The sequence below is a fragment of the Marmota monax genome, unplaced genomic scaffold (assembly GCF_021218885.2).
Source record: "Marmota monax isolate L192 unplaced genomic scaffold, Marmota_monax_Labrador192_F-V1.1 WCK01_AAM20220418_F8-fsc00027, whole genome shotgun sequence".
Classification (NCBI taxonomy): domain Eukaryota; kingdom Metazoa; phylum Chordata; class Mammalia; order Rodentia; family Sciuridae; genus Marmota; species Marmota monax.
In genome coordinates this window covers 4,309,781-4,453,959 of record NW_026694617.1, presented here as the reverse complement: position 1 = coordinate 4,453,959, position 144,179 = coordinate 4,309,781, and the positions used below count along the sequence as shown (strand labels likewise).

Below are 144,179 nucleotides of genomic sequence, written 5' to 3'. Positions count from 1 at the left end.
TGTGTGATTGCAAGGAAATATAAGTTTAACTTACTTTATGAAATGCTTACACTCTAAAATGTTTAAAATTTCTGGGAATCCATACAAATGGAATGCAAAGTTTGTTATTACAGTGCCAAAATCCAAAAGTCCTTTTACTCCATGAATTGTTTTTGAAAATACAGCATCTACTTTTCAAAGCATGTTCTATTGCATCACTCAGGGTCACTTTCAACCAATGGATTTTTTTAAACATTATTAAAAACTCTAAATTTTTATTTCTCTTACTTTTCAAATGCCATTCATATTTGTGGTGCTTCTTTATTAATGCTATTGTTTTAAAATGAGGTCCAGAGACTCCTGATCTCAGCAAATAACTTGGTGAATATACTGTTGCTTTGGGGCAAGAATAACTTAATATTCATGAAAAGAATCATTGTGATTCCCAAGCTTTAGGTATTGGGGCTAAATAGCTGATGTGAACAACTTATCAGGGGATTGGCAACATTATTAAAGTATCATGTAAAAGCCAAGATCACTCTGAGTTTCAAAAATCTAGGGAAGGAAAAACTCCAGTACTAGTTGACATTTCAATAAAATGTGGCTAAGAATAAAATGCCTCGTATCAAGAGATCTCGATGGGCTAGCTTTGAGCAAAACAATAAAGCAGAGACAAAGCAGTAAGATACAAATATATCCTCATGATAACACACAAAATCTGAAAATCAATTAAGGCCATTTCAAAATAATATAGAATTAAGCAATTTTATGAGAAATTTAAATGAGAACCAAGTCAGTGAAATGGCTATGTGTGCTAGTACTCTGCTAGCAGAGATGTACTGCTCTCTATTCACAGCATTACAAATGTCATTTCAAGCCCCTCAAAATGTTCAAACTTAATTTTTCTATTTCATGCAATTAATATTATATAGAATACATTCCAGTGTGTAGCAAAAGTAGAAAGTATAAAGAACTGTTAGATTTTTAGGGATATGAGTAATTTTATTTTTCTGGAGAAATCCAAAATTTTCCCTACTTTTAAGTAAGAATGTTTCACTGAAATCAAGAAATATAAAATGATATCATATATGTGATATCATATGTGTGTTTTTTGCTTCTATTCATTTATTGGTTTTGGTTCTTCCTTTTTTTTTGCATTTTAGGTAATATCCAATGGTTGAGTACCACTCTAAAAATTTATTCATATGCTATTTGTAAATTTATACACATACTATTTGTAAATTGCATATCAAAAAATGTGACAAATAAATAGATGGGTTATGCTGGAAAACTGAATTCTGAAATGGATATATCAGTATTTATAGAAAAAGATAGCTTTAAATTTTCTAAGAATATTCCCTAGTACCATACAGCTTGCCCAAATTTTGAGAAATTTAGAATGAAATTGAATAGTCAGACAACCCAGGCTTTCAACTGGAGCTTAGAGGAAAAAAATTACCAAGTCCCAGATAAAAGAGAAATAAACAATAGAGAATAAAGGATCTGATAGGGGGCCTTGTGTGAAGCATGCAAAAAAAAAAAAAAAAAAAAAAAAAAAACTAGAAATAAATGGCATTGCAACTATTTAAAAAACCTGTATACAAGGAGAATGCTAGAAAAGAATAAGGAAATGAAAAATCTATTGTGGAAAGAAGCAATCTAACATCATAAGCAAATTTCCCATGAAGAACTGATTTCTCTTCTGAAGGAGATTCAGAGAAGCCAACTTGTGGAGTAAAATCCACTATGGCAGAACTAATAACTTAGACACTGTTATACACAACAAGAGACAAAATAGACACTATAAAAATATAAAACTATTAGGAAAAGGGGTATAGTTATGGTGACTGTACAAGAAGAAGAATACTGAGATTAGTGACTAGGGGGATAATAGGTAGAAATAAGGTTTTTTGTTTTTTTTTTTTAAAGAAAATGATGCATCATAAAAGAAACAAACAAACAAGCAAAAAATCAATGTACCTAACTTAGGATGGTCAACAAAGACAATCAAAAAGAGGCCTCAAAGCACAGGCAAAATAAAAAAAAAAATTGGATTGCAGATCCAACAGATGTATTATAGTCTTAGAAAAAATTTTTTACTGAAATCTACACTAAGAAAAATCTTGATAAAGTTTTAAACTTTGAAGGATAAGGAAGAATTCTTCAATCAGAAAACAAAAAGTGAATTGTGTGGGTATGTATGTTTGTGCAGGTGTATAAATATATAAATAGTAAAAGGTGAAGTATCAGTCTAATCTCAGGCTTTTACTAAACCAGATTTAATGTCAGAGGACATAACAACACAAGGGAGCAAGTGTTTCAACATTCAGTTGGAAAGAGCAACTCAAGATTCCGGCATAAACCAAATAGTTACAAATATGAAAGCAACAGGAAGATAGTTTATAGAAGAAAAAGCGGCAACACCAAAAATTATTCAGGGAAAATCCAGCTCATGATACCTTCCTTCCTTAACAACAACAACAGGAAAAAAAAAAGGAAAGAAAATACTTAATGTTTAAAATCCACCAACTAATGATATGTGATTGGAGATGCTGGAGTGAAAGAAGAAAGACAGTTCAACACCCAAAGACATTGAAGCAATAACAACAAAGCAGTAAGGTAAGGAGGCGAAAGGAAAGAATGCTCAGCTACATCACCATCCAAGGATAAAAGCCAACACAAAGCCATCTCATTTTAGAAGAAGTGGCCACTTCCTGGGAAACATAAAACAAACAAACAAAACTACTTAATGAAATCCTTTACCAAGAGACAAATGAATTCTTTTTAGGTTCAGAACTGAGAAAAATTATAAAAGAACTGAAAGTGAGTTTTGAATCCACAAACATAAAAGCAAATAAACAAAAATGTAGAATTCGAAGGAAATTTATATTATGCACTGGGATAACTTGTGTACAAAAGTATGGCTTTAAAATACAGAGGGAATTGATGCTCTGGGAAACCGCAATCAAGCTAACCTGACAAGCGACTTCCCTGTATGAAAAAGGAATTTTCACTCACCACCCTCCCAAAACACCTTCCTATGCAGAAGTCATCAACACTGTATAGTTCAAAATAGGCTGTTGCTGGTTGTTAAATAAGTTATAGCCAGAAAGAAAATGTGGGAACACTTTGGGGTACTTATTACTCATCCTTTAGCAGAATTCACCCCAGAAGAGGAAAAAGTTGAAACATACTTTAAAATTTTATTTCATAATCTTATTGTTTTCATCATATTTTTCTTAACTTCAGGCAGATCTTTGGGAAATTATATTAATAGTGAAAATAAAATTTTATGTAGAGTTCAGAAATTCTATCAGTTTCATTTCATTTTTAAAATTCTTCATAAAGACAATCCAATTTAAAATCAATATTTTTAATTTAAAGATAGCACACTATTGTTATGAAATCATCTATTTATCCATCTTTCTACATATGCATATGCCCTATCTTCAACAATATTCAATTTTACTAAGAATTACTTCCGATGGATTTTGATTGAATGTCAATTTTGGCTGATTGCTGCATTTTTATTTTATTCTACTTGGTGTTGAACCCACACATACCCTACCACTGAGCTACAAGTTATGCCTCTCGAGAGACTGAAGCAGGAGGATTACAACTTCAAGACCAGTACTAGCAATTTAGTGAACCTTGTGTCAAAAAAGAATAAAATTGGGTTCAATGCCCAGTACAAAAACAAAAACAACAACTAAGAAAAACAAATAACATAATTTTTAAAAATAAAAAAATTGAAGTTTAAAATGTAATATTTCAAGTGGATAACATTATAATTGTTGCCAAGTTACAAAAGACCATTATTTTCATTCTATAACTAAAATTGCTTAAAATTATTAACAATATATCATTTCTTAATAATAATATCTACAGTGAAACTTTTGGCTTCCTACATGTTTCAACTCATATGTAGGATTTTAAAGTCTTAAACATGAATATTTCATGTTTAAATCAGAGCTGTGACATCTAAACATCTATCAGACAGTAATTTCATTTGTCTGACACCAAATTCTTTTTCAATTAATAAAGTCACTCAAGATTTATTATTTTAATCTCACAACACTTGTTACTTGTTATTGACCTGAAATTTCATATTTTCAGCCTACTCTTTGAAAATTCAACAAATCTTATGCTCCCAACATCAAAACATGTCCTTAAAAAAAAATCTCATCTAGGATAAAAATGTTCTTGTCAGGTAAACTATGCTTTAGAGCACACCTGAAGTCCCCTGCCATTAGCATAGAAATGTCAATTTCTTAAGTCTATCTCACACCAATCACTGGGTAGGAAAGAGAGTTTAGACACATAGAATAAGTTGCAGTCTGTATGTGACACCATGTAGACAAGGGCATGTACTCTGGAAACAGATTGCCTGGATTTGAACACTAGCTCTATGATTCACCAGCTTTGTACCTTGGGCAAGTGTTTTAGTCAGTTTTTTTTTTTTTTCTACTGTAACTAAAGGACCCAACTATAACAGCTAATAGGCAGGAATAGTTTATTTGTAGGCTTACGGTTTCAGAGTTCTCAAACCATAGACAGCAGACTATTCCTCAAGGCTCATGGAAGAAGAGTGTGGCAGAGGGAAGCACCTCACATGTTAAGCAGAAAGCAGAAAGAAGTCTCCACTTGCCAGATATCCCACAGGGGCTGGGGTTGTGACTGTGGCTCAGTGGTAGAGCGCTTGCCTAGCATGCGGGAGGCACTGGGTTTGATGCTCAGCACCACATGAAAATAAACAAATAAAATAAAGTCATTCTGTCCATCTACAAATACAAAAAATAAAAACAACAACTCTCTCTCTCTCTCTCTCTCTCTATATATATATATATATATATATATATATATATATATATATATTCCCCAAAGCCGTGCCCCCAGTGCCCACCTCCTCCAGCCACATCCTACCACTTCAATTCCCACTCAGTTAATCCCTATCAGAGGATTAATTCACTGATTGGGTTAAGAATCTCACAATCCAATCTTCTCTGAAGTTTCTTGCCTCACCCATGAGCTTTTGGGGGACATCTTACATCCAAACCATAACAGCAATTTCCTTAACTTTTCTGTGCCTTAGTTTTCTCATCTCTTCAATGAGAATGCTAATAATGCCCACATTACTAGCTCATTGTAAAGACTAAAGGAGTTAAAATAAATCACTTAGATACCACCCAACACATAATGAACATATACGTTAGTTTTTATCAGTATCACGGTAACAAATATCAAAGTATAAATTATTATTCCTTTTAAGATTTAAGAGCATATATACCATATATGATTATTGAAATACTGAATTCTTGAAAATCATTTTTGACATTCCAAGTGCAGCTTCTCTAACTAGAGAATAGACTTGAGGGCTGAGCATGCATTTGGATTGCACAGGACAATTTCAGTTTGCTGAAAATCAGTGTATGCTTTTTGTCCAAGCACATTTTTAATACCATTCCTTTTACTCTCAGAAATAAACCAGTTTGGATTATAAAAGTTATGGTTTTCCTGTAATTAAGAGGACAGAACTATGTTATTTGGATGGGCTAGCTCAAGGATAGAATGTAAACTTAGCTTTAAAATTAATTCTACCTATGAGAAGTTGAAATAAAAAGTCTCTTTTAGGATTAAAAAATACATTAGCAATTCATGATTCATTCCACAAATATTTATGGAATGCTTATTTTGAGGATATGGTTTTTAAATAGAGGACAAACTCTCTACTCATGGAGCTTATCTTTTTTGAGGAAAAACATAGAATTAACAAGTCTCTAGAATAATATTTGACACATAGTAGGCATGCAATAATTTGTAATAATTTTTTAAAAATGAATTATAATTAACTTTAATAAATGCTCTGAGAAAGTGAAATGATAAGATGGAGTACCTCAATTTTTTTAAAACAATAAGATGGTCCCAAAATAGCCCTGAGTGTGCAGTCTGGTACCTGGATTTGCACAAGAGATCTAGGACCTGCCCCAACCCTCACTCTCTAGCTCTTCGAAGTACAGGGTCTGCCTCCAAATTCAGCTTCCCAAGGAACCAGTCTCCTTCTCCACCTGGGCCCCAACATCTCTAGAGTCCAGGCTGTCTGATGTCCTTCATAAATAAAGTCACCCAAATGCCTGACCTATTAAAATGGATAGAAATGAGTGGGCAAGATTTGTCTACTACAGTAAGGATCCACACTGCTTTTTCAGCAGAGTTCCATGACTTAGCATCTCTCTCTCCAGGAAGCTCTGGGCGATGGAAGAGCCAGGTGGACCATGCCTTCTCTCTTGAAGAAGCTGACCTTGAACTTTAGTATTGTATCCTAAAGGTAATGAGAAACCAATGAAAACTTTAATGCCAGGAAATGAGATAGTCTGATTTGACTTAAGAAGATTAGACTCAAGATGATTATTCTTATGACTGTATGGACAGTGAATTGGAAAGGAACAAGAATAAATTTAGGAAGATAAGTTAATAAGTTACAGCCAGTGACTGAAAGAGTCAGTGCCACCTGGACCAGCACAATGGCAGTGGAACCTGAAAGAGGCGGAATGATTTGAGATGTATTTTGCAAGACTTGTAGATGAATTAAAGGTCAAAGGTGGGAAGATGAGAAGAGTCCAAATAACTTCTGTTTTATTTTCTTGGAGTCGCTGAATAGATAGGGTAATATTTCATGAAAAGAGTAGGTTACCTGGGTTAAATCAAGAGTTTTCTTCTGGATATATTATGTTGGAGATGCCTATTAGACATTCAAGTAAGAACAGTAAGGAGACAGAAATATAAGATTTAGGTGGAGAGCTCCTAGTCACAGTAGTGGATATAAAATGTAATACGGGGCTGATCCTTAGGAACCACAGGTACCCTGGAGGTTTGGACCTCTGGAGGCAGTGGTAAAAATCTGGAACATAAGGCAGGGTGGAATAAGTGCTAAGCCTCTCCTATAAGAGGAGTGAACAAGCCAACTTGTTTCCCCCACTAATCTATGATGGTCTAGGTCTTTTCCCCTTCTTGGGACATTTACTGGTATGCAGGAGTGAGAGGAGATACCAATCTGGATGGTGCTGTGCCTTACAGTAGTTTGCCATTCAGTGGTAGTAATTATCCCATAAAACATAAATGGAAAGCTTTGGCAGAATTGGCATAAAAAAATGGGTTGGTAATATAGCTGAGAATTTGAATGTGAATGGTGGGAATATTGAAACCTAAGCTCCAGGATTAGGGCCACACAATGACCACATGGTCACAAGCATTCACTTTTTCAACAGGAACTGTGTCAGCAGAATTTCAAAACAGAAAAAAGAGTCTAGGCCATTGTTTCTGTTTATTTCATTATTCCTTGAGTCTTTTCTTATTTAATTCTAGCTTTTCTTATTCAATTTCCATAATACATAATTTTTGAATATTTTAATAAGAATTGTACGTCTCAAAGGTGTCCAACATGATGATTTAATATACACAGACATAGTAAAATAGTTACTAAAGTCAAGGATAATTGACATACCCATTGTCTTACATATTTACTCCTCTTTTTTATTTTTGATACTGACAATACCCAAAATCTCTTTAGCAAATTTCCAGCATACATAAAGCATCATGCCATACATGAGATCTCTATACAGTTCATACTACACAACTGCAACAAGACAACTTACTGCCTGCATTTTCCCAGTTTCCCCAGATAACCACTGTTATATTCTCTGTTTCTATATTTTCAATTCTTTTTGTTTCCATATGAAAGTAATGTCATGAAGTATTTTCCTTTTTATGTCTGGTTTAGTTCATTTCACCGGTTTTTAAAAATGATTCTTTGGTCTTTAAGTTCTTACGTAGTCACTAAACCTGTTTCTTCCTCCCAGGCAGTGTGAGATGATCCAGCTATGGGGAAAAGATTCACCCTTCAGGGAGAAGCATTTGGGCCTCAACTTCCTGAAGGCTTGTCTTATTAAAAGCAAACTCTCTCTTCTCCCTCAACATATTATATATAATCTATATGTTAATTTTTTTACATCTTTCCTAAGTATGATTTGACATGACAATTATTTGAATCTAAGATCAGACAGTTACTAGCAAGCTAAATGCTTTTATAACTTTCAAATATGATGCAATATTGGCAAAACATAATGAAGGACTTGAGGTAGAAAAGGGGGGCATTGCTTAAAAAACAGAATTCTGTAGATATTTATTTATTTTCCCCATTTGTTTCTCTACATTGCATTTGGTATCATTAAATGTGACATTTCACCTACTATCTTTTAAGCTTCTTCAGGGTAAAGAAAAAAAATACAGTAGTTTTTCTCTTTAAGAGTAAAGGATGAATGTTACGTTGTTATGGTTACCAAAGCTGTAAAGTACTTAGAGAAAGGTAGTTCTTCAAAAGTTGCCATAACTTGGTAATAGTGTACAAAAAAATGCATTTATGTGAAATGCATTCATTGTTATAGTATTATAATTGTCCCCAGGATGCTCCAAAGGATTTTTGAAGAATGACTTCCTCAATGCCTTTTAAAAATTAACAAGCCAAATATTTATTACTTTATTAAGAAAATTGTTCTCAGCATTTCTCTGAATTGTGTATATTTAAATTCATACCTAAATGTATTTTACAGTAATTTATGCATGTCTAGAAACTTTTATTGAGAAAAGACATGAATCACTTACAGCTAGGCCAGGGTCTATAAAATATTTATCAGCTGTGCTTATACCTGTTAATTGAAAGAAGGGGAAATCAATATTTTAGGTGACTCTTACTCTATATTGCCTACTTGATATCACCAATATAGGATATAATTTTAATGGATAAAATTTAATTCATGTGTCACAATTACATATGCATGTTAATATTTAGCAGTCAATTACTCATTTCATTCTATTTCTAAATGTAATATAACAAGGCTAAACTTAGTCTTGTGATACTTATTTTTATGTTCTGTTTCTTTAGTATGCCTAAAACTTCAAACTACAGAATAGAGACAATATCACTATATGATATGGAGGTTTGATAGAAATGTTTATACCTTTTCCCAATATTTGTTTCAAAACACCATGAAATATCCCAAAGACTAATTAAATTAGTTCTCAGGTGTACATATGGATCTTAGCTTCATAGTCCTATAGATCCTGATTGATCAGGTTTGGGATGATTTTCTGATATCTCTGTTTTTAAAATTCTAAAGGTGGCTCTATGTAGCATCAGGAGTTTTTGAGAGCCTTTGGATTAAAGAAAAGCATCTTTGTAAAGACTGAACATTGCAAAGAACCATGAAATTGGAACATGGAAGAACATTCTAAATTTTGTACTAGACCTTTATTATTTCTAAATTCTTAACAATCCTTTAAATTAAACCTTAAACTGTATTGTCCATTCAGCAAAGTTTGTCAATAACTTTTGGCTGAAGGTTGCTCTGAGATCAGTGGGGCAAGATGATGACTTTAGCCAAATTGGATCTAAGCCTTGCTGTTTGGGTCTACCAGGTTTTGATTTTAATTGAGCTAAATGTTTTACAAATTTTTAGAGTTCAACTTTAACCAAGATATGCCTTGTAGAATCAGAAGTTCTGGCTACATGAACCCTGCTGGGAGCCATTAGCCAAGTAGGTATGACAATTTCCTTGCCAGCGTACCCCATGTTGCAGTGACATTGAATGTAGGTGACCTTGCTCAAGGACCAAGGCAGATTAGGGTGTTCCCGGTTTAAGATAATCGTGTTTAGGGCGTTCCCAGTTTAGGTTCCAGGTTTAAGGTTTAAGATTATTCCTGCTGGGAATAGGGCGTATCCTGCTGCCTGAGTTCCCCTTGAGTTCTCACGGGATTCAGAGTATATTTTTGGGAGATAGAAGCCCAGTGGAGGTGGAATTTGGGCAGAGAACGTGGATTTCCCCAGAACGTGATTGTAGACGGCTGGTGTGAGTTCCGGAATAAAGAGTTGCTGTTTGAATCTACAAGCTGTGTGGTGGCTCGTGATTGTGTGCCCAGCCGGACTGCGACAGAACCCTACTTTTCTATCAGACTAAACTATGCTGCCCCTTCAGAAGCAGCTGTATGATCCAGGTTGCCATGGCCCCCATCTTTCAAATCCTGTGATGCTAGTGATGGTAATACAGACAATACATATGTCCCTCTTTGCTAGAGCTGGCTTCCTGAGCGTGAGGCCTTTCTGAGCATGTGGTAGCAGGTTCTGCCACTCAAATCAGAGACTTACCTATTACATCTACACAATTTGGATTTGCACTTATCTACCCATCCTTTTCTTTTTCTACCTAACTCTTCATGATTCAGCTTAACTATTTACCCCCAGTAAATTCTATCAAAAACCTCCAAACTAATTCAAGTGTTTATTTTTCTGAGTTCCCAATACTCCAGATTTTTTTTCCCTCTGAAACAAAATGCTCACATTATTCATGCTATTGAAATATGAGTGTACTTCCTGCCCCTAAAACCAAATGTAGGAGTGAGTTGCAAATGTGAGCAGTATGTAGGAAAAGAAGGTGCTGAGAGCATTTAGCACGTAAGTCTTATGAGGGCAGGAGGGTGCCTTGTGACATTCATTTAGCCAGACATGCATGCGCAAAAAGTCACATAAAGTTCCCACCCCTGACTGTATTACATCTGTGGAATTTCCTGAATATCACAAGGGTGATGGAGATAAAGTCCCTGACCTCAAAGAGCTTTCATGTTAGCTCCCGGAATACTAGGTATAATAGGATCAATAGTTATTTAATTCAACTCTTGAAATCCAAAGCAAAACGCCTGAAAGATGAGAATGTGTAATTCCTGTGTTTTGTTTTCCTTCCTGTTTCTGTGAGCTCTCATCACCTAATTGTTTTCTAACTAGATGTGAAAAGTCCAAGGAAAATGTTAGGCAGCAAATGGGATCTGAAAGGTGCCTCATTTAGGAGTGAGGAGAGCGACAGAGTGGAAGAGGAGAAAAGATGAATGAGAACATAACCACAATTAATGAGGAAGAAATAAGCCTGGAAGATTTGGGTGCAGAAATGGAGTACTAGAAGGGCATTGTCTGTATGAACTCCCTTAATATCCCCCAAAAACCAGAGCAGCAACAAAGGATAAACATAAGAGGAAAGCGTCACAGATAAGGCAGGATGAAAGGTTAGTCAAAGTGATGACAACTTTCAAGCTTCTCCAAGAAATATATGTTGAGCTCTTCTTTGTTAAGATCACAGGAACAATCCCCTGTTTATTCACGCAGAGACAAAAATCTTGGAATGTGGAGTTTTTCTTTCTTTCTTTTTTTCTCCTTTCTTTTATTTTCAAAGAAATAAGGCAAAAAAAAATACTTTAAAAATAAAAGTGGGTCAAGCAGAACTTTACCTGGAGCAGTTACTGTCTAAATAGAACCTATTTTCATTTTTAGAGCTATCCATCCCTGTGACAGCCACCAAAACAATTCTAAGGATAGATCTGCTTTTAGGGTGGTATTAATACTCCATAAAAATGCTAGTTTCAGAACTCTCCCTCTCTGGATGCTGGTTGCCTATATGCACATAATTAGGAGTACATCCTTGTTAGAAACACTTTTACATATCTATCAGTTTGTTCCCAAAGAGATGCTCCAGTTATACCTGTTATTTTAAAATTCAGAAAAGTAAATTAGTAAGCTATAAGTTGAACCGTAAGCATTAATATATTTTCTTGGTTTAAAAATGGTCCATACTCAATATAAAAATATGGCAGACAGAAGAAATGATGCAAATTCAACGTTTATTAATTCTATTCTGCTATCAAGAAAGTATCAAAATAGCTGTTCATATTTTGGTGTTTGGTTTTCCAGACTTTAATTGCAGAAGTTTTATAAATATTTTTTTCTTTTTAATATCTATTACTTATATCAACAACTTACAGTGCACAATTTCATTTTTTTATATTAGATGATTTACTTAACCAATTCCTTACCCTTGAGTATTAGCCAGCTATAAATTTATCAATAATATAATAACCTGTCCTATGCATCTTTCTTTCTTTATGTGCAACTCTAAATATTTTGGGGAGATATTTTCATAGGAATCTACCTCTTTTCTGGGCTTGATTCAGTTTTTTCAATTTTTTTAGAGAAATTTGGATTTACAATCCACACCTTGAATGAGACAATTTTTTTTTTTAAAAGAGAGAGAGAGAGAATTTTTAATATTTTTTTGTTTTTAGTTTTCGGTGGACACAACATCTTTGTTTGTATGTGGTGCTGAGGATCGAACCCGGGCCGCACGCATGCCAGGCGAGCGCGCTACCGCTTGAGCCACATCCCCAGCCCCGAGACAACTTTTATCTACATATTTCAACCAACAATCAAAGAACATTGTTCTTTTTTATTGTGCACCATATATATAATTTTGATTCAAATAACAAATTTTGTAGCTTAAATTTATATTATTTTTAATTATTACTGATATTGCCTTATGAAAAGCTGCTTATATTCATTTTGAATGTTTTTATTTATGCTTTTATCCATTTTCTATCATAGTGTTTGTTTTTTATATTATTTGGCAAGAATATCTTCAAAATAAACATTAATACTTTGTTATGTTTACTTTGTCCCAAGCTTGTCAAATTTCTATATGATAATTCTGAATTTCAGAAGATGGTGTTTGTTTTTAATATGGCTTAACATAATAATAGCATTTAATGAATAATTTCTGAGATCATACTCGCCTAAAGATTATAAGTACAAAAATGGTAAAATTCACACGATAATCTCATTAGACACTCTTATTATCTCCATTTATAAAGCAAAAACAAAGAGAAGATGTAACAGAAGAAGGTGTTTTAGAATTCAAAAACTAGATCCATCAGGCTGGAAGGGTTACCCATGAGAGCTAAGACCATAGATAGCAGGACGGCCCAGAGAAGCTGGAGCCCTGAAAGAGTGGGGCTGTGGAGCCAAGATGGGGGAGATAATGAATGTGTTGGAGGTGGCTCCTGCCATCTTTATTCAAGTACCTTCCAATCTCCTCCTGCTCATGTCTCCATTGGAAGATACCTAATAGGAAACGTGCAGAAGAGTGGAAAGGCAGAAAGAGGATACTGAGCCAATAGTTGAATGATCAGCATACATGCATACTATCAAATATTAAGTCCCTCTGTTTGCACAGTCAGCTTTTTCACTGCTTTTACCAAAAGACCTGATGAAAAATTTCAGAGGAGGAAAAATTTACTTTGAGGTTCATGGTTTCAGAGGCCTCAGTTTATAGATGACAGGCTCCATTTTTCAGGGCTTCAGGTAAGGCAGACCATAGTGGCAGAAGAGTGTGGTTGGGAAAAGCAGATAAGAAGATGGCCACCAAGAAACAGAGAGAGAAACTCCACTTACCAGATACAAAATATATACTCCAAAGGCTTGCCCCCAAGGACCCACTTCCTCCAGCCACACCATACCTGCCTTCAGTTACCACTCAGTTAATCCCTATCAGGGGATTAATCCAAAACACTGTTACTGAATTTTTTTCTTGGGGTTGGGTGGTATTCTTGCCTTGGTACAATAATATTTAGTTGTTCTTGTTTTACATTTTAATATTAGTATATATTAAAGTTCTTCTATATTTTGTTGTTTTTCAAATTCATTCTTGGCAAAATCTGCCTATTTATTTTTCTAATGAAATCCAGAATCACTTTTTTCAAGGTCCTAAAAAACTTTTAATTAAATTCAAAGATTAAGTTCTGAAGAATAGGAACAATTTAGAAGGAAGAAGTATGGATAACGTACAGAATTCTATTAATAAGACTTAAATAAATTTCCCTGTATAAACAGAGTATAAAGATGTTGGTTCTAGCCAAGTTTATAAATTTAACACAACTCTAATTTTTTTAAGTTACCTTTGAAAATATTTCAAAATGATTCTGAAATTATGGAGGAAAATTACAGTTAAGACATTTTAAAAGAAAAAAAATAATATAGACTTGAATTTCAATGTGTTAAGCTTAATTTAAAAACTATATTAAGGAAAATGATGTCAAAAGACCCCTTAATATTTTGCCCTGTTGCTTTTCATTGCTAAGGTGATCATGTCTATTCTTTATCATTTTAATTTCTAACATAAATACCTTACTCTTTTCACTATATTGTTTCTTATACTTTTATTTTTTTCATGATTATTGGCAATTAATTTTTACTCCTTTTGATTTTATTTTGTCAAATTATATTTTTTGAGAAAAACAACAATTTTACTGAGATTTATCTTTATATAATTTTAGGAATTTAATTTTAAAAATCTCTTGCATGTCTGTGGTGTTATCACTCCATCTTATTCCTAAATTAGTTATATGCTAATAATTAAAATGCTTTTGTTTCAAGTAACAGAAAACTGAGCTCAAATCGACTTACTGAAAATTTAGTTAGATCTCACTTTAGGCATTACTGAATACAGGAACTCAAAATATGTATAGGAAAATTAACTTTCCCCATTCATATCTACAGCCTCTCTTTTACCTGCAGTTTCAATTATGTCTTATGTCTCATACATCCCACAAGATCAGATATTTCTGCATTTCTTCATAAGCTTGTCTTGATGATTGTCTTTGTTATTGCAGGATTTTTTTCATGGACTAAGTGCTTAGATTCACTTTAAAAACTTATTTTTCTCAAAAACATGAATTTCTGTGGTGTTTAACTTAATAATCTAAAGGTGTTTAGAATCACCAACTGAAGTTCCTTTTGGCATAACACAAGGTAGGTTTCAAAGTGAGACTAACAGTGTAATAGACATAGAATCTCTTCATTGAAATAGGGCCATGATGAGTCTAATGCAAATTATTTATGTAGGCATATATTAAATTATTTAGCATTCAATTCGTCAACTAGAATTCTATGCCATTGTATATGCCTCTGTGTTTGGGATGAGACTTATATGTGCTAAACACTCACCAGATTCTCCTTAGGAAAAAGAAAAAAAAAATGAAGCAATTCTTAATGCTTTTCCTCAGGCATTTAATTTAACTAACAACAAGGATGCCCTTTTTGCCCAGGACAACATGTTGTTTTCATGGAAATAACAACATAAAAGTCCTAAATGGCACATGCTTTCTGAATAACTCTGACATAATTCTACTGGATATCTTGAGCGTTTTCTCTACATTATGTTGTCAAACATCCCTGTGTCTTGGTGTACTTTTGTACCCCCAAAGCTTGTATAACCACATTTCATTCTTCTGAGTAAAATGAAGTAATTGCAGAGCAGTATCGAGAAGTAAGCCACCAGGACACAGCTGGCCTTGCCTGGGAGTAAATGAGGAAGACTCAAGATGAAAAACCTTTCACTTCCCCGTGAGGTCTGACTGGAGCATGGAGGTTAATTTACAAAACAGCATGATAGCTGACCTGACACTGCTGCAGCTCATTAATCTTGTGTCTAAGTGGCAGATGTGGAAGACCTAGCCTCATCCACCTTATGCAAACACTCTACATAAACAAACATGAAGTAAAATTTAAAAATTAGATCCAACTGTCTGTCTGTATAGTGGGTAGGAGCAGAACTAGTAGAACCAGATTTCAGAGTTCAAGACTTCCCTCTGCTCTAAGGGGCTCTGGGACCTCCGGTAGTTTTTACCTCTCTATGCCTCAGTTTCTGCACTTGTAGAATGGGAATGATTAATAATAGCTACTTCATAAACTTACAAAGAAGACCGATTGAGTTCATGTGTCAAAAGTTCTTTCAACCACATCTGCTCAGAGTAAGGGCTGCCATGTTGTTTTCCTTTTCTAGGAAGGCTGCTCCCACGTGTTATGCATTTTTGACAGATGATTTGGGCCCCTGTGAAGTTATAATATATGATACCCGGATATTTAAAGCACTGAATCCTGGGTCTTGAAAGGACATTTATATGCCAATCAAAAAAAGCAAAAAAAAAAAAAAATGTGTTAGAGCATCTGTGAATTGGGCAACCCCTCTGGAGTCAAAGGAATGCATCAGAGATAACAATGGTTTGGTGACTGATGCCCCAGGGGTTCAGATTTTCTTAATCCTCTATAGCTAGAGAAGGTGACGCCCAAAAGCAATGAGCAGAAGTCTTGAGAGAATAGTGATTCCTGAGGGACCAGATTCCCAAGGGGACATGACTTCCTGGTCCAAGACAGATGCTGCACAGGCTATGGGATTCTTAGAACCACTACTCCGAATTCCTATCCTCTCCTGGTTTCTCTTACCCATGATCTCAGAGCTCTGATACTTTATCCTCTCAACACCAATGCACACTGGCTTCAGAGTAGCAGAACCATTCAGGCTAAACTTGCTGTTTTCTTGCCCATTATGTATGACAACTGAGCAATCCTGAAGAAGCATGCAACATAATCATGGACATGAATTCTTCAGCAAAAATCCTGAGAGCATAGAGTCCATGACTCTTCCACAACATCCAGAAAGAAAGCCTTGGAGTTTCTGTAGCACACTCTCTAGATATTTTCTCTGCTAAAAGCCCAAAAGCATCTGACTTCAAAGAAACATCTTTTTTTTTTTTTGTACTAGATATTAAACCAAGGGCAATTTCCCACTGAGCCTCATTCCCAGAGCTCCCTCACCCCCTTTTTTATATTTTATTTAAAGATAGAGTCTCACTAAGTTTCTTAGGGCCCGCTAAGTTGCTGAGGCTGGTTTCAACTCGTAATATTCCTGCCTCAGCTTCCCCAGCTGCTGGGATTACAGGCGTGTGCCACTATGCCCAGCCAAAGAAACTTCACAGTTCAATCTTAACCTTCAGATTAGAGAGAGGCAAATCAGTGGCCAACAAGTTAAGATATTGGCACATTGCCAGATAGGTGACCAGTTTTCCATAAATTATAACTGTTGTTTTATCATCACTATAATGATTGAACAGATAGAGAAGGACAGAAGAAAGTAATTGCAGAGAATTTTTTAAATGCACTAGAGGAATCAAATATTAAAAATAGCACTATATATTATATTATTGAAAAAAATTGTTTGTACTTAAGGTGAATAAAACAACTCCATAAAATTGGACCACTTTGCATAGCAAGAAAAGATTTTCACTGTCTAGTCAATTCCTTAGGTTCATTTCCACTTTTGACCTCAGTAACTTTGCTCCTTGACTTATGGGATTTCTCTTGTTGATAGTCATAGCTCCAGCCCTACTTAGCTTAGAATCTTCACTCAAACCCTCATCTTATTCCATTTGGAATTTTGAACAAGGATCCAAATTGTCTGCTCAAAGAATAGGATATAAAGTACAAAGCACCCTACTACTGGAAATTGTCCCCAGTATTGCCTCCACAGACCTAAGCAGGTCCTTAGAATTCCACCACAATAAACTAAATATGGCATGGAGCGGGGGAATTGCATCTCTGCACTGCCAGTGTGGACATCCAAGTGAGGATTACCAATATCTGGGCAATTTATAATGCTGAGAATTCTATGTGGGCTCAAACAGAGATTCTGCTCTAGAAACAATGTACTCTGTTTTCAGCCGTCTCCATTCAGGGAGATTTAGATACATCATGAGAACCTCATTGTACGGTATTAACAATTGATAATTTTGAGTTCACTCATTCTAGTTGCTCTCAAAAGAGTCCAGAAGAATGACTTGAATTTGACTACTTCATTAGGAAGTATATGTGTAAAGCAGAAAATCAATGAAGCCAAATCCTTTACTTAATGCTACCAAACAAGAATTTTCAGTTGGTGAGATAATACACAGCAAATAACAAGCCCTTTTGGAATCTAAGGTTACCCTCTACTGGCATGGCCCATTTTGGTGATTTTTACAAAATGGAAACCCATATCATCTAGAAAGCAAGAATCATGACTTACGATTACAATAGTTCCCCCTTATTGATAGGGACTACATTCCAACACCTCTGAGACAGCTGCTAGCGTTCAATTCTATAGTTACTATGCCTTTGCATAGACATATACACCTATGACAAAGTTTAATTTATAAATTGGACATAGTAAGAAATTAACAAGAAGGATAAAAAAAGAACAATTATATCAAAGTACTATAATAGAAATCATGTGGTCTCTTGCTCTCTCTCTCTCTCTCTCCCTCTCTCTCTCTCTATCTCTCTCTCTCTCTCCCCTCTAGGAGAATGTGTTCTTTCAACTCTCTCTGTCCTGAGATGTGTGATGACACAGTGCTGCAGTTGACTGGGGATAACTGAAATGGAGGAAAGAGAAACCACAGAAAAGAGAGGACAACTGTGTTATTCTTATTATAGTGCTCATACCAAATTTTTTAGTGCAATATTAATTATTTCCTTCATGGTTTTCACAGTAACTTTTAGTTATCTTTTTACTTCATGCAATGTTTTTGTGCTCTGAAAGTTGGTTAGAACATAGACTCAATTTTCAAGTTTAAATACAGAGCCAAGTACACAGAAAAGGCTGTGTTAACATTAGTTAAAAAAAATGAACCTGGTCCAATTCCTTCATGTTGCATTAACAGATGAGGAAATGAGGTTTAGTGGTCTCATTTGATGTACTGGAGACAGTGCTTTTGTTCAGTGGCAAAAAACAGAAGTGAATACTAACGTACTTACTCTTAGGAGTTGTTATTTCCCCATCTACAACAATTTGTTTCTTTTAATAAGTTAAAAAAGTGATTCTCAGCCCTAAGTGCACATTAGAATCACCCAGGGAGGTTTACAAAATCCCAATACCCAGGCCATACTCTTCATCAATTATTCAGAATCCATATGCTTAGAGTTCTCTGGCAAACTCCAAAGTACACTAAAATTGGGAACTGTTGTGTATTTATGCGTGCACATACAGTTGTGCAAGAGAAGGTCCACAATTTAAAATTCATTGAAGAGCAAATTAAGAAGCAAAACCATGTTTTGAGAAGGTTTACTTGGCAGCAGTATGGTTTTTGTAGAGAGGTCATTTGATAATACAGAGACAAGTTATTTGTCCAGTTTCCTAAATAAGAGATAAGAAAGACCTTAAAGCAGGTGGTAGTAATGGTAATATCACTGGAAGCATAAGAAGGATGTATGAGATGCTTGCAGAAATAGCTCCACAAGATTTGGGAACTGATTGGATGTGAATGATACAGAGAGAAAAACACCAGGGCCTTGACAAGTGTGCCTAGCCTGATTCCAGGAATAATTTGTTACCCACATGTGGTAAATTAACACTTTGAATGACAGTGTACCAATTTGCAAATTACTTCTTTCAGGGCATTAATGACTGAAGAGTATAATCACCATGGCATTATTTTTATTGGCATTAGCATTAATAAATATTTCATGAACAACCAAAAATTACAGTGCCTATACTTTGAAGAATAGATATTGTTCCAAAATATGAAATCCAGACCTTACACTATTACCAGTGCCAAAATTTCTCTAAATATTTATAAATAAAATAACAATTCTTTTGAGTAGCAGATTAATTGAGATGGGTTGCAATTATGCTTAATGTTAAGTAGTTTTGTTTATGTAATTATAAATTGGAAGGCTTGAAGAATTGAGCAGCATGAATTCTAGCAATAATTCAACTATCATATTGGGGATTTCATAAATTCTCAAGGTCTCAGTTGCCTTATCTGCAAACTGTAGAAAATTATACTTTATCCACCTCACAGCAATGGTCTGAACCAGATAGTTCCCCTCCACTATAGGTCTCCGTGTTAAAAACATATAGAAAATGATAGAGTTTAGAAAGGGTGCTGAACAGGGAGTCTAATGTCTGACTATATTCCTCACCGTGTATATCATGCTCTGAATGTTGTGTCCTCAAAAAATTTGTGCTAAAATCCTAACTTCCAATGTTAGGATACCACACATTATTAGGCTGTGGTAATATCACTGGAAGCATAATCCCATAATCCCATTCCCTTGTGAATGGGATTCATAATATAGGCCATAGTGAGCTCGTTTGTCATTTCCATCATGTGGGGACACAGCATTAAGGTGTCATATATGAAATCAGGAAACAGGCCTCATCAGACAATCTACCAGACTTCCCAGTCTCTAGAACTGATAGAAATAAATTTTGACCCAACATATATAGTATTTTGTTACAACCTCACAGACAATGTCCGAATTAAATTGGTAGTTTCTGATTTCCTTTCTAGCTCCAGAGTTCAACATTAAATATTACAGAATATAAGGCTTTCAGGAGGATGGGTGTAACGAGATATCAAAGAAAACTAACACGCTAAATTTCCAACAAAATGAGAAGATGATGGCCCCACTCTTGACGAAAAGAGGAGGAGTCCTAGAATTGCCCTTGGGCTTTTTCTTACTCACTGATTGCATGGAAGTCCCTGAAGCTTTGAGGTGCTAATGCAAGGCCTTTCTATACTGTTTTTAAAAAATATGTATTGATATGAGTGATTTTGTTACCATTTTAAAATTTGGTAGTCCAGGCCTTTGATATGAATATTTTAGAGAATTTATAAGAGAAGTTGACTTTACTCAACTGTGAGGTATGCAGAGGAGAAGACACTTTATTTTGTGACATTTTGGCAGATCCCTTTCTCAACCTGCCTGCGTAGGCATACAAGTAAAATAAATTGATGATTTAGAAGGATTGAGTTGATGAAGTGCAGCAATAAAGACTGCCAGGTATAGGAATAATTCAGTCTTTTATTCTAATCCCCTCAAACGTTGTAGTCCCAGAGAAAAATAGTCACACCATCAGCAACTCCTAGTGAATGCCTTCACACCTCTGGAAAAGGGCCTGCCAAATTTCTCAAGGAATTTTGAAGTGAACCAGACAAAATAAGCACATTCATTGAGCATCAGCAAGATGAGTAGGAGGAGCTGGTGAGCACCATTTCCCAGACATATGTCATTTTTAGGCAAGCAAGCCAGCGGTTTACATAGCATGCAAATGAAAATGACAAAATAGTAGCATCAAAACAACTGCCCTCAAAGGATGTATTTAAGACAAAAAAAAAAAAAAATTCCTAAGGGCATGATACCAAGGTCTGGTAAAAATGACAAAGTTGTTTAATAGGACTAGTAGTAAGAAATGAAGTCATTCAATGTTCAGGAAATAAATAATTCCACAAATATTTATTGAGCCTGTACTATTTGCCTTGGTGGAGCCTACATGCTGGAGAAAGAAAAACACTACTAACATAGTAAACTATATAGTATGTTAGAAAGGACTATGCAGTGGATAAAAAAGAGAAATAGAAGGGTCCAAGGATTTCATTTTACTTAGAGGATGAAAGTGACATGTGAACAAGGACTTTAATGGGCATTGGCTCAGGAATAATGGGGAGGTACCTTCTAGGCAGAGGGAACAACTAGGGCAAAGGTCCTGAAATGAAAGTGAAGGGCTTGTTGAGGAATGACAAAGGGTATAGTGTGAATGCAGGATTGATAAGAGGAATTGAAAGCCTCCTTTGAGGTCAAAGATTGGAGTGGGTGTGAGTTGGAACTGGAAGCCATCTTGGAGAGGCCTGTGGCTTTTACTGAGGTGTCAGGCAATGGAGTGACATTATTGGCACAGACAAGTAGACAGTCTGTGTAGACAATAGACTGAAAGTGCAGAACACCAGCCTATTAGGAGGCTGTAGCACTATAGAAGAGGGCAGCATGACTCTGATGAAGAAGTGTTCTGATTTCACTATTTAACAAAGGGAAATGGGGTTTGTGGTATGTTATCTAGATTTGCTTCCCCGGGTTGAGTCATATCCAAGTGCAAAGATAATATGGTGGGTTTTGGAAGAGAAAATGAACAGCCAAGCCTGGAGATTTTGTTCTTTTCCGTTAAAATATCTCCTTCAAAAAGTCCATCCATTTCTTAAATTCAGGTATTTTCTTTACCCACTGACACTAAATTCATATTGCTGTTCCCTTCCTCTAGCTTAAGCTGACATTCCTTGCCTCTAAATACCTGCCAGTTTCCACTTGGTCATGTGTTATTTCGCCAAATCAGTATTTCCAAAATTTATCCTGTCGGCACCCAATTTAATTGTCTCAGTCATGAGTCCAGAAGTCTGTCAACCACTCTGGCTTGAAACCAGGAGCCTCTCTGATGCTTAGCTCTTTATCCCATATATATTGGCAATCTTTGAAAGATTTTAATGATTCCTTCAAAACATCTCTTACACAAATTATGTCCTCTCTCTCTTGCCCCTACCAACTAAACAAAGTACCTCTCATCCTTATATTACTGGAATAGTTTACCAAGAATTTCCACTCCCACATCCTCTCCCAACTCACCTAAGACACATAAACACTATTTTATTGACAGGTAAAACATTTCAAAGATCCATAGTGCATTAACTACTATCTAAAGAAAATGGATCATTAATTATGCAAATATTATTTATACTGTTTTAAAAAAGAAAAAAGTCCATAGTTTTGATTATATGAAAATTGACATTATGTTTATTAACATATAGTCACTCAAAGGACAATCAAACCTGGAAGAATGTACAATTGTTTTCAAATAAAGGTCCTTGTTGGAAAAATCATCTGTGATGACATTCATTGTCAGTGAAGTATTGATTGAAGATCCAATGAGCTGTCTTTTTGCAAAACAATCTGGTAAAATTTTTAATAAGTCTTGAAAATGTCCCTTAGGCAATATAATTTAAGCTTTATTTGTTGTCTTCAGGAAGGATGAATGCAGAGTTTACAAAATGTTTTTCAAAGAATTAGTAACAAAATAAAGATTGGGAAATTACCCAAATACTCAAAAATAGGTCTTTTATTAAAAATGTAATGTAACCAGTAATTGATTATTATAGAACCACTAAATACATAGTTTCTGAAGGATATTTAAAGCCATAGGAAAATACTTGTTTAAGATAATATTCATTAAACATAAAATTACAAATAATGTATATGTTAGATTCCTATTGCTGCTGTAAGAAAATATCATATGCAGCCACTTATAACGATATTAATTTATTATCCAATTGTTCTGGGACTCAGGAGTCTGAAATGAGTCTCACTGGTTACAATCAAGGGGTTGGTAAGACTACATTTTTCTTTTTCTTTCTTTTTTTTTGGGGGGAGCTCTAAAGAAGAATATAGTTTTATGCCTTTTCAGGTTCCTTGGGACTGCCCATGTTCTTTTGTTCATACCCTCCTTCCTCTTCAAAAGCAGTGATGGCTTACTTAGTTTCTATGACATTTTATTATTGTCATAGTGAATTCTCTCTTTCAAATTTAAAGGGCCCTGTGATGATGTTGAGTAAACCCAAATAATCCAGGGTGATCCAAGTTATAACAATAACAAAAAATAATCTAAATAATCGAGGATAGTCACCTTATTTCCCAATCAGCTGACTAGCAAGAGGTACACCTGCATCCTTAGTTTCTCTGTGCCATGTACCATAGCCATATATAGCCCAACATATTCAGAGGTTTAGTGATTAGACATAGACATCTTTAGGGGTCAATTTTTGGTTACCACAGCATAATTTAAAATTTTATAATCTATAGATACTTTTTGTACATATAAAATTATTTGAAGTAACAAAATATCAATGGTCAGTCCCTGTGGTTGGATAATAAGTACTTTTTTAAAAAAATACTCTGGGGCTGGGGATGTGGCTCAACCGATAACGCGCTTGCCTGGCATGCGCGGGGCGCTGGGTTCGATCCTTAGCACCACATAAAATAAAGATGTTGTGTCCACCGAAAAACTTAAAAATAAATATTAAAAAATTCTCTCTCTCTCTCTCTCCCCTCTCTCAAAAAATATTCTTTTGTATCTTCTATATTTAGTGTAATGAATTTATGGTAATTAAAAATAAAGGAATAAATGTTATTTAATGTCTTTATTTTTGCTATTAGATCAGTCTAAACTCCTTTCCATGATTTTCAAGGCCAATATTTTCCAAGTCATTTCAATCTGTCACTGATACATTTGCACCTCTGATCTTGCCCTCCTGTTGTTCTTTTACCAGTTTCCCTTTACAAATACCAGCCATCCTTCAAGGCATACAGTGTTAACAAAAACTCCTTCCTTGAATTATGATATCTCTTCCTCATCTAAAGTTGTACAACACAGTCTGTATCATGAAATTCAACCAACTGCTCACCACTTCGTTTTGGAAGCTAATATCTGATGCTGCTAAAGAAATGTGGCTTATGCTAGTAACACTAAGTCCTGGATTGCTATCTTCTTCATTGTTCTTTGAGACTTGCTAAGAATATAGTGTGCGCTTAAAAACATTTGTTGAATTATTCTTCTAACATTTTAGAGTGCTATCTCTTTGTTTTTAAAATCAAATCGTTGCTCAAAGAAAATTATTTGCACATAAAAACATGTTTTTTACTTCCTGGCCACTAAATTCTTACAGCCATTACTTTTGTCCCTCTTAAACTCTCTCTTATAATTTTCTTTCCCTCTTTACTGACCCCATTCCCCAGATTATAAATGGGGTTAAGTCCCCTACAATAAAACAAACAAACAAACAAACAAACAAACAAACAAACAACAACACAAAACCACTCTGCATTCTCTTCCATCCATTTCTCTCTATCATTCTATTAACAACCAAGCACTGTAAACTCCATTTTCCCCTTTTTGGCTTCTTCTGCTTTCTCCCAGTTGTTTCTGTGGCCTTCAGCACTGCATGAAACCTCTTCTAACAGATGACCAAGGAGCTCTTTGACCAATGAGCCAAACAGGTGGTCTCCTTTTAATCTTCACCATATATAGCTGCTCAGCAGCACTTAACAATGGTGGTCATTACCTGCTGCCTGACCCTCTTCTTTGACTTCTAATGCCTTCTCACTGGACTCTAGTCTTTTTCTCATGCAATGTGTCCTCCATGCTTGCAGCCAGCATGCTCTTGCTAAAACATGGTTCTCAATGGTGCTTTCTACAACGGTGGGAAGATTTTGTATCTGCAATTAACAAAGGTACGACTAGACACATGATGGTTGGGAACATAAAAATATGTCTAGAGCAACAGAGAGATCAAACTTGTATCTATTTGATTTTCATTTACTAGCCACTTGTGGCTAAATCTTGGACATTACATTTCTAAAGCATACTTTATTTGATAGCCTCCTATTAACAAGAAGTTCTCTCACAAGCCTGAGGGTCATCTAAAAATCTTGTTAAAAATGTTGATTCCAGAGTTTTGTTTCATTTACTGGTTTATAAAGCCAAGGACTTGCTGACCTGATAGTGGTTTTTCTCTCAGAGATTAAAGGGGTTAGATATATGATCACTTTTCTTCTTCTTTACAGACGGACAGAGGTATAAGACAACAGAAATTATCTTGACCTAAGCTCAGAAGACTAGTTGACACTTGGTTGAGCCAACTACCACTAACCCCAAATTCAGAGGCTCATTGATTTATTTTAAACAAAGTGTTTTCTGGACTTTCTTGTTTCTAAAGCTTTAGATGTTAAAATTCAGATCTAGGAATGAAGATCCTTCCCTACTAATAATGTCAAGGGTAGAACTCAATATGACACATAATAAAAACAAATCATCAATTCTTTTGCATGAACTATTCTTTTAAGTCACATGGGTAGGCCAGATCTCTGCAAGTAGAGCCAGGTATGTGTATTCTAAATCTCAGGTGATTCTGATGGTACTCAAGCATTAAATTTAAAGTATAAATTCCTTGCCATGTTCTAGAAAAACTTGCTCTACTTTTCCAATTTCATCTTATGTACTGCAATCACATTCTCCTCACCATCATTTATCTTATTATGCCAAGCCATAATAAACTACTTGATACATAGAAAGTGTTCCTATTCCTTGAGAGCTTTTTATTTATTCATTTATTCATTTTTTTAATTTTAGTACTAAGAATTGAAACCAAAGATACTACATCCCTGAGCTACATTCCCAGCCTTTTTCATTATTATTATTATTATTATTTAATTAATTAATTAATTTATTTTGAGACAGGGTCTGGCCAAATTGCCCAGGTTGGCCTCAAACTTAACAATCTTCCTGCCTCTACCTCTCAAATTGCTGTCAAATGTCACCTGACCATTGAGAACTTCTTAGTTATCAGGCACCTGTCATGTGTCATGTCTTTGTTAATTTCATTTTTACACAACTTTTGAAGTAAGCATATTATCCACTCTTTCATTGATAAAGAAATTGAACCTTAGTTTAAGCAAATTCCTCACTATAATATATCCAGTAATTTGTTCCTAGTAACCACGTTACTAGGAACTGCATGCAGGAGCTCTGGATTAGATATGCACAAAGAAACAGGACTAGTTACGAAAAATTGATCTAATCAGATCAAGTTTCCAATATACAGCATCATTCACTACATGGAAAAACGACATGCAAAAACTTCAATAAGACACATTTAACAGAAGATATGCCGAGATGACTGGGTGGGGAACGAGAATGGAGTATCTGCATGAAAGAATATAAATAAAGGAATAAAATGAAAGAGGGGCCTCGGTTCAGCCAATTATATGCTATGACCTGGAGAGACAAACACTAACATTGGAACATATTAATAAGCAATTGCAAATTGCCCTCCGATGTTTTTAAATATTAAACTAAATCACTTTGTGTACATTACTGAATGAAGACAGGAGGTGTCAGAAGTTGAGTTTTTAGAAACACCCCCCTTATTGCACATAAAAGCACTCATGTTTCACTAGAGAGCTGGGAGGGCAGTTTATTGTGTCAGTTCATGGTTGGCTCAATGTTTTTTTTTTTTTTTTTTTTTTTTTTTTTTTTTTTTTTCCAGTTGTCTTAGTTGTCTCCTATGTGCTTATTTTTAAGCCTTGTTTCTCTTAGAATCAAAATACCTGAAAAGGAAAGTTGTCAGTACTGAATTTGTTTAGTACATTACTTAATTTTATTTATTGGACAAAAATCATGTCTGTATCTTTGTGTCCTAGACATATGCATCAGAAACTGTGTTAAGTTCTTTAATGAATATAAACTATTTCTGATAATTATGAAGTATGAAGTAGATGGCCTCCTATGGTCTGATTATTTACCATCAAAGCTTATCATGTTAGTATTGAATTTAGTCCTTATGTCTAGAGCAATCAAATTTATGTGGGCACATGCAGATTGTTTTAATTATAGAACCTCAGCCAGTCACTCCAGGAAAAACTATCAAAGAAAGATTAAGTTGTAGTGCTGTAGTGTCAGAAAATTACAACAGAATGATACTATATGTAAGATATTTTATCCATATTTGATTGTTCTTTAATATAATTGTCAATATTTTACTTTCCTTGGTGTTCCTCTCACTATATTTTTCTCACCAAAATGAAAGTCATGAGGAGAATATTTTAAAAGTAATATCTAGTACAGAAAAACCCACCATTCTTTTTCTCTGTTGTTGTTGACTGACTAAGTCTGGTTCTAATACTGAGTGGAATTTCCAAACATGACCCTGGGGCAAATCAGAAAGCATAAGTCAACATATTTCCCAAGGTATTAAAACTATCAGAAGGAAGTTCTAGTGTTTCCTTAAACACACACAATGCAAAATGAATCAAGATATGATGTCAAGCTTTATTGAAGTATTTATTTTCATTACAATCCGCACAGTTCTTCAAGGTCAGAATGATGCTGGTCTTACTAGAAAATATGGGATTCGAGTTACATAAATCCTTCTCTACTGTTTAGAAAACAAACCATGAATTTTCATGAATTTGGGACACAATTCTATGGACAAGATGGTATCAAAATTCAAAGATAAGTGACAATATTTCTTTTTTAAAGGCTTCATTGGAAAAAAGTTAACTTTTGTGGTTATGTTGAAAAAAAAATGCAAAGACCAGTACAGCCTATCCTTTTTTCTTTAGAAGTTGCAGAGGTCTTTTTTTCAGCAGTGTGATTCCCTGACATCCCCCTACTCTGCCATTCTACTAAATTCCCTCTCACATCTTCTATACAGCCCCCTCCCACATACACAGGACAGAAGTGGAACAAGTGGAGAAGAAAATGATGAGAGTAATGCCGAGGGAAGACAGCAGCGTGTTTAACATCACAAGATCAGAGGGAGCCCAGAAGCAGAACCTAGAAAAATCCTTTCACAGCATGCAATATAGAACAAAAATCCCCAGAAAACTCAAATACTACTATTATCATGTTTCAAAACAAGAAAGCTAAGAAAGGTGACAAAAGGACCCAAGAAAGGATAGCACATACTTTCAGCCACCTGTGTGTCAGGTGGAAAGTTTTCATCAGAAGGCTTTAATTCTTTCCTTTGATGTCTCAGCCCAATCAAGACAATAATATGTCCTTGAACCAAAATGATTCCTCTCTGATAGACTATACTCTGGGTGATAAACAAAGCTTTTAAAGACATAAACTAGCTCTATAGGTGGCCTTCACTCACTCCAAGGAAGCTTTTGATTAAAATAAAAATGTATGTAGGAGCAAAGTTGAATGAAGGCATACAGAAAGTTTTATTTCATTTGGAAAAAAAATAGATAAACATGAAAATGAGACCTCTCCATACCTCTACAAGGGAAGACAAATTGATCAAACAAGCCAGTAGGAAAAAAGGAGAAAGAACATCTTCCCTTCAATGGCCTCTAGATTTTTACTTTTAGGAGAATAATCATCAAGTGTTGAACTACTCCTAAATAATTCTTTTCTACAATGTTCTCTACTTGCTCAACAACAAATACGGACATCCGTTCAATGGGCTTAGGTGAGAAGGCTGAAAATCAAATTCACTTAAAGGAAGCTTTGTGCTCCTGACCTAATGGTGGTCTATTTTGAGGCAGCCTCCTCAGATGAAGGGATGAATGCTGGGGCAAACCATGGGGAAAGAAGTCAAAAAGCAGGTGAGAAATGGAAGAACAAGGGGAAGTAAAGGGAAGAAAATGGGGCTGGATTTCAGCATGAAGAGAAGACATTCTAACAGAAAGGAATTTTTTCTGGCTCATAACTGCAGACAGCTGTGATAAAAATGGAATCTTGCTACCCAGTAAAAACTGAAATATGAAAACATTAGTTATTGGGTAATTGACAAAGAAAAACAAGTATTATGTATTGCAAATGTATTCACTTAGAATATTCTGTTGGAACTGTAAACACATTTTTTTTTTCAGAAGACAACTCTCACAAAGAGATTTCATGGGCACAATCACTAGAAGCACAATTCTTGGTTAGACTTCAGGGCTGAAATTTCTCCCTAAGAGAAATTCAGAATTGTACTATTTAATTTCTCAGAGTATCGGAGTACTAGAGGTACAAGATAGTGCCAGTCATTCACTTCAGTTTCTCCCAAAGAATATCTTTCAAACATCCACAGCTTTTCAGGGAAGAGAGGTTGAATTTGGTGAAATTTGTTTTCCTAGGAAAACTGAAAGAAATGAAAATCATACATATATTTTAATCTTCCTCATGTTCTGCTGGCAGATTTGACAGTTTGTAGAGCAAAACATGTTTGTGGAATTCACTGCAGAAGAAATAGAAAATAAGCTGCTTCCTTTTTCACCTTAAACTTAGCTCTTAATTTTTTAATTGTTAAAGTTTATAGAAATGTTGCCATGTAAATAAGACAAAATTTTTAAATTGAATTAAATTTTTCCTTCTTGTGTATCATCTTTCACTGAAATAAAAATGAATATAATAAAAAACACACAAAAATAATTTATCTTTCTATGATTCAAACTATTGGGTCAATCCCTCAAATCATGTACAATCAGAAATTAATAATTTTTGATTTATATTAATAATAGGAGACTGGGAAAGCAAGAATAACTTACATCAATATTCATTAACACAAATTTATTTGAAACAATGGTTTTTATTTTTCTCATGTCAAATAATACTTATTTTTTTTTTAATTTTTTATTGTGGGTTGTTCAAAACATTACAAATTTCTTGACATATCATATTCCACACTTTGATTCAAGTGGGTTATGAACTCCCACCTTCACCCCATACACACATTGCAGAATCACATCAGTTACACATCCATTGATTTACATATTGCCATACTAGTGTCTGTTGTGCTCCTCTGCCTTTCCCATAAATAATACTTATTTTTAAAATCAGTCCTTCTAGTAACCACAGACACATATAAGTACACTAACAAAATGGTATTCTGTGGTTTTGAAAGTTATATGTAATATACTCATTGTTGAAAGTGTTCTAAATGCTTGGGGTAAACATCCAAATATCTATAATTATTAATATCCATAAGATAACCATGCAATTAAGTTACCTAAACTGATTTATTTAAATAATTATAAAGGCTCTGGATGATTGAGTTTTGGTTTTACATAGGAAAGATATCAATCTAAATTAATCATTAATTTAAAAAATAGCTTTAAAAATATTTGACCTTGTAACATTTGTAGCAATTTGTTTTTTCCTGGCATAAAGTATAGAAATTTGGAAAATACAGATTATATAAATAACAAAAAGCATACTTAAAGTATCCCAATCTCACCAACTAAAACTTAGATACTAGTGTATTTCCCTCAGAAGAAAAGAGAAAGCAAAAGAAATAGGAGAAACTTATAAAATTGGAGATTAATGATTTATAAAAAAAAGTAATGTTACTCTAATATGAAAGATATGCCTTAACTCTTGATATTTGTTGTAGCAATGTTTTCAGTTAATCACTTTGCTTTTTTGTGTTTTTGATTTGTAGTCATTTAACACTTTACAAATTTACATGAATTACTCTTTCTTCTTAATGATTTCTTCCATTGCTTTGACACCTATAAAGTCCTTAATTATATAAAATGCAATGGCGTGATCAGAGACATTTATTTTCCTTTGGAGCACCAATTCTCAAATGAGAATTTCAGATTTGCTTTATGCTCTGAAAAAAATCAGTGAGAACTCCAAAAAGCTTTTGTTGTTACTGGTTATATCTGTCTATATAATTCCTCTATAAGAAGTCAAAGCCAAAAATTTTAAAAACTGTTCTTATTTACTCATTCAAAAATAAATATAATAAACTCATTATATTAACACCAATAGTATGTCTGGTGAAAAATAATGTTTTCCTAAACAAAAATGTTTAACAAGAAAAGTTTCATTATTTTATATTTTTTGCAAATTCTTTCATATCTGGCTTCATCAATCTAACATCTTTTTTGTCTTCAGTTTCTTGCATTATGTTGTTGCATTTGAAATACAGAAGAAAATAAGCTCCAAATGAATATATCAAAAGAAAAATAGTATTAAAATAGTCTTTTCAAGTAATTATGAATATTCTTTGATGCTCCAAACACAACGAAAAATTATACATTTTTCCTTAATTATTCATTACAACTAGGAATCTGAAACCATGTCTATAATTTGTTGTATACTGTTGCATTAAAATGCACTGACCTATTGTATTAGTCAGTTTTTCATCACGGTGATAAAATACATGAGAAAAACAACTTAAAGGACAGAGGATTTAATTTGGCTAATGGGTTCAGAGATTTCAATCCAAAATCAGCTGGCTATATTGCTACAGGCCTGAGGTGACACCAAACACCATGGTGGGACTGTGTGGCAAAGGAAATCTGTTTACCTTATGGTAGCCTTGAAAAGGTGGGTGGATGGACCCGGGACAAAAAATGCCCTTGCAGGGCATGTACCCAGTAACCTACTCTCCAACTGGAGCCCTACATCCTACAGTTTCTACCACCTCCCAATAATGTCCTTGAATTATGAACCCCCCAACAGATTAATCCACTGACGAGGTTAGGGCCATCATGATCCAATCACCCTCTCAAATGCCCCAGTCTGAACACTGGTGCATTAGGAAACACGCCTTTGACACATGAGCCTTTGGACATCATTGCAGATTCAAACAATAACACTTCTAAGTGCTCTTTTACCTTTACATGGTTTTATAACATCATTGACTGGTCTTTTGGGAAACTTGGTTCTCAGAGTAATACAGATCTTCCAAATGTTGACACATTTCATTACACAATATTCTCTAAATTGCATTCATTGCTATCATTGCCAATTTTTTTCAAAGAGGATTTTGAGTAGTGGTTACAAGTTTTCAAAGATTCTAATTTTCACTTGAAAGCTCAATATTTATTATTTGCAATAAATACTGACAGTTGTTTTCCTTGAAGTGGCAAATTTACTTAAGCCATACTCAAGATAATGTCTGTCAAGTAACCAAGTCTGTATAACCACAGTTTGTCTATTAGCAATTCTTTTAAGTAAAAACGATACACCATGAAAAAAAGTAGCTTATTCAACTCACGATTCAACCACACATGTGTTTCTTTTGGAGACAGCCAATCAATTGCAGCATGCAGAAATGTTCTTCAACATCTATATAATGGAAAGTTTTGTACCTAAGGATCAAGGCCAATATGCTGCTTCAGAAAAGATATTCATAAATGAAAGTGGCACTTTCTTTCAACACAAGCTTGGGCCAGTGCAGAAGATAATAGCTACTTGTGCAGTTGTGGTCCAATGTCCTGCTCTGTGCTAAGAAGTAGACATTTTTACTCATGTTGCTACTCTGCTAAAAATCCAGTTGTTATCTATGTCACCCAAAATTAAAGCAAAACTGCTTAAAATACCTACATAAACTGGCTGGACATAAACGCTCTAATGTCATTTCCTGGTAGCACTGCCTTCATTCACTTTACTCCAGCAATGCAGGGCTCTGGACTGCTTTTCTACTATATCAAAGCATGTGTCTGTCTCAGGGCCTTTGCACTTGCTTTTCCCTCTGCCAGGAAGAGAGCAGAATGATATATTCCCTCACTTTCTTCAGGTTCCTCCTAATAGCAAGGCCTTCATCGACCACGATAAATAATCATCAACCATTTTACTCTGGCAGTCCTTATTCCATTTACTCAGCTTTATTTTCTTCCCCCTTTAATATCACCAGGTAACACATGTCCCCTCATTTGTTGTCTCTTCCTCCTAGAACATAATCTGAAAAGTTGAGACTTTGTTTCAACATAATGTCTTTTTTTAACATTATCTTTGATTAATTTTACCATGTGCATTAAAAAGTCTTTTAATTATATTAATTTAAACTACATTTTAAATTGATATCATTAATATTAAAACATTAAAATAAAATAAGTATTAAAATAAAAACAGTTTTTTAAATGTATTTTCTTAGCAAAACAAAACAGTTGCAAATTCTATGTACATACTCAAAATTGTTTCTTGCTTTTTTACTGGTGTTCAGAAATCCAAAAGTTTGCTTTAAAATTTCTATGTACTATGAGATTCTAGAGAGATTCAGGAAAAAAAGGACTAAATACCTAAATTGATCTATATTTTAAGGGTTACCATCATTAATTTAAATATTACTAATATGAATTAACAGTTTGAATTTTATATCTTATAAAATTTATATCTTATAAAAATGTCTGTCAGTAACCTCAGTTATAAACACTCTCAATAAATCTTATCATCAGAAGGACATTGTTTTTATGCATGTGTGAAACACAAAAACAGTCTGGAAAGAGATTCTGGGACTTATTTCAAGACAAAGATTTAGCTAAAGGTATTTTTAAAATTTTTATATAATTTTTTTTGTATCTGAGTATGTTGGCCTGCCGTTTTTAAATACACACACACACACACACACACACACACACACTCACACATATTCCTTATTCTAGTTCATATTACCTGAGAAGCGACAATCTAAGTAAAAAGTACACAATATTAGAAAAGAAAGTCCTTCAGAGTCTGATTGCATTGTCCTTCAGTAATTGTGCTTAACAATTTATTCAAACTTTGAAACCTTTTTTTAAAATCATGCTTTACATCATTTATAAATAAAAATAGAAAATTAAAGGCTATGTATGGTATTTGAGTGACTATTTCTTAAAAGACAAATGATTTTCTTTATAGGTTTCCAGAATTCTCAATGATAAAAAAAAATTAATTGAATTTTGAACTGCATCTAAATGCTATTTTGTATTTTAGAATTATTGAAATTGAGATATACAGATACTATGATTAGCCTGAAAAAATGTATTTAATTTTTAATATTAACAGACTGATACAATTAAAACTAACCTTATTGATTTCTGTCCTCCTGCTTCCACTGTCTAGGAATTGTGTCTGGATTCTGCCTAATTGTGACTCAGTAGACCTGGCAATACTATTTGCTATATGGCAAGTATGTAAGAATTTTAAAGTCATCAAAATGTTAGGGCATGAAAGAAAGTTCTGAGATTGGAAATACAGTGTATAGTTTCATAAAAGCAATATTACTTCCAAATAGAAATGAAGAACTCCATTGATCTAAACCAGCTCAAAACTAATTATAAACTTTAGGTGTCATTGTGAAAGAATTTCATTCTTTGTGAAAGAATTTCATCCCATGAGTTTTAACAGTTCTGTTAAATTTGCTTTTATTATTTTATGTTTGCTTCTGGAGGAGGTAGCATTATAAGTCCATTCCTTGTGCTCCTCCTCTGATTTCAACACATAGCAATGTGGAAAACAAAATATGAGAGAGAGGGAGGAAGAGGAGAGTGAGATCTGATGTCAAAACAAGCTACATGACTCTGTGGAAGATGCTGGAACTCATATGCCAAATTGTAAATGAAAGTGAGACTGGGGGCTCACTGTCTTAAGACGCAGATCCCAGATGCAGGTCAGGATAGCAGAAAATTTGTTGTGAGGATTTCACATTATGTAGGGAACCTACCCAAGCTAACTTTATTTCTTTATTTTTCTGGTACTGGGGATTGAACCCAGGGGCACTTGACCAATGAGCCACATGCCCAGCCTTTTTTATTTTTTACTTTGAGACAGGGTCTCACTAAGTTTCTTAGGGCCTCAAAAATTGCTGAGGCTAGTTTCAAACTTGCAATCCTCCCGAGTCTAGCATTGCCCTCAAGAGCATAGGTCATGTTTGCTCCTCCACTAAGATGAAAGTAATATCTTCTTCATGGCAGAAGTATATCATGCTTGATTACTGCCAATAGAAAAGTTTCAGAATCCCTAAACTTGGCTAACAACATCTGCATTGGCAGACATTGTCTGTCTCTGTGTTGCCCCTATGGGAACTGGGGTTCAGGGAACTGGTACAAATGCTCATACTCCTGATATTGCTATTGCTGTTAGTAATTAAGTTCTTTCTCTCTAACACAAGAGTCTTGGGTCTTCTGCCAGCATCCATGAAATTGTGGTAGGTTAATTTGATTTTGCAAGTGAGTAAACTCTCATACCCTTTACAACTGTTAACATTGTTAAAACACTGAGGTGAGTCTCCATGAAATTATGCAGAAATATTTTTAAGACATACACTATTAAGGAAAAGAAATCTCAAAATAATATGTGTATATATGAATACATACATATGATTATACATATAATGTTTGTACACATTCATACGTATGTATGAATATATATAATATAAACCCATTTTTGACCCAGAGTACACAAATGAGCTTTTAAATAAGGCTGTGGAAGTCTATAAAGCAAATAATTACAGATGATTACTTATCAATCTAAAGAGAAAAGTGATTGGACATTTGGATTAGGGGCATATGGGGGCAGTCAAAAGGCTATTCAGGAAAAAAGAGAGTAATCAATTGATTCATGGTCCACTCAGTCTCTTTGTTGGTGGGGAGCACACCTGAGTGAAAGAAAATAAGGAGAAGCAAATTAGTCTAATCTCTTTGTCAGCTTCATCAACTGGACTTTCATGGCCTGAGAAAGAAACCTTAACCACAAAATTATCTGAACAGTATTTCCCCAAGTAAAAGAATGCTAGTTGTAAGTAAATCCAGAATCTATAGATTTATGAGAAATGGATGCTTGGAGAATGTATCATGAATGATAAAACTCTCCTGGGTTAAAAATGGACATGTTTCATCACTTAAATACCCCCAACTTTGGAAGGCAATGCTGCATGTCATTATTTGGAGGCCTCATATATGGTTTGCGGGCAGACCTAACATGCATAATGCAGAAGAAAAGATCTGGAGACCCAGATGGATGTCCCAGAGGCCTCTCCACTCCCTCAGTGCTTCTTGAATGAGGGTTTCCTCAGCAAAGCTTTATGCCGAGTGTGACATCTGATTCTATGAGTCTGCTTTGGCAATCTGGCACTTTACTCCTTCCTGCATTACTCTCCTGATCTTTGCTACCCAACCAATACATGTTGATTATTCTTGAACAAGTCATTAAAAATTGGATAAACTCTGTTCAACATTTCTTCACTGTTTGCCTGATTAGTACGATCCTTTTTATGTGTGTTTATTTTCTTTTATTCCCCTTTTCTATTTCTACATGGACATCTTTCTTCCTTTCTGACAATTCTTCCCTTAACAAGCATGTACTTTATCCTATATATTTTGCACACAGTTCCTATTTTATACTCACAACCCCACTGTGGCATGTGTTATTATCACTGTTTTATTTTACAGGTGAATATAATGAGGCTCAGAGAATGAAATAACTTGTTCAAATCACACAAACGAGTTAAGGAGTCCTTAGATATCTTTTATGATTCCAAAGCCCTTACTTCTCTCCCTATCTTCTCCTTTCTGACTCTTAGATGTTATTTTCCCCAAACTTCTTTTCTTATACTCCTATTCTTCCCCCAAAATTGTGTTTCTTAAACTTTTCTGGATCAAGAAAGCACACAAAGAAATAAATACAAACTTATTTCATACTTTCTATGGATTTACATTGAAATCTGGCCATGTTCAAAGGTACTGGTCTACATGTTCACTTCAGTGATCTCATCAAGTCTAGTGACTTTCAACAAGCCCCTGTTTGTGGTTGCCTCTTAGAGCAAACACATCTGGTGCTGATTCACATCTTCAAAATACCAACTCTGTGTTCACCGGAGCGCTTCTGCCTATTTCATGCTGATCAGATCTAGCATCAAGTAATACCTTAATAGATTTTGCACCAGGGATTCTAGCTCAAATTACTGTGAGAACTTGGTTGGCCAGATGAAGTACAGTTTGACTGTTTGTGATAATAACACACTTTGAGTAGTTTTGGCCAATGAAGTATGAATTAAAAATGACCTTGCCTCTTCTCCTCCAAGGTGTACATTTCTGTGAAGTGTTATGCACCCTACTCAGCAGGTACTGATAGAATTGAGACCTACTGCCCAGATGTACAGCTCCAAAGATGCTCTCTTGGAAGAGTTTTCCCTCCCTGCCAATCTCCCTCAGTCCTGCTCACAGGACTCCGTTCACCTAACCTCCACATAAGTTTTTCCAAGTTGAAACAACTCTCAGATTTGCTTTTCTAATCCTAACTTTTTTTTTTGAGATCCCATCCTGCATGTCACATTGTCTGAATAATTTAACTTCCACATTGAAAGGGGCCTGCATTCTTAGCACATTCCATTTATCTAATGTTCCTTATCTTAATTAATGACATTATCATGAGAGAATTCTTCAAGATAAAAAAAATAAAAAACTTTGGTGTCATCCTTGACTCTTTCCTTTCTCCTGCTCATATCCTATTACTATGTCCTATTGATCATTACTTCATCTCCTAAATGTTGCATCCCCCCCCTCCCCTTCTCAAGCCTCACTGCCACATCCTTGGTAGCCTTGGGGTCTAGACTGTCGCTTCCTACTCTACTGTAACAGCCATCTCTGGTCTGACTTTCTGCCTTCTATCTTCCTCATTTCTGATATCTTTTACTCTATTTGCCTAAATGATCCCTCTGAAATACAAATCTGAAACTGTCACTTCCTCCTTTAAATTACTGTATGAGGAATATTTGGTATAATATCAGAAAACCAACAAAAACAAAAATTAAACTTCCACAGTTTATATTTTCAGTACCTTCTTCCACGTTTCATCCTCCCTCCTGAGCAGATGTTTACCAGCCACATGGAACACTCCGTAGTCTTAGGACCTACCATACTTGTGGCCACTGTGTGGATTTGTGGATGCTCTCCTTCTGCCTGAATGGCCCTCTCTCCTTTCTCTTGTCCTCCTTAAATCATCTTTCAAGAATCTTCTCAAATGACTTTTCTATTATAATTCTTGTTCTTCCAAAGGCTTGCTCTTCTGCAATCCTATTCCATTTCCCCTTTTCTCAAGTGGTCTCACAATGTTGTGTAGTGATTCAGTTTTTATCTCCCTATGTGTGCTCCATGAATGCAGGAGGTAATTCTAATTTTGTTTTCCCAGTGCCTAGAAAACACTGGCCAATTATAACGTTTGTGGCCAAGCTGAATTAATTGGTCCTGAGGATATCAAAAGGGAAGCAGATGTTGAACAAAGGCATAGGGAAGAGAAGGTGATGGATAGAGGAAATCATATTTATAAACAGGTAATTCAGGAAAAGTTAAGAGTGATGAATAAAATATGGAACTCAAATCTAACAGCAAAGCCAGAATCAGAAGAAGAAAAATATTCATAGACAGAATGCAAAGAGAAGGGTAATACAGATGATATGGACATATGTTCAAGTTCACGGATGTTGCTAGGACTAAAATAAATAAATAAATAAAAAGAAAATGGTGTTCCATGTTGATTAGTGATGAATTTCCAAAGGACTGCTGCTGTTTCTCCAAACCACTGCATTCTCACGATAAATTTGATTCAATATTTCAATTTGTTCTCTAAAAACTTATTGTGAAAATAAAGGCAACATGTACACAATAATGTTCTGTGATTTAAATGTTATTCTATATTTTAGGAGTGTTTTATAAACTGCCATTTCCCTTTGGAGAAGATTGGTGCTCTGGTTTTGTATCTCAGGAAGAACGTTGAACTTCAGTTTCTGAGTTTCTCATATTTTACCTGATTGAAAAGCCGGAGGTGGAGCCCCATGACTAATGGAATTAGGCTGCCAAAAAGTCTCTGAAACTTTCACAAATAAAAAACTCAACATGCTTCATCACACAAGTAACTTCAGAGGAAATAGTTTTGATTTGTGCTGTTAATTCCTTTTGCCAAACTATAGTAGGCAAATAGAAAAAATTTGAAATCCTTTTTCATTTTAATGTGAAAGGTATTTTGGAGAGGTACTAGGCTTGTTATGATGTCCTAGCTTCCTGAATTCATATGAGAAAGGATTCCCACAGTTCCAATAAAAAGAATATTTCCCCAATAGTGTAGTCCTGAATGTAGTATTTCTTTTTTTTTTTCCTTTTTGGGCTTTTCTGCATTGATATGATATTCTGTTGTGCCATAATTTTATGCTGTATGAATACTTCTTTTTCCTATACACTGCCAATTGTCTCTACTAATGTTTGCTTATGCAGCACAATTATATTTATCTGTTATTTACCTGTCAATGTTTTCTGTTTGAGTTATTTTTCCATGGATCTCTTCTCTTAGGAAGAGACAACTAGAATTCTCATGTCAATATAATCAGAGTTTGCTACAGAAATGTCAGCAAATTCTTCAACATCAGTTATAGGTAGTTATAATCAAACATACTTGCAAAAACACAACCTACACACACACACACATCTGTAGTTTACCAGAATTTCGTAGAAATCTCTATCTCCAACTGAGTTACGAGTAACTGGAAGATACACAATGCAAATTGGAAACTGACCTGAATTTAATTTTTAGATCAAGTGAATAATAATGTTGCCATGTTGCAAATCTCTTAGAAAGTGGTTGTAGAATTTTTACTCTTATTCCTTGATGAAGTTCAATATATGATATTAATATTTCTTTTGTTAGTATATGCATATACTATATGGATACACACACACACACACACACACACACCACTTTCTCCCATTACCTTGTAGGAGTTCCTGGACCATAAACTATTCCTGAGAATTGATTCCACACTCTCTCAAATATAACTTTTCATAAGCCAAGTCCTTTAAAAATACAACATTTCATATATTTCTCAGACTACATGTCAAATCAGTCTCATGCAAACATAATACTTTTACTACTTTCTTAGAGCAAGGTGTTGAGAGGGAAAAAATTTAATATATCTGTGCGACATCTACATTAATGCAATGGTGGAATATTGAAACTGCTTTTATCTGCCATATTTCTCAAATGAAAGCGGCAGCTAATTTTTATGGTAGTTAAACTGTGAACCCTGCTCACAATCTTGCCTGTGTGGATGTGCCCCTTTGGTATTATTAAGGCAGTAGTCTTTATTCTGCATCTTAGACTTTAAAAGTTGCTATGGATATAAGAAGCCTATCATGTGGTCATGTCTACACCGTAAAATCTTTCCAAAGTGTGCAGCAAATTCTTGATAGAACTCACAGGCCTTTCAAGAAATTACAGTTAAATTTCTTGACATTTCCAATGCATACGATGGAGGCGACTCTGTACTAGCTAGGCTCCCAAAGATACTGGAAATGAAACTGTCAGTGGTTTCTGAGTGAGTGTGCAACAATCTGCCTGTTGTTTGCATCTCCTGCTGTCTATATTATCATACCTTTGTACCTCAAACACAAGGAAAGCATAAATTTTACTATTTGAAAAAAGGCTGTAATTCAGCATTTTGAGGCAAATACCACAAAGAGTTAGGCTAAATTTTTCAGAGAAGTTTACCATTAGCCGCAAAAGGGCTGCAGATAAGTAACTTCTCATGTGAATATATTTAAGTGGCTTGGAAAGGGATTATGTTTTAAATATCCTTATACTTTTATGTAAATTGAGTGTGCTAGAATCCTTGCTGTGATGCTGATAAACTCCTTGTATCACCCACAGTCAACAATATCTTTTCTTTAGCTGTCCTGATTAAATGAGTGGCATTTGCTATTGGTAAATCCCCTACAGAGTAACTTGAGCTCACATGTGCCTAGCCACAATACCAGTAATGACATGATCCTGAGGGGATTTGAAACCCTACCTCAACAAATTTATTTCTGTTTTTCAACATATATTCAAAGCGATACTTTGGCATTGTAATGTGATTCTTGACAGGGCTAAGGTAAATTCATCATGCTAAACTGAAATGTTTCTGGCAGATGTCTACTCTGTAACAATCAAATTGTGTGTACTGTAATACATGATAACTACAGTGCTACTTTCTAGTTGTAAAACTTACAAGTCTGATACTTTATTAATGCACACCTGGAATGTAATAATGGGTTACCCCACCTTATTTTTTTAATTTAAGAAAACTTTCTGAAGCCAGTTTGCCAACAATGGAAAATTTTAATGAATATAGAAAAAAATATAACCCCTTTTTTTTTGCTACAAAGATATTCAGTTATTTTGATACTCTTCAAAATTATCTGCCTGTTGAAATTTAAGAAAGCCTAAAAGTGAAATATTTCCTTTTATCAATTATTAACTGTCTTCCCCGTGAAAAAAGCCATTTGTCCTAGGTGAATGCTTCTTTAAAGAAGAAATGATTGAAATATCAACAGTAAGCCTGAAATATTTTTTTAAATCATGTTTGTGATAACTTCTGCCTAAGTATCTTCATCTGTATATTTTGGTACAATTTATAATATTCTAGGTCTAAAACTTAAAAAAAAAATTTTGCTTGAAAGAAAATGTAATCCAAATGAATGGTAACTTCTTAACTTCCTAATAAATGGAAAACCACAGCACGTGACTTCTACTCTATGATATACCAAAACCAAACACTCATGGAATCCAGAGACATAGGTTCTTAGGAATCAGGCAGATTTAAACTTTCATATTATGGTGTGGATTCCCATTGCTTTCCCTTTCATACTTTCAATAATTATTTTGAAATAAATATTTGCAAGAACAAATAAAAGCCCTCAGCTTCTATGTGATGATCCAATTGCCAGATGTAAATGGAATTTCTGCCCAGGGATCAGCATTCCAATTGCCTTCAAGTCAGTTTCTCCCATTAGGGACAGAAAGAACCCAAGTGGCTGGGCTTTTGCCCTGGTGTCTCTCTTATTATTCTAGGTAATATTCTTTAAAGGCCTGCTTAAAATTCCATTGGCATCTTCAATGTGTATTTAAATATTTACATTTGAATGTAATTATTTAAAAAAAAAACAGAATTTTATTCCATGACCCTTTTGCAACTTATTATGAAAATAGTTAAAAGAGATTTGGGTTATATTATTAGGATTGAGGAAACAATGTGTGATGCTCAGAACTAAAATCAAATTATACAACCTCTCAGGGCTAGTAAACACCCTCCTGGGCTAATACAAAAATTGGAGCATGCCCAGTTGAAGATTTGAATCAGGTTGTGCAAAATGACAAAGGTTGGCAAGAATGTAACTTTAGGAATTTTACTTAGTAATTTCAGAGTTGCCGGAGGCCAACGGAAGAGTTTGAGTCATATAGTACCTAAGACTTAGGACTGAAACTAGATTTATTCATTAAGACAGTTACAAAATTACTCATTTAACTGATCAATTAGCAACCAAGAAATGGTTAGTGATTTGTTGATTTAGTTTAAAAAGGGTAAGCCAGAGGGTGTCTATAACCCTGTAATTTTTTCCCTCTCTTCTTTTTTTTTTTTTTTAATTTTTTTTATTGGTTGTTCAAAACATTATAAAGCTCTTGACATATCATATTTCATACATTAGATTCAAGTTGGTTATGAACTCCCAATTTTACCCCAAATACAGATTGCAGAATCACATCGGTTACACATCCACATTTTTACATAATGCACTATTAGTAACTGTTGTATTCTGCTACCTTTCCTATCCTCTACCATCCCCCCTCCCTCCCCTCCCATCTTCTCTCTCTACCCCATCCACTGTAATTCATATCTCTCCTTGTTTATTTTCCCATTCCCCTCACAACCTCTTATATGTAATTTTGTATAACAATGAGGGTCTCCCTCCATTACCATGCAATTTCCCTTTTCTCTCCCTTTCCATCCCACCTCATGTATCTGTTTAATGTTAATCTTTTCTTCCTGCTCTTCCTCCCTGCTCTGTTCTTAGTTGCTCTCATTATATCAAAGAAGACATTTGGTATTTGTTTTTTAGGGATTGGCTAGCTTCACTAAGCATAATCTGCTCTAGTGCCATCCATTTCCCTGCAAATTCTATGATTTTGTCATTTTTTAGTGCTGCGTAATACTCCATGGTGTATAAATGCCACATTTTTTTTATCCATTCATCTATTGAAGGGCATCTGGGTTGGTTCCACAGTCTAGCAATTGTGAATTGTGCTGCTATGAACATCGATGTAGCAGTATCCCTGTAGTACGCTCTTTTAAGGTCTTCAGGGAAAAGTCCAAGAAGGGCAATAGCTGGGTCAAATGGTGGTTCCATTCCCAGCTTTCCCAGGAGTCTCCATACTGTTTTCCAGATTGGCCGCACCAGTTTGCAGTCCCACCAGCAATGTACAAGAGTACCCTTTTCCCCACATCCTCTCCAGCACTTGTTGTTGTTTGACTTCATAATGGCTGCCAATCTTACTGGAGTGAGATGGTATCTTAGGGTGGTTTTGATTTGCATTTCTCTGACTGCTAGAGAACAAATGGTGCTGGGAAAACTGGAAATCCATATGCAATGGTGCTGGGAAAACTGGAAATCCATATGCAACAAAATGAAACTGAATCCCCTCCTCTCGCCATGCACAAAAGTTAACTCAAAGTGGATCAAGGAGCTAGATATCAAATCAGAGACTCTGCGTCTGATAGAAGAAAAAGTTGGCTCCGATCTACATATTGTAGGGTCGGGCTCCAAATTCCTTAATAGGACACCCATAGCACAAAAGTTGATAACAAAAATCAACAAATGGGACTTACTTAAACTGAAAAGTTTTCTCTCAGCAAGAGAAACAATAAAAGAGGTAAATAGGGAGCCTACATCATGGGAACAAATTTTTACTCCTCACACTTCGGATAGAGCCCTAATATCCAGAGTATACAAAGAACTCAAAAAATTAAACAATAAGAAAACAAATAACCCAATCAACAAATGGGCCAAAGACCTGAACAGACACTTCTCAGAGGAGGACATACAATCAATCAACAAGTACATGAAAAAATGCTCACCATCTCTAGCAGTCAGAGAAATGCAAATCAAAACCACCCTCTCTTCTTTATTAAGCTTGCCTCAACCTGTGTGGTCCCTAGTACTACATATCCCATTATTGATCCATCTGCATATATTCATTAATGCATTCATTTAAAGATCAATGAACATGTACTTGAACATGTCTTACCTGCAGGCACTCTGCATATCTTCTGTGCATTTTCCCCTGATTCTTGCCTTCCTTTCACTTCTCCCTGTTCACACTGCCCTTATCCACCCTGGTTCATATGCAGTACTAGCAGACTAATACAGTTGGATTTTACTCCAGATCACCTATTTTACTGGTTCTCCCACTGGAAAACACATAGTACCCTTCCCACCATCTAAACTCAAGTAGATATTACAATGATGTTTCCTAATACTGGTGAAACTGCTTACAAAGCACTTTCAAAACCACTGTCATGCTTAAGAAAACCAAGACATTCGTGGCTTAAAACCTAAATGTTCTTTAAAACTCCTGTGAACTTTGCTTTTATTAAACATTTCACATTTGTACAGTTGCGTTTGGCTATAAACACTGTGCGCATTTGCCCTGTCCATTCACTGAAGGCAATCTTTGTCTTCCAGAAATGTGTCCAACTCATTTTGCTCTGCCCCATCTGTCCTTAGCCAATGGCTTAGCTCAGGCCCTCACCATGTTTTGCACATATGTTGTGGTTTAGCTGTGGTGTATCCCCAAAACTCATATGGGAGACAATATAAGAAGGTTTGGAGGAGAAATTATTTCAGTTATAGCCTTAATCTAATCGGTAAATTAATCCCTGATGGGATTAAATAAGTGGTAAGTGGAGGCGGGTGGGGTATGGCTGGAGGAAGTTGTTTATTTGGGGTGTGGTATTTGGAGAGTGGAGTCTCTCTGTTTTCTGATCACGTGAGCTATTTGTTTCTGCCATACTCTTCTACCATGATGTTCAGCCTCAACTCAAGCCCCAAGGAATGGAGCCTACTGTCTATGGATTGAGACCTCTAAAACTGTGAGCTCTTAAATAAAATTTTCCTCCTCTACAGTTGCTCTGGTTGGGTCCTTTCATTACAGCAGTGAAAAAGGCTGACTAAAATAATATATAAATGAATGCACCATCTTTCCACTGACTATCCACATTCATTCTTCTCCCCCTCCAGCCCATCATCCATATGGCTGCCCTGATGAAACATAAATTTGCTCTCACCATGTCCTTTATTACAATCTTAGAAGGCTTCACATTTCCTTAGGGCAGTTGAGGAGACTTGGGAAAGACATTGAAGCAAGGCACTGACTCAGTTCTCTTCTCATCTGGCCTCTTCTCATCAGCTCTTGCTCTCCATCCATCCCCAAATCACCGCAACTTCACAATGTACCCATGTTTACTTTCTCTAAATTCCAATTTACATGCTTCTTCTGCAAAAACTTTCTGACTCTCCAAGGGAAACTTATTACTCATAAGAGCTATACCTTTCTCTATTCTAACTCTAATTTTGTAAAATTAATGTGCATTCTGTCTCTTGAAACTGAGACTTTGCTGACCAACACCATTTCATGTTTACTCATACCACAGGGTCTGGATACAAATGTGACCAATAAAGGGGCTGGGATTGTGGCTCAGTGGTAGAGCACTTGCCTATCACAGGTGAGGCACTGGGTTTGATCCTCAGCACCACATAAGAATGAATAAATAAAATAAAGATGTGTATATAAAAAAAAAGGATGACCAATAGATGCTCCTTGGCTAACTGGATGAATATTTGAGGCATCTATTAAGCTGTTATGGGTTGACTACCTTGGGGTTGATTTAATGCCTATGGCTTGATAAGGACCTGCTTTACCTTAGATGTGTTTGTCACTAAAGGCCTACAGATGTCATTATTAATTTGTTTCATTACCACTGGGTACCATTATACAGTATCCATAATAGGACATTTCTGTAGAGATTAATTTCCAGGCTAGGATTTCTGCCGTGGGTCTGTTTGTGTTGATGGAGATATTGAGTCATTTCAAGTTGTAGGGAACAAATGAAAACATCATCGTCTCTGAGGATCTTACATCTTTCTATGTAAACTCAGTCATAATCTCTGAATCTTTCATGGCAATGACACCCTCTTAATTTTTCTTTCCCACCACAGCTTGTTATGGTGTCAAATGATTTCAAGGGAGGTGGATGGTCACTGAAACAAAATCATGGAGGAAATTTCTGGAGTGTCCAGTGTAGTTCTTGATGTATTTTATTTGACACTAACTGCCCACATTAAAGTGACACAAACATCTAGGAGACCTGAAGTATTTACATTGTTTTGATAAATCTTAGAAATACACAATAACGAGATTGGATTCAGACAACCTGTGCATTTGCACACACAGAAACTAACTCTTCCTTACTACCTCATTAGTCAGAATACTGGCAGGAAACAGATGGCTCACTCAGAGGGCTTAATTGAAGGGAGTTTAATAAAAGAGACTGTTTGCAAAAGAACAATCAGTTGTAAGGAAACCAGCAAGGGAGTTTGAAGTGTCAGGAACTAGCAACAGTGGGAAACCATTACTTGCCCAGGCCCAAATAGGCAGGGGAGAGGGCAGCGGCTGTGGGAGAGAAACTACCTACCACACAGGAACCCCATATTCAGAGGCACAGGGCAACTGGTAAACCACTACACAGCAGTCAGGGGATCATGGAGCAGGGTGGAAATTTTATCTTGACCTCTCTTTTCTCCCACCCTCTGAGTTTCCTCCGGTGCCTATCATGAAGTGACGCCTACTGAAAATCAGAAAGGAAAGCACAGGAAAGGTAGCAGAAGCAGGAAACAGATCTAAAGGGGCAAGTGGTAAATGAGTTGCATGTTGTCTTACAAAGAATTAAAGGACATTAGTGATAAATAGTAACATATTGTGGGTTGACTGAGTTTGGGATCAATGTATATATCATGAAAGATAAGTAGCAAAAGTAGCTGCGATTTTCAATTTTTCCTAAGAATCCAAGCCAGGACACCCATTTTAAGTAAGAAAGGCACAAGACAAGAAATGGGGTAGGCAAGATTTCATATTCCCATGTCCCTGTCCCTGCTTCAAGTAGAACAGTTGTGATTATACCAATTTATTATATTAAGTAATAGATAAGATTTCATAAGAAATGGACGTACCTGAAGAAATTGGGTTTCCTAGTTCTATCGGTAACTAACAATGTTGCTTTAGTAAGTACACTTAAGTAATTTGTCCCAGTTTTTTCATCTGTAAAATGGAAGTGAAAAGTATATCCTCGAAGAGTCATAGTGTTTGTGAAGATCAAATGAGAGAATGGATATGGATTCCTTTTGAAAAGTTAAACAAGCTCTGCAAATGTCAGGCCCTATCACTTTTGGATGCTATCTTATAAAGCTTGTCCCTGGGTATGTGCTTGCCAATCATCGCATCCACTCTTTTTGACTATCTTTCCTCTACACATGGAGCATTTCAGTCAACTTCAACTTAAACATCACATACAAAGGAAAGATAAGCAGTAAGAAAATCCAAATGCGTAGGCAACACCACTGCATGTTAAAAAGAAAGAACTAGATTCACGTTGAACTTCATTTTCGTGGTGCATAACTCCCCTTTCCATAGGTCCTATTAACTTCAAAGGGAGCTCTGTGCATGTAAATGATTATATTTATTGGATGCGCCAACTCCTTCTTATCCTCCGGGCACAATTAGAAATATCATAGAAAAATGAATGTCAGAGACTAGGATCCATATTTGATATTCTATGGGAAATTTCCCATAGTTACAGATGTTAAAAATCCTGCCCAATGGTCCCGCTATGAATTTGTAGCATTTCCTCTTCTATATCCTTGGAATATTTTTTCTCTGTTTTTAGAATATTCTTATATTAAAGGAAAAATATTCTCTTTAGATCTAGTAAACTAGATCTAGGCTTTTATATAACCTGGTATAATAAAAATCTCGACTATATAACCTCCCTCTTTGAATGAACTGTTAGTACTTTCCTAAGATTATCCCATTAAAACTTATATAGCAACCCTGTTCCTACTTCAAGTTCACTAAGGGAACTGCGATTAGAAACAGTGTCTAGGAACTAAATTCCTGGATGCTCATTTTATTATTATATCAACTAAACCACACTGTAATTTCAGGATTCATTGAAAATTCAGGCCTTTATCAATATTCTTTCTAGGTAGTTAGATTTCTCCTGTTGAAATGTCCACAATCATTGAAATTATGTGGTAGGTATACAAAACCATGAACTTTTATACCAATGTGTTGTTTACTAACAGTAACAAACCACTTGCTATCCCCACTCTGTGCTATTAGTATGTATAAAGGCCTTGCAAGTGTTAGACATGGCACCTCAGCAATAGTGAGTGTGGGTATGTGTGTGTGTGCATGTGCGGGCGTGGTACGTGTGCTTATGTATATTAATCCACCTATTAGGGCATGTTAACTCTTTAACTGCATGTTTTTTGAAGTGACAATCTGGGGAAAAAAGGAAGAAAATCTCAAATTAAGTATTTAGAATTATTATGAGAGAGATGTTATAATTAAATGATAAAAACCTTTATGGATACATATCAACACGCAATGGGAGGTTTAAAAGGTACAAACAATTTTACTAATGTTGTCATGAGCAATTTTTTAAAAAAATATTCATTCCAACTAGTATTATAGACAAATAAAACCAAACCAAAGTCATTTGGATCTATTTTGAATTATTCGTAGGAGGTAAATAAGTAAGGCAGGCTAATTTTAGTAAATATTTATAGAGCAAAACAAACCAAAGTATATATAACAATCAAATTTCTAGTGAAAATGTGTGTAAGTAGGTTTATTTTGAAAGGAAAAGTCCTACTCCCAGTGTCATAACCAATTAAATTCTCCAGGTAATGACCCCATTTGCATAGTGAGCGGAACCCACAAGTGGGAATTTTAATGGGTACACCACCTGAGTACAGTAATTGAGAGTGACACAACTTGAACTAGTTTTGTGCTTACCCCACTGAAAATTCTACTCATATTATTTTTAATGTCAAGCTACAAGTCAAATTTCAAGATGATGGATTTGTTCTTTTTTAAGCACCGAGTTTGAATAAAAGAAATGCTTTAATTCTGTTATGCATTGCATATCTTTGCTTTAACTAATCTGTAGTTCCGATTCTCACCATTTCTTCATTTTCTTCAGTGATTGGAATTTAATTTTATTCATTAATTTGTGAATAATTAGATAAAAAATAATGTCCTCAGCAGCTAAATTGCTTTTGGATTGCAATTTAATGTACTTTTATCAGAATATGTATTATAGTTAATCGGGCATAATAGTTTACTAAAATGTAATTGTGTAAATATGTCCAATTATTCTTTCTGATGATCTAACAAAGTCTAATATGTATTCTTTAGTATTTCACTCTTCCTTCACTCCAGCACCAATGAAACAGTTTCTGCAGAGCTGATCAGAGATACCTTGTCATCTGAAGGTGTTACTTTTAAAAGATACTCTCCTTATCTCTCAGGCACTATTCATGTTCTTAAAAGAAAGGTGCATTCTGATTAAGGGATCATACAATGTCCAAATTAAATTATATAATAAAAGCGATTTCAAAACTTTAAGAGTCAGACACACATGATGAACTGTGCTCTCTAGGTTTTGAGGTGACATTTCAAAACTTCTTTTGTTTCACTCTAAGATTGCTTGCAATACTAACTGTTTGTAGGTGTTTGACACCACTCTGCCACATCTGTAATTGGCATAGCATCCAGCAGACAGGCTCTGTACATCTTTACGCTGCAACCTACCAAGTTAAGAAATGTATTGGTTCAATATAAAACAGCAGGCTGTTTTTAGACATAGTTACTAGTGCACAAGCTTTAATATGGCTTGGCTTCATCCTATAATGAGATCTTTTGGTTCCCTGCTCAACAGGCTTTTATTCCTTTGCAAAAGGCTATGAACTATGTCAAGTGGATCAGCTGCTTTTGTACACCCTCTTTCTTGGCTTTGGAATGTAATTCCTTTGCTTCTACCCCTTTATGCATCAGACAGAACTTAAGAACCTTTTCAGTTTTTCAAGCTAGACTTGGAATTTGTTTGAATTTGCTTTGCACCACTTTCTTAATAATTACGTTTTCAACTAAACCTCACAAAAAGACCTGCCTGCAAGTGAGCACCTAATTGCAGAGCTATTCTTTGTCTTTAACACATATATCTATACCCCATGTTGGCAATGTGTCAAAAGACAGTTTCCTAAAGTGATTTCTTCACAGTCACCTCACAACTAAATTAATGACTCTTTTTTAGCAAGCCCTAAGAGGGATGAGGTTAAGGATCTAAGGTATAAATAACGGACAAACAAACAATAGAACCAGAACTACTAGTCACAGTTCAATGTGAAGGCAGGAAAGTACTTATATTGACATCTGGCTGCTTCAGAGCTATACTCATGGCCCTAGTGGAAAATGTCATGCTCTGTCCCAGCTGGATGGAGAATAGGGTGGTGCAGATTTCAGCGTGAATGGAGACTACTTTCCTGGTGGGGCTTAGCCATAGGTTTGCTTATAATACTTTTCACCTCCTGATTGCCTATTATCTTCCTTAAAACCTGATTACATTTTGAATCACAGTCTTTTAAAATAAAGACAGCAGTCAGTGTTCTTTGGGAATTTTGCAATGGAAAAAAATATATGGTGGATTTAGTTACCAATGACAGTTTTTGCAAACTGCCCCCTTGCCCCCCCCCCAATCAGAGCTACATCACAAAGCTATGCCCTCTCAAGGACCCAATCCATCTTAAACAAAACTTCTGAATGTAATCTTAACTAAGGGAACAGCAGTAGTTCACTGTTGGAGCTAAACAGTTTCTGGCTGGCAGGTGGTGGTGAGGGGAGTTTGCAAAGTTCTATCTTGGACTGAAATTTCCCGAGGGCTATGCGACTTCCTTGAGGGGCCTACTAGTGAACCAAGCAGAGAAAACACTGTAAATTTATTGCTTATAGGGACACACAGAGAAGACTGATGAAAGACCTTCCTTGAAATACCCAAGGCTTGATGGAAAACACAAACAGTAATTGTGCAATAAACCCTATGAAAAGATGAACCAGTGTTTAAAACACAATGGTATGTTCTACTGCATTGGTGTAAATGGAAGAGAAAAATGGGCATGACAGTATTTGTTGAAATTTTATTTTGCCTCTCAGATTAGATGTATTATGCAGTAACTATATAGCCTACAAATCACAAGTGAATAGATGGACCGTAGAGGTTTTAAATTATTTGAAAAATAACCTTATCAATTAATGAACTATTCATTAGGGAGATGGGTAAACCTAAGCATTTAACTTGCATTCAATAAGGCAAAATACAGAGTCACTGGACTTGAATCACAGTTATGTTACGCAGTGACATTTAATAACATCACAATCTAGGGCAGTGATAGTGTTTATATGGATGAAGAATAGAAAGTTATTCATAAGGTTGCCTTGGTTACTCCTTGAACTGCTCAAAAAATACTAAATTCTCAGGTAAGGAAGATGGATAGAGCTGATATGCTATAAGAACACAAAAATAAAATGTATTACTGTGCTAAATAAAAATCATTCTCCTAAATGACATTATCTTGTCTTAGTTAAATACTAACTCTAAAACATTTTTAAAAATCGTGCCACTAAAAAAATCTTAAATGAAAATACTTTTGATGATATATTTTTATGTGAAATTCATATATCTTACAGGAAATTCCATAAATCTATTGAGTATCTTTAGTTTGCTCTTCAATTTCAGCATCTATTAAAATAATCCTTAATTTTATAGGTTGAGATATAATTCCCAAAGTAAACAAATTATATTAATCTACTAAAAAAGTACAAATTTTGTTTTTGATGTGAATTTTGAAAAGACCACTATTTTGATATTATATATCTAACTATGACTTGCAATATAAAATGTTCTCTATCTTCCATGGCTCATTTATGGGCATGAATCATGTGATTTACATAAGGAGATGAGGCAATCTTCTGAAAGGGATGTAACAAGATGAAATGAAGCTTCAGGCTTAAATTATAATTGAATTCATTCAAATATAAACCAATTAATACATTAATTAGATATGAAAGTATTCTATAGAACAATAAAGAAGTCATTTTTTTAATTTTAAAATATTATATTCAGGATAGTACAGGTCCAGTTTAAAAATGTTTAAGATTAAGTTTTCACACTTAAAAAGAAACCAATCTATAACTATAAAATACAGGACTTAGTCATGATAGTCATACAATTAAACAAAACATTTTACATACGGAAATTCTAAAATATATTGAAACTATTTTCACATTTTCCTGCTATTCTTTTTTTATGTTTTTTTTTTTAAATTTTAATTGTATAAGATAATTTATGGAATGACTGCCTGGCATAGAGAACTGAGGAAAAGTACTACACACATAGTTAGGAAAATAAAATTCTGGTATCCATTCATGTTCTCTGTTACAGAGAAACATTATTTGAAATTTGCTAATATTCCATCACAAATAGTAGCAGGACATAGTTAAGTAGCAGATTCAAACCACTTGTTTGAAAAATTTTGCTGCATAAAAATCAAATGTTCAAACAATTCCAGATCATTAAGAGGCTTTATATATTTACAAACAGATGCTATTCTTACATCCTAATATATAAGCCTAAGTTAATTTGGGTATATGTAAATATTCTGATTCTGATTATATTTGATGTAACAAATGTAAGACACTCTTTAGAAGAGGAAGAAGAAGATAGCTATTTAAGAATTATATTTAAACCCCCCAAATGTAAAGGGTTTGTGTTTGCATGTGTGTGTAAATGGCACTAAAAGGAAGAGTTTGCTAATGCATTTTTAAGCCCTTTAATAATAATATAATTAGAAATTAGGTTTCATCTCAAAGGAAAACCATAGGTGACATTTCTGAGCTTCAGGTTAAAAACTCTCTTATAAAAGTCCTAGGTTTGCTGAAAGCTTCCTAAAAATATGCTCTTGTGGTTACTATCAATGTGATGCTCAGTCAGAAGTACTGACAGTAACTGTTAATCCCAAAGTACAATTTCCAAAACTTCCACAAGGAATTATATTGAATTAAACTCAACTACAAATTTTGGGCAGATCAAGCTCTTAGGAAAGCACATAGTATGAAAATTCACTCTCCTTCTCATCTGAGCTGCTCAGACTCCTCCTGGTCAATAATTGCACAAAGGGTCTTTGTTTCTTTACACATAGAGATCCTTATAACCTTCCATAAATCCTGAAATTTGGTCACAGTAGTGTGTGTTCAGGTTCCTCTCACATTGGAAAGAATGGTTTGGCATCTAAAATGAACTGTGAACTATAAAACTGGTTAAGAAATAAATGGAAAGAGAACCCCCCACCCCCCACCCCCCGTCCAAAAGACATAAGGCTCTCAAAAGAAAACCTTTGAATAAATCAATGTCACATGTTGAGATTTTAGTATTAAAAAAATCTTCTAACTTAAATGAAATTAGTTCAAGGGTTTCTTTTTTTGTAAAATATTGCTATTTTAATAAGATATTGTTTTTATCAGAATTTTATCATAACATTTAAATTATGGGTAAGAAAATGCATACTTTTAGTTCATTTAAATTTTATAGTTTAAAAAAAGCTATATCCCTACAACTAAGAAGAAAGTGCTAACGGCATTTTGGTTTCTTTTAACTGATTAAGGACACACACAGTTCAGACTGTCCACCTAAAACTTTGTCCTCAATCAAAATAACTCATTCAAGTAGCAGAAGAATCACTCATCGACAGAGGCGTCCTCAAATTCCACATCCTCTTTAAAGCTTTGCCCAATCTTTGGGTAGTTCTTTTCTGTTTATTCCTATGGTCTTTTGCAGTTTCTCTCTCACAATCCCCTCTTCAGTACACCTTATGGTATGGCTCATTTCTTACAGGTCTTTTTCCTTTGCTATACTGCACACTGCTGTGGACAAGAGTGGAATAACATCCACCCTGTGAGGACCAGAGGACAGCAGCCACAGCCAGTGCTGGACATCTAAGGAACAAGTGGGGCCGGGGAAGCTGAGCATGTAAGTCACCACTAGGTCCCAGGTGTTGTGCAGGTGTCTCTCCCAAAGTTTACTATAAAGTAAAGATACTTACTTTTAACCTCTAAAGGATAAACATTAAAAATAAGTGGTCCAGTTTAAATAGGCACTGTAAAAGCATTATCCCTAGAATGATTGGGAAAAAACAGAAAAATTGACAAAAACAAGGAGACATTTAATGTGTGTGTGTATGCGTGTGTGTGTGTTTCTCAAACTGTCCCTCTGTTATTGAAACATTAAGAATTTTCAAAAACTAGTTAAAGTAGTTGAAATTTCACATATTAAACCATGTGGATTTGGTGAGAGAAAAGGCCTTTCAGAGAATATGTAAAATATGGAGTTAACAGTGTAAGTACTGAGCTGTTTTATGAGAATCTTACCACATGTTTTCCTTCCCCCTTCCAAAGAAAAGTTTAAAAAAGTTCTCCAGTTTTAACACAAACAAAAGATAAATATTTATGAAGGAAAACAAATTCCACAGCATTCCATACAGATTTCCAAACAGTCCGAGGATTCACAACAGGCATCCATGATGCCACAATCCATGTCGCAAGGGCAGTTACAGTCCTCCCCCATTTCATCGCCACAGCAGCAGCAGCAGGCTTCCGAGGTGCAGATGCCACACGAAGCTTGTCCCAGGACAATGTTGCAGAGGGTCAGGAATTCACAGAACAAGCATGCCAGGATACAGTGGACACAGCAATCTTCATTTCCAGTCATGAGGAGACCACATAGTGGAGAAAAAGAAGGAACACAAAATAGACATGTCATGAAGAGACTGAATAAGAATCCATCAAAGTTATTGTCCCAAATGACATGTGGCCCTTGACATTTCTTGTGATCTGGAAGCTCATACAGGGGCTAAAACCTAAATTCCAGATGAGAGGTCTTTAGATGTAGATTCCAATTAGTAAAAAAAAAAAAAAAAAAAAAAAAACAGCAATAACAAAAACCTTGGCTTTGTGCGTATGTTTGTGTCACTTGTGTTATTACCATGGCACATAGTGCAGTGGCCCTTGGTCCTACCTACCACTTCTCTATACTTCTTCCCCGCTGTCCACAGAATACTGGACTGAAACAGTGCCAAGACACTAAGTAGAAGTTTCCTTCAACTGCTCCACGTACATGCTTCAAAATTAGAAAAGAAGCTGGACATAGTGGCACATGCCCATAATTCCAGAAATTTGGGAAGATGAGGCAGGAGGTTTACAAGTTTGAGACCAGCCTCAGAAACTTAGTAAGGCCCTAAGCAACTTAGCGAGACCCTGTCCCAAAATTTAAAACAAAGCAGGAATGTGGCTCAGTAGGTGGTGAAGCACCCCTGAATTAAATCCTTAGTACCAAAAAAAAAAGGGAAAAATAAATATTGGTTGTGTTATTAAATAATAATTTAATCATTAAATCAGAATCCATTAGCCTGGATTAACATGTTTTACTTTCCAACAGACTCAAGACACAACTTCAGATTTTTTTTTTTTAAATTGCAAATGAATTTGAAAAAAAAATATATTGAGAGTCTCTAGTTGGGTCCAATCATTGTTACTGAAATAGTTCTGCCTATTTCTAACAAAGGGATGCAAAAGTGTGAATAATGACATAGTAACTTTTCTTTCCCACCTCACTGGGTGGCAAAATACTTTACGAATCTAGTATTTCCTGATGCCTCTCTGAATAACAATGTTTACCAAATTTCATAAACTGATGAAAGTGAGAAATCAAACAAAACTCAATCTAATAAGTTTAACACAGCATATTCTAAAATTTCTTTCTTTAATGTTTTGGAGCAATTGGGAGGAAATTAAGTGAAGGAAATTTCTATTTCTGGAGACCTTTTAACACAGATAATAAAATCAGATTATGCTAAGCGAAGCTAGCCAATCCTTAAAAAACAAATGCCAAATGTCTTCTTTGATATAAAGAGAGCAACTAAGAACAGAACAGGGAGGAAGAGCATGAGGAAAATATTAACATTAAACAGAGACGAGTGGGGGGAGAGAAAGGGAGAGAGAAGGGAAAGCATATGGAAATGGTAGGAGACCCTCAATGTAACAAAAAATTACATATAAGAGGTTGTGAGGGGAAGGGGGGGGGGAAACAAGGGAGAGAACTGAACAACAGCAGATGAGGTAGAGAGGGAAGATGGGAGGGGAGGGGAGGGGAGGGGGATAGTAGGGGATAGGAAAGGCAGCAGAATACAACAGTCACTAATATGGCATTATGTAAAAATTGTGAATGTGTAACTGATGTGATTCAGCAATTTGTATTTGGGGTAAAAAGGGGAGTTCATAACTCATTTGAATCAAATGTATGAAAGATGATATGTCGTGAGCTTTGTAATGTTTTGAACAACCAATAAAAAAATAAAATAAAATAAAATTGGGAAGAGAAAAAAAAAAAGAACAATGGTTAAGACATTTGTCCAATATCAGAAACATTTGTGAATTTTTTCCAGGATTATTTCCAGTGTATTTTGTGGATATTTTGTTATTTGCTTTTATATTTTGGACAATGTGACTCTAAATATGGGGACCCCTTGTCCTACAACAGCAACAAAATACAACCACCCTACCTTCATCACACTCTCACAAGCCCTTTGTGTTTCTGAAACTGGCATTAAAATTGTGTGGCTTCGATGGAGTTTCAGAAAATTGTGTGAAAACCAAAAAATAAAGGAAAGAAACAAAGTCAACAACAAACCACCTTGTTGCGTTAGTAGCTCTGCCATGATTGGGAAACGTGCTGCTCTCTCTGTAATGTCCCCAACTTCTGCAAGGAGATGGTGGAACCCCTTCAGCATCACTGCTATATGTGTTTTAGGTAAGGAAAGCCATTACTGAAACACCTGTGGCAGTTTCCACCTCCACAGGCCTGCTCCTAGCCATCCCCCATAAGTCCCCAACTCCTTGAACATCCCCAGTTTCTGTGCAGCCTCTACCTCTGTTGGGAATTCAGAGGGTGGAAGGAAATAAAAATGGAAAAGTAGTCCTACTCTATATGTTAAATGGCAAAAAGTGGAGTGTCAAGAGACAACTCTGAAGGGAAACTCCAGAGGTGCTTGTGAAATTAAATGCTAAAAGAACACTCTGATCTTTCCTTTCATTCTTCTTGGTGCCCCGCCCTCTCTCCTATATGATGGTCCATGCAGTTATAAAGATTGCAGAGTCCTGAGAGTCTTTGGGTCTCTCCATCTTTCCCCAGTGCTGATTTCTGTCAGTATCCATTCATTTCAGAAGAACCCTGAAATCCACTAACATGATGCTAAAGTTCATTGATTTGCAAAGTTCTAGGTTTCTAGAAAATGTTGGTGGTTTCCCTCTGACTATATTCTTTCTATAAATATTTCATGTCAATATCTGTTTGCTTTTTCTCTGTTCAGTTGAGCTTTTCCAGGATTATATTTTCCATCATGGTTTGTAAAATATTTGAAATGTTATAAAGAACTACTTTATAGATATTAAGAAAATAGTATTTAGCAGCATGCCAGTTCTATTCAATGTGTCTTCACACAAATACTCCTATGAACTGATTCCAACAATATTTCCTTGAGACATTAACTTTCTATTTCACTGTAGTATGCTTAAATTACAAGACTGAGAGAGGGAATCTATAAACATTCACTTGACATTGAAAAACCTTCAAGTGCATATTCTTAAAACACTAGTAATAGTTATTGAGCATGTACAGTCCATATAGTAATCATAAAACACACCATACAGAGAACTATATGTAAAGGATCTATCCATTTAAAGGGGAAAGAATGTCCCACTCGACCTTAGAAATAAAGGGTTATAATATACATTTCTACACAATCTATCAAAATAGATAAAGGGTTATAATATACATTTCTATACAATGTATCAAAATAGAAATCAAACTGTATAAATTCCTTGAAGTAGCAAATTTTTCTCAATGTCATGTAGTTGGGATTGACCCATGCTGATTCATGTATCTGTGGATCATTCACTTTCTAGGTGTACAGAACCTCATTGAATTAATATTCATCAATTGATTTGTCTGTTTTATTATTATAAATATTGTGACTGTTTTCCATGTTCTTGCTGTTTCAAACATTGCTTTTTAAAACAAATTATCTAGTATCTTAGAATACATTTGCTAAATAACTAGCAGAATTATTGGTTCACAGTATTGCATGTTTAATCTTATTGGGTAATACCAAATTTGTTCCCAAAGTGATTGCTCCAGAATTTACTCCCACCAAGTCTCAGATTGCTTATTACTCCACAGTCCTTGAAACCATCACATTTTAATATATGCCAATTTGTTCAGTATGAAATGGCATCTCATGGTAGTTTCACACATTGCATTTCTTTGTTTGTTAATGCATTGACTATGCAACATCTTTCCATGTCTGTTTCTGACCACTCAAGTTTCCTGTTCTTTGAAATGAGTGTTATTTTATTTTGAGACAAGATCTTGCTAAGTTACTGAGTGCCTTGCTAAGTTGTTGAGGCTGATTTTGAACTTGACTACCTCCTGCCTCAGTCTCCAGCGCCCCCTTGGAGTACAGGCATTGCTACCACACCAAGCAGTATTATCTCTTCTTTATCAATGCAGAGACTGACCTACAGAAAAGATGGGAGATTTTATAAAGGTAACAGAAGCAGTAAGCAGCAGAGCCAGGATCAGCAGCCAGGCATTTCATCCTGGGTTGGTGGTCATTTCTAACCTTGGGTAATATTCTTGGAGAAAGATCAGTTATGAATCCCAAACTTCCTACTGATTTTTTTCTTTATCATTTACCTGTTTTTAGCCTTAATTCATGTTCCTTTTCCTTTCTAAAGATTGTTGTGAATTTTAGCTTTAATAAAGAATTGGTAGTATATGTTAACCTTCAACAAGTCAGAGCAAAGTCATTGCTGAGCTGGAGAACTGATAAGCTGCCAGTCACATTCTTGAAATAGATAGAAGAGGTTAGGCAGCCTAGAGAGAGATGATGTCTCAACTAAAAAAAAAAAAAAAAAAACAAATATGGAACTCCAAAACATAGAAATCAAGACCGTGATTATATGAAAAAGAGCAGTTGCAGGCATTACATAGGAACTCTAGCAGTGAAACATATGATAGGCGAGACCTTGAAAGATTAAGCTCTTTACGTAAATATTAAAATTTACAAAAATTAGATATCATCTCAAAACATAGATCTTTAGTGATTTGCTAGAAAAACACTTTGGGCTACTTGGAAAAGCCAAATCTATTAACAAGCATTTCAAGAAGCCACAAACCAAAATGCATTTTAAAGATTGCAGAGATAATAGACAAGATGTATTGTCACACATTCATTTTTCTCTATAAGTGGAGAATTAAGAAACAAAAAATGAATTCCTAAATTCTATTCAATCAATTACACTATATACACAGTCTTGATTTTTATTATTTGTTAAGAAAGCTTTGTTATTGTTGTTGTTTTCTTTTTTCTTTTCAAAGTTGAGTTCCATAAATGTGCTTAGATTGTGACTCAGGGTAATTATCAGGCTAAAATAACTAAGAAATAGCTGTTACAGTTTCTACCCTCACTACAGCCAAGAGGCATCAAGGATCATAAAAAGCATTAAAATGGTGGTTTTATTTGAAGCAAGAGAAATTATAAAAATGATCATGCTCAGGAAAATTTGAGAAACAAACTTTTAAAAGATGGGTCCACTTGTATCCATTGTGGTTCACTGTAAGAAACAATTCTTTTTCCCTCTATTCTAGAGGCTTTCAGTTTTTATGATTTTCTTCGGTCATGACTTGCTATTTTTGCCAAAAGTGTTTAACCTTTGAGAAGCCAACTGGGTTCTGGGAAGGATGCCTGCCCTAAACTGGGCCAAGCAAGAATTGCACAATTCAGCCTACTGAGAGGAGAACTCAGCACAAGACTGACAGCTACTGTAAATTTAGGAAAAATAAAGGAACACACCAGCAACTAAGCAGCTAGAAAGAAAGCGTAAAAGGAAATCTTCAGCACAACATTTGACTTATAAAGCAAACAAAACAAAACAAAACAAAAAAGGGAACTGTTATGAATATTGCAGACACAACCCCAAACAGAACCTTAGAGCCCCATGAAAAGGTGTCACTGTTAAGCCCACGAAGCTGGCATATCTGCAGAGCTGATCGCTCTCAATGCCACTCAGGTGACAACCGAAACTGACTTACACAGCATCTTAGATGACTGCTGAGAAAAGCTGTGACTGATCTAAGGAGCTCTGTTCTCTTTAAAATGAAACTGAAGGCACGTTCTTATGAGAACAGTTTACAATGAAATTGTCCAAAATGTATTTACCACTCAGTATGGAGCCAAAAATATAGCAGGAAATTTTGCAAAAGCAAAAAGAGTCCTGATTAAGAGCCATCAAGAAATTACTCCCATATATGATTTTGGTCAAATTATATTGTTATATTGAGTGCATATGTAACAACAAATCCCATCATTAGGTACAATGCACCAATAAAAAATGTGCAAAGAGAAGAAAAAAAGAAACTATTCATACAATAAACTCAGCTCTGATGTAAACAAGTCTTTTTAATTTCTCTAGTTTCTTTCTTTTAAGATGTGGTGTGACAGGTGCTCTGAGTTTCTTGGAACAAAGATACCAAACAGTTGAAGTGGAATACAGGAAAGGACAGGGCAGTGAATTCTGAGAACAACCCACAACCCATTTTCAAGCGAATGCAGATTTGTGTGTTTCTTATCTTGACTAATCTCTAATAAACTTTCCTATGACTTAAAATGCTTGAAAATACTTTCTAAATCTAATTTCCACTACCAAAGCCATGTACTGAGAAATAGAGGCTCCTTAACATTCAACAGGCCAAAAATATGTCAAAAAGCCAATATGGATTAGAACTTTAGAAGAGCTACATGTGATGAGTGATCAAGTGCTTTGAGATCAGGCCTGACTTTGTATCTTTACTATCAGAGGTACAGAGCACCCAGGGCTGTTCCTCACTCTTCAGCTGCTCAGAGGCATATTTGCCCAGGGGTGGTAAGACACCACCAATTGTGCAGGGGCACATCTGGGTGGGGGCATTCCTGTTCTCAGATACTGCTTTACTGTTACTGTTGTTACTAAATACAGGATCAAAAGGCAGGCTGCAAGTGGGTTTGGCTATTCACAATCACAGCCAAGATGGCTGAGTGTCTAGTCTCTGTGAAAATCCAGCTGTGAGGGAGGAGACACAGACATCTCTAGGGAGTCTTGCTCCTCAAGTGTGTGGGGGCGGGAAATACTTACTAATGCTTCACGGTAGCTTAGTCTCAAGTAGCTCCATGTCTCCAAGACAGGGGACACGCAGCATTTTTGGCCCACGGCCCTGGACTGACCTCTTGCCTGAATAAACTAGCCTGAAGTGTGCCTCCTATACAACTGTCCCCAGAGGCCCTGAGCCGTCACCAGAACATTTTCCTAGTGGGGAGGAAACTGAGGTAGGTCAGGAGGTAAAAAGAAAGCTAGGGAAGAGCTATATTTTCCACTGCAGCACAAAGAAGAGCATACTTTTGCATGCTGAACAATAATCTTTACGACTATCTTTCCTCTCAACGAATTCAAAAGAACCTTGGAAAAAAAACAGTCCCATCCTGCCGCACCCTGTGAAGGGATTTCTCAATAACTTTCCTACTACAAGTCCAAATCCTGAATCCATCCCCATCCTATGGGAGACGCGTTTGCATTTTAAATTACAGAAAATGAACAGCCCAGTTTTTTTGTTTCTCTTCCCCATTTGTCCTGTTACCTGATCTGTGGTTGACACATTTAGTATTCCAAGGTCTCAGAGAGATTTGGTCCAGTACTTGGTTGTGATTTAACTGTAGCACAGGTTCAAGGAGTCTTGTCTAAAGAAGTACATTTTACAAAGTCTAGGATGATAACACATGTATGAGCAGAGGTTTCGTTTCCCTGAAATCTTAAGGCAGAAACCCAAAAAGGGGAAACAGTTTTTTTGGTTTGTTTGTAGCAGGGATTGAACCCAGTGGCATGCAACCACTGGGGCACATGTCTTAGCCTTTTTAAATTGAGAGACAGGGTCTTACTATGTTGTTTAGGGCCTCGCTAATTTGTTGAAGTTGGCTTGAACTTGCGATCCTCCTGCCTCAGCCTCCTGCGCCACCATGCCCACCAACAATGTAATTATCAAAGGTGCTCATTTAAAATGTTTTCCAGATAAAGTACATGGGCAAAGAGGAGCAAAAGAAAGGATAAATAATATTGATGATGTAAATAATACTTGCATTTGTTTACTGAATTTTGCAACCTTATAATATCACAAATTTGATAGCCAAGAAGAACATTACTGCTCTCATAGGGTTATAATAAAAAATAAAAACAGATAATGCAAAACAAGTGCTGAATAAAGGATTTATCAGGTAAGTTCCTACTAAAGATAGTCACTGTGATGGTAATGATGAGCACGGCAAAGTACTATTCTGGGAAGAACGTACCTCTCCTTCTACCTGGGTCCGTTCACCTGATAACCACAGCAACACAGGGCCATTCTACTGTAACTGCTGGTTTATAAAAAGCTCCATTTATAGCTTGAACACAAGACAAGAAAAAGAAGCAAGAAGCAACTGTAAAAGACAGAATTAGCAGAAGAGTGAAGCAGAAATCTGCCAGGAAAAATTTAGTAATCTTGTGTTTGGTCACAGCAGAAGACTTAAAAATACCAATCTACTTTTCCATATTTCAATTATTATCCATTTATTTTCTCCAGAAGCTAGAAAGCAAAAACAGAATAAGACCATACTATACTTGAACCTATTCAGTGCTATTTTAAGTTGGCCCGTTGAAATATCTCTAGTGCAAGTATAATTAGGAACAAGGTTGAATATAAATTTTGGAAAATAAAATTTACTTTAGATCTTAAAAGCTTTTTCCTAGAAAGAGTCAGTGTCCAACAGTCTCCTCAAGTTGGTAACAATATCCTTCATGACTAGGGCAAAATATATGAAAGTAAGATCCTTTACTTTTAATAAAAATGTGTATTTGAAAAAAAAATGACTAAAAAAAATCTTCACCAAGTGCTTGATATTTTTCCTAATTTTATTTTCCCAGCTGTTTATTTCACTTTTTATTTGTCCTTGGTTTAAACATTGTGCAAATTATATTATGAAAATAAATTATTCTTTTTTAAAACCCTAACACATCCACTGAGTGATTCTGTAAGACTTTACAATGAAGAGGAGAAGAGAGGCAGGCCATACCCTGGCCTCCTCTGATGCTTCTAGTCACTGATATCAGCTTATTACAGAGACCTAGGAGGTTGGCAGGGTCATCTGTGACCCAAAGTCTTCATGGCAGAGGGAGTAAACAAACACCCCAAGAGGGGGCTGACAGCCCTTTGGGTGACAGTTTCACAGGAATGGGATCCTGTGCAGCAATTCTCCTGGCACTTGACCAATCTGGCTCAGCAAGAGTCCAAAGGCACCTTTGAAATCCAAAGAGCTGAAAGGTCCCCAGCATGACTGTTCCTGCAGTCCCCAAAGGAGGCAGGGGCAGCATCGTGGCAGGAGGTCCACCACAGGAGAAGCCTCACCTAAAGACAGCTCAGGATGTGCTCCCTAGCCCTGACAGAAGAGACAGGCCCCAACCAAAGAAGCACAGCAGTCTCCCCCACTCACCAGGCAAGATGAAGAGGAACAAGCAGAGTAAAATGTTACAGCGAAATGAGACACCAAAGCACCTTTCAAAGCAGAGCGCAGGAGGCAAATCCTATTATTTATGGAATTAATTTGTAAATCAAAGATGGCATTGTTACACTTTCCACTCCTCTCCTCCCCCCCATCCATGTTACATTTGATTTTTTTAAGGCACTATCACAAGCCTTAAATGAATGGGATGGCATGACATTGAAATTTTAAGGTACAAATATTTCCAACTTAAATTAGTGTACAATCAAAACAAAACAACAAAAAAAAATGTGTAAACATGCTTGCAAGTAATCTAAAAATGACCAAAGCAGATAAACCTGGTTTTCTCATACAGTAAAATTTTGCAAGACTGCGTATTACTTTAAATAGTAGAAATGATAAAAATTAAAACCCTCTTACTGAGCTGCTTCCCATCTTCTGCCCTCATCCAGGCTACACCCAGCTGAGAGTCTTCTGAGTCACATGTAATGACATGTAATGACATGTAACGACCTACCAGGACCATGTAGGCAGGCAAATGCCAAAGTACAAAAGAAATACTACAAGTGCCCACAGTTCTTATCTCTGTCTGTGTTGGGTTTAAATGCAGTTATTTGGCATCAGGAAAAATAGCACATTTAGGGACACAAAAACAAAGGTGTTTCAGTTAATGATCATCTTTCCATCTAATCAGTGGCACTGACAATCAGTTGTTACCCTAGTTATGAGGACTGTGATACTGGGAAATTAAAACCCGGTTTTCTAGTCTTGGCTCTGTCACATTAATTGGCTGAGTAATCTTGAACAAGTCATTTCATTGAGTATTGGTTTGCGTACAATGGAGGGGAAAATGGTCTCTATGTTCTTTTCAAGTACCAAAATTCCAGAAAGATATAATCTACTATTATTTATAGCCAGTAGATTTTTAAGTCTAGCTCACAGTCTTGGCCTTGAGGAAAGTCATTATTGAGCTCAATGCACTATTCAAAGCACACGGAAAGTTAATTAATGCTGAATGCAACTTGACTGTAAACTGGCTAAGCCCCAGGAGCAGATGGTCATACTGTGCAGGAACCATCAGGCCACAGCCCAGAGAGTCTTGCTGCAGATACTGAATGTGGGCCCAGAAAGCAGGCTCTGTGTAAGTAATGGGCAATGGTCAAAGTATGAATGGTGCACTCTGGTCCCTAGGAGAGGTTAGAATCACATGTATTAGCCACAGAAGACTTTTTAAAAATGGTGAGGTAATAGGAAATGAGGAAACAAAGTGAATGAATAAATACAATGTTCATTCTTGAGCAGCACAGGAATCAAGAGACAAGGCCTTGGTGGTTAAATGTTTATTCAAGAAAACTTTGTAAGCATTTGCCTACATGACAGACTCGACCTTAGCTGCACAGATGAAAATCAAATAACACAATATGCTACTAAATAAAATCATAGTTATGATGTAGTGTGTTAACTGCTGGGACTCTGATAAACCGAAGATGCTAGTGGAATAGGAATGACCAGAGCTGAGCTGATACCTCCTAGGCATCATCTCTTCTTCATAGAGAACCTCATAAGATGCATTTTGATCATTTTATAGACTAGAAAAGTTTCAAAAAGTTTGTGTAACTGGCTCAAGGTTCAAGATACTAAAAGGAAGATCCAGGATTTAAATACAGGTCTATGGGATTCCAAAGGCTGTTTCTCATCACCAACATAAATTATCTCCATGTTTTATTTTATTCATTGCCAACCATTTACAAAGTGCTTGCTATTTTTACAGGCACGATACAAGTGGCTATAAGTATTTGGTCATTCAACTCTCATAACAATTTTATAAGATAGATGCTATTATTAACCTCATTTTACAGATAAGGAAACAGAGGCGCAAATGAATGGAATATTCCATGTTCAATTCAGACTTATAAAATGGAGCTTTAAGGGGTGGAAGTATAAAGTACAGAGCAGAGGGAGGAAGTCAGGGTAATCCCTGTGCTGTCTTGAAGAATGTTTAGCACATGTTAGGTGAGACAAATTAAAAAAAAAAGAGAGAGAGAGAAAGAAAAAGAAAGGTTGTTCTAACTAGTAGAAAGGCATAGAAACAAGAATATGACCATTTGAGAGATGCATGTGGCTCAATATTGTTGAAACTGTAGAAAACAAAATACCTCCAATTTTTCCGTATTAGAAATGAGAAGATAATCTTGCAGGGTCAGTGGGGTCAGGCAGGTGATTTTAAGGAACTATAGGGATAGAGTTAACCTGAGTTGACAAAACACGGTTGAGGCACAGAAGGGAAGAGAAGAGTCAAGTGTAACTCCTGATTTCTGGAACCATTAGCTAGGAAAAAAAATCTAGGCGTAAAAAAACAGTTTGGTTTAAAATTGTACCATATATATATTGGTGTTGACTGTGAGGTATGTTAAGTCTGAAGATATTCAAATGGAGATGTTTAAAAAGTGGCTGCGGACTATCCTGGAGTGTGAGAGGTAGATCGGTCGGTCTGAGACGGAAAGTGAGAGCAGGTTGGTGCATTCATAGTCATTATTGTCATTATTCAATTAGCCAGGGACCAGGTGCAGGATAAAGGAGATGAAAGGGAACAACAGCATATGAGGAAAAGACAGAAGAAGAGCTGGCAAAGGAGGAAAAACTGGAAAAGGGGATTCAAGCAAGCAAAATAAATAAATAAATAAACAAACTAACAAACAAACTCTTTGCCTAGAGAAATTTCAGTGATGTAGCAGAAATAGAAGGGAAGAGCTGGGAGACAAAAAGTAACCAGAAGGCAAGGAGGCAGAGACCACGCATGCAGACATCCTTTCAAGAACTCTGTCAAGGGAAGGGAGAAACCTGAGGAAAACTTCAAAGGGGTGCAGAATCCAGACAGGGACACACACACACACACACACTTCTGCACGCTCAACACTCACAGATTTTCAGATAGGAAAGATGTGCATGTGTTTACCATTCCCTGGAAGACAGTCTGAACATTATGGAAAGGGTTCTCAATGGAGTAAGGGGATGGGGGCTCTCCATGTTTGAAATGGAGGTAAAATCAAGCCAGGGTCTAGGTTGGCTTGTAGATGGTGGAGCCCAGGGTCAAAGACCCTGAGGAAAAACTAAGGGTCTTTTCTGCCCCTGGAGAGCAAGGGAGGCTGCAGAGAGCTTCTTCAACAGGAAAACAAACAAAATGTGATAGTGATTGTGGAAAATGGGAGCAAGCAGGCTGTGTCTGATCATCTTTTGAGTTCACTGCTTGACTCTGGAACCTAGAAGAGCTTCCATCTCAGAGCACATGCTCAGAACAACATGTTGGGTGACATAGGGACACAGTGAAGCTCTGTGAGGGATTCAGAGACTCCCTTTGAGACCCAAGAACACACAGGTATAGTGACGGCAATTTTTATGTTGGTCAAGTAGTGTCTGTCACTTTCTGATAGAGACATAGATTGAAAAACAATTTACATTTCTGGTTCTGAAAGCAGGTGTACTAAAATGCAAGGGTCACAAGCAAGTCAGGAATTTCACCAAGAGATCCAAATCTGGATAAGAAAAAAGTATCTACGGGAGGCCAGTTTTAGATAGACAGAGTTAGACATAGATATAGATATCTTTGTTTTTATGCTCAATTGGAGTTCAAGAGCCATTAGGCTCATACTTGTATTTTTTAAAAGCAACATAAAAAAAGTAAAAGGTACATGATTAAAAGATAACACCAAAAAGAAAAGAAAAGAAAAGAAAAATCCAGTTATAACACTCCTAGGTGAGCATAGCACAGTATACATACTTGACCATGTTTAGAGCAGCACAATTCACAATAGCCTAGTTGTAGAATCAGCCTAGATGCCCATCAAAAAATGAATGGATAAAGAAAACGTGGTATATACACACAATGGAATTTTATTCAGTTGTAAATAAGAATAATTTATGTAATTTGCAGGAAAATGGGTAGAACTGTAAAGGATCATGTTATGTGAAGTAAGGCAGACACAGAAAGCCACTTCCTTCTTATTTATGGAAGCTAGAGGGAAAGGGGAAGGGTAAAAGAGGGTGTCATGAAAGTAGAAGGGAAGCCATTATGATAGAGAAGAGGAGCAAGGAGAGGGAGAAGGGGAGGGTAAAGGCAGGTATTGGGAGTAATATTGGCCAAATTATACCACATGTGTACATAACCATGCCACAATGAAATCCACTATTCTGTATAATTAATATGCACAAATAAATACATATGAAAAAATAAGATAAGGTTGCTCCATAGACTAGCACACAGGCCAGGATATGTGCCAAAACCTTAATAAATATCTGTTGACTTGATGAGATTCTTTTGTATGGCCTGAGGTAAAGAGATGGCTTCCGCCTTTACTTTGACGTTTCCTGTCACTCCATAAAACACATTTTCTAGGAGATATCTACCATAGTTATTGAAATGTTCTTTCTAAAATAACTACTCTTCTGTCATTCCAAAATGCAATTTCTGCATCCTTCACTGAGCATAATTATTAGGAAAAAAATAAACTTCAACTTCTAGTGTCAACTTTAAATTATGTTATGCTATGGGGATATTATTCCCCAAGAGGTCCAGTTCCTCCCATTTGATTTCCCAAGAGAAGTCACAGAAGAACTTTAGGCAGATTTAATATGTCTTTGGAAAACTAGTATATTAATCCATTTTGCTCTTTTCTTTCAATTATCTTCACATTCCCCCTAAACTCGGGATTTCTCAATCTTCTAAAGCACAACTACTATTTACCTGTATGAATATTTTTCTTCCTTCAAAATGGGGAGGAAGATTAATTTCCCTGAGCAAACTCTTTTATAATTATTCTATTTTATTCTTTTAATTGCCTCCTACATCCACTTGAGAGGATGCCTACCACCTTCCATTTTCCCTTCGGTCAAGTTTACAAGAAGAAGGGAAGCCAGTACAAATTACCAGAGCCCTGTAGTTGGAAGGGAGCCCCAGGCCACACTATGTTGCATATCAATTCAAATCCCATCAGAAGATTTGCCCAAGAGCCCTGGGAAAAAAAAATGTATCAGCAGGTTGTTGATTTGAAGAGTTTGCTGTTTTCTTGCGCTTATTTATGGAAAGTTAAATAAAGATAACCTAAATTGTGTCATACAAAAACCACCAAGTCATTTTTTTCCATTCTTCTGTATATCCTAGCATTGCTAACTATACATTGGTAAAAGTACAGCATTAAAATGTAAATACAAAATTGAAAATTACTTAGGAATCTTCTAGTTGGTGTAGTTTTTTTTAAAATGCAAATTCAGATATTGCTGGGAGCCATTAGCCAAGTAGGTATGACAATTTCCTTGCCAGCATACCCCATGTTGCAGTGACATTGAATGTAGGTGACCTTGCTCAAGGACCAGGGCGGATTAGGGTGTTCCCGGTTTAGGATAATCGGGTTTAGGGCGTTCCAGGTTTAAGATTATTCCTGCTAGGAATAGGGCGTATCCTGCTGCCTGAGTTCCCCTTGAGTTCTCACGGGATTCGGACAGTATTTTTTGGGAGATAGAAGCCCAGTGGAGGTGGATTTGGGCAGAGAACGTGGATTTCCCCAGAACGTGATTGTAGATGGCTGGGGTGAGTTCGGGAATAAAGAGTTGCTGTTTGAATCTACAAGCTGTGTGGTGGCTCGTGATTGTGTGCCCAGCCAGACTGCGGCATTTGTGCCCAGCCAGCAAGATATTTCCTTTATTATCATTTCAATGTAGAGTGAACAAAAAAGGGCTATCCAACAAATAATCTGTGTTCTCTGCATTGTTAAAACTACACAGAAATGTAAATTTTTCAAATAAGTATGTTATAAAAGGAATTATTTTCACTATAAAGGATGTTTAGGATGCAAAAGGACAAGAGCAGGTATTTTTGGACTTTTTGGTGTGCTGTTGACACAAACATTTTTAAATTTGTAAAATAAAATACACAGGATACTTAAGGTAACCAATTATGTCAAAAATAGTTTTAAGAGTTCAGATTCAGGGCTGAGGTGGTGGCTCAGTGGTTGAGTGCTTGCCTTGCATGTGTGAGGCACAGGGTTTGATCCTCAGCACCACATAAAAAAATAAAATAAAGATATTGTGTCCATCTACAACTAAAATAAAATATTAAAAAAAGAATTCAGATTCAATAAATACATGATTCTTTTTAAATACTCTAATAGCAAGAGCTAATATTAATCTGATAACTAATACAAATTTAATGATTAACACAAACAATATTTCATGTTTTCTATAACTGAAATATGATATGAAAATATTAGAGACAAAGTCATAGGTACTACTAATGTTACAACGGTTTACTCACTGTAGGTATAATAGATGGAAGTACTAAATTTCATTTAAGGTTTAATTGTTGGTGAAATTAAGTAGGTTCCCCCCCCCACACACACACACCCATAGACATCCTACCACCACCACCACCACCACCCTTGAGCTAGAAGGTCATAGTGAATCTTTCAAATCGCTTCCTACCATGCTTGACTTAAATCTTATATATAGAAAAACAAACATACACACACACACACACACACACACACAAGTAAATTCACCTTGCTACTGTGAGTTCCCCTTTATCCTATTTCACACTGTACCAGTTTAGGATTATATAGCCTAATTATAAGAGGTTCTCAAAACTATAATGGTTTAACACTATAAGTATTTTAAAAAGTGAAAACATTTAAAAGAGAGCCTTGTACTTCTAGTATTTCAAGATTTCTGTTACTTCGATTAGCTTTGGGAGTCAGGTAGGATCATTTGGGAATGTAATTAAAAAAAAAAACTTAGAATAGCTAAGTAACCATGTATTTTTGAAAGGAAAAAAATCAATTCAAAAGGCCTAAGAATCTAATTCAATAGAGAAAAAAAATATTGTTGAAAAGCCTTGAATCTTAGATAGGGATTTTGAGAACTATTCTTTCAGGCTTTGTACCCATACTCAGAAATACACAAGCTAAGAATGAAACTATCTGAAACAAGTATTAGCACATTATAATGGAAAATGTCATGAATCACTGCCTTTTGGATTCCTACAAATTATGATAAATAACTAAGTAAAATCATGAAAAAATTCGATTGAAACAGGTAAAGAGAAAGGGGAGAGCAAAAGTAAGAAAAAGAAAAAAAAAGAAAGGAGGGTGAGATGACGAAGAGAAGTGGGTAAATACAGACAGAGATACAGAAGGTACATCCTGGACTAACAACCCAAACTGTGGCATGGCAGACCAGGCTTCCATAGATAGATGCTCCTCTTACCATAAACCAAAACATTCTGCACACAATGACATGTTTACTTCTCTTCCTTCAAAATCATCTTTTTAAAAAATTCCATGTTCAAACTTAATTATTGTCCAATATTAAATTCTCATTTTTTTAACATTTTATTGTCTACTTAGCCAAGAAAGTACCAGGTATTTTATATATAGAGAGAGAGGTATGCTGGGGGTGGGATGCACAGAAAAAAGGAATTTAAAGAATATAGTAATAAAATTCTGATGGGAAAAATAGGAAACTTATGAAGATGCAAAAGACAATAATAATTTTAAAATACACAATATAATAAATATGATATCATAAAGAGAATTTTCAGTTTAAAAAAAGGGACATGAAGAAGTTCACAAGTTACAATTTTTTTTTTCCCTATAGAGTACCAGTAGGCAGACCACATGGTCTTTAGACATGAATGAAGGTATGAGTTACACATCAGTCTATTTCTTTACTTCAACAGATGATTTAAATATACTTAATCCTTCTACCCACAAAAATGCAACTCATATTTAAGGTAAAATGCATTATGATAGTGACAAATTTTAAGCTAAAAAAAAAAATACAAAATCGTTTTGATCCTGAGTATTTGAGAGAGTTTTAGATGGTTACCTCAAATATTTGAAGGCAAAAATTGTATTCAATGAACAATACTCTGACACTGTTTTTCTCTAGGTATATTCTTTATAAGCTATAAGACACTTATGAGTCATTAGCCAGTTTTTGTTGGAAAACATCCTACACATCTGTATCTTTTCCTGAAAGCTTCCTCCTTTGAATTGTGATGTTATGCAGTATCTAGTGCCATTGTTGTAACTAAGAAATATCTTTCTGAAATACTTCTACAATGAATGGAAACTTTTAGCATGTTCAACATCATTCCAAATGGTATAATATTTGCTTGGGGTGAGGGTCTCTAAAATTTAAATCTACTATGCCAAATCCTGACAGTCATTTGAAAGATTTTCTTTTCAATTAAATAAATGGGAAGTGCCTCATCTGTGCTGAACTAAAGTAGGAGATAATGTTCTCAAAACATGACCCTTTTCATGTAGTAACATAAACTGAGAGGGATAATGTCTCCACTGCTTTCTCTCTCACACACACACAGGCACACACACACACACACACAGGCACACTCACAATGCTTTGTAACAAACACCCTCCCCTCTTACGTACTCAATGTCATCATTCTGCATCCTCAGCATCTCCCCTTTACTAGTTCATTACCAACAACACTCAATCGGTAAATCCAATTTCTAAATTTAAATCCCATTCCTCTTTACTTCCTAGCCCCTCTATTATTCCCCTTCAGGAACACATTGAATGGAGTAACCTAGACTTGCCATCTTCAATTGAATCAGATTCTGTCCCCATCATAGAGCAAAAATATGAAAGTCACTAGTGACCTCCACATATTGACTTCAGTAACCACTTCTCATTCATCTCCTTGAACTTCTCACTTGTACTTGACCCGTGATCTCTCTCTCCACTTTAAAACTTTCTTTGTTTGGTTTCCAAGCTGCCACTTTCTACTCCTTTTTGATCACTACCTATTTTCATGACTCCTCTCCATTTGCTGACTTCCACATAATTGTCACAAGGCTCAGTTCTTGGAATCCTTCTATATTTTATTGAGTTCCTTGGCAATAGTTCTTAACTGTGTACTCATATTAGAATTATACGGGAAATTGTTTAAAGGTGTGATTCCTTGGAGAGTCTCCATTCCAAGACAATCAAAATCATAATCTCCGAAGACCAAGACCACAATTTTACTTTACTCTCTACTCCCTTTTCCCTAAAACAATTATCCCCAGCACCCAGAAGCCAGGGTTAAAAACCCTAGCCCCAAGTGATCCTAGCCCCTATACATTCTGTACCATGATGATTCACAAGACAGGTCAGACTGCAGACCTCTCCTGTGAACTCCAACCTCCCTAGCCACCTATCCCACATCACCAACTGTATAGATAAAGGCAGCTCAAATCCAACCTGTTCAAAACCAAACCTCATCTTCTCCCTAGAACCAAAACCTGTTCTACCCATAGTCTAACATCTTAGTTAATGGCAACTCAATTCTTTCTCAGGCCAAATAAATGAGAATCATTCTTTATTCCTCTGTTTCTCTTAGAATAAAATCCACTTCTTTAGCAAATCCTGTTCCACCTTCAATAATTACCCATATGTAGCAGCATCTCCTCACCTTCACTGCTGCCACCCTGACCCAGTCCTGTCACCTCCCTCCTGATTTATTACTTTACTTGTAGAATAGGTTGCCCTTCCTTGGTCTTCTCTCTGGACAAATGACAAGAGGATGTTTAAAACTGGTGAGCTAGAGTATGCCAGCCATCTACTCAAAACCTGCACTAGCCTTCTTATCTCAAAATCAAAAACCTTACAGAGGTTCATTAGGCACATGTTAACTGATCACTTCTTTGAAACATTTGATTCCTTCGATCTGAAAGCACCCAATCTCTTTAGTTAACTTCTAAAAATAAAACAGGTGCTAACAACATTTTCTTTCCTTTCTTAAAAACTTGGGAAACTGTGTAATCCCCAGTGCAACCAGGCTCAGAGATGAAGCTTTTAGGCAATGACCGGGGCTCTGACCTTATCAATGCATTAATTCATTTATAGGATTAATACAATGACAGCTGAATGAACTGTGGGTGATAACTGTAGGTAAATGGAACATGGCTTGAAGAAATAGGGGTATGCCCTTGGGGACTACATCTTGTTTCTGGCTCCTTGCACACTATCCCTCTCTCTCTTCTTCCTGCCCATCATGAATTCAGCAGCTCTCCTCAGCCATGCCCTTCCATGATGTTCTGTCTCACCTCAGGCCCAGAGAATAGAGTTGGTCAATCTGACAGAGATCTCTGAAATTGTGAGCCAAAATAAATCTTTCTTCCTTTAATTTGCTCTTATCATACATTTTGATCACAACAAGAAAAAGCTGGCTAAAATAGGTTCCTTACTCATTGTTTCTATACTTTCATAATCCTATGTGTTTACCTATTAATGTTCTATTTCTATTTCTGATACTACATTATATACAAAAGCTCTGAGTGAATTCAACTGAGGACTTTATGAATGTAAAAAGTATAAGAAGCTATCAACCTCTATCGATTTGTGGTCCAAAACACAAAACTCAGAAATGAGGAACTTGAGAATCATAAGGCCCTGTCAATGCCTTCCATTCAAAGGCAATTAATGCTCCTGGAATGAGGTGGGAGTAGGGACTTGAGAGCAGCTCTTTAATCCCCAAAGGTTACATTTCCTCATACCAAGTCATTCCATAGAAATTACTCAGAAGTCTTCTAAGATTAACCAACCATAACAATCCATACAGAGCAGAGCAGAGCCACTGAGGTCAACAGCTCAGCAAATGCTTCTCTCGTGGCTCAGCTCTGCACATTCACCATAGTTCAGTGTACAGAACTTGAGGTCTAAACTCTAAAGGACCTGTAAGCTGGCTTGTCAAAAAGGTCTCATTATTTCTCTCAACCTTTTTCTCTCTCCTGGATCTTTTCCATCCAAATGTAAACACGCACAAATCTTTCCCATCTTGAAACAAAAATACTATAAACAAACAACAAGAATAACAGCAATGTTAAAAAAAAAAAAAAATCAACCTAACACAAGCTCCCTCACTTCTGCTCTGGAATTTGGCATTTCTAGAAGTGTTGTCATCAACGTGTTTCCTGACATTCAATAGCCCACGTCATTCTGGCTTCTCCAAGAAAATGGTTCTTAATAAGTACACTAAGTGATGGCCATGATGTTAAACACAACAGAATTATTTCAGAGCTAATCTTACTGAACCTGTCAACAATATCTTGTGCACTTTAGCACTGTCCCCTTCCTTTCCTTAAAACCTTTTTCCCAAGCCTCCCTGACACCATGCTCAGGTTTGCTTCTCTTTTTACCTTTCTTACTGTTTCCTCTCAGCCAAATAATCTTCCTCCTCTCTTTGCACCCTGACCTCTTCCCAAGGCTACCCTGTCGGTGTGGTCTTAGATTTACTTTCTATCTGACCTCACCTCCTGAGAAAAAGCCTGAACTTTACATGGGATTGCCTTCCAAGCCTGCATGTGGGGCCCATTCTCCTATCCCACCAAACTGGCTGCCCTCCAGTGACCCCTGAGTCACTCAGATCTCAGCCACTTGACCTTTTCTCTTAAATACCTATTTGAGAAATCTTAAGATGTATCATTTAAAATACTTCCTCTTTGAGAACAAATATCAATAAGTATGCTTGGTTCTGAAACTTCTCCCAAGGTCTAATAGTATATTTCCAAAGGTATTTTGGAGCACTCTTCTTAGACTGTGTTGATCATTTCAAATTGAATGATTCTGAAGCAACTCATGATCAGCTATCAATTTGCTTCAGCTGTTCTTCCTGATTTCTTAATTTCCAGTCACTTTCCCACCTAATTTAACTGGAATATTAATAACAGTCTTACTCAATATGCATATCTGACTATTTTTCCAGTTTTGTCTAGAATTCATGCTGGGCCAGACCCCTCATTCAATTTTCAGGTCCACTACTGCCAGTAGGTAGCAACACTTTGGGGGACTGAAAGTCAACTTGCTGCTGTACCTGTATAGTGCTGTTTCACATTAAAAAAAAAAAAAAAAAAAAAGCTACAGTTTCCATCACCACTGCATTAAAAAATAGGGTCACAGATTTACTCAATTCTTTCCATTTAGCTTATTATTATTCCCTGATTCTAAACAGTCTCTTCACTGAAGCACCCCACACCCTAAAGCTTCCTGGCCAATCTATCTGTATCGCCATTGTTTAATTTCCTCCCCACCCATCCCGTGAGTGAATGTTAAGTTAATTCAAACCATTAGAGAAATAGTCTATGACAGCTTGCCTACAAAACCAAAAATCAAAAGTGCAGCAGGTGGAGTCCATACATAGCTGAACAGCTTCCATCTCTTAAGATGGTCTGCAAAGCCCTTGGCTGTTATAAGAAAAAATGTCTGAGAGTTGAGGCATATTTTGAGTATCTTTATGTTTCAACATTAAATTATATACATTTCAGAATCCTGTCAATCTTTTCTTTGCTCTTCATCAAATGGATGAGTATGAAAGTCCAAATTACATCATTAAACTATTTTCCTGAACACTAAAGGAAGTGTATTTAAATGTTTACTTTCGGCTCTATAGAAACACTTGCGATTTGTAAATACTCCTGATAATTGCTTTAATTTTTTAGGAAAGCTGATTAAATATTTCAAGCAAACAAAAAGCGAAGACTTACATGTGCAGAATGATTTATACTTTGACATTGTCTACTTTGCTTATGTGTACTTCTATACACACACACACACACACAAACTTGTTGAATTTCTGCCATTCCATCTAGTATGTTGGCTGAACAGTGAACTTTGTTAAAATCTTATTTTCCACAGGACTGGCAAATATTGCATTGGAAAGTATAATTCTCAGCCTTTCTCCCACACCATTATTCTCATGGAATGGAAGACACTGTGCCTGAGAAAACAGAACAGAACAAAACAAAATATCATCCAGACAAATGAACTATTTGGAGGAATGCATTGCTATATCTTGCCAAAGTCACTGAAAATTTGCTTCTGAAAGCCTTGATGATAATACTCTGATCATATATGGAGTCCTACTCTACTTCCACTAAAATACTAGTATTTCTGCAATCATACGCAAAACTGAGGCTTCTTTTTTTTTTAATGGGGCAAAAAATGAATATAAGATTCTGCTGAAACTAAGGACCACTCAATTTTATACCTTTCTAACTTTGTTTCCCCTGGTTTTATGACTTTTTATGAATAAAAAGAATAAAGAGATAACCTGACTGGTGAGTGACAGTGTCTACAGGATCATGGCTGCACCCCTCCTACTGGCCCTACCTCTGGTTCACTGTGGAAAACTGCCTGAATGCAAGGAGACATGCACTGAGAGGGGAGGAGGAGGGGCCTAAATAGGAGATGAAATAGAAGAAAGGTCATAGAGGTGAGAAACTAAGAGCAGTGTAGAGAAAAGACAGCAGAAAGAACCAGTAGAGCAAGGACTGGGCTTCAGTCCACCCATAGGTCCATATGCCTCCAGAAGAGCTTGATAGTTCTCCAAGTTCAGCAAGTCTAAGCCCAAGTCCTCATTTTACTTATGGTAACAGTTTGTTACTAAAGTACAAGAAGACTGTCAAGGCCATCAGAGTGCAGGTGTTAATAAACCACAGTTTTTTTGCTACAAGGAAGAAGGCACCTGGGGTTCTATATAACTGCAATTGTTCTATATGGAATTGTTCTATTATAATAGAATTGTTATTCTAGTTATTCTATATAACTGGAATTGTTCTATTATGAAGAGAAAAGACAACATAATTTCTCAAACCAGTGTGTGAGGATATAAAATGATGTCCTTCAGAGAAATCATGCAGGCCTTGGCTGTCGCTTCAAAACAACAGGGCTTCCCTGGCTGCTTATGGACTGACCTTCCTTTCCAAGTCTCATCTCTCCTAATTCAATTTCTCAGCAATAGAAAACTATTTTAATGGTTTTCCAAAACAAAACATTAATTCTTCAAGCTCTTTTACCCTTGAACACTTATCTCTCCCCTCCACTCCCTATCATAAGCCCTCCTTATTTTTCTGGTCCCCATCTGGGCACTGCCTTTTCCAGGAAGCTCACATTTCTGCCCCCTCTCGGCTTCTTAATAATGATGATCATAACAGCAGCCAAGACTTAATGAATACTTCAGCTTGGTGAGCATGTGTTCTAAGCACTGCACAGCCTCAACCCAATTCTGCTTCATAACAACACTATGAGGGAGGTAGGGAAGATATTCCCATGTTACAGATAAGACACTGAGGCACAGAGAGTTGAATTAAGTAGCCTTCCAGGGACACATCACTGGTCTGTAAAGTTAATATGTGAATCTAAGCAGACTGGTTCTAGAATCTGTGTTTTAGGGACTAGACCACAGCCTCTATGTGACTAAAAATGAGATGACCCCAATCACTGCTACATATAGGGAGCTCTTCACTGTCCAGTTCAGAATTTATGGTCAGCAATATGTTAAAACTGGATACATATTTCTCTTTAAATACTAAATCTAGACTACCACGTATGGAGAATAAACTATCAGGGATTCCTGAAAAGTACAAAATCTCTTTGAAAAATATTTTTGTTGAAAGCTAATTTTTACAAAACTATATAGCTATAAATGGCACGCCTAAAACGTATTAGAATTTACCATTTCTATGATAAGAAAAATGTCTTAGAGTCTAATGAAAACCCTTGGCAATTTGAATATTATATGATACTAAATTATACTATAATTATTTCAAAGGTCAAGAATCTTACACATTTAGTCTTAAAACTCTCCACCTGGGTGATGCAATCGGAAAATTTAAGTATGTATGAAAATATTTAATTATACAAAACAAGTAGAGATCTACTAATTTAATAACCTTTTAGTAAAATGTGCAGTATTTTCCCACGAGTATTTTTTTCCTCTAGTGCAAAAAAGAAACTTTAAAAAAAAAATTCAGTGAATATGAGCACATATTTCATTTTCCAGTTCTGGTTTCAAGGAAGAACAGGATAAAGTGGTCTGGAATACAGTATTATATTACTTGTTAACTCATAGGAAACTCTGTGAAGCTATTATACTTGGTGCCACTTTGAAATTAAAAAAAAAAAAAGGACTCAGAGACCCAATTCAACATTTTCAGGAATAGACAGTCTAGAAGGGAAGAAAAACAATAGAGAATGCAGGTGTGAGAGTTGTTTTTCAAATATTCAGAAGAAGAGCTTCAAGAAGGCAGACACAGCGGTTGGGGAAGTAGCTCAGTGGTAAAGTGCTTTCTTCAAATGCATAAGGCCCTGGGTTCAATCTCCAGTATCACACACACACACAAAAAAAGAAGGCAAACATATATACACAGTGGCTCCCTTCCTGGTCCACAGCTATATCACCAGTAACATCTGATATGACCTTGCCATGGCCAGTACTTTACCTTTTCTCAGACAACTTTAATAAACCAAATATCATAATGTTTAGGAGCATGGGCTATGGAGACAGAATGTCTGCTTTTAAATCACAGTTTTACTTTGTACTACTTGACTTCAGTGGCTTCCATGAAGCCCTCTGTGCCTCAGTTTCCTCACTTATACTTTGATACTTACATGCAGTTCACAGAATGGCAGTGCTATTGGGAGGACTAAGTGATTCCATATGAGCAAGGCAGGTGGAACCATTTCTGGTACATAGATGCCATTTTCTTACTACACGGACCAACACAGCTTCCAGAGTCTAACCAAGGGCAAGCATGTTGGCGCCCAGGCAGGCCTTAGGTAACCCACAAAGACATATTAAAATATCTCAACAGCTTACACACTCAATTATGTGGCTTCTTCAATCCTTCCCTGTATACAAACAATAGGCCCACACCCTAATAGGGCTTTCCACACTTAGTCAGGGAGGCCACTCTGTTCTTAATGAATCACTTTGAAAGAATTAAATAAGTTTATTCCATCCTCTGAACAAGAAAGATGGCCCTCAAATGGTCAATATTTTTTATATGCAACACAAAATTCATAAGTACCATGTGACCAAAAATAAAATATATTATCAAAGTGGACCTGATTGGTGGGCCACGTTTGATATTCTCACTTAATATTATTTTGCAATTTGTTTGCTTACTTGCTTCAAAACAGCAGGAACAGATGATGAAGACTTAAGGAAAAAGTGAAACAGGAAAACACAAAACTGTGAAATGTCTAGCCATTAAATCTTCCCATTGTCATTACATTTTAAAAGGACAGAGACCCAATTCAACATTTTCATTTTCATACATGCAACAAATCAAACCTGTTCACGACATCCTATTCAGACCCACAGGCCTCCTGAAATCAGGTACCATTCCAGTTCATCAAAACTGTCTCTGCCATTGCCCCTATCTGCACTGCATGTCTTAGATGGTTTCTCATCTAGGGACTGAATATTCTGTAGAGCAAGAGACCTGTCCCGAGAGCAAAGCACTTTTGCTGTGAAAGAAAAATCACAAAATCCCCGAGCCAAACTTAATTTTAAAACTTATCTAATCAAAACCCTTTGTTTTGTAGAAAAAGCAGGCCCTGAAGAACCAAGTCCCCCACAGCTACTTAGTGATGTGTTTCCTTTTAATATGTCATCTATCAGCCCAGCAAATTATTTATTTATTTGATTACTCTGTTATTATAGCACATTGACAGAGAACAAATTTTAACTTCAAAATTGAAATTCAAAAGAAATAACAAAAATTTAAAGCATAACCTTAAAAATAGCAAAAATCATGAAGATATTTAACTTTGAGAAAATATGAAACAGGCCAATAGAATTTTAGTTGAGATTCAGGTAATCACAAAATAAACTTATAACTGACTAAATTCTATACCCAAACAGTAAAGATCTGGTTTGGACTTTATACAATATATTTAGACACCTTCATTTCTTTTTTCATACTCCTTATGCCCCAACTCAATCTGGAATGTTCTTTTGTGATAAGAGCAGATCACAAAGGAATCTCCTTAACCAGATCTTTGTGGTCAGTCATAAGTAAGAGTGAGGGTCAGAGAAAAGGAGAAGAGGGCAAGATGGAGGGTATGGGTCAAAAGAGGGAGAGGGAGAGGAAGAGTAGAACTGTATTTTGTTTCTATAATGTTGATTTTCATCCTCCTTCATGTGTTACTTACGAAGCTGCATTCTTACATTAGAAATAAATTCAGACATGATATTAAAAGCAAGCAATAATGAAAAATTCCATAACCCATTTCAAGTTGGACTGATATGCAAATGTTATCATTCTTTAATACTAAAATAAGTAAATATCAAATGGAAAAATAAGAGGCTAGGGAGGTAATAAGTAAATTCAAATGTATAAAACAAGTAGATTTCAATTGCATTCAATTATTTCACCCAATCACTGAGAAGTGAAGATCCTCTAAAGAAAATTGCATCGCCTTTCCAACTCCTCGGAGAGCCAGTTTAGTTAACAGCCTACCTATACTTCAGAGATGACCATGCGGCTTACATGTCAAACTCATTTTAAAATGTCAATCATGTCCCTTTCAATCTAATTAGTTTGGAAAGTAGTGTCACTGACCTGGAACTATGCAGACCATTTATTATCATATCATTTGATCAATCTAACACTTTGCCTCAGTTGAGTTTAAGACACCTGTAGCCAAAATGTAATATCATTTTCTCCCACTTATTACAGGTGACTCTCAATACAATTTTCTATTTACAACTCAATTTATCTCCATGAAAAGGCATGGGCAACTTCACAGAGGAATCTCATAGAATTCTCTTTATTTTGAATTTCATGGCAATTAAAATAAAAAGGTATAGGGAATAAGCATGAACACACCAAAAGGTGCAATGCACATGTGCTCAGACACATACACACATATACATGTATGCCAAATATATATGACAGATTCAAGGTTTTAGATTCCCAAGAACCACTAACGGGAGAAAGGAAGAAAAGCACAGGACCATGGATAACCTGGGAGAAATTTGGTATCTTAATATGGAGAACTTTCTTTGATATGATACAATGAACCATATAAAAAGTGTGTGCAGGTTAATCGTCTTCATATGAATTTGTTCTATAGTAAAGAAAAACTCTCTCAGGTACATAGTATTTAACATGACTTTAACTCAGCCAACAGCAGGATGAGGTAAAACCAGAGAAGTAATAACTAGCTCTGCAGACCAACAAAAGTGTATCTGTATCAGGCATCAAAGAGCACAGCCCAAGTATGTAAAAGGGAGGAACTAAGGGAGGAGCACAGTGAGGTTGAATGGGGCAGGGAAAGGAGAGGGAGGGGTGTAGGCAGGGTGATAGCAGCAGGGAGACTGAAGACAGTCAGCAAGGGACATAGATCAGCTGGTCTTCTCCCTGAGAAGGGCAAGAAATTACCCCAACTTTTTCTCATTTCAGCTTTGCATATTTAAGAACCGATTTGCAAGACAAAAATACAGGCAGGTAATCTTATCTGTACAGTACAGAATAACATATTGCATCAAGAACGGAAAAAGATACTCACACACACTTATATATGCCACCAAAATGTTATATTCATATTTTTAAATGTGGCATTAAAAAAAGATAGCAGTTATAGTTAAAGTAATGACTACTCGCTCTAGAAGATGATAGTCTAAAAGCAGGGTTTCAGCTTTCCATTCTTCCTTGTATCCTGTACTTTCCTTTGAAGAACTGAAGTAGCATCTTACCAAATTTGTTGTTTGAGGAATAGACAAGAATTTTCAATCATGATTGCTTGATCAAATAAGTACCAGTGAATATGATTTACATGGGGTCAAATGCAGTATGCATCTTTCTCACACTTACCTTCAGGTGAAGAACCTGTCTTTTGGGAAAAGACAGCGTTTACTTTACTCTTCTTACTGATATCATTGTTTACAGACAAGCTGGATTGAATTTTTCTATGCACTTTTTGGGAAACAGGAGCTGAAAGTTTGTGATTATCTGCAGATGCATGTTTGGCCCCATGGTGAATTCCATTTCCGTTGCTCAGACTCGTGTGGCCTCCGTTCTTCATATTGACTATTTCCTCCTCTCTAGGTTCCTGTGCTGAAGTCTGCAGCTGGGGCAAGCGTTGAGGTTGGGCTAAATTAAAACACAGGAAAAGTGTATCTATATCAGAAAAGAAATTACTATTTTACAATCACAAACATGCATTCCCTCATCAAGATTTGAGGTTTTACTCATGATACTAAAACTAAAAACCAAAGAGAGAGAGAGAGAGAGAGAAGAAAGAAAGATCAAAAAAGGAAAAGTGGGAGCACTTTATACAAGGATATAAAAAGTCAAGCAGAAAAACCATATTGTTGTTGGTATTTCTAGAAGATATTTAAGAAGTCAAAACTATGAAAAAGTAAATCAGGATTCATTCAGCAAAAGTTGAACCTTTTCTAAATGTAGGACCCTCTTTGGGCACTGTAGACACATTGGTATTATCCAGATACTCCTAATAATGATAAACTATTCAATTATCTTTTGAAATGAATGGAACAATGAATTCAGGATGTGAACCTGAACAATAAAAAGAGGAATATATTCTTCATTTTTTAATTCTAAAACCTTGAGAAGAAAATCTTTTCTATATTTATTCATTAATTTGATTTTAAAATAAACAGTTTATGAAAAGTAAGGAAAACAAGAGAAATCCTTTAAACTGAAACAACATTGGCAGTTAGAAATACTGTGATTCAGGTCAGCACCCAGCTAAGAATGCCCACTCACCCCTCCTAGGCAACAGGGCACTGAATTCCCTGCATAAGCAATCAATAAGGGTGGGGGGGAATAGGTCTGCATTCTGGAAAGGAAGAAACAATATTGTGGAGATGTGCACAGACTCAAATGTTCTGGAATATTCTTTAAAAACTATACTTTCAAAAAAAATTAAGAATTTAGCCAGATTTATGCAGGATGTAGGATCAACCACATAAAAATCAACAATGTTTCAATACGCCAACAGTAGCCAATCAAGAAATATACAAGAAAATTTACTCTTTACCCTGGCAATAGAAAAAAGAAAGAAAAAAAGATCCTCCCCTTCCCCCCCACAAAAAAAGTAAGCCTGTTAAATGTCTATAATTACACTAAGAAAAAGTGGGCAGAGATTTTTATGGTAAAAAAATGACAAAACATTACTGAAAAGCATAAAATAGACTCAAATAAAAGGAGTGAGTATAAGTATGTGAATTCTATTGATATGTTAATTCTTCCCAGTTTATTTAGTTAATGAAATTCCTATTAACATTCCTAACAAGTTTGTTTATGGAAATGGAAAAGCTGATCCAAAAATAAAGAAGAGGAGTCAAGAACCACCAGTAAATTTTAAGGAAGACAAAGAGGATAGTGAAACTTAATTATTAGATATGACATCTTGGTATGAAATCATGGTGTGGCGTTTGACCAGGCACAGACAGATAAACCAATGGAACAGTCAACTCCAAACATGCAGGTAGATGCACATTCATGTGCATTGTGCCTCATACACAAAAATTCCAGATACAGTAAATACCAACATATGAAAAGCAGAACATTTATAGTGAAAATATCAGAGACCGTTTTAATAACATGACACTTAGAAGGACAAGTGAATTTACTTCTTTGAATAATGAAAATGAAACAAAAATGGTGAATATCTGTTTGTGCTACCAGCATTACTGAACATACAGATTTTGGTAAATTCCTGTATCGCATTCCATGACACCTCAGTAGCTACAGGCAGATATACGAGCTGCCACGCTTGCATTCAGAAAGTTACCAATGCAAGGTGTCAGCCACACGAGGGAAGTGGAGACCCTCCAGTCATTGGAGAGGCAGAGTTTTTTGGCCTTGGCAGTGGGGTGCAGGCTCTGGTGTTCACTTCCTAAAAGACCAGTGCAACTACTAGAAGAAAATGTAGGTCCAACACTCCAACAGGTTGGCTCAGGAAATGACTTCCTTAACAAGACTCCTAAAGTACAAGAAGTAAAATAAAAAATAAATAAGTGATATAGCATTGAATTAGAAAGCTCTTCTTCATAGCAAAGGAAACAATCAAGAGCTCTGAAGAGAGAGCCTACAGAATGAGAAAATGTCTTTGCCTCCTGCTCCTCACATAGGGCACTAATATCCAGGATATACAAAGAACTCAAAAACCTTAACACCCCCCCAAACAAGTAACCATCAATAAATAGGCAAAGGAACTAAATAGACACTTCTCAAAGAAAATACAAATGGTCAACAAATATATGACAAAATATTCAACATCTCTAGCAATTAAACAAATGCAAATTAAAACTACACTGAGATTTCATCTGGCTCCAGTGAGAATGGTGATTATCAAGAATACAAGTAGCAATAAATGTTGGCGAGGATGTGGGGGAAAAGATATACTCATACATTGCTGTTCGGTACAACCACTCCAGAAAGCAGTATGCATATTCCTCAGAAAACTAGGAATGGAACCATAATTTGACCTAGCTCTCCTATTCCTTGGTGTGTATATATATATATATATATATATATATATATATATATATATATATTCAAATATTCAAAAGATTTAAAATCAGCATACTACAGTGACGCAATGACATCAATGTTTATAGCAGTACAATTCACAGTAGCTAAACTGTGGAGGTGTCCTAGGTGCTCTTTAACAAATGAATAGATAAATAAGATGTGGTATATATACACAATGGAGTATTACTCAGCCATAAAGAATAGCATTTTGGCATTTGTAGGTAAATGGGTAGAAGAGGAGTCTATTATGCTAAGTGAAATAAGCCAGTCCCAAAAAGTCAAATTCAAATGTTTTCTCTGATATGTAGAAACTAATCCAAAATAACATTGTGGGATATAAAAAAAGAGAATAGAGGAAAGATCAGTGGAGTAGACAAAGGGGAATTAAAGGAAGGAAGGAAGGATGGAATGGAGGAAGGCAGTGGAATGAATCTGATCTAACTTTCTTATGTACATATATGAATATACCACAGGAAATCTTTACATTACAAGACACTAATTTAAAAAACTATAAATAAGTAGCAGAAAGATCAGCAAACTAGAGGAAAGGGACTAGGGGAGGGAGGAGAGAAGGGAAAGAGGAAATACCGGGGAAAGATATTGATGAAAAGTTATTATGTTGTGTGCATATACAAATATGTAGCAGCAAATCTCACCATTACATATAATTGTAATGCACCAATTACAAATATAGAAAAAATCAACCTGTAATTTGATTGAGTAGATCTTAAGCAAAGTCATAAATCACAGCTTTTCAACAACAACAACAACAAAAATCAGTAAGAACAAAAATATTCAATGTCAACATTTATTATTCCATAATTTCTGGGTATTCCAAAGTCCAAAGCTGCTTTTTGAATTAGACTGCTTATGATAATGAACAATTATGAAATGTAAATCACATGTGACAACAAAGAACTACTCAAGTTAGAAAAAATATCACATGCAAAGCTATCTGATTATTGTCCCGACTAGCTAAGACTTGGTACATATTTTTTGACACACAAAAGAAGTATGTACTTGAGTGAGTCTTTGGCACACCATTTTTCCCTTCAGTACTTATTCACATATCCTAAGTCTTCATCCTACCCTGAAGAAAAGCGTTTTAACATATCAAAATACTCTACTCACAAATGTGCAATACTTCCAGAAAAAAACATCATTGTTGTTTAGCCAGAAAAAGCACGCTTTCATACCAAGCCTATTAACCTTAATACCTGATTTATAAAACTAATATATGAAATCCTCTTATAGTTTTTCAGTTCTATTTTGATAAACAAGGGGAATAATTGTGTAAAAAAGTAAATATTTGAGAATACTCAAAGTAATGGTCATAAAAGATACCAAAATACTTTTCTCTTAAAATGGAATGAAAAGAAACAGAAGAAAAGCTTGCTCTCTGTTAAGCAGCTGCATGATCCTTCTCATGACCAAAATCTGCAATCAAGCCTTCTAAAACAGGAGCTCTGTTTCTTACGGATGTGCAATTGTTTGATTTAGAGATTAATTTGCTACTGCTGTAACTTCTTGTATCAACCGGAATGACATCCTAATGACTGCTATTGAACCTAAAGCTAGTTATGCATATGTATTTAAAAGGATGCCAAAGAAGGCATTTAAACCTCATTTGGTGTTCTTTTTAGAGCACTTTCTAGTAATCTCCCCAAATATATGAAATGTTTCAGGCCATTTTTTTTTCCCCTCAGAAGAATGATTTAAGTAATCTGAGAACTTGGCTAAATTGAAATGTCATTGGTCAATGCTAGGGAGAGTCCTCATCAATCAAAACTGTCCCATCATATTCCATAATCCAAGATAACTCAGAATTATTAGTGTAAGAGTTAAACATTCTCCATAAATAAAAATAAAAGTGGTAAAAGGCAACTGTGTCTTGCCACCAAATTTTAAAATTGACAAATTTGACCTTTTTCTACTATCAAAATAGACTCCTTGCAAATTACTGAGTATGGCTGAAGTGATATCCTTAATTATTTACCTACATTTCAATCTTGAAAACAACCTCTATTTCTGTTGGCAGATAAATGATAGTACATAATTTCTGTTTCACTGTCACCTAATTGCTTTTAGTGTGGTTTATCTTATGATAAGGTACCCAAAATTACCTCCTTACTCCATTTTTTAACATTAAAACATTTTTTTAGTTGAATAATTTTGCCAGATGTGTGTAGTAAGTGAAATGGAAACTGGATAAATCCTAGTTATATTAGTTGTCTCAACAGACATTAAATTAACTTGGTTGATCATTTTTCATGGTATGATTTCAAGGTAACAGTAAAATTACAATTACAACCATGTAGGAAACATGCTTTCATTTTCAAATAAAGAACAAAACCGTCTGAGCAATTAAACCACAACTATTTGGTTTGAAACAGATTTCTTTTCCTTATTTGTGTAGAAGTTGTGTATGGCTTTAAAAAAAAAAAAGAAAGAGAAAAAGCACGTTAATATGGGAATGACACAATGCTTCTTAAAACACAAGTGATGCCTAGGGACCCTCGCTCTCCCTTTAATGATCCACTGCTCTCATTCAGCTGTCTTTCTTTTTTCAAATCTTTACATATGTGACAGCTCTCAAAAGTAGACCATAGACCATCTGGCATTTTCAGAGGTGTAACTTGTGCAAATTCAGCTCTATTGGGAGCGCCTTGCTATCTTCTGCCTGCGTTATAAAGGGACAATAGAATGTAGAACTTATGAGTTGTTTTGAATTATTCATTTTTTTTTGCCTGTATATTCAAGAAATTTTACAAACTCTGCATTTTGTACTACATAATCACATGCGTTAAAGGTACAAAGAAACTTTTTGACACCTCTTTTCTACAGAAAGCCAGCATTTTGTTTGATATGTGAACATTCAGAATCTGTTATATCACTCTAAACAGGACGGGTGCTTCTACAAAAGACCCCATTTCAAATTTACTCTATACGAGGGAAAAATGTATTCTTGATATTCAGTAACGAATGCAATAACATCAAAATTTCAAATACCAGTTATAAGAACATTCAGCATCTTCAAACCTGGAGAGCATTGGTCACCTGCTTCCCATATGTGTAAAGAGTTTTTTAAAAAAATCATTGCTCACACAATGCAGTATGATTGTAATTTTAATATCCATGATGAATAGTTACAAATGTCTTAAGAAATGCTGTGCTTTCTAGATTCAAATGTTTTCAATCAGGAAGGAGACCAATAGAATTAGGTCTGGTGATTTTCAATAAGAAGAATAAATATGAGAGTAAATGAGTCAATAGCATGAACTTCTTTTGATATATATTTTTTTAAATACAGGTGATATTCTAACTAGTAATAACTATACTTGAAACTACAGCCACTGGTATAGCAACACAAAGCAACATTTTGCTTTGGCATATAATCTATTAACCTGTGCAAATCATCTTCAGTCACTAGTCTCTTTATAAAAGTCAGATTTAATAAAATTACAAAAGGATTCTCATGCCACTTTGTAAGCTTAAGTGGTTGATGTACACATAGGAAAAATAAAACTAAATGCTTAGGATTTAAAATTGTCATCAAGAGAATGGACAATATAGAAAATGAAGGGGGAGATGATTTGGAGTAAGTCTAAATTACTTTTCCCAGGGATAGTTACTGAGTTTTTACTGGGTGCCCAGTATTATGTTATTATATGATTTCTATGGGACAAGCACACATACATATATACATCGCATGCACATATACTCCCCACACTCAGAAGAAAGGTAGACATTATATATAAACATATATATGAATGTATACGTAAAAATAGCATCTCACATATACAATATGGCATATTAAATTTGATATACATTAAAATATGCATGTATATACAACAGCTTTAAAAAGATAAAACATTGCTCCAATAGGACTCTTATGATAAAACTACATTAGCTTTTTATTGCTCCATAAAGTAAATTTAGGCTAAAATCAACTAATATAAATGTGCTAATGCCCCACTTTTTCATCAGTTGGATGCCCAAGGTGAACTTCTAGGCTATTACTTAACACAGTCTGCAGGCACCTGGTATTTACTATAATGTCTCCTTTGTTCCCCTCCCAGGGTCTTCTAAAAATTTTCACTTAACTCTTGAGCTTTTGCACTCTCGTCATATATCCCATTTTCCATCTTCCTTTTATTTAATGGATATATTTAACATATCAAAATATATTCCGGAATTCTGAGCTTTTCTGCAACAGTAATCAATTTGAGGATCCCAATCAATTCCTGAGAAACAAATCCTCATAGAATGGAGGGAATTTTTCAAGATTTTATCACATCTTACGTCATCCTTAACATGAATTCAGTTTACACTATTATCAAAGAAATCACCAAGTGGCAATGGGAGGTACTACTATCTCAGACAAAAAGAGAGAATGTTAAAAGTTGTTTGGAGAGGCAATCGTTTTTCTGCATTTCATAAAAAAAAAAAAAAAAAAAAAAAATTAGAAAATTCTTAAGCGTATTTAAATTATGCCTGCAGGAGGAGACTGGCAAGCTTTTACCAAAATCCATTTCCCCCGTTGTCCAGTGCAGATGGCTAATCCTATTTTCCAGTCTTGACATTAGCTTCATGTACCCATGTTCCCACTGAAGGAATGAGAAACTTATTTCTGCCACTTCTGGGCCTGGGCCTTAAGGTTTGGGTGTGCCTTCTCCATGGCTTTCTTTTTTGTACTTGGCAGCAACCCAGCTTTGACCACAGCTAAGGCAAATTTCTTAAGGGAGGTTGAAGAGACCAAACAGAAGGATCTGTATAGCAGCAGGGAGCAGAGCCTCCCACTGACCCAGAATGCTCATCTCCCATAGTTACATAAAAAGTTAACTCTCATCCTACTAAAGTGACAGTGAACACTGGGATGCCTTATAAAACATTAGCAGCTTCTACTAAGGCCTGTTAACAGTATGTACAATGAATATCTGTGTAATATATATAAATGGTCCATAGCTCAAATGACTCCAAACACACCAGTTTTTCACAATGAAGAAATCTTTAAGTGAAGGTCTGCTCGCAATAGAAATAATCTATCAGTAGCTGTAGAAAGACCCTGTTCAACACATCCCCTGTGACTAATCTTAAAAAAGCAATTTTTACAATATAACATGGGACTATTGCTAAGATACAGTAATGTGATCATGTAGTTCTATAGGAAAAGTAGCCATCTCAGTCTTAGTTTGCCATTTGAAGACAATTACATCAAATCCCATCACATTTTTATAAGGAAGGATGATCAGCCATTCCAGTTTGCACAGGACTAAGAGATGTCTTGGAACAAGGAAATCAGTTTTAAAACCAGATCAGTCCCAGGATACCTGAGATAAGTTGGTCTCTTTTATGGAAGGGCTAATGTTCATGACTGCTAGAGGTTCCCTAAAATAAGATCCTGGTAAAAACAGATCATGGGACATGTATAGACTTCAAACATGACAAACTAGAGTTTGACTTCCAGAGTCAGAATTTTCTAGTTCTTTGGTCTTAAGAGAGTAACTTCACTCCTTAGGGGCATTCTGACCTTCACTTACAAAGTGAGAGAGAGTGATAGATCCTGGTGGGTCTTTGGAGAGGCCTGACTTTCCAATCTCAGACCCTTGTTTTTCCCTTCCCTACATAATTTCTTCCCATTTCTTTCTGGTTTACTATTTGGCTTTATTTTTTAAGTCTATGTTACTGTGTTTCTAATTCTTCATTTTCCTATAAATCAACCTCAAACCTCTTTGCAAATAAAGATGTTTCAAATAAATATGTAACGTTATTTTGCATTTTTCTGAAAAACCACAACTTGATAGAAAAGAAATTTAAAAATAACAATTTTTAAAGAATACATTGGCATTTCCTTTAAAATGTGTATGTATTACTAAAAATGCCACAGACCCTACATCAATGAAGATCAAAAACCTCTACTATATTGGCTCTTAGCATAGTTTTATCCCTAATGCTTGCTTTTATCTTCAAATGAATGACAAATTTGGCCTTATGATCTATCATGGTTTCTAGCTAACTTATCTGGATAATATGAGTCCATCACTCATGGATTTGAGAACAGAATATATTCAGTTTAAGTATCAGGTTTCATATGGATAGTCATCTACCAGATATATGTGTGTGTGTGTGTGTGTGTATGCGCATGCGTTTGTATGCGTGCTAAGAAAGAGAGAGAGAGAGAATCTCAAAACATATCATACTGTTTCTCATATAATCTCATGGTAAGACAGTATTAGGTTCTGTTATCTCATTGCTCTCTGACTCAGAAGGTATTTCCATCATTCGAGTCAACTGATAAAAATGATCTCTGCCTGTAATTACTTGTAATTGTATAATGAATATAACTAAATAAATAAATTCAGATGTGTTTATAAGTATTTTTCAGAAGAAATAGCCTAGTGTTTCTGTATCATAAAAAAAATTAATTCAATAAAAAATTGGCATTAAGTGTATGATCTTTCTAAAATCCATTTCACATACAGAATTTTTATAAGACATAAGCTTTACAGGGAATAATGCCTTCATTTGGTTATAAGACTCACTGCTGAGTTTTCTAATAGGTCATAATGGGAATATTCAGGACAAATACATCTGTGATTGTTAAAGAAAAGGATTTTAAAAAAGATATCTCTTTGGTTTCTTAAAGAATCGATTCATGGACAAGCGGAAGTTTGAAAAGCCCTACTATTGTTTGAATATGTCTCAATAAACAGAAGTTTTAATCTGAATTCTAAAAGCAAGAGCAAGGCCATAAGTACAGAACAGCTAGCTACTACTTTATTTGGTCTCCAGACTATCTGAAAAACATTTCTTCAATTTTTTTTATGTTTCACCATAAAGATTTTTTAATCACTATTTGTATTTATTTTTAAATAATAATTTTAAGAAGTCCCTGGAAGTCTATCACAATGGGATAGGATTATTCAAATATTATAATCTTAAATAACAATTCAGAAATACTTTTTTTTTAACCAAATTCAGCATCTACAAACATCAAGAGATATACCTTTCAGTAAAATCCGAGCAGATAATAGTTGAAATTGGTGGGAACGATAAAGTATAAACCAAAAACTTCACATATATAAAACTTCAGGATTTACCTGGAGGATTTCCATGCTGAGCATGGCATGCAAGGTCCACAACAAACGTAAGAAGACCTGCCATCAGGAAGCATGCAGCACATAGGTGTCAATGTTGACATTTGGACCATGCAGAATTGCCTTGTGATCTAGGTCCTAGACCCAGCCCATTTTGGGGTCTCTTTATCTTCTTTATGCTATGCACACCCCCAGACAAGGCAAGGATACAAGCCAAAATACTTGAAACTAAGAACTCTGAACCAACATCAAAATCTGCATTAAGAGTATATTGTTGAAATGTGAAGTCAGCTAAGAAAAGGCAAGAATGGGGGCAGAAAGAGATCCCTCCATCCTGGCTGAATAATCAATAGTCAATTCCAAATAGTACTAAAGTAGTAGCTGCCATTGGTTCTTAGGATGCAGATCTTGTGTATGTTGAAGATAGAATGTAAGGGTACTTTGCAGAAAATGGCTCATGGACTGGTATATTGGACTTCTTACAACCTTCAGTAATCATAACAATAAAACAAAAAACTCTTAATTGTCCAAGGTGAAAGGCAACTAGCAAAAGCAGGCAACTTTATTAAAAGATGTTTCACCTGTAAGCAACACAGCTATTGCTAATGACATGCAAATAAGTTGGTTACTGTGTAAATCGAAAACAGCACATCCTTCTACATAGACAAATTTCAAAAATCCACCCAAGTCAGAGTACAAACTCTGGTGAGTTCAGACCCAAAATGCTTCTGTGCAATTCACAGATGTACAACCTCCAGCAACAGTCCTGGCAGCTCACAATCTGAGATGGCTAAAATTCAGATAATCATGTATGTTAGCTAAACACCAGCAAATTATTTGCTACTGTCTCAATTTAGGTGTGCTAATGAAAGTGCTGTAAAATGGAATAGGGATGTTAGGGAGGAGAAAGAACTGTGGGATCCTAGAACTCCAGGCTGTCTTAAATCTCTCCCTAATCCCTTGCAGATCACTCAGAAGACACAAAGCCCAGGGAAGAATAACACCAGGGAAAAGCCTCACCACCCACAGAAACAGAGAAGATAACAGGAAACCATTCAATGGGGACTGAGGTAGTTGGGAGAATCCAGAATTCCAAAGTGGCAAGGCAAGGTATAGGAGTCAAAGATCATTAGGGACTCCTTTGGTGACAGTTATCAGAAAATGGAGTCTCTTCCACTGACACCTCCAAAAAAAAAAAAAAAGCAACTGATAAACAAGCAACAAAAACATTAAAGAAATTATACTAAAGACATGTGATTATTCTACCCTGAGATAATGCCTAAGCCTAAATCCTTGTTACCTACTAGAGGAGAACTGTGGAGGCTCTTTCAAGGGACTCTTCCTTTTCTCAAAGGTGGTCATGAAGGACATCAAACAAGGGAAAGCTTCTTAGCAGAAAGTCCTGCAGACAACAAATCTGCTGGCCACAGAACTCAGGCCAAGATCAGGGAAGAAATTCAACAATGAGAGCATAGGCTAGACCCTGATCATACCGTCTTCCACACCATCCCTAACCAGCAGAATATTGTATATTCCCTAAATGAGCACTTACTTTAGGTTTACACTGTGGTTCTCTTATTACACTATTATACAGATATGCTTTAAGACCTATGTTGCAGGAACATGAGGAGTGACATCCAGATATGATCTAGGGTAGATTTCTGAGTCATTTCAGAGGAGAAATAATACATCACTTAGAGGTCTGTGGAACAACATGACACTGTCTCTATATGCATCATCTGGATATGGCTTTGAGTTGTCTCTTACTGGGGAAATACAAAGTACATCTATGTTTGTGAGAGAGGTAACTGAATCTCATTAGGTAAAAACAATGTGAACTCTCATGTATGGAGAAAAACATCCACTTGTCTACACAAGAATAAACATGTGCTGGTAAGTCAAGGACAGGACCAGATTTATCACCTATGCTTGGTCTATCCAACATTCCTTTCTCCTGGTGGCAATATAGATATTAATGAGAATGCTGTCTTAATTTACTGACAAGAAACGTTTGCAAAAATAAAGAGTTTTTAGTTACAGACATTTTGTACACAGAGCTTGACAACACCATGTATTTGCTGACTTGCCTAATTCATAGCACAGAGAGTTCCTTAAGGACAAGATTCCATATTCTTAGAATTCCATCAACCTTATCAGGCACATACATGCTGACAAAGAGCCTTGTATGATGTTTAGCACCCAGTGGACACCCAGTGAAAATTAACTGATGATGATGAATTATACTAGCTTTTAAGCTGTCACTTGATCCCAGCATATAACAACCTTCCTGAATAAATCAAGCAACAGTTTGGTATTCAGTACCATTATAAACTTCATCCTTCACCTCCATGAGTCTAGGGAATTGCTGTAAAAGCATAATATGAGGATGGTGGAACTGTAGCAAGAATTCAAGAAATTCTTTCTGTTATAACAAGGGAATTAAAGATTCAGTTACTGATATTGTGGGATGTGTAGAGAAATGCATCAAAAAAATAGTTAAGTAACCTTTTTGAAACCAGTATAAGAAAAGTCAGAGCCAAATTATATACCTAAAAGTGATTTTTCTCCTCCTATAATAAAAGCTAATTCAACTTAATGTACAAGCAAAAATGGTGTGTCTTTGAGATTAGGGCAGTAGAAATGCAAATGAAGTTCTAGTTAGGAGAATTGCAATTTGGTAAAGGAAACTACACATTTTTAACTGAACAATTAAGAAGTACACTTTATTTCTGGTGGCTTCCACAAAATAAATCGGGAGAAAAGCAAATTCCATTATTATGAACTCTCCAAAATCTTTAATAGAGCTTGAAACTCTTTAAGTTCATTGGTGAGTAGGGGCTAGTAGGAGATCCTCAATAGAATTGCTTAAAACATGGTCCGAGAAAAGGAAAGCTTTGGGCTTTATTTCCAACAACAGTCTCATTATAGATAATGTTTTCTCTGATACAATTTGAAAATTTAGGACTGAAAGTAGAGTTCTAAGAACTGACTCAAAGACCAGCAAAGTCCTAATCCTGCCCAGCCCCTGCAGAAGATCCTGGCAAGTTTCCTTCATAAAGAGATGATGAACCAGCTGTTTGTTCCACATAGCCTAACAACAACATCCCGAAAAACAGTGCAATGAAGTTTCTCAGACTTGTAGAAGCAGATTCAGGTTTATGAATTCTAACTTCTCTTTAGCAGATTCTAGCATAAATGTAATAAAAAAATTCAATATGTAAATGAAGAAATAAAAATATAACTATTTCCTTATTATTTTCATCTCATCTCCTGAGATTAAAGTCTTACATCCTTTATAGGGCTGCTTTCAATTGGGGGAGTGGCTGATTTAGGGGGGCCTGCATCTTAATTTTAGCTTCACATCTTTATCAATATATTGAGAGAATGTTTAATCACTGGATACTCAAAACATTAGCATTAGCAATTGGCTAATACACAGAGTAACAAACTAATTGAACATGTTTAAAGATTCACATTGTTGAGAACATTTACACAGATGTTTATTTCTCTAATTTTGTCATTCAAAAATCACTTATTATGTCAAGGTGAAAACTGGCTATAATAAGCAACTTTAACATATTCATCCTTAAATATTATGGTGCCAGGCACTGTTCCAGGGACAAGGGCTATTACAGGGGACAAACGTACAATGAAAGACCTGTTCTCATAGAGTTTAGGGACATTTATCATCTCAAATAACAAGACAGGGGAGTTCCAGTATTATTAATTTCACAGTTTAATATCACTAAAGTCAAGGTTCCAAAGATACGGAAAATAACTATGCTAAAACGGCATCACTCAGTTTGTTCCCCCCCCCCCCGCCCCCCGATAAGACATCAAAATGAGCACAATGCCGGTGAACCCTCCCAATCAAACCAGAGACAATGACACATTACATTTCAGCACAGCCAAGACCAGTAGCACTCAAAAATCACCTCTTAGTTTGGGGAATTTACTTTGAAATACAGAACACTAACATTATCTATGACATTTTGAAGAACTAATTTTGTTGCAACCAATAAATAATATATGAAACTGAATTTATTTTCTAACTTTGTTCAAAAGATTGTTTTCATTTATAAAATTCTGGAATTTTATCATCCCTTATTTTCAGTGACTCAGTAACATCTGGTGAAGGTGTAAAACACGAAAGTAACTTTCGATAAATCTACAGACTTTGATCTTAAAACATTCTCTTTAAGTAGAGCATCCTTTCAGAGCATGCTTATAGAAAAAAATATTATATGAAGCAACCTTGTACAGAGGTATGTTCTTCTTGGAAAAAATTTTAATGAAAGTACTCTAAGGGAAAAATAAAAGCAAAACTAAATGTGAAAAAGAAAGGATAAACTGGTGGGAGGGGACAATAAAATAGGAGAAGATACAACAGAATGAGAGATCAAGAAAAGACAATGTGTGTGAAAGAGAAAGAGAACACATCTGAAAGACAACCTCAGATTACAAATTTTGTTCTTCTCTGCTCATCCCAAACCACCTGTCACCTACTGACTCAGTAAGCCCTTCTGCTGTGCGCCTCCCAAATGACAATTCTGCTCCCTATCCCTCCTCCCTCCCCCATCTCCCTGGCCAGCAATGGTTTAAATTTTTGTTATATCTTACCTGGGTTACCATAGCTCCTAAACAGAGCTTTCTGTCTCTAGATATTCTCCTCCAGCCCATCTTACCCATCACTATACAAAATAGTTTTTCTAAAAAATAAAACAAAAGTAGTCTATCTCTTTATATTAATGTCTTATATGAAAGTTTTACTACTTATTTAAGCTCCAGGATAAAATCACAACTTCACTAAACCCTTTGGAATATTGTCTCCATCTCACATCTCATCATTTTCTCATATTCCCCATGCTAGCTATATACAATTTCTCCTACAATTTGCATCCTTCAAAGCTGCACAACCATCCCATATGTGTTTTGTATCTTGTAAGCCTTACTATGATTTCTAATTCAAATGAACTAGAAAAACAAAGTGTCAAATTTATTCATCACCAGGAACTTCATATTAATTTTCATCAATATTAGCATATCACTGTGTATTTCAAGAGTAGACAAGACACAATAAATAATAACTGGAGCCAATAACAAAACTGAAACCACAAAGACGTTTTAGCCAGAAAGAAAAAGAAAATGGGGAGAAAAAAAAAGGAGAGGGAATTTCTTCAAAATACTGGAAAGATCAACAGAGTAGATGAAGGGGGTTGAGGAAAGGAAGAAAGGATTGGAAAAGGAAAAAACAACAGAATGAATCTGACCAAATTTCTGTATGTACATACATGAGTATAGGACGATGAATCCCAACATCAAGTATATCCGCATAACACTAACTTTAAAAAAACACTATAAATAAATTTCAGAAATGTCAGTAGAGAGAAAGAGAGGAGTACGAGGAAGTAGGAGGGGGTGAGGGGGTGAGGGAACTGAATAAGGCAAATTCTATTGCATATTTTTTTGACTATATCAGAATATATCTTAATGTTATACTTAACTAAAAAGAACCAACAAAAAAAATTTAAAAAAGATAAACACAGAGTGGAAATGCCCATTATAAGCAGAATTGTGTTTTCTTTATGCTATGAAATAATACTTAATTGTATATCTACTATATACCAGACAAAGTTAAACAGAGGTGAAAAAAATACATTGAATATGTAAATAAATAATGAATAAAATATACAGCTTAAAATTATGATAACTGCTACAAAGGAAAAGTGGTACTGGTAGAAAGAATAACGAGGAAATATATTTTAGTTTGAGGAGCTGCAAGTGGCATTCCAACAGAGACCAGAAGGGGAAGGGACCTCATAAAGCAAAGAAGTAAGGGTTTCAAGCAGAATAAGAGCACAGGCAGTGCCCTGAAGCACAACAGACCTCCCTTGGCACCTTTGCACCCCTGAATGGAGCCAGTGTTGCTAAGGAAATCACATACTGTCCTTGAGAGTGGATACTTATTGATTTCTTCAAATTTTAAACATTAAAAAATATACTTGAAAAAAATCATAGAATGTGTTTCCATAAACCTTCCTGGCAATATTCTTCCAGATATTGTGCTCCTTTACCATATAAGCCATTTCCATAATAAATTATTCATTTACAAGACCAATCTCAGTGTAACTGACCAGAAGTCAGCTTAAATACTTAACTTTGATTTGATTCAAGGCACTCCCAATAAAAGCATTCTTATGAAATGACATAAAATGACCATCAGCTGTATATAAATATAAAATACAACTATAATTTGGAATATTAGGAAACATTTATAGAAATCTTATACTTTAAGTACTTTCCAAGAAAGAGAAATGTATCCATTTCTCTGAAATGGATAAACATTTACAATGAAATTCAGTAAAAAAAAAAATGTTCTTAGGCTAGAAAGAGGAGCATGAATGATCTGAGGTTCTTTAGTGGTGAAGAAAAGTTATAAGGGAATCATGCTTCTGCTCTTAGTAATCTGCTTAAATTTTAGAAATGAGATGATTACTCTGATTTGTATGCATCTTCATATTTTATTCTAATTTCCTAAGTCAGGTTCCTTTACTCAGTTAAAACATATAAATCTCTAGAAGTAATTTTCTACTTTTTTTCCAACTCCACAGAGTTTATTTGAGCAACATATTTGTTAATATCTTGTGTGATTTGAAAAAATACACTTCTTCTCCAGGGATTCTCTTATCTCTTACCTTGAGCACTCCATTGGAGAATCATAATTCTAACACTGGAACCATAGATGGTTAGGATGCTGACCAAGAGTGATTTTTATCATAAAGTCAAACACTCAGGGGGGAATGAATGAGCAATTTGACAGTGAATTGAATAAGTTTGTCTACCTGGGGTCTTAAAAATTCCTATTAATTTCTAGTAATTATTTTCTATTTATATAGCCTTTCAAATCCCACATTGTGGTTTACAAATTGGAAGTGGTTAATATATATTCTCATTGATAATCAAAGATCATTTTCAAGAATTACACCTCTGGTTCTGGGTGTACCTGGGTATTCTCAGACAAATTCCTTACCTCATTTAGCCTCAGTTTGTCAGCTGATTGAGAAACACATCTTGAACACTCTGATCTTTAAGGCATCTTTCCTATCTTTAATGTTACAAGTGTATGTCTATGGTTAACATGTAGGTGAATAGTATGTATATGACATATTATCTAGAAAGCACTCTGGAAGGAATGCATGTTAGGACCCACTTCAGTAGGTCTTTGTAATTTAGATTCTAAGTTATCTAAATAATACCTATTAATATGTTATTAATAGTTTTTTTCTTTTTTAAAAAAAAAAAAGAAAGGGGAAAGGCATGTCATCTTAAATAGAAATAGTCTCAGTGAACAAGAATAACTTGCAGTAATGATTGAGCACTTTTCTAACTATGTACCACCAACAGTTACTCACTAAACAAGTACCATACCCTCTTTGCTCTTAGTTGGGTGATAGGAGCTAAAGGTTGTACTAGTGGTGATGGTGACCAACAGGAGGGATGATTAAATCTCTGCCATTTTTTTTTTTTCCATTTGGAAGACTTTTAAACAAGAGAGAATACAAAAATAAACATTTTATCTATATGGTTTATGCTGTTTCTTGACCATTCATGCTTTAGAAGGAAAGGAATTCAGGACTCTGCCCTTGTCATGAGGAGAAGGGAGGGCATCTCATCATTCAGGTAGCTGATTTTACTGAGCACTTGTGTTCTGAATAAGCCTGTCCCCTGTGCTGCTTTGCCTAATGCTCTGAGATAGGTGGGGGTGATGCAGAGAAGAATCCAATGGTCTCAATCCTGGACAGGCTTCATCTCAGAAAAGGCATAATTTTGTTTTTGCATTACAATTCTTATTACATATACAGCACAATTTTTCATATCTCTGGTTGTATATAAAGTATGTTGACACCAATTCATGTCTTCATATGTGTACTTTGGATAATGATGTCTATCACATTCCACCATCCTTGCTAACCCCCTGCCCCCTACCTTTCCCTCCCACTCCTCTGCCCTATCTAGAGTTCGTTTATTCCACCCATGCTCCCCTTCCCTACCCCACTATGAATCAGCCTTGAAAAGGCACAAATTTCATCCCAGTTCACAAGAACCCTGCCACCTCCAAATCTTAAATCTTCAGGGTCAGATTGATATTTAGGTGCTGACTTCTCAGTGCTAACAACTCAGTTATTATTTCTCTCTTTACTATTTTTCAGAAAGTTCTTGACATATCTGATCCACCAATGCATCCTAGTCTATTCTCTCTCTCTCCTTAAATGTACGCCTGTCTTTAAATGATCAGTAATAGACCATCATTTAAGTGGAATTTCCCCAAAGAAAGAAGTATGTTTAACTTACCATGTTGAACATAACATGTATTATTTCTTCAAACAAGCAAGCAAACAAACAAAAAACCTTTTGGTGAAAGGTTAAGCCTTCGATTAATCCTTATTAAATCTGAGTGGCTGGTACATTGGTGTTTGCAATATCCTTTTGTTTATTTTTCTACTTGATTGAGAAATTTTATGATATTTAAAACTAAAAATTAGTCTTAGGGTAAAGAAGCCTCCATTGAATGCAGAGGCTCATTTCCTCACACTTGTGATAACCTGGTCAATATATGTTTTGTGGTATTTTTAAAGATCATATAAAGAGGCCATATATGCCTTCTGATCTCTTCCCCCAACTCCTGGATAATCAGTGAGAGAATCCAGAGATCATGATCCACTTTTCTCTCCTGGTTCTCTGCTTAGCATCTCTGGAAGGGCCTGAAAACACAGTACGAAGGAGGTTCTATTCTTGCTATGGCATAGCTTGAAATGCCCCTATACATCTTCCTTTAACCCAGTTACTGGCTGTTCTTGTCATTATGTATAATTAATGCCCATCTAGACTTACAAGCTTAACAAAATATTTCCATTTAGCTTTTCATGTTTGTCCCTTCTCCAACTGCAAGAGGCAGTGAGGGTAGGGATTTTTTCTGAGTATATTTCAAAGATGCAGAAACTGAAGCTGAAAGTCAAAATGGTTTCCCCAATATCCCATAACAAATGAGTTTTATCCAGGATTAGAATCCATCTTCATATGACCCCATACCTCATCTTTTCAAGTACACACAGTTTCTCTCCATATACTGATGCTATGTGCTGCCACCCCTTTACCAAATGACACTCCTATCAAAAATAGGGCTGCCTGACAAGTCAGACCATTATTTCATTTTCACTTTTCCTCCATATGATGTTCTGTGATTAGTACCATTTTGTCTGTTTAGAATATGGGAGTCAAGCTCATTGGACTACAGAATGCATACCTTCCCTCTTTTAAAAAAATCCCATGCTGTGTTTGTATCTGTCATTAGTGATACCTCCAGTTCTTCTAAAGTCTTCATACATACTCACTGGCAGTATGTGAGATTCTAGAAGTTAGTTCTCAAGACACATTGGAGTGGATGCCCCAGGACAGGATAGCTGGAAACTCTTAAGCAGCACTTGAAAAGACTTATAAGATTAAGTCCTCTGGATAGAGAAACTTCTTTGTGACATTTTCCAAAAGATTGAGTTTAATGCTGTGTACTAAAAAATTATGATAAGGATATGTTTAGGATGGAGAAGCACATGGTAATGAGCCTCTCTTCCAAAGAGACTACTCACAAATATTGTCATTTTTGTATTACTATGCAAAGAGATGAAATTTTACTGTACCTTCAATCAAGATTGGGGAGAATAAAACCATCTCCAAATGATTTTAAATCATCTTTGTCCCCTGAGAAATGCTTTTCTAGGACAATAAACTATCCATTTTTCAATTTACTATAATTTAGTGTTTCGCACACTAAAGCAGACACTAAAATCTGTCATTATTACTGACCAGGCTGTAATTGCAGTCCTCAGTCATGCCAAAGCTGAAGATTCTGACTCTGAGAGCTTAGTTATTGAATTTGTTTTTTAGGCACAAGAAGTAGTGGTTGGACTTGTTTATTTGTTTTTAGTTTAAAAAAAAATTAACTGCAGAAAATGAACATGCTCCCACACAGAGGTGCTTTTTGCACATTAGGTACTTACTCTACAAACTGTAGTGTTTAAATATTTCTACTTCAACACCATAGATGTCATCAGAAAAACAAACTAAATTGAGGACTTCTTCCCAGGCAGTGTCACAACAAACCCCTCATTTTCTTTAGGCTGGATAAGGTTGAGGCACTGATCATAAACCCAAGGTTTGTCAAAATAAGCAAACCTGAAATGATGCTCATCCTCATCTAAGTGATGGGCTCCATTTCTCAAGAAAAAAAAAAAAGAGCTTTGAGCATATTTAAGACAATGATGATAGCCCATACCAATTTCATAGTTCAGACTCTGTAGAGTTGTACAGTGGATGAGAAGGTACAAATTTAGTTGGTGTGTCTCAAAAAAAAAAAAAAAAAAAAAAAGACACAGTCAACTGTGCTTCCACATGGTCTTTTCTCTTTATAATGTATATATCATAGCCTAACTTATTTCTAAGGTCAAGGTCAAATCAAAACCTTTGAAGGAACGTCCTCCAGGTAAAAATGACCAGAGAGTCTACATTGAAAAAACAATTTAGTTTAGAATATTTATTCCTGGTAGCAAAACAGTTCCTTTCATAGAGGCCATTTCTTCACCCTTTCTTAATAAAATCAGCTTTTTATAAGTTCTATTCCTCTTCTCTCCCTAAATATATTTATTTCACCATTTAAGTTTTCTTACACTGCAAGTGCCAATTTTTCTGCAGTACATCCATTGTTCACTTTTATAAAAGAGTAATTCTTAATAATTAAATGCCCAAGCCTTACTTAATGCTTAAATATTGTAATACAGATTATTCACACACAAGGAAATGATTATTGTTAGTTTATTGGCTACAAACAATGGTGCCAGAAGTTGTACAGAAGTAATGTTTTCCCAACAGGACTATAAATATTTGCCATTATCATTGTTTTAGTAACTATCCTAAATAAGCAAACTATGAACTTTCATATAATAAGAATGGTTTAAAACTACCCCTAATAAATCTTCTCGGTCTTATGTTATATTTCCATACCATTAAAAGAAATAGCTGATATTGCACAAAGTTTTGAAACACACTGTTCTCCAAAGTATATGCTTCGTCAGCAATTTATTTTAACATCCACATCTCCCTCTCAAAGGGAATTGAAACTAATTATGTATTGTCCCAAATGCCTAGATACCACTGATACCATATGAATTCATATATTATTCAAAAAGCTGATCTTTTTTTTCACTTATTAATATGACTCTTAGGTAAACTGTATCTCTATTATAAGAGACTTTGCTTTACTCCAAGAATAAACTCCAGCTATAATAGTTAGGGAGATATTCTTTCCAGTATACCTACACACACTTGATAAAAAGGACGCTTATTCCAGAAATTTTTAACTGAAAGAGAAAGCTTACTGCAATTCAAGACAGAGTATCAAAGGAAGATGAAAGAAGCAGATATGTGTAATTCTTCAGAAAAATAGATGGAATAGTTTTCATCCTTAAAAACTGTACTCATATATAAGATAAACTTTGATTTTAGTTTAATACATCAAGAATCCTAAGATAATCAAATAATTCCTTATGACTATATCTAAAAGATTCTGAATCCTTTCATTGTGCCATTTAACCAGGAAACACGTGCAAATTAAATTGTTCCTTTCCAATATCATAAAAATTAGATTAAAGTGCTGCATAGTGAAACTAAAAGTAAGAAACACATCTGAACAATGTTAACATCTCTTGAGAAAACAGCTTCGTCAAAGCGCTAAAGACTAAAACAAGAGGCCACTGTGTGGGCTCTCCCAGACAGGCAGCCACACCTAGCAGTTCCTATGGGGTGTCTAGCATATCTACACAAAACTACTTTCAAAAAAACAAAAAAGGGCCTTCAAATGTTTAAATGAGGTAACCAACATTCAGATTATTCTACAAATTGTCTGTTCTAGGGTAGTGTATTCAATAGAAAACCTTAATGGTTCCCAGTCTGTGCTTGTGCTGTACCTACACTGGAATTAACTTGGGAGCTTATAGATGCCTAAGCTCTATTCCCAAGTGATCCTGAATTAATTGGTCTGGGGTGGGTCCCGAATATCAGTAGGATTTTTGAGCTAATGTGAAGAGTGGGGAACCAATGGTTTTCTGCAAAGGGATATAATTATAAATTCATATTCCTGTCCCACCCTGTATCTTCAGTTCTGGTCATCACAATTTCTTCTTGCTGTAGATGAAAAACACCTATCTTCATGCCACAAAAAGAATTGCATGTGTTAAATTCTCTATCTCATGAAATGTGATCAAGTTCTAGAGGCAATAAATAGTTCTGGAAACCAAGGAAGCCCTTTTTCTAAGATGTCAAGTTTACATGAAACCCAGGATTGACTTGAATTTATCACCATTTTATCAGAGATGAAATTCTGAAGGAGTATATTTCAATTTTTTCAACATCTTTTCCTGACCCATTGCAAAGGCAGGATTTAGTCACATCAGTGGTAAAACAGAGCAATAATTTTCAATGAGGGAAGTAGACCAGAATTTGAGACATGGGATAAGTTTATAATCAGGAAGAGCTGTATCTCTTCCCCAGTAATTTTAATGCAATCTCTAGTGGACCCTAAAGATGACAACACCCTAGACTTCCCTCTGATCCACATCCCATTAAGAATGACTTTAAAGTTTAAGTTGTATAACAGAAATCAAAATGTTAGCCACAGAGCTCTGGGCCAACTGCTTGACTTTTCTGAGATCAGTCTTATCTCTAGATAATAATATTTACCCTCCCTCCCTGCAAAAGTTGCTGATAGGCCAAATTAGATCACCAAAATGAAGGAAAGTCATTAACTGTACAAAGCTGTGGTAATAACATTAATATTACAAATAAAAAACATCCTTTAATATGCAAGAACTGTAGACTGAGAAATTTCACTCTTTAAGAGAGTCAATCTACATTTTAAGACAAATTACTACAGTTTAACTAATTCAAAGCTGTCAGTCTCCTACAGAGAAGCTAAATGTCCTCCAAAGGTAAAGACTTTCATTTATTTGACAATTAACACAGAAGTACTGGAAACAAACTCTGTGCAGGGCCCTGGGCTAAACACTGCAATGGCTACGAAACTGAATGAGAGGCCAACTCTGCCCTTAATGAGTCTTCAGTCCAAAGATGGAAAAGAGGGTCATGCATAAATGGACTGCAATTTTGAAATCAAGGAGTCCTTTAGGGGAGATGCAGATAAACTGTCCTGATGAGAGGGCAATCGCATTAGAATTGCTTGCTGGTGGAGATATGGGGAGGTAATGCAGGGAGAAGGAAAACACTAGGCATGTAGAGAGAATAGCTGGTGACATATTTTGGCTATGGCAAAAGGTCATGAAAGGAAGCAGTGGGATAAAAAGCAAAATTTGTTTTTTTCCTAGACTCTATCATCCAGTCATTCACTGAAAGTTTATTGTGTTCCTGGAATTATACTAATTGCTGGGGATGTAACTTAGAGCCAGCAGACATTAGACATGTAATTGCACAAATAAATTACAAATGTGGCAGTGGCTAAAAAGGAAAGGGTACTGGATTGAATAGGAAAGCCCATTTTAGATGGGGAGGTCTCCAAAGGCTTCAGAACTGACAATTATGCCAGAAGGAAGACCTGGTGTGCAAAAGCCCAAAGGCAGAAAGGAACCCAAAGGCATCAGAGTGAAGAAAAGAAAGCCAGTGTGACAAACAGAGAGAAAGTCAGGGGAAAGACTGAGAGAATCTCACGCAGGAAACATATTCTTACCATAGAACTTACCATGAAATTCTATGGTAAGAATATGGACTGAGAAGAGGCTACTAGACGAATTGAGAAAAGTGATCAATCAATACCAAAAGAACTTGTTAGTAGGAATTATTTAACCCTTTCAGGACACAAACCAAGACTGGGTTAAGGCATCACTCAGCAGACCAGAAATATAAGAGCTGGTTTGAATATAAGGGCTGGTGTTTAGCTAAAACCTAAAATGTGCCAGTGCTGAACTAGGATATTATCTGAGTCATGACAAAACAGAAAATATAGAAAATCAACCAGCAGAAACAGATCAAAAATGGAAATTAACTAGAAACTGACAAGCAAATACACATCAATTGAAATTATGGTACATACATTCAATATGAGACATTCCATGACATTACGCACATCTTCTATGATCCACAGTCCTTAAAACCTGATGTAAGAATACTGATTGTGTCAGCATAAGGCTGGCAGACATGCCACAGGGTCATGGAATTTAAGGGGATAATAAGAGATCATTTGCAAGTTCCAGCTGCCCAAGAAACAATCAGGTAAAGTAAAAGAGGAGATGAGATACTACAGAAGAAAAGAAATAGCAGGTAAGCATAATTAATTTTAAGTTAAAGAGTAGGGAGAAATGGGAAAATAATAAATTTCTGATTTCAAAATGTTAGATGGAAACAGATTTTGGTGATAATGAAGTCCATGGTGTATTCATATTTGTAAGTATGCTAAAGAGAAATAGATAAGGTTATCAAGTTAAAGAAGTCAAAAACTGACATTATTTCAAAGAAATTAGAAGCAGCTCTAGATCTTTCAAATACTAGAAAATCATGGCCTAGAAGGTCAAATAAGATAATAGTTGAGGATCACACAGGCTGAGCCAGACACAGAGCAGAAGATATGCATAGCCATAGTCATATGGCACTTAATGATATACTAAGCTTCTGCCACTTGAATTTCAGTGCATAACATGGAAATCCTTTACATGAACTGTTCAAGGACCAGTTAGACAACAAGACTCAAATTAAATACATAGAAATATAAAGGTTTTATAGCCTTAAATTGTTCAATCTGCTTGAGTTAGCCCAATTTGGACTTCACAGCAAAAGTCAGTATTATTCAAACTCTTTTTAAAAGGAGATGTTTATGATTATACATTTTTATTTCAGTAGGGCATCATCCTTGAAATTTGGTGATTTAAAATGGATTTCGTAGGGTAGTAGAATGAATTGGACATTAATACTCTATGTGCATATATAACTGCATGATGGTTGTGATTCTACATCATGTACAATCAGAAAAATGAGAAGTTATACTTCATTTATGTATGATGTGTCAAAGTGCATTCCACTATCATGAATGACTAATTAGAATAAATTTTTAAAAATGGTAATTAAAAAAGAAATTGGTTTTATTATTTAAGAATTAAAAGATAAATTCTATACATTTAAGTAAAACACAGAGAGACTTTGTTCTGTTTCTTTAAAAAATGCAGAGCCAAACCAAAACTCAGCCACCTTAATTTTGCTGAAATATTAAAAACCTAAATATATAAGAATATGAGTTTAATTTGATAATTCTGATAGTAAATATTTGTTTACAGAGTTATTTGTCTGATAAGACTTTAAAAAATTAGCTGGTTATGGGAGAATATAAGAGCAAATACAAGAGCCTACCTCACAAGGAATGGTAGAAAAAAGATAATTGCTCCTAATCACACAATTAGTTGGGTGTGTTTGCTGTCACTCACCTTTGTGCTCATGACAGCACCTTTGTAATTCTGAAGGAATGCTGTGAAAATAATCTACAAAGACAGGCCTCCACATAAATGATACATTCATATCTTTTTCATGAAGACAAGTTATGATGGGTAGCCACAGATATAAGATGTATGGTCTTATGATCACACTGGCATGAATCAATTATTCATGACAATTTGAGATGGTGGGAATCTTTTTTCTTTTCTTAAATGTTTTCAATCCAAGTTCTCACAAGTTCTTAAGAACCATGTAAAATGTATTTAATTACATAATGTTCCAAAGCAGAACAAATTTCCCCACCCACTCTCTCCATGTTTCACTTAATGTAATTTCACCCTCTGACACCATCATCTGAGTGTTTTAAAAGAGCTTTCCCTTGGCTTTTGTGTATCTTGTTGTAGAACCCAAGAAACCTGGGAAGAATCCAGCTTTTGATAGAGAATTAGCTAAAAGAAACATGGGACAAATTGCAGTACGGACTCCTAGCTATGCACAGAGGAAACAGAGCTCCTGAGAGGGGGAGGGAGGGACTTCCACCAATCCCCATTATTCTGATACACCCCTCACCCTCTATACTGAGTCATGGATAAAGCTGGAAGCAGCCCTTCTCCAGGCTGTGGCTGAAAGGCTGAGACCACTGCCTTACATAGCTTGCTCAAGGCAGTTGCTCCTTACAGCCATACAATTTCTCATGCCTTTGACTAAGATCAACTGATTTGTGCAAGCCCAGAAAAATTCCTTCATCCTGAATTTCAGGAACTTGCTGTGAAAAAATATAAAATTAGTATACGGTATAATTTCATGTTTGTCACTTCTTTAAGGCCTCCAGCCAGACCCATCTTCATTGACTTGTGACCTGTATAGTCTCAGAAAAGTCCAGGACTTACGAGGGCCCAACATTGGGTTTAATACCATGACACTGTTCTACTGAAATTCACAATAATTATTGAATAAGAGATCCTATGTTCTCCTTTTTCACTGCTCTCCACCTCCAAATATTATAACTGGTCCTTCCTTTTGAAGAACCTGAAGGAAGCCAAATCTCCTGGCCTACCTGTAAATTGATGCATGTCCTACAGGTGACAGGGCTCTAAAGCAGCTTTGGAAGGTGGGACCTTCACCCTGATATTTAGCTATAGGGGAGAATTTTCTTTTTAAAATGTTATTGCTGTTAATATAATAAAATAATTCATTGAGAATGAAATCAGCAATGAAGAAGAGAATACATAGACTATTATAGTGGAAATCCTCTTAACCCACATGTCCACATTCAATTTCATATAACTCCCTGAAGGAAACCACTGGAAAGAGATGGATGTAAATCTAGCAGTAAGCAAAAACTAAACACACACAAGCAGTTTGAGACACACACACACACACACACACACACACACACATATTCGGGTGTATCTTTTCCAATCCTAAGTTTATATATTTACTGGATGAAAAAGATCACTTAGAGATGAAAAAGATCACTTAGAGTCCTACAATATTGAAGACCATCAGCTCCTAATAATTTGTATTATTTTTCACTCATTTCAGGGACTTCAGGTATGAAAATATCAAATTAAAAACAGACTTTAGGAAAAAACTATAAAGAACCTGAGAAACCAACTGGCTGCAACAACCAAAAACATTTAGGTTCAAAGAGGGACTCAGGAGAAATGTCCAAAATAGATAAAACCCCTGTTTTGCTACTTACTGGAATGTTGATTAGAACAAACACCTGGATCTCTGCTTCCCCACCTGTTTCATAGGACAACTTGTACAAAGTCTCCAAAGCCTCTTCCAAACCCAGCACTGTTGGTTTGGGAGTAACTAATTCGGTCACCCAAACTCATGACCACACTTCAGGCCTTGACCCCACCAGAGATTATTCCACCTCAGAAATCTAAAATTCATATTTTCCATTATCATATTTCATCTTCTCTTTCCACATTTCCTATTCAGTTCCAACATCTATTCCATTAGTTTTTTTTTTCTTAAACACTAAAAACCTTCAAGGACTATTAACCCCTTTGTATTTTCTTATTTGTCTTTACTTCTTTCCCTTCTATCTATAGCCTATCATTTCAAGCCCTCTTTGAACAAAGTCCCTAAATCTTTTGCCCCATTATCCTTTTTTCACGTCTGTCATTTGTCCAAACTAAAATCCCTGGCTGCATTCCCATCCCCTGTCATTCTCCCACCTACATGTCTTATGATTCCACTCCATAAAAAGATAAATCCACCTTCTTGTGTCTTACCTGCCATCACCCCAGTCCAAACCACCTTCCTTTCTCAGCTGGATTAACACAACAAAACAGTCTGCCACAGTATTTTCCAAACTGCAAAAGTAATCCTCCTAAAATATACCCAAATTAAAACACAAACCCAAGTAGGTCCTTACTCCTTCAATATCCTCCATCTTCATTTAACCATTTAACAAATTCTTGCCCTCTCATCTCTCTCCACACCTCATATTTTTAAACCAACTTAAGCAAAACTTCAGCTTTCCTTAGCCTGGCCATGTCCTCTCCTACCTCTAGATCTGCAAGGTTTTGGAACACTCTGAACTCATCTTCTCCCACAACCTGCTTCAGTGGCTGACCTCCTTCAGGTCATCATAGATATCACTTCCTCTAGAAAGTTCTCTCTTACCCCCTCTCTATGTGAGAATTTGTGCTTCTCCCCTGGGAACACACAACCTGCCCTTCCCCTGGAGCCCTCATGACACACATTCTAATTTCAAGATAAATTCCTGTCTCTCCAACAAGAATGCAAACTTTGAATGCAGAGAACTAAGCTGTATTATTTAACACTGTTTCACCAACAGTATCAGTAAACTGTAAGCATTCAATCTCAATGAAATTGACATTTTAGTCAGTTTTTCAAAATTATGTTTTGATTCTCATCTCAGAAATTCAATATAAAAACATACAAAAATAATTTATGTATAAGCTCACAGAGTGTTCAGATCCAGGAAGTCTGAGGTCTGAGAACTAAAATTATCTAGACCACAGCATCTGTGGTCTTGATCACTGAATATTATTTATTTCTTCAGTGGTTACATTTTTTAAATAATTTCTAAGCTAGTTCCCAGGATTCTGCTCCTCTCCGAAACTTGAAGAACTGGCAAATGAGAAAAAAGTTAGGGGCCCTCAATGAATCCTCCTCATCTACCACCTGGGCGTCAGCAACATCTATTCTCTCCCAGTGAAGATTAAGGGAGTTGAGTGATATCAGGAAGAAATTGAAAATAATGTAAGGGAAAAAAAAAAGCAGGATACAGATTAAAGATCAAATGTAATGGTATGTGATAAGAGTGAAGAGTCGAGTAATAGAATAATATTAATAGTAATAATAATTACAACAATAACAACAAATATATTGCATTTTATGATATACAAAGCACTTTAAATGTACTCTCAATCTTCATGAAAAACAATTCTAATCACTTATCCAGGTGCTATAACGATCTAGAAAAAAGTAAGAAATAAAACCCTTTTGTTTGTAGGAGAGAGAAAGAGGTATATGTAGAAACATCAATTTCTATAAGTGCTAAGCAATGTCTCTTTTCACTTTTTGAAAAAAATGGTTTATGTACTTCTTGTCACTTCAAACCCACTGAAATTCATAACCAACTTGAGCCCAACACATGTGAGCTTAATTTATGTGGACATAAATACTAAGGATCTCAGCAAAACCTTCATCTACATACGCCTGCCCTTCTGGGCATGCAGTCTAATGGAACCATGATGACTAAGAAAAATGAAGTCTTAACATTGATTCCTGAGCTGAAGGATATTATTAATGAAAACCAACAAACTCATTGAGTATTTACTGATTTAGCTCTGTGTGACTTAAGCATGCCATACACATTTTCTTATAAAATCCTCAAAATGACACCATAGGGTAATTAGTGCTAACATCTGTATTTTAAAAATGAAAAACTAGGCCAGGCATTGTGGCCCATATCTAATAATCCCATTACCTTGGGAGGATGAGCAGGAGGATCCTGAGTTCAAAGCCAGCCTGACCAACTTAATGAGGTCCTAAGCAAATTAGCAAGACACTATCTCACAATAAAATATTAAAAAAGGATGGTGGGATGTGATTAAGTGTCACTGGGTTCAATCCTTGGTACATAAATAAATTATAAAATTTAAAAATCAATAAAAATGAGAAATTAGAGTTCATGGAAGTTGGGTAAATTACCCAACCACAATAGTGATCTAAACCTGGAAACTGGTTTCCACTGGCCACCCAACCCCTGACCTTAGGATGCTCAAAATAAAAGATGGAGGGTGGTTCCCCCAGGTTCTTGGACAGAACGCAGGTGAGCATGGATTGATGCATCCCGAGGAGGAATCCCATCAGGAAACTTCGTATCTGCTCCTGAACACAGCCTAATGTGTGCCACTGACCAAGAGACTAATACAGTAGACCATTAACAATGACCACTGATTACCCACCAAACTGAAATCAAGCCTTTATTTTGATTTTGGGATAATTGACAGTTAAATATTTCTCTTTTAGAGCAATAATCAAAGTATATGAACTATAGCATATGGTCAGCATCTTGAAAACAAAGAATTTTTCTGAAAGCCAAATAGAGGAGGAAAAGACACTAGCAAGGCAAAAGTCAGAATGCTTTATTCCTGCAACTGTCCCCAAAAGCAATGAGCATGAAAACTTAGAAGAAAAATATCCCAGATTACCTGAGAAACTCACATCTACCAGTCCTTGCTGGGTAGTACTTACCTGTGAGCTTGTTTATGGCTTTTTTTTTTTTTTTTTTTGAGGTGGGGGGAGAAATTGAGCCCAAGGATGCTTAACCACTGAGCTACATCCTCAGCCCTTTTCACTTTTTATTTTGAACAAGGCCTTGCTAAATTGCAGCAGCTGGCTTTGAACTCACAATCCTCCTGCCTCAGCCTCCCAAGGTGCTGGGATTACAAGCATGCGCCCATGCACTCCGCTTATGGTCCTTTTTATATAAAGTAAATTTTAAAGAAAATGCCTGTTGAAATGTACATTTAAACAAGAAAGCCGTGGAAGAAATTTAAATCTGAACCTCTCTCACTGTTTTTTCTGCAACATCTAAGCAAGAAATGCTCTAAGTATATAATTGTACACCTGAGTATCTGCTTTCTTCTCCGAGTTTTACATAAAGGGTGCCTTCCCCCAAGTATTCAGTAAAGGGTGATCAGCGGTGAGTTGGCAAAGGCTGGGAAAAGAGATAATGGAGTTCCTAATAGCAGAGCCTGTTGATGTGGAGAGGAAATTCAGAGGATGCCAAGAGGAAGGTTTCAAGTGGCAGGATGAGTGAAAAGACAGGATACAGCAGCTCCATGAGAGTGGGCACGTGTGAACCAGGGAACGGCTGGCATTCCACTGCCAATTAAGTGCTTACTATTATGAGAGCTAAAAACTCTTCAAAATGAATAAATGGGTTAAACAGAATGGGGATTACCATTTAAGTAGAGCATTCTAACTTTACTTCAGATCATGGGAATTCTGTAAAATCACAAAGGAGAGAATTAGCTGAACAAAATAAGTTTAATGGGAAATTTATTTCAGAAGAGAAGCTAAGGAAAATTTCTGGAATTAAGTAATGACATTTAGAATTAGGAGACATTTATGTAAAAGCAATGTCCAAGGATAAAGTTAAGTAATAAGAATTTTCAGAAAGACCTAGAAAATATCTGAGATAGAGACCTGAGGCACTTTATAAAGAGGAACAAAGAAAAGTGTAAGCTCTTTCTAGGAAATAATTAGGATGTAGAATTTGACCTAAATTAAAGCAAAATATTAAATATGCTGGAGTATGTGCACAGGTGTGTGCGGGTACACAGGTGTGTGAGGGTACACAGGTGTGTGCGGGTACACATGCATGCATACACATAGTCCTTTCTACCCCTAAAGACTGAGATCAAAATGTTACTTCAGTTCCCTTTCTAGTCTAACTAGACATAAAAAGTTGTCTATTGCCTGTTATCAGTTTATGCATATTCTGGGTTAAAGAGAAAAATTAATATTAATTAGAGGTGTCACTTCATTGAAACGTTTATTTTACCAAGTCAGAGGAAGAGTGTTTGTTAAAACAAGATACAGCTTCAAATGATGTAAAGTATCATATATACTAATATACTAATCTGAAAGGAAATGTCAAAACCTTAGCTAGTTCTCTCATACAAAGAAGTTTTTTTAAAACTTCAAAATTTAAGCTCCATTCCAAAAATTAAATTACATACCAAAATATTTTCTCACAATATGAAAGCCTTTCAAACTGTAAAAGAATGAAAAATCATAAAAGAAATTTTTCAATTATACAATTTCCTCCCAAAACCTCCATTGTGTTTTTAATTCTTAACTAATTTGATTTTTTTTTTAATTTAACAAACTTAAGTGGCTGGAATTGTCCTGTTTTAATTTGAATTTCATAAGAAAGAGAATCACAAGGCACATTCCCTCACCATATTGTGTGTGGCCTATTTATTCAAAACATTTGATTCCATATGGATTTCTTCTCTTTTATTTATTACTTCCAGAAAGGATTGTCTCTAATAAGTTAGCAACTCAGGGGCAACCAACTTGAATTCCAAACCCTAAAAGACCACTGTACCCCAGGTCTGCCACCTGCAATATTTTCTAGAAGGACCAGGGAAGACAAAGTGCAAGCTTTTGTGTGGAATGTGAGCCAACCATGAGCTGCTAGCAGGTGGTCTACAGAGGTCAAGGTTAAAGTTCACAGAATAATTTGGAAATTATTCTCAGCTTGGATCTCGTTTATGAAGCCTGAGAATACACCCTTTAATTAGAATGCAATTTCCAAAGTAGCCACTCCCTTGACTTTCCAGAGCTCAGTTATTCTCAGCAAAGTAAAAACAGCTTCAGCACACTGACAGCGAACAGTCCCCTATAAATTACGCCTTAAATGTCCAACCAAGAAGGCAGCAGGCATCCAGGCCAACAGAGATGTAAGTTGCCAAGCCTTGGTAACCACTCTTCAGAAGAGATAAAGAAAAAGCAGTCATATTCAACAGTGACTCTCCTTTGCTTCTTGCTTAGCAGCTGAGCTGTCCCATGGAAGCTTGGCAAAAAGAGTGGGTTGCGCATTTGAAAATGTTCCCACACCCCAGCCGGCCTCATTTTTCTGATGATCCCTCCATCCAACCAACCTCTCACTACAGTGGGAACACTAACATCAATTCCGTGAGAGCCAGCTGTCCGCCTCCTCCATGGTGCTCAGGGAGCCACACAGGACTCCTGGAACAGGAGCCAGCCCGTCCTGACTCACCACAGATGTTCTCCTCCTCCCGCATGGAGCTCTGAGCCAGAGTCTCCTTTTCCAGGGCCTATTGTTATTACAAAAGATTTACTGGGCCTCAAAAATGTGCTACAATCTGAAGCAAGAAGAAAACACACATCTCCCCTAACCTCAAGGTAAATGAAGGCAGACATTAAATTAGACAGAGATGGTCAGGGACTCTGTGGGGAAGGCCAAAGAGGGAAAGTCAGGCAGCTACTTAGACTTCAGTGTCATGGAGTTCGAATAGCAAGCACTATCATAATACTAAACTTTGAAATGCTGTCCAGAATAGAGTAAGGTTTAAAGATGATATAAAATATTCCACTCTGCAAATCCAGATATCTTTTTTTTTTCTATAGATGCAGCAAAATAGCCTTTTTCTAGAAAAGTGTAACTGGGGAAATAACAGAAATGAGAGTTTTTGAAATCTGTAATCCAAATTCAGAGTCAGATGTCACCCACAAATATTTGGAAATGCTTGCCAGCTCATGTTTCCAGCTGAAGTGGCATTACTGTCTTTGGTCATTATCTTTTGTGTATCCATTCATCTGTCAGTTTTCCCAGCAGCCCCCTCAGAGGGGGTGATAAATCTCCCTATCTCTACATTCTTTCAGTGCATATTAGTGGGAAACTAAATATTTGTTCCCAAATGCTCCAGTATCCCAAGGCACTGATTGCATCATTATCTCAATAAACTATTTCCTGCAGTATTTTTGATCAGTGTCCACTTAAATCAGTATAGACAATAGAGTAATGCATTTCAAATCCAATCTCTTCTCATTTGTTTGTTTGTTTTTGCAGTGCTGGGGGTCCAACCCAGGGCCTCCTGCTTGCCAGGCAAGCATTCTACCACCAAGTTTCATCCTAGCCCCAAATCCATTCTCTTTAATGGTTTGAATTCTGTGACTAAAACGAGCTTCACCAAAAAGCACAAACAAATTTAACACATTAACACAATTCTCCACATCCTTATGCAACACTATTTGTATTTTATTTTTGTCCTAAGAGATCTTAGTCACATTTTCCTATTGTGGGCCTTTCCTAAGAAAGGAGATTAAGGGAAACAAATCAATTAAATGAAACACAAACTTAAAATTCTGTCATCTGTTACTATCAAAAAAAGAGAGAAAGAAAGAGAGATTAAAAAAAAAAAATTCATGTTTCCCAACAAGTGAAGTTAAAATTGTCTCTCAGACCTCTTCTAGTTCCAACTCTGGTTACTAGAAAATCACAAATAATATATGGCAGTATCTCACAAAAAGTAAGGTTTCACAACAGTACAATTAATATTTAGATAAAAGGGGAACAATATATGTTTGGGAATAAATGTTTATTTGAAATAATGTTTATTTGATTCTTTGCAAAAATCTATATAAATCATGTTCTTCACTGATTTCTGAGTCTCATTTCCTTCCTTCCTACTCTCTCCTCCAAACAAAAGTGTATAAAAACCAAAACAGTTCTAAAATTAAACTCCAATACACTCATTTTTAGAGCTTTTGTTCGAAAAGTGGAAATTCCCTTCTTTGACATTTTTAGTGTTACTGTTTGTTTTCTGCAAAGTTGGTCTCTCTGGGTTTTTTGTTTGTTTGCTTATTTGTTGTTTCTGCTTTATTCTGTTTGCCAGTTATGGCCAGGCATTAGCCATTCTAGAGAAGAGAGAAATGTCCCAAGTTTCAGAGTAAAGGCAAAGGGCAGCACAAGAATCTCTATATTATGAAGTTGGATAAACAGATAATTTACATAAAATAAAACAGTACTTGATTCCCTGAAATGAATTCTCCTGTACACCTTGAAAAACTGAGACAGAGAAATGAATAAGAATTTCAAAAGATTTACTCCTATGCGCTTCCAAGTGTGGCACAATGTTGATCTTTACAGCTACATAGAATCACTCATTTCATGGCAACTTCATCTGCATCCCACCTGGGAGAACTCAGTGACCAGAACATAAGCTCCAAAGGATGGGATACAGAACTTCTTACAGAATCAGCATTCTAAAAAGCACCCAAAAGAAGGTGGCATTTCAGGGCATTCCCAGAGTACAACAAAAATATACCAATGCCTCTGTATATATTCTACAGAGTGATTTCAGGGCAAGAGTATCAAAACAAAACACATCTAATGATAGAATATTAATTGTAAAAAATGTTTGGATCCAGGCTTATGGCTCATGCCTGTAATCCTAGCGACTGGGGAGGCTGAGGCAGGAGGATCATGAGTTCCTAGCCAGTCTCAGCAAAAGCGAGGCACTAAGCAATTCAGTGAGACCCTATCTTTAAATAAAATACAAAATAGGGCTGGGGATGGGGCTCAGTGGTCAAGTGCCTTTGAGTTCAATCCCCAGTACCAAAAAAAAAAAAAAAAAAAAGGGAATCATTTGGCCAGAAACAGGGACTGTCATGGCATTATCAAGATACGACTTGTCCTTCAACGCCATCTTTCTTTTTTTAGTCTCACAGTCCACATTTACTTAGGGTTGTCTGATTTTCAGTGTGTGGAAATGACTCCAGAAGGAATAAAGTTTTCACTAAACCTCTGAATCCAGTATTTACAAGTCAATTCTTCCTTTCTAAAGAAAAAATGAAAAATGACAGCATTATTTATATGCCCATTTTAGCTCTGCAATTTAAAATACTAACAGAAACACTTTCTGATAAACTTTGCTTGCTGACGTACAGATTCATAGCAGAATTATATGGGAAATTTAATGGAGACCATATTATCATAGACATATCCCAAACTCAAATTTTGTCCACAGAATACTTACTTCTGATAAGTTCACCACCTGAAGGAGTCCCCCAAATGGTCTGGTCTTGCGTCTCTCCATGTGTGAAGCCATTGGTAGCTTGAGTTAGATCTTTTTCAATATTGTCTTTATTACATTTTTCTGAATAAAAAAAAAGAATATACATTTGTTATCATTGAACATTACATGTTTTTCTCTAATTTCTTAGTTAACAGATTTTTATTAATGTCTCCAAGTCTGTCATAATTTTTAAAAAGTAAAAGATATAGACCTCTATTGGCTACTACATCTTACTGATTCACTAACATTTATTGAGCACCTACTATCTGCTCACAGATAATAAAGATGTTCATAGTTAAGAATAATCTATTAAATTTATAAAAAAACAAATAATTTTAACATAGCAAGTGATCTGCCATGATAGAAAAATGTGGAAGTTAGATCAAAGATGAAAGTGAGTCCACACAGGTAAGGTGCATCAAAGGAGAAGAGACTCCAATAAATGGTGGAGATGAAAGTTAGCCTACAGTTGCGAGAAGTGACTGAGGAGTACAGAGGCACACAGTTCCTCCTGTAGAAAACTTAGGGGGAAAAGTCATGTATAAGGCATCCTCAGAGAAGAAGGGTATTGGGGATATGGGAGGTTCATATGCAGGTTCAGAAACTCTCAAGGAAAAGCCAATATGTAAGGAAATGTAAAGTCTTGTGAGGAACACATGTCAAAGAAACTGCAACCTATAACACAAGGTAAAATGTGAAAAGGTTCAGAGAACTCAAAGAATTTCAAAAGAAGGAAAAAAAACTCAACTGAATACAGAGATCAATAAAGATGTTATAGAAAAGGGTGCGTGTTGGATGGTCTTTAAAAAATTAGAAGGGTTTCATAAAGTCCAGATGGGATAAAGAACAGCATAGGCAAACTCTAAAAGCAGACACCTGGACAAAGAGTTTGACTCTCTGAACTATACGGTGCTTTCAGGGAGGCGTTAGGAGATAAGACTACAAAGTTTCGATTAGAAACATAGATATTTAAAGGCCAAGATGAGATATCTGTATTTAATTCAAAAACAAGATAAATAAAGCCTAAGTAACCAGTTAAACTTCTAAGCAAAGTCACATATTAGGAAGATGAACAAATCTGTGCACACCAGTGGTTCTCAATACCAGCTGCACTTTAATTAACTTAGAAAGCTTTTATTTTTTCAAGCAGATCTGTGGGCCCCACGACCAATAATTCTTTTTCAATTAAAGGAGAATGGACTTCACTCAGATGATTCCAGTGCACTGTGTCCTTAAGAATCCCTGGAGAATGGATACATCTAAGAGGGGGAAAAGAGTAAGGGAAACTCAGCAAAGTTCATATAGAAGTTAGTGAGCACGTAATTAATAGAATAACAAGATGGAAAGAAGTATAAATATGAGAAAGTAACTGGAAGTTTGCATAGATACCAAAGATGGAGTTTGATATGCTCAAATTCTTAGTATGGATTTGATTGGGGAAACCTGGAGATTAGAAAAATGATTTATTCATTTATAAGTGTTTATGTGTGTGCGTGCACGTGCACATATATGCAATACATAGCAGATATTTAGGCATTGTGTTAGGTGAAGGGAATACAATGAATTATGAGACCTAGCCCCGACCTGCATCGAGAGGTTACAATCTAGCAGATGAGTTCATCACTGGGTATTTGAATTTGCAAGCCAGAAAAACAAAAGAAAAACAAAAGGCACAGTTTAAAAACAATCATCTTCCTAAACTAGATTGCTGAAGCCTTTCAAATTAACCTTTTCAAATTAACCTCACCAAAAGAGTGACTCTATTAGAAGAGTACCAAGAACAGACTATGCAGTTAGGAAGAAGTTAGAGAAACAGGATGATGTCAAGCCATGGAAGCAAAGAAAGGAAAGAGACTCAAACAGAAGTTGTTAGTCAACCGTGTTAACATTTCCAGTGGAAGGAAAAAATTTCTGCACATGCAAAAATTTCTCATGTACCACGGGGATTTCACAACAATTGAAAAGTTCTGCCATGAAACACATTTCAACACATGAAAATAGATGGACATGAACTTAGGACTAAATCCAGAGTCTGAGATCTCTGTAAAAAAAAAAAAAAATAGGGTCTTCAATACTAAGTATTTTTAGAAAGTGAAACCATATTCAAAGAGCAGTAAAATATAAATTAAAAGCATACTAAACCAATATGTTCTAGATTTACGTAACATTTACTTAGTATTATCATAGGGAAAATGTAATCTTCATGAGATGTGTTAGTTTCAATTAAAATCTTTACTCTTTTAAACAACACCAGAAATCTTCCACTGCTACAGTCAACCCAAGGCCTCTCTGAGATTATCAATAAAAGAGATTTTTACACAAACTCAGTAGCACACATGAACTAGCTCGTCAGCAGAGTCTCATATGCTCCCTGCTACTGTCATGTAGCCGACTGCCGCCAGGTGTCATGCTAGTAGGCTTGATTCAATTAGTAACTTTAATTGAAGCTGAATGAAATTAATTATATAATTTTGAGCTGTTCAAGTTTAATTCCATTAAAATTAATTCATGAAACCAAGGCATTATGAAGCATTGCTGAGTAAAAGAAAATAGGTATGAATAGAGCCTCTAGACACACTTGACTCATATTTGAATCTTGTCCAATATTCGAGTGCTGAACACAGACCCTCTCGACTTGCCACTGAATAAATGAAAATGCCATGTGGTCCATATACACATGAATTTACAATTATGAAACCTCCTACTACAGGGGAAACAAAGTTCTTCCCATTCTAAATATTTCTTAAGGATGGTTTATCACACTTTTTTTTTTTAAGTTTCCTTATCTGAGTAATTCTAGAATTAGATGATCCCCAGTGTCCTTTCGAGGAAAGGACACGCTTCAAAAAGGAAAAGAAAAGCTATCATTCTCTTTCTCATGATATTCAAGAATAATAAATTATATGCAACTACTATTACATCATAATGATCTGTCTATCCAACATTGCCTCCTTTGAAAACTAAATGTCTTGGCACAAAAATTAGTCTCTGTTTTTTGCTGTGATCCACAGCACCCAGCCCAAAGCAAAGCTCAGAAAACGTTCCCAGTAAAATGCTTAAATTAACCTTTACCAATTCTCTATTTGCATAAACTGAACCATTGTAAGCACTTGACTGTTCTATGAGTTTCTCATGCATGCATATCATTTATCAATATTTTTTAAATATTTTTTTCATTTTCATGTAATACCTATATGGCAGCCCCTATGTGGTGGGTATTTACATAACCCATTGAAGAAATGCACTAGAGAATAGGATTTAATTGGTGAACAGGTATAAGATGAACCATGATATTCAAACACAGAACCAACTTTAGTATAATTTTTAACTGGGTGGGTAAGCCATTAGTCATTATGATGATAGAATGTCAGTTTCTAACAACAGATTTCTTGTAACAACATAGGTTTGCTGTGTCGTTTCTGAATCGAGAAACAGAGGGCACAGTCTTAGTCGAATCAATTCCATTCTAGAGATCTGTAGTTGCAATTCAACTACTCTGTGGGCAGTTAGGCGATTTCAGCCATGTACCTTTTGTACCATTTGTAGCTTTTTCTGTATGCATCTGACAGGTACTCCAACCCAATATAGCAATTTTCTCTTTAAAAGCAACCTTCATCATCTCAACAATGCTCTTCTTCTAACCAAGGGTTCTTTACTTTGGCTCTGAGCCAGAACCACCTGTAGCACTCTTTAAGCATACGCAGATTCACAGGCCCCAATCTCCCCCAATCTCCCAGGTCCCAGTTCAGGTGGTAGGCTGCTGGAAGAGTAATGTTGTCATGGCATATGGCCAGGTTTGAAGGACACTGTTCTAAGCAAGCTCTTCTCTTACACTATACAACTATTTAGGGGAAAAAAAAAAAACTTAGAAGAGCATACTAAATACTCAGATACATATCTTGCTACTCATCACCTTGTCACAGGATTCCAAGTAATCAGAAAATGAAATTTTATCTAATCATCTAATTAATATAGAGCTATTTAGTTCTGTCTCCATGTCAGGACAACCATGAGAATACAAAACCTGAATTATTTATAATACTAATCAGTTCTGCTAATAGATGGGATGAAAAGAAATATGTTTTACATATTAAGATAAAAATTGAAGACACTTTAAAAATGGTACTGAGCAAAGGTTGTCATGCAGCACTGGAACCTGCCTCCAAAAGCCTCACAAGTGGACATTCCAGTGTGCCTAGTCTGGAAACAGAAATGGGGAAAGATGTTTGGATGAGGAAAAAAGCTGGGTCCTGACAGCTCATCTTCCAGCTTGGGAGACCAAACACTCATACATGAAATAATCAAGCAGCTACAAAACAAAAGCTAATGGAAACTTCCCAGGGTCATAATTCTGGCTCAAAGACTGACCAGCTGTGCAGACACTGACTGGGCCTCGCTGCCTTCATCCTCTTCATCGGGAAATGAAGGTTGAGCAGCATGGTTGCAGAGGCCTTTCTGACCCTCAAATTCTATAAGTCAGACTCTGCACAAGGCTAAACAATAGAGCCCAAATCTCCTATACACACTGAAGTGTGTTTAGAATGGAGGAGAGCAAATCATAGCAAAGCCTTTGTAAGGCATTGGATTTGAGTTAATTCTCAAAGAAAGTGACAAGCATGAATTAGGCAAAAAAAAAAAAAAAGTCAAAAGAAAAATATAAAGATTCTAAATGATCAATTTAAATACAATATATCCTAGTCAGAAATGACTCTCTATCTTACAAAATCAATAGCTACTTTTTGCTATTTTTCTAAAGAAGAATAGGAATGGTATCAGTCCTCTCCAATCTTGATTACTCTTGCTGAGGAAGAATGAAAAGATTCAAGTAAACAGAATTTTCACTTAATTTAAAGTTCTATAATATTTTACCTAGCTGGCATTATCCAAATTTAAAACTTTGGTAGTATCACTTAAACAATAGGGGAATCAAGTAATTGAATGGTGATTAACAAGAAAGAAAAATCTTTAAGAGCTTTAAATAAACTGGATAATAATTTATGTAATATAAATATATATAGTTTGTAATATGTATAATACAAAATAATTTATGTAATATAACATACATATGTGTGTGTGTGTATACCACAGAAGAGCCACACAGTTGGTATGTAGTTGTCACATAAATTCTTTCATTGAAAGAAAAGAAATAATTTTTACAATTACAGTACTGTCTTAGAAGTTTTCCAAGGACTTGAATATATAGATTTATTTGATCTTCAGAACCATTAATGATATAATGAGGATAAAAGCATTAGCTCAATTTTATTGATGAGAAAACAGAGTAAGTCCCAGTCAGACATCTGGTTGGAAATAAGATGATAAAATACAGAGATGGAAAGGATCCGTAGCTCAGTTAATTTCGTATCCCACCCAGCAGAGAAAACCTGAATACAACACTCAGACCTTCTCCAACATTTTAAGGAATGGCACCTCACAAAGGAACACATTCTATTCTTGGTCCGTTCAGTGCATGAGTAAGTTATTCTTTATTTTGCACATAAATCTGCCTTTGGCTAATCTATAACTGGTACTAGTTCTGTCTTTTGTAGGCACAAATGGTAAATTTAACCTTTTCTATACGACAACTGCTCAACTATTGAAGACGGATTTTTTTTTATCAATTTATAGTAAAGCAAATACATTATCTCAATAGCTGAACGCTTTTAACAAATAAAAGTAATGGAAGAACCTAGGAATGTTGCTTCAGGATAAAATGCACTTGTCAAAGTTATTACATGTAAGTGTTTGATTGAACTTTAAAACAGGTAAGTTCTGAACATGCCATAGTTTTCCAAGAAATAGGGACAATATTGCAATTTAAAAGCTCAAATATGTGAATTCTTCCAGATGAATAAAATAAATTCTCATTAGAGTCTCTGAGGCAGAAATGCTACCCCTAAGTCCTTCTCTGCACAGGGTCTGAAATCAAGGAGCTTGGGCCACCACTAAGGATATGAATTCTGGGCAAGTTAATCTTTCACTTTAAAATGGGAATTACAACAGTATTTACCTCGTAAGGTCGACGTAGAAATGACCCTAACCCTAGAAAGCAGAATGAGCAAGGTCTCATTCACAGTGGCTACTATTATTACATTAAATATTATGACATACAGCATATTTTAAAAACCTGCTAAAAACAAATCACAGGGAGGCTGTTGAGGGAAGTATACATTTAGTAATCCCTATATGAAAAACCATTGCAAATGATCTCTTTGCAGACTGCACAAAAAATGTTCTGTTTTCTCTGAAAATGTGTGCTATTTTATTTTCCTGGTAGACAATGTAAGTCTAGATATAAAAATATTACTTTCTTTTTAACTCAAATTTATAAACAAAATTGAATCTATATCTCTACCTTCTGATTTTTTTCCCAAGCTTAGATCTCCTAGGATACCCACATTTTCCATTATTCTGTTTTAATCTTTTCTTTAAATGTACTCTCATAAGCCACCTCAAATATTCTACTGAACTAGGCAAAGGTGTGTATAAGCTCACAAACCAATCATCAAATACATTTTCTACTTGTTATCCATATTTTATTTGCTTACTTAGTAAAAGAGTATATAAATGAGGATAGTTGGCAGAAATCATTACAAAGCCTCATAAAACTTAATCAGTATAAATCTATTTTACAGAAAGGAATATAAGAAACTCTCTTTCTGCATAAATTTGGGGATTTCTGCTTGTTAGGTCTCATACTCTTCAATTAAATATTTGATAATAATCTATGACAGATCATTTATAATCTGCAAAATACATATATTGCTACTGTTCAAAACTCTATACTTCCTTTCTCTATAAACAAATTTGCTTTGAACAATTTTATTTTTACTCTTCCATCCAAACACCAGCATTATTACAATCTATGTGCATTCTAGTTTATGGAATCTCAAGTAATCTGAGACTACAATCTCTCAGAAAAGTAAAAAACTGAGTTTGGATTTTCCCAGAGGCACAAAAATGTGGAAATTCTAAAATGCTCCCCAAATGTAACCTTTAAAAAACCAAAGATAAGGCAGTTTTCAGGAAGGCCCTTAGGCTTTGGAATTTTACTTCTTTACTGATCCAAAAAAAAAAAAAAAAAAAAACCTTGAGTCCCATGACCTTTAAGGAACAAAGCAAAACTAACCTATTTTGTCTAATGTTCTAAAATGGATTAAAATCTCAAAATCTCAATGCCTAAAGCATTTTTAACAAATGATTGAGCGTGGCCAGAACATTCCATAATCTTGTAAACACAAAAAAGTTATTATGCAATTACAGATATATTATAAATGTTTGTTGAATGGTTAAATGCTTCAATCAACTTAATTTAATGAATTCATTGCTACCAGTATTTTGAAAAGTGGTTAGAGTTCTGAGCAAGACTTAAAATGTATTCCTTCAAAGGGCTTCTTATCAATTTAGAAGCTTAGGGTGTGATTCAAAAGAATGTGGAGGGGAGGAGACATTGACTTTATCAGTTTATGGATTTGAGGAAGAGGAAGGCATATACATAAGGAAAGTATAAAACAATTACAAAATAAACAGAACATACAATATAATATAAATGTACAAGAATAGGTACAAAATGTTACAATTGTAAAAAATATATCAGAATAAATCAGGGCTCTATATAAGTGAAGGGAGGAGTAGAAATTCTGCAACTTCCACTTAAAAAAGAAGAAAGAAAGAAAGAAAAAGGGAAGTTAGATAACATGATTCAGGGGACCAGAACACATTATCTCAGTCATCTTAATCGCCAGTACTTTTTAAGTTGAAACTAAGTTCCTTATGCTAAGAATATATTTTCAGGATGACTGACCCACAGACACAGAAACTCCTACCTCCTTAAATCCAGGTTCAATTATGTTTACTCAGCCAATAAGTATGCTCATGCTAGAGCCAAACATTCATAGGCTTCTGGAATTTGGAGTTATGCTCTCTGTGGTCCCTAGAATAACCCGATGACATGAATTTAGCACCCAGCAGCCCAAAGAACAGCAGACTCACGTTAGGGGTAGGGAAATAGCCTCAGAAGAAATAGCTTACTCCACTTTAATTATTCAGAGACCTTCCTCACATTTGGCTAAAATCCACTTCCCTGTCATTTTCACTGATTCATCATATTTTGCCTTTGGAAAAACCAAACAAAGTAAACAAATCAAAAAAGCGAGGGCTCACCCTCACTTCATGTGACAGCGCTGTGTTCTTCTACCTTCCTTGTGTTAAACAACCTCAATTGGATGGTTTTTCAGATGTTTTACATTTAATTCACTCTTAAAGGCAGGAGAATCTTCCTCATCTTATCTAGAAAGCTATCACAATAGAGTTTGTATAACTGGTGGCTGAATTCCAGACACCAAGTCTCTACAGCTCCCTTAATTAGCAGTCTATGTGCCTCATTCTACATCTTCCCCTTTTAAACATGAGGAAACACCCATCTTTAGTCTTTCATGGAGTCATTCTTATAAGTGCTGCTGTTTAAAAAGCATTTCTGTTAACTCTCAAAGAGTTATCTGATCAGGAACACTTTCTCTCTCTGGCTTTCTGGTTAGGCGCAGAAACCATCCTTATTTGGTTTTATTACAAGAATGATGGCCAGTGAAAATCAAAAGCAAATCAAAGGGGCTGCTTTAATCCGTAAAGGAATTTCAAAGCTATGGAGATTAAACTTGAAGAAAAGAAATAACAGAGGTCGGAGAGGATGGTTTCCAAGAGGTAAAGGCATAAATAAGATAATAATGAGTAAACTAGTATTGTATTAAAATTGATTTCTTAGACTTGAGAATGATAGATATGGATTTGGTTTTAAGTCCCTTCTTAATTCTCATATATGCCCAATCTAGAAGCTTCTCATTTAATTCAGAAGCCAGGCCTTACATCTTCTCGACCTTGTCCTCCCTGGCTTTGACTCTGCTAGCATTCTCTGGATTCTCCTTTAAGCCCACTAGAAAGCTATCTTTTCGTGATACCGTCTTTGCAATCTCAGTAACTCCACATTTCAGTTCCTCCAGCATGAGAACATGTAGACCCACTATCCTGGATAGATATATCCTATGTGGAGGTACCATCTTTAGCCACTGAAATTCAACACTCCCCACAGTTTGTCACTATGCTTTTCTCCCTGCCTGGTCCTCCGACTATGGCTTGCATCTCAGTCCATGATAGTTACAGAATCAGCATTAACTATATTTCCCCCTTAATTCCTGTTGCAACATTAATCAAGTACTAGATCCTGCTACATACACCTTCCAAATTTCTCCCAAATCTGTACTTTTATCCCCATGTCCCTGCCAATGTCTCGATTTCTTTCCTCTCCAATCAGAATTACTTTCACATCAGAAAGACTGAATATATTGCTCCTTAGATCAAGAATTACACTCATTTGCACATTGATGGTTATTCTCACATAGTACATATTTTATATTGTAAACTCCTGTGCTTGATAATTTCACCTTCTATTTCAAAGACAAACAGTAAAGCCCTTCCAAAATCCTGCATGTTCCTTGGGTGATGAAAGAAATAAGAACAAAGTAGGTCTATGTTCATAGAGACCCCAGAGATCAGAAGGGCATCCATCATGAAAAAAGAGCAGGAGTGTGCATTTGAGAAAAGATAGGAAAGAGAGGGGGCTGGTTCCTTCATACTCTGCCACTTAGCCTTGAGTGCCTGTCACGTATCAACCACATGTTGCATTATTTTTAGTGCTCAACTCTGCACAATTAAAAAAAAAAAAAACTACAGTCTGAGTATTTTTCAGCTGAGTTCACTAGATGCTCCAAGCCCAGCAAAAACTAACTCCTTCACACCCTGAGCAATTCTCTCCCAACCTCTAAGTGTATTAGCTCCAGAATGATATCAGCAGTTTGTTGGCAACTGGTCATCAACTAATTTGTCATATGTTCTTGTTGTAATCTTGAATTGATATTTAAATAAGGGATTGCAATTTAATTTGCTAGACATTCATATTTCATCCTCTCTCAACTAGTTTAGAAATTCCTTCAGTGCACAACAATGTATTGTACATTCATAATCTTCACAGGACCCTGGACATAGTAGATGTACATAGTAAACACAAAATATATTTGTAGACAGGGTTTTCCCTTTCAAATGTCTTAACTGGAAAACGTTTATGTTACCATAAACATCAATTTCAGACTTTATTCCTTGGACTCCTTTAAAAAAACAGACAGAAAGGCACATGTATATGAATCATCTTACTTCAGATCATGTGGGTGTGAATCTGAAAACAGAAGTAGACTGGGAGTAGAAACCACAAACAAAACTGAATTCATGTTACACTCTTTCATAGTTCCTACTCAGGGAACCCAAAGTGATCAGAATGAGCCTACACAATGGAACGCATAACTCAGTTTCAAAGACTTAAGGTTCAAAAGCTTTCCTCATTCAGGACATGAATGCTAATGAGAAAAGAAGTTATTAAGAGTTTAAGTAACTTCAGGAAAGTGTTACCTGCAAGACAGAGAGGGAGAAGAGAGAGAGACATCTGAAACACTGACTCATATACAACACTGAGAGAAAAAGGCTACACCATCTTCGATTTGCTCCAATGAATCACCAACGTTACACTCTCCAAAATCTAGAATCTAGACAGTCCAGAATCAGTGTGCTCTTAATAAAAACTGAATAAAGTCTTTTAGAAGTAGAAACAGAAATCAGTTGATTTATCTTCTGCCTTTATCACAGGGGAATACTTACATTATCTCAGAAAAACAATTTGATTGAATCTTCCTCTGTTGTTTGTTATTGTTCTAAGTAATCTTCCATTTGCAAATGGCATAACATTAGATTGGGTCAATTTATGTTTCCTTATTTTCCCCCAATCTTTTATGACTATAAAAATATAATACTAGTAAAATAACTGCATTCTGTTATTCGGCTTTCTTTCCATGAAATCACCTCAACAAGAACCAGGAAATAGGGTTCAAAGAAACAGGAAAAGCCCTTACACACCCAAAAATTCCATGCCTTCCCTAGCAGCCCTGTAAAGGTCACTGGATCATATATATTAAATTTTTGTCCATAGACTGACCAAACTAAGCAAACAAGCATAATCTTCCCTGACCATAAATTTTAGCTTGCCATTTGCATCCCTGGGCTCTCTGGCTCCTCTACCCTGCCTGGAAAACAAGGTCAGTTAGTACAAACAAAGTCTTCCCACACATGCATGATATCTGTCCCTTGTCCTCACATTGTTTCCACACTACCAACATCCAACCCTGTGCTAATTTCAAAATCCATTCTCTCTGCTTCTGTTCCCAAGCTCCCATGTGCTGTTTCTGAGAAAGGCAATCAACCATGATAACCCATATCCACTGGAATTCATGCCATTCATTCTTAGGTAAGCCCCAAGTGTTACTAAGCAGCTCTGTTTGCCCCCAAGTGACTCCCTCTTGAATTCTTCACTCTTCCAAATCTTCTCCACATATCTCCAATCTCTCCATTCATCCTAACCTCCCTTGCTTTCAGCAAATGTTACCATCTACTTCACTGAGAACATAGAGGCCTTCAGTAGTCTCCTTCTCTTTTTTAGATCAGATTTCTTCTGGATTATCACCAATCACTCTCTCCCAGCACCATCTCAAAAGGATACATTGCTCTCTTTCCAAAAACTGGTAAAGAATTCCTTCAAGAATTTTACTCTTTCAGTTACAAAAACCCACAGTAACATCCTTCCATCCCTCTCCCTGTCACCTTTGGCCTACTTCTAGATCCCTTGGCTTTCTTCCCATTCATGTGGAGGGAGAGTGTTCACTCCATCCACTCAACAGAGGCCTTCCTTACATCTGTTTCTCTTTAACGACAACTTTTATTATATTCCATAACCACCAAATGTCCAACACTTCTGTGAGGAATCATTAGGAACTCTTTTTGTAGTTTGGTTGTTGTTGTTGTTATTTTCACTATTCCTCCCTAGAGCACAGCCATTCCTAAACTTCAGTCTTCAGTCCTTTCCCTCGCTCCTGTGCCCACTCATCAGCAACGTGATGGTAAATTCTTGGCCTCAGAGTCTAACCCTCACCACTGTCCTAGTTACAAATTCTCATTTCCAGCTGCCTATTGGCCCTCATGATTAAGGACAAGTTCCCTGGAATCAGCCTAGTCAAAAGACTCAAGTGGGGTGCAGTGGTGCATACCTATAATCCCAGAAGCTTGGGAGGCTGAGGGAAAAGGACTGAAAGTTCAAAGCCAGCCTCAGCAACTTAGTGAGGCCCTAAGCAACTCAGCAAGACCCTGTCTCTAAATAAAATACAAAAAAGGGTTGGAGATGTGGTTCAGTGGTTGAGTACCCCTGGATTCAATCCCCAAAACCAAAAAATTAAAATTAAAAAAAAAGGACTCAACAGCTCCTGATGTTTCTACTCAGGCTACAAAGCAAACCTATGTATTACCTTAAGTTTCTAGCTTTCCCCCATCTCCCATATTAAATATTTTACCCAATCATATGAATTCAGTTCATCAAAATGTGAACAATGTGAATCTCAGGAGATTCAAAGATGATCAAGTTAAAATTGATGTCCAAGAAGGCATTTGACACTAGCTAGAGCTCTATTCTGCTTCTGTTGTTGTTCCTAAATCTATTTCCTCTGTTCCTCTTTGACAGAGGCTGCCCTAGGTCCACTACTTTTTTGGCAGCCCACTGAAATGGACTCCTCGAAGATTGCCATTTCTACCCTTGCCCCTTTCTCCAAGTGTCACCAGATTTATTTTCCTAAAAACACGTATCAGGTCTGATACTTCCCCCTTCTCAAGAACCTTCAATGGCTCACCACTGCCGACAAGAAAAATGTTCCTTTATACATAAAAAATACCATTTCCTCAGCAGGAGAACCAAGTTTCCTGAAACTGACTTTCCCCTATCTTTGCACTCATTCTCTGTTCCTCCATATGGACCATAAAATGTTCTTGGTGCAGTACCCAACATTCCATGTCTTGCTTTCTACCATCCATCTCCACAACACTGAGGCCTACAACCAGCCTAGTTAGAATTAAAACTTCTTCTTGAGGCTTTTCCAAATCCCCCTCTAATGGTGCTTTCTCTCTCCAAAGTTCTATCCTCACACTTTCTTTGTGCCTCTATTATAGTACCTGTTTCTACACACGCCAGCCACAAGCTCAGGTCTCACCATGTTATCCCTTAGAACATTTCTGCACAGTCATCACTTCAAACAGCTCAACCTCTCCAAATGTTCTCTTAAATTTAATCCCTTCCTTCCTATCTCCCTTCCCACCTCCCTCCTTCCTCTTATTAGTTTTTCCCAAGTTACATTCTTCTCTTCTTCATGTGATTCTTTTTCTTCAGGAATAGAAAATGAATTTGCCATTCTGATAAGCCTTGCACTTCTAGAACTAAAATTATAAAATGAACATTAGTTCCTTTACAAACAAAAAAGTTGTAAGGTGCTTGAAAATGCTCCTGAATCCTCTTCCAAATCCAGACAAGTCACCTTCTATTTTTCTAATTAAGCCCATCCTTTCATAATCATTCATATTCAGAAAGTGTTTTAAACCAGCTTCTATTCACTTTAATTTTGTTCTTGGTTATTTATACGTGGCTGTCAGAGTTGCAATACTAATTTCTCTGGGATTTACCATTATAGACATAAAAATTTAATAAAATATAATTCCAACAATCTTTTGAGATTTATTATGGAGCTAAATATAATTTATCACTGTTTCTATGAAAAAACATAATCCAGGTTCCAAAAGTCTAAATTGCAAATGAACACAACTCATGTGGATATTCAGGACCATTACATGCTGGGATCTCCAAAGTGTAGGATAGCGGGACAAGAATATCTACTGAAGTCGTGAAAGAAAGTATTAAAATCCCATTTACTTACTATCTCATACTTTTTAACTTTTACTTTGTACTTCTCTTACCATGTTCAAAATATATTTTATTTTAGTACATATTGTTTTGAAAACAAATCAGTTTTTACAGGATGAATTCTCTGAAGTACTTTGTGTATGAACTGGTATATGTGATAAAAATTTGAAGAGAATCAGCAGAGTGTTTACTTGGAGTGATATGATTTAAATTTTGGAAGCTGAAAGGAAATTATTTTAGAGCTTTTTGAAGACTTTCCCCTCCAAAAATTAACATAAAAAGGAGATTATCCTGTTCATAAAATCCCTCAATACAACATGTCTTTTTACAAGTGCCTCCAAATTAACAATTCTCAGCTAGAATTAGAGAACTCCTGGAGCTTGTTTGAATGCAGATTCTTTGGTCCCACACCCTGAGAATCTGATTTTGTAAGGCCAGTGTAAAGTAACAGATGTCAGTAAACAGAGAAAGAGAGGGAGAGAGGGTTAGGGTTAGGATTTCTCCAGCTGAACACTGCTCACTGATGACATTTGGAGCCGGATCATTCTTGGGTGTGGGGTTGTCCTAACCTGTGCACTGAGGATGCTGAGCAGCATTACTGGTCCCTTCTTAATAGGAACACACACTCCACTGCATCAGGACCACAGGAGGTGTCTCCAGAGAGAGGCAAATGTCTCCTGGAGGGCAAAATCATCCCCAGCTGAGGACCAGGGATAGAAACTGTCCAAAGATAACACGTTTTGGGAAATGTCATCCTTAAAAGGATAAAACAATATGACAAAAGTATAAGAATACTGATGTGCATAAGCATACTTTATATAAATTGAAATAAACAGGCTTCCCAAAAAGGAAATCTGATTAGCCACTATAAACTCCTGACAACTCAGCTAAGCTTCTAAGTCAAAGCTCTTCTTATGTAATTTCAACTTGAAGATTCTCTCCCTAGCTTCTATTTTAGATTATTTTTAATTAACTTCACTGGCATTTTGCATCCTGCTATGAAAAGTCCGCCTAATAGTCTCAGAGGACTCTCCCAAGAGAGAAGAGTGCATTAAATCACACATTATCACATTAAAGTATATTCCAGCACTCAAGAGTCCAACAGTCTACATCTTGGCAAATGCAATGTGGTGGGGGTGGGGACAGAAACAGGCTCAAGTGATTCACAATATCCAAAGCCTATTAACTCTGATGCATCTACCCCAGATGAAAAAGTTGTATTGATTCTCTATTTCAACCACATTCATCACAATGACATATATTTTACAGTGTGTGCGTCTACCTAATCTCTTACTTCTGTGTATGGGACCTTGGTCAAGTCACTTAAATACTTTGGATGCCCTTTCCTTCACCTAAAAAATGAACACCTTCTACTAAATTCTTTCTCAAGATCCCTCTAGTTTACAAGTCACAAATGCATGAATGAAGCAATTAATTACAAGTCTCTTTCAATTATACAAATTCTAGTAACTACTGCACCAAAGCTCAAACACTTAGATTTTCAATGTTGTTTGATAACACAATGACGTTTAAAGTGCTTCTTAAAAAAGAAAACAAAAATGACAATTGGAGGAACCATATGTAAGACTCATTCTGTCTCAGAATCCAATGTGGTCCAAATTGTTCTTCACCTCTCAAGGAATTTGTACTGAATCTTCACATAAGAAGACAGCCCAATATTTTAAAAGTTAGTCATAAGGCAAACACCTATAATCCCAGCAGCTCTGCAGGCTGAGACATGAGGATCACAAGTTCAAAACCAGCCTCAGATTCTTAGAGAAGCCCTAAGCAACTCAGTGAGAACTTGTCTCAAAATATAAAAGGGCTGGGTATGTGGTTCAGTGATTATGCATGTCTGGGTTCAACCCCTGGTACAAAACAAAATAAAACAAACAAACCAAAAGAAAACATAGTCACAAATAGGGAAATCATTTTATATGTCCTGTTTACCTGTTTACTTTCTAATTTCAGTAATATAGGTAACAAATCACTCCTGACAGGTCACATACCCTGCAGGTGTAGTTTTGTTTGAACTGCACAAAAATTAGACTTAGTAATTTCTAAAACTTGCAAGTTTTAGAAATGGAGAAATAACACATAAAAATCCAACTTCCAGTATCTCCTGAAATATCAGAAGTTATTAACTCACATGGCAATGATTGGTTAAAGCTAAAGAGTGTGGCCGCCTGGCCCATGAGCTCTCCAGTTCTCTGAAATCCCATTGTTTCCTATTGTCTGACACCTGTCCTGGTTCCTTCTTACAGCCTGGAGCATGTGAGCTCATGTCCTTGCTCTATAACAATCTTTGAAATACACAGGAGAGATTTCCATGCTCTCTAATGTTTTTAAAGTAATAGTAAATCCCTCAGAATCACAACAAAAATGCAGAATATTTTAAGAAGTAGAACTGTGCTCTCAATAAGGACACCTTTTCTAATTCCTAAATCTAAAAAGTAGAAAGAACTATACTGTAGGATTCTCAGCACCACCTGAAAGGATATAGAATGGAATGCTTTATTTGTTGGGGAGTACAGACTTGTGGATCTCTAAATTACTTCCAATTTTAAGGTCTTATGCCTTGGGATACAGTATGGATATCTCTTTGCAAAAATACTAGATATGTAAAAAACATCTATGTTTAAGTTCATACTTGCAAATTTGCTTAATTTTTCATGGGAAGATTTAGTTCACTTCCTTCTTCATTAAATGTCATTTTCTGTTAACTTTCTTAAAACATTTTTCTCACTTACCTACTCACTCCAAAATAAAGTTTTTTAAATACACGTTACAAAAACCTACCTGTTCAAAATACAATAGTTTAGTAGATACTGAAGATTTTCTTTAAAAAAAAAAATCAACCTTACATCTATAATTAAATAGATCTCTATTCTTTAAAGTTTTCAGAATTAAATGAATTAAAAGAAAAAAAAAAAGCAGTGTATGACAATGTTCCTCTTGAAGCTAAGGTAATTTTCTGATATATACATTACTAGTTTCCAGTCTGAGAGCCTGTGTGTTACATACAGCAAAGGTTCTACTTCAGGCCCTTTTAGATGCCCTGCTTCTTAAAGTCAGATCACATGACACCAGGCAGCTTTGCATAACACAGGTGCATTAAGTACTATTGCAGATTCTTCCAGCTGATTTTAAAAATGCATACTAATAAAGTTGAATATCACACATATTAACTATTTCCAAATCAAATTGTTTTCCTTGGGTGTTTGATGTTGATTTTTGACATAAGCATTGTTTAACAATAGTGATTAACAGCTCAAGTGGGAGCATAAACAGCCCATCAATGAGTAGATATGACTACTCAGGGCATGCCTAATGACAGGAAAATGATTGTGTTGACAATACAATGTGTAGAACATGGGTTGCTTCTGGGAAAACATATGTTTATCATTCGAGTTCTCTGCTTTTCTGCAGCTAATCATTTTTATTTTTTCTGTTTAGAAAAAAATGAGTCACTCTTTCAAAGCAAATGATAAATGTAATTCAATTTAACAGCCCTGGATGCCAGAACATTTTAATTTAACCATGGATGTTTCCTGCTTTTATCTAGTGTGGCTTGAACATTAACTTCTTTTCCATCTTTTGGTAGTTTAAAAAAAGAAAAAGCAAAAAACCAAGAAACTCATTACATTATTATGGGGGTAGGGGGTAGCTATCAGATATGCTTAAAGTCAAGACTGTTTGGTATACTTTAGAGTCCTGGAAAATTATTTCGTGTTTATCAGTCTCAGAATCCTTTACATTAAAATGGTCCTTAAAGAAAAATGTATGAAAAAATGTAAGACCCAATGAAAACATTAAGGATATTACCTCCAAGAGAAGAAAGATGTTGTCTAACTTTGTTAAAAGCTTGTTATGGAAGTTCCCAAGAAACAGTAGTATTTTCTCTTTGGAAGAACACAAAGGATCTAATTCATTCTTGGAAAACGTTTCTTTTAAAATACTTGTTTATTTCAAAGCAAAATAATTATTGAAAACATACGCAGGAGTCATTCCAAAGTAATTGGTCACAGAAACCTGGATTATCAACCGGACTGCAGAGTACCCACAAGGAACAGATGAAAAGGAGAGCGCACACATGTTCGTTGGGGAGCTGGAGGCCATCCTGAATCTGAGGGCACCAGGACTGAGGACACCTAGAGAAATGCTTCCCAGCCCATACCTCTGAGTCTTAGGCCCAGAAATGCACATGCTTAAGGAAGAAGCAATCCTGTCATCCTGTTTCTCCGCAACCAAAGGAAGGGGGAGTGGAGGGACCAGCCCATCCCGCCCTCCTATCCGGTTGTTGATCTAAGGCAAGAATCCTGGGCGAACTCGCTTGAGTAACGCGAACTGTGCAAAAGTTCACAACTACAAGATGGGAATGGGTCCTCAGAGCACCAAACCACCCTCCCCATCAGTACACCGGGGACCCAACTTTAAAACGCAACAATGAAAAAGAAGCTCACAAGTTGCGAGCGCGCACTCACCCTGGGCGGGGGAGCCCAGCCGGCCGCCGCCCGCCTCGGCCGCGCGCTGCGGCCCCGCGGGCCCGGGAGCCAGGGCTTCGCCCGCGCTGGACATGGGCCGCTGCACCGAGCCCGCCGCGCCGCCGCCTAGCTCGCCGCCCCGCGGGGCGCACGGAGGAAGGCCTGCTAGGTGTCGAGTGCAGGGAACCGACTGCTTCTGACGGAAAAAAAAAAAAATGTTTTTAGAGAAGAGCACACTCCGCCTGCGGGACATTCCCTCCCCCTCCGCTTCCCTCCCTCAAACTCCTCCCCGGGGAAGTTTTGATATGAAACCTGCGAGGAAAACTGCTCAGAGTACAGTTGACAGCGGCCGAGCCCGGGGGTGTTGGGAGGGGGCTGTAGGAAGAGAGATCGGGCTGAGGAGAAGCTGAAGGAGGAGGTCAGACCCCCCCTCCCCCGGTCCCGGCCGGGTGCCACCACCTACCTCGGCCACCTACCTCTGCATCCCCCCAGTCGCTCAAAGCCCCTTCCTCCGCCTCCTCTTCCGCCCCGGAAAGTTAGCGAGGCTCTGGCAGCGGCCGCATCTCGCCCTGGTGGCCTGACGACGGCGGCGGCCGCCCCTGCGCGTCCCTCCCGCCTCCCTAGGGTTCAGCCCAGACGTCGCAGTGGCGGCAACTGCGGCAGCGGCGGCGGCGGCTCTGACTCCGCGCACTCCGCCCCCTCTTTCCAGCCAGCTCACTCTGGCCAGCTCCTCTCCGACGAGGACTTTTGCCCCCCTCTGTCTCTCTTTCCCGCCTTCCACCACTCCTACACTTCTCTCAAACACTTCTCCCTCTGTTGCTCCTTTTCATCACATCCGGATCGGGGAGGACTCGAACTCTTGGCAGCGGGCCCTGGGCTCTGCCGCGCGCTCCCTCGCGCTGGGAGCTGTCTGGGTCAGGAGGCCAAAGCCGGACAGGGCTGGCGCGTGCTCCTCACTCCAGCGCTGCGCCCACCCGGGCTGGGAAAAAAGGAGGAAATGAGCAGTTTTCTGCCTGACCAGTCGTCCCCTCTACCCTACCAGGAATGTCACCCAACTCTTTGTTCCAATCCTGACCCCAGACCACAATCTAAAGGAGTGCCCTCAGGGGAAGTTGAAACCTTTAAGATGGACTAGGGAAAACGGCAGGGTGGGGGGAACCCACATATCTAACTTTCCTGGTGGGACAGGGAACACGTGAATTTGAAAGCTTGGCTTCAGCTGAGCGTTTAACCTCAGCCTTATTTTTCATTTATTCATTTCGGTCAAACAGGATCCATATCAGGTAAAACCGGTTGCGGTTGCATGAGTCCAGTGCAGACATCTAGGCAAGCAAGGTAGACACCCTTGAGGACAAGCTGGCACAGATCCCCAGTCTGACCTGTTGCAGAATGCATTCCTCTCTGGACCACTGACGTCTGTGGGGAGATAAAACGTAGTTGGGAGTAAAAACCTGATCAACGTTCTGAATGTAGCTCAACCTGATGAGCCAATAATAACAGGTGTAAAGTAATTTGCAGAAATAAAGTATTTGAATAATATATTCAGATAATTTTTGTTCCTTATGTCGTCGTGAGATAAATGCAAAATTTAGTTGACAAAACCTCGACCAAACAAACTCAATTCTTTTTTGACCCTAAGACTAGAGAGGAATCAGTAATGTTATCAAAATTGAAGAAAATGTACATTGGATTCACCTTCTTTCTATAAGTATCATGAATAGAAGTATCCCAGGAATTTTATTTCTTCAAAAATTAGATTTTATTCCAATTGATTGAAAAGAGCCATCCCTTACCTTTAAAGAGTCAGTGCATTTAAATTTGATTTCAATTGTCCTGAAAACACTGGCCTTTGAAGATTCTTTAGGACTATGTTCTCCAAAACACATTTTGGTAAATGATCTATAATTTACAATCCCCCTCCCTCTTTTTTTTTTTTAACTTGGAGGTTTCATATATGGTGTCATAAAGTGCCTTTACTCTCCTAAAAACTTGTAAAGGCCTGGACTATTTGGAATCTGTTGGAAGCAGATCAATTTGGACAAAGACTGTGTTAGTATTGAGAAATGTATGGGAAGACTCTCTGTCTACTGCAACACACTCTGTACTCAAAGGAATTGGCTACAAAGAAGCTGCTCCAGAAAATTCTGTTTTATCCCTTTATATCTCCTTGCCCAACTTTCTTAATTGTCTCACAAACATGCTACAGTCCAGGGATATCAGAAGTGGGTTCTAGAAAGTCATAGTCAGTGGTGAATATTTGTTGATTTAATTTCATATTATGCTTAATGATGCCCATGTGCTGGGTAGTTCAGCAAATACTCCTTCAATTAAATTTAACCATCTTACTCTTTAATGGGGAAGAAACAAAATAAAAATACAAATTTTAGGAACAAATGAGAAGCTGTGTTGTAGAATCACCAAGATGGTCAAACGCTTTATCTTGCTCTTGTATGACTTTGAGCAAGTTAGTAAATCTCTCTGTTTTGGTTGCCTCATAAAATAATAAGAGAAACTCTCAATAGTGTTTCTTTATAAGACTTAATACAGTAATTTCATAGGATTTGGAAGAATGTCAGATTATGTGGGAAATATTTTAAAAAATATTAATTGTTGGGCTGAGGATGTAGCTCTAGGGCAAAGCACTTGCCTAGCATGTATAAGATCCTTAATTTTATCCTCAGCACCACAAGAACAACTAAATAAATGAACACACACACACACACACACACACACATCTCAACTACTGTTTTAAAGAAGAGAGTACAACAGTGCTTACCAGATGCTAGGAAAGGTAGATGGAAGAAGGGATGAAGAGAGAATGGTTGAGGGATACAGAGGTACAGCTGGATAGGAGAAATAACTTCTAATATTCTATCACAGTGAATAACTACGGTTGACAACAAGAATTATATATTTAAAAGAGCTAGTGTAGAGGATTTTGAATGTTTCCAACACAATGTAATGATAAATGATTGAGGTGATGGATATGCAATCTGATTATATACATTGTATACACAAACTGAAATATCATACTGTATACAATATGTACAATTATATTAATTAAAAATAAAAATAGTATTCAAAATATTACCTATTATCACAAAAACAGCAGGAGCATTTTGATGGGTAAGGATAAGTATGGCATAATGATTCTATCACAAGGTCCATATCAAAATACCAGGTAATCTGGCTGTTTTAGTCAGCTTTTTCACTGCTGTGACTATAGGATCTGACCAGAACAACAGTAATAGAGGAGGAGTTTATTTGAGGGCTCACAGATTCATCTGGCCAGCTCCATTCCTTAGGGCTTGAAGTGAGGCTGAATATCATGGTGGAGTGTGTGGCAGAGGGAAGCAGTTCACATCATGGTGATCAAGAAACAGAGAGAGAAACTCCACTCTCCAGATACAAATATATACCCAAAGCCAGGTCCCAATTCCCACCTCCTCCAACCACACTCTATCACTTTAGTTAATTTCATCAAGAATCAACTCACTGATTAGGCTAAGGCTATAACTCAATCATTTCTCCTCCAAACTTTCTTGAAATGTCTCACATATGAGCTTTCTGGGGATGCCTCATATCCAAACCATAACACTTGCCATGTACTTTACACAAACTGTATTAATAAATTGTTCCATCAACCCTATAAGCAAATTGCTAGAATTGCAGTGCTAGAAGAAAAGTTCAAGTTTGTCTAACTTCAAGGCTATCCTGCTTCTCTAGGTAAACTCAGGTCTTTCTAGGGAAAATCTAGGTGTTCGTGAACCTGGTGTCTGTTATACCAAGTGTTACTCTTGGGCACCTGGGAGTTACCCAGGCTGTCTCTGTCCCCATCCCTTGCTTCATTTGCTCATTCTAACTGATCACTTAACTTGGTTCCTAATGAGAACTACAGTGCCCACATCTCATTTGTTCACTGGATGTCACTTAGTGAACATTTATGTTCACCTAAAATTTGTATGTTGAGACTTTAATCCCAGCATGATGTATTGGTGGGGACTTCTAGAGGTAATTAGGTCATGAGATTAGTGTCCTTATAAGAAATACAAGAGAACTTGCTTTTCCTTTCTGTGTTCTAAGCTATAGAAGGACCTAATCACTTCTTCAAACCCCCATTTTCTAATTCTGTCATTTTGATGATTAGAATTCAACATATGACAGGAAACACAGAGAACACAAACATTCAACCAATACAAGGGGATGTATTATCCATGTAATAGTGGATAATATCATAAAAGCTGCTCAAATGTTTTAAATTATTTGGATGCTCTGAGATTGGAACTAGGACATTCAATAAGGACACTAAGAGTGAGTCTGGCGGTGGGAACTGAACCAGATAGTCAAGTGTGAGAGATGAAGAGGTAGAGGAATCAAGGGCTCTTCCAGGTTTCCACATTTAGGTGGACAGTGGTGGCATCACCTACAGAAATGGAACCATTCCAGAGAAGTAGATTTGGGGGGAGTCCTGCAAATGATGCAGTACTGCAAGACAGCTCGTTGGAACTATCCAGTCTGCAGCAGGATATGTGTCTGGAATACAGGTGTATTGGTGGTAATTTACTAACTTGAAAGTTATGAGTGCCCAAGGTGAGTGTGCAGAGTAAAAAGCAAAGGACCTAAGGCACAGCTCTGCCCCTAAGTTCCAATAATGACCTTACTGGCTCCTACCTTTCTCCATACCCTTCCCAGTATCACGATACTGTTATATACCTTCCTTGGAGAAACACCGTTACTTAGGTATGACTATTGCTCATGCCTGCCTATTATCCCAGATGCCCCAGAGGGTATTCAATAACCCAGATTTGCCATGTCTCATACTATATTACCCTGGATGGGTATAAACCTTCCATGGGGACCAGTCTTCCCATGGAGCTAAATGCCCCAGTTTTGGATCAAACAAACCCCTGCCTTTGAAATCCTGTGTGCCTTATAATCAGTCCTGACTAGTGATGTACACATTAATGATAACAATAGATGGACACACAGTGAAAGAGGTCTGACATGAGCAAGGCAATAAAATAAAGAACTAATTAAACCATTTGTAAAGCATCCTTATGGACCACTTAGTCTTTTATCATTCACGCATTAACACCCATTTAACACTTACTGTGCACTTACTACATGCCAGGCTACATATTAGGTTCTGGAGATACAGAAATTTGATTTGATGTCTTGAAAAGTGGCTAAATTGGTTTTTACTTGAACAGAGACTTATCTGCAGAGCTACAGTCAAAGTTAACATATTTACACAGATATCTAAACCAGAAGTCCACAAGTAGGGTATATAATTGTGTAGTCCTCGGTGGAGGGAGGGGAGATGTGGACCAAATTTAATTTTTTCTTTATTTTTATTTATTTATTTGTTTGTTTGTTTATTATGATGCTGGAGATTAAACCCAGGGCTTCATACATGCTGTGAAAGCATTCTACTGCTGAACTCCATCCCTAGCCCTTTTGTTAATTTCATTTACAGAAAGGATCTTTCTAAGTTGTCCCAGTTCGCCTCAAATGTATGATCCTCCTGCCTCAGCCTCCTGAGTAGCTGGGATTACAAGCATGTTTCACTATGCCCAGAGGCAGAAAATTTTAGAATGAGCATTTATATTTGTTTTTATTCTGTCATTTTGAAGTTCATTTCTGAGTATGTATTCTAGGGTATGTGACATATTAGTATAAGAGTACTTGAGTATATGGAAACATGGATTTGGGGCTTATACACCAATATTTTATCAATTGATTTGTTAAAAATAAAAATGATTTAAATGTTTTAAACTATTTAAGGTATATTCATACAGTAATTCTCAGATTATAGCAAGAGTGGTTTTTCTAGAGAATATACATCCTCACTTATATAGAAGCATGACTGTAGTAATTCCCAAATCAACGACCTAGAAACCAGAAAATAATCACAATTGTCTAAATATCTCCAGTAACTTTCATGATCTTCACAAAGTTCCAACACAAAAGCCACAGAGACTTTCTCTAATCCTATTTGTCCTTTTGTGAATATACACCACTAAACAAATTTTATTTTCATCGTTTTAGATTACAGTATATTATAAGAAGAAAATTTAGGGTGCAGAAGCTTTGGGGAGAAGAAATTAGCTGAGGGAGCTATTAGGTCAGTAAAAATGACAGCCAGAGAAATGACAGCTGACAGACAAGGAAGATACAGGAAAATAAACATGTTATAACAAAGCCTTTGTGGATTCAGCTCAGTGAAATAGTCAGTGTTCCTAATGAGGGCCTGAGTCATTAAGGAAAGAGCTGGTTATGTGTTATATTCTGTTTTTCAGGGAACCAGGTCAATATTTTTACATTAAAAAAAAATTCCATCAACAGTTTTCAAATTAAAAAAAAAAGAAAAATGCTGCTATTTAAAAAAATAAATTTCATAGAATAAGAATTGTGTAGCTGGGAGGGAACTCAGGAATCCTGATTTTTGGACCAGTTTTTAATTGGTTGTTCCACTTGCTAGAACTGTATTCTATGAGGGGATGTCAAATGTACAGTTTTCTGGAATCCCACCTTTAAATACAGCACTATCTTCTTTTTATCTTAGGTTTTCAACCAAAACAATGACAACAAATAAAAAAACCTGGTTCTGGTTCTTCTACTTTTTAAGTTTGAAAAGTTTGAATACTTCCAATCTTACCCATCTCCTTCTTTAGACATATAAAGAAATACAGAGAAACAAAGTACATTTGAATAAGTGTGAATAAGTGTGTCCTGTATAGCAAACCACATGGCAGGTGCTAAAGTTTCAAAAATAGAGGAAACACTGTTTTAGCTTTCTGGAGCTCCTAGTCTGCAAGGCAGGGGGCAGGGGAAGGCAGCAGAGTCTAAGAACACTCTATTGTGATGGTCCTATGGGAGCACAAAGGAAGTGACACCTAACTGCTCAGCCGTGGGTGGGGGAGTCAGGGGATGTTCCAGAAAAATGATAACCAAGTTGAGTGTGAGTGATGAGTAAAAGTTGGCCTGTCGAAGACGTCAGGGAATTCCAGATAGAAAAGAGAACACCTACAAAGATACAGAAATGACGAAGCCCCGAAAAGTTAAATGACTGGGCCAAGTTTCCTTAGTGAATTAATTATAGAGCTGGTACTAAGAGCCTAAGATTCTTGACATGCGGGCTCCTTGCTCCAGTTATCTCTAGCATACATGTAAATGAATCCATCATTTCTAAGTAATGGTGGAGCAAGGACACACCTGATATTATATTTAAGGGGTTCAAAGATTTTCTATTGTGTGTGTGTGTGTGTGTGTGTGTTTGTGTGTGACTGAAAAAAGATCATGCACCAAATCTCCTGTTGCTGAATTAGCTTCACTGGTCCTCCCACTCCAGAGTTAGGTTAGTGTCCCTTTCAGCAGGCTGACTTCTCTGGCCTCCAGCACTGGCCTTCAGGGTGGCTCCCTGCTGTCACTGCATTTTCCTGCTTGTGTTTTAAAGGAGATGTGAGAGGGTTCAGTGGCACATGTCAGATAAGGACAGCCTGGCTAAAGACAGAAATGAAAATGGACATAACAGATATGGCAGACAATAAGCAGACTTTTTGCTTCAGATCTAGAAAGCAATCCTAAGTATGTCAGAAGTATAAGGATTGCAGGAAAGTAGTAACTCCAAGAAGCCTTTGAAAGTGATGTCTGATCTGCTGAAACCGCAACTGGAAATAATCTTAGCATGGTGATCATAATAAAATCTTTAAATGACAGAGAGGATGAGGATTCTTTTGTTTTTATGACCCCTAAATTCATTTAGATTCTCAGGTAAATTAGAAGATTTTAACTGGTATTTTAACCACTGCCTATATTTCTCCAAATTTTGTATTAAGAAACAGATACTAGGTGAAAAATATAGGATTGTAACTAAACCATATTGTTCACCCAGTCAGGAGATCTTTAATCAACTCTGGGGAAAAGGCAAAGGTGTCTTAAATTTTCTCTCACCTCCTGTTGTTCTCCTCTCTTCTACTCTGTGTCCCTTAAGCATTTGGAATCTCACATCCTCTTCACTTTCGACCTCAGCTTCTAATTTTAGACTTTGTGAAAATTTGTGCCAAGTTTTGAAAGAAACAAATTTGATTTCACATTTTAAACAAAAAGATATGAATAACTCATAGTCTTCCTAACTCTAGAAGCAATAATTCTGTCCTTATATACCTGTTGCCCCCCAAATATATCCAAGCCCACAAGAAGACATGAAAAGGCCTACTTATTGCCACACTAAATAACCATAACTTTCTTGAATTTGTATTGATAAATTACCAGTCAATGCAGCAAAATTATAGAAGAATTGAAGATATTGTGAGGTTATATGGGGGGGGGGGGCGTATCTTACACAGATTCCTAAAATCACACAGAGGTGGCGACC

At 36.2% G+C, this 144,179-nt stretch overlaps 1 protein-coding gene across 3 annotated transcripts; it reads right to left on the bottom strand.

The window, feature by feature from the left end:
* Positions 1 to 50,847: 50,847 nt before the first annotated feature.
* Mdfic (MyoD family inhibitor domain containing) lies at positions 50,848 to 136,652 on the bottom strand. 3 transcript variants are annotated; one of them, XM_046422465.2, is made up of 6 exons: positions 136,266 to 136,652; positions 136,115 to 136,177; positions 135,803 to 135,998; positions 117,446 to 117,565; positions 82,054 to 82,332; positions 50,848 to 54,473 (listed from the first exon to the last, which is right to left on the bottom strand). In XM_046422465.2, exons 3-6 carry the CDS (start codon positions 135,894 to 135,896, stop codon positions 54,226 to 54,228), a joined length of 741 nt encoding a protein of 246 aa, XP_046278421.1. In that variant the 5' UTR covers positions 135,897 to 135,998; positions 136,115 to 136,177; positions 136,266 to 136,652; the 3' UTR covers positions 50,848 to 54,225. The 3 variants fall into 3 exon arrangements, with proteins under 3 accessions (XP_046278421.1, XP_046278420.1, XP_046278419.1); XM_046422464.2 differs by having other exon boundaries at positions 136,279 to 136,652; XM_046422463.2 differs by lacking the exon at positions 136,115 to 136,177 and having other exon boundaries at positions 136,279 to 136,651.
* Positions 136,653 to 144,179: the final 7,527 nt, after the last annotated feature.

What these genes read in the sequence shown, in the direction of transcription:
- Mdfic (XM_046422465.2), bottom strand. Translation starts at nt 135,896, where the DNA reads ATGTCCAGCGCGGGCGAAGCCCTGGCTCCCGGGCCCGCGGGGCCGCAG. An exon ending in GCTGGGCTCCCCCGCCCAGG is followed by an intron (nt 117,566 to 135,802) that starts GTGAGTGCGCGC and finishes TTTTTTATTCAG; the next exon opens with AAAAATGTAATAAAGACAAT. An exon ending in AGGTGGTGAACTTATCAGAA is followed by an intron (nt 82,333 to 117,445) that starts GTAAGTATTCTG and finishes GTTTTAATTTAG; the next exon opens with CCCAACCTCAACGCTTGCCC.